At 42.5% G+C, this 144,179-nt stretch overlaps 2 protein-coding genes and 1 long non-coding RNA gene across 27 annotated transcripts in view; all 3 read left to right on the top strand.

Moving 5' to 3' along the window:
- Window positions 1-32,696: 32,696 nt before the first annotated feature.
- Window positions 32,697-98,491, top strand: SH3BP2 (SH3 domain binding protein 2). Of its 7 annotated transcripts, none has more exons than XM_030564774.1 (15): window positions 32,697-32,796; window positions 55,904-55,961; window positions 72,769-72,835; window positions 79,903-80,042; window positions 81,498-81,600; window positions 86,339-86,456; window positions 87,019-87,089; window positions 87,722-87,807; window positions 89,437-89,505; window positions 90,102-90,744; window positions 93,021-93,129; window positions 93,806-93,861; window positions 95,218-95,299; window positions 95,603-95,662; window positions 96,068-98,491. In XM_030564774.1, the coding sequence occupies exons 4-15, from the start codon at window positions 79,907-79,909 to the stop codon at window positions 96,203-96,205; spliced, it is 1,671 nt and encodes a 556-aa protein (XP_030420634.1). In that variant the 5' UTR covers window positions 32,697-32,796; window positions 55,904-55,961; window positions 72,769-72,835; window positions 79,903-79,906; the 3' UTR covers window positions 96,206-98,491. The 7 variants fall into 7 exon arrangements, with proteins under 7 accessions (XP_030420634.1, XP_030420632.1, XP_030420635.1 ...); XM_030564775.1 differs by lacking the exons at window positions 32,697-32,796; window positions 72,769-72,835 and adding exons at window positions 33,160-33,609; window positions 34,389-34,521; XM_030564772.1 differs by lacking the exon at window positions 72,769-72,835.
- Window positions 98,492-102,099: 3,608 nt separating this feature from the next.
- On the top strand, window positions 102,100-106,354 carry LOC115652312. Its single transcript, XR_004000599.1, has 3 exons — window positions 102,100-102,224; window positions 104,186-104,262; window positions 106,315-106,354. It is a non-coding gene; the product is annotated as an uncharacterized LOC115652312 (long non-coding RNA).
- A 7,118-nt stretch (window positions 106,355-113,472) lies between these two features.
- The window catches only part of ADD1 (adducin 1), a 126,105-nt gene continuing 95,398 nt past the window's right edge, over window positions 113,473-144,179 (top strand). For 4 of the 19 annotated variants that reach the window (XM_030564208.1, XM_030564205.1, XM_030564218.1 and 1 more), the window contains exon 1: window positions 113,476-113,583. The gene's annotated coding sequence lies outside the window, so the exon portion shown is untranslated. Of the gene's footprint in view, window positions 113,584-114,283; window positions 114,471-127,226; window positions 127,457-136,593; window positions 136,664-144,179 lie in introns of those variants that run through there. The other 15 variants (XM_030564199.1, XM_030564209.1, XM_030564210.1 and 12 more) reach the window with 9 other exon arrangements.

Below are 144,179 nucleotides of genomic sequence, written 5' to 3' on the forward strand. Positions count from 1 at the left end.
CGGACCTTAGAGCAGCAGAGCTGTAGTGGTAAAAAAGGTCTCCCGTGTAGCTGCTGTTTGCCACCCAACGAGCAGCTGGCATTAGCTATGTCAGCAGGAGAGCCTGTCCTGTCAACATAGTGCTATTCACACTAGCATTTTTGCTGTTGAAACTTATGTTGGTCAGGGGTATGTTTTTTTTACACACCAACAGACAAAATTTTACCAACAAAAAGTTTGACTGGCAAATCCAATACATTCAATAAGATACCAGATTCTACTCCCAAGGTCTACTTGGGAGTAGAAAATCTGCAGGGTCCCAAACTTTAACTAGCTGCTCAGGTGAAAAAGGGGCAAGTGTAATGTCCCATCACTACCAAACTGAAGCCACTAACCAAAAGTTAACATGTCTGCTGAACTTCCTCTTTCTAATGCCACTAACCAAGCACAGAGGTGCTGCTTTACATTTGTCATTCATCTGTGGTGAGTGTGCGAGTGGGTGGAGTGGATAACAAAGAAAAGAGAAACGGATAACTTTGTGTACAAAACATACATCCTACGTAGGCGGTAATTAGAGGGCGGCAGCTATGTTTAGACTCTAATTTAAAAAATGGTCCAAAAATAGATAAAAGTGTTACCTCAAACATTACAAATAAGATGTTGTGGGTAAGTCAAACCCAGGCCATTGCTATTTTTAAAGTGTGTCTGTGGGCTGACAGCCTTAGATGACTTAATACACTTTTGAGAGTGAATAAAAATATAGAAAGCAAATGAAAAGGGGGTTGCAGATGGTTGTTGTCAAAGGAAATTAAAAAGTGAATGGAACATATTAGTAAAGCTCAAATGCAGTGGCTTAGGGCATGTCTTCACTGGCATGCTCTAAAATACCATCTGCATGAGAGGCGCAGCTCCCAGCGCTGGTGTACTATCTATACTGGCATGTTACAGCCCTGAAACTTGCAGCACTCAGGGGGGTGTTTTTTCACACCCCTGAGCAAGAAAGTTACACTGCTGTAAAGTGCAAGTGTAGACAAACCTTTAGATTTTCAAAAGTGACTAGTGACTTTTGATGACCAGGCTGAGATGTCTTAAAAGAACCTGGACCCAAAACTATAAACACTCTTGAATATGTAGAGAAGGGAGATGTCTCATGGCAGTAAGCATGTTAATGTACCCCTGCAAGGATATCTGTGTGAGCATTAGAGGCCAGAACATGACCTTTATATTTAAATGTCAAAAAAGATCAGTGTTCAGTCACTTACAATGTACATTGTATTTGCTTTCCCACACTTCTGTTTACAACTGAGTTTTGTCCCAACAAATTCATCTTTTCTAACAGCATACTGAACAAGTCATACAACAGGGGCTTGCTCAGTGTCTGACTAAAGTCAGTGGAAAGAGTCCAGTTCATTTCAATTAGATTTGGATCAGGGCCCATAGGATCAGCTCTGAGGGTGGAATTTCATCTTGGTGAAGGCAGTGTTCATCAAGACCAAGTTAACAGAATATCAGCCCTTCAGGTTAGAGTGGGGAAGACAGTATGTTAGGGTACTTCCATACTATAGAGCAGTGGTTCTCAAACGTTTTTTCCCATTTGAAAATTGATGACTGTCTCAGCGGACCGTTTAATGATCTTTCCAAATGTTGTTTGTACCATTAGCTAATTACTGTAAAGCCCTTTGGATAAAAGCACTATATTAAAAAACCCTTAATAATAATTAATGTTTTTTTGCTCTACAAATAAAAGCACACAACTCATATTTTAATATCAGTAGACCTACCTTTCTAATGTAATAGATGTGCCCTCTCTTCCCCACCGTGGCAGCCCCCAAGCTGGGGCTAGGAAGGACGGGGTGTCTCTCCCTGGCAGCTACTGCCCTGGAGCTAGGGAAAGTCACCTCTTTTTCTGGCCACCACAGCCCTGCACGTCCCAAATTCCCCCCACCCCCTCTTCTCACCCCACTGCCCCCTCCCATCTCCCTCTTTATTCCCCCCAAGGCCACCACCTCACCTTACATGTGCATCTTCTCCAGGGTCCAGGCACCTAATTTCTGGAGCCGTGCCTGTGCGGCTCCACTAATTAGGTGGGTGGCCCTTCATTTTCTTGTGTGTGGCCGCCCAGACACGCACTTTAGAGAGAACTATCCGTGAACCTCTTGAATGGAGCTCATGGACCACAGTTTGAGAATCTCTGCTATAGAACCAAAATGTTCAGATAGTGTGTGCACCTCCCAGTCTCTGACACATCAGCTGAACTGCTGTGAAGCTCCCCTCAAGATCCCTGCCCAGAGGATGTCTGAAATTAGTTTGCAGACAAGTCATAATTTCTGTCAGACAGTCATGTTTAATAATGTGTGTATTACTCATGGGGAATACACAACTAGCTAACACATTTCAAAACCAAAATGTTTCTGCCTGTGCTATGTGATAAGAAATATTTTTAAAAGATGCTAATTAACATGTACGCACCTCATTTCCCCTATGTGGACAAAGTCAGAGTTGTCTCACTGAGGGGTAGTGCATGGCTTGAAAGAGTATAGAAGGTACAATCCCGGACACTATGGTTATGGGAATCAATAAATACCTAGATACTAAAGCATCTGAACCAGTCATTCTGTGGGTGGAACTGACAATGCATTGACATCCAAAAATATCACGGGCCCTGTGCAACCGAATGCACCCTGTATTCACAGCATGCAAACTATTGTAGTAATCTTTGTATAAAATATGCCTTGTGAGGTATCATTTAAATCCCCCCAGGACAGGGAGCGTGTTAGGGTCGCCCTGCAGAAGTAACCCAGGCTGTTATGAGCCAGAGTGTAACCCAAGTGTGGTTGGCAGGCTGCAGTTACTCACAGATACTCGACATGTGACTTGCACGCTGACAGGCTGTTTGAGCAGCCCAGGAGGGAGCCACAGCAGCAAAACACTGTAACTAGGGCTGTCAATTAATCTCAGTTAACTCACGTGATTAACTTAAAAAAATTAATCGTGTTAAAAACATTAATTGCAATTAATCACAGTTTTAATCGCACTGTTAAACAATAGAATACCAATTGAAATTTATTAAATACCTGGGATGTTTTTCTACATTTTCATATATATTGTATTCTGTGTTGTAATTGAAATCAAAGTGTATACAGTATTATTTTTATTACAAATATTTTCACTGTAAAAATGATAAAAGAAATAGTATTTTTCAATTCACCTCATACAAGTACTGTAGTGCAATCTCTTTGTCTCTTTGCATGGCACTTTTGTAGCTGGCACTGCAAGCTGTTTATGTGCCAGATATGCTAAACATTTGTCTGCCCCTTCATGATTCGGCCGCCCTTCCAAAGGACATGCTTCCATGTTGATGATGCTTGTTAAAAAAAGAATGCGTTAATTAAATTTGTGACTGAACTCCTTGGGGGAGAATTGTATGTCCCTGGCTCTGTTTTACCCTCATTCTGCCATATATTTCATGTTATAATAGTCTTGGATGATGGCCCAGCACATGTGGTTTATTTTAAGAACACTTTCACAGCCGACTTGACAAAATGCAAAGAAGGAACTAATGTAAGATTTCTAAAAATAGCTACAACACTCCACCCAAGATTTAAGAATCTGAAGTGCCTTCCAAAATCTGAGAGGGACGAGGTGTGGAGCATACTTTCAGAAGTCTTAAAAGAGCAACCTTCTGATGCGGAAAATACAGAACCCAAACCACCAAAAAAGAAAATCAACCTTCTGCTAGTGGCATCTGACTCAGATAATGAAAATGAGCAAGCGTGGGTCCATACTGCTTTGGACTGTTACCGAGCAGAACCCATCATCAGCGTGGATGCATGTCCCCTGGAATGGTGGTTAAAGCCTGAAGGGACATATGAATCTTTAGCACATCTGGTATGTAAATATCTTATAACGCCAGCTACAACAGTGCCATGAGAATGCATGTTCTCACTTTCAAGTAACACTGTGAACAAGAAGTGGGCATTATCCTCTCCTGCAACTGTAAACAAAGTTGGTTGTCTGAGCGATTGGCTGAACAAGAAGTAGGACTGAGTGGACTTGCAGGCTTTAAAATTTTACATTGTTTTATTTTTGAATGCAGGTTTTTTTGTACCTAATGCGACATTTGTAAGTTCAACTTTCATGATAAAGATATTGCACATTACTTGCATTAGATGAATTGAAAACAACTATTTCTTTTGTTTTTTTACAGTGCAAATACTTATAAAGTGAGCACTGTACACTTTGTATTCTGGGTTGTAATTGAAATCAATATATTTGACAATGTAGAAAACATCTGAAAATATTTACATAAATGGTATTCTATTATTGTTTAACAGTGTGATTAATCACGATTAATGTCTTTTAATTGCTTGACAGCCCTAATTCCAACACACACAAGGTTGCAGAGCAGGCATAAGACAGCCCCTCGCTGGTCTGGATTGCGCCTGGGAATGCCACAGGCGGTTGGTCTGGGTTAGAGGAAATAACAAGGTAGATTTTTTTTTCTTTATTCTCCTTTACAAAGGTACTTGTTTTCCAAAGTATCTCTTGCAGTTAGACTGAGATTTAAATACAGGTCTCCAGAGGTAAAGAGCCGTGCAGTAATCCAGATTTAGTTTGATCTGGACTACACTGAATATTGGTTAAACAAGAAAAATATAAGGATTTTAAGAGCTACTAGAAGTTTGGGATATGAAAATACTTTACCTTCTGCCCTCACCCCCACCTAGGGTGACCAGATGTCCCAATTTTATACGGACAGTCCCAATTTGTGGGTCTTTTTCTTATATAGACTCCTATTACCCCCCACCCCCATCCTGATTTTTCACATTTTCTGTCTGGTCACCCTACCCCCACCCCACACCCACCATGCATGGCTCAGGCTCTACAGTAACAATGTTGTTGTTACAGAATGGGCAAACTTGCCACTGTCTGGCTGCAACTAAGAGGAAGCACTAGAGTTTCCTGTGCTCCCACTCCACTGTCTACCTTTCATCAGCACTAAATGCCCTTGGCTGCAGAGGCAGGGCCAGTGCAACCACTAGGCAGTGGCCTAGGGCGGGAAGTGGTTGGGGGCACCCAGGGCTGTCCTTAGGCATAGGCAGCTGGGTAGGGCACCTGAAAATTTGAGGCACCACTGGGTTTTTCTATCCCTGTTCTGACCCTTCCTGCAGGCTCTGAGTCTTCCTGGGAAGGGGATCTAGTAGTTAAAAGAGAAAAAGTCTCCAGCTTGCCAGATCTATTAGCGCAACACTGAAACTATTAAAGAGCCATTCAAGGGGTAATAAAGACATTTGACAGGCATTTTGCCAACCCCCAGGTATCTACTGTCAGTTTCTGAATGTACTGACAAAAACAGTTGTGCATGACTGTAATATTTACTCAGAACATGTCAGTCTACAGCACCTTTGTTTAAAATTTGCTCTAAAATTATTTCATTAGTAAGTTGGTGAAGATTATAAAATCACATCTTTAAAAAATCCTTGCATAGATTTTTAGATGCACAATCATCTTTAGCCTTAAATGCTTGGATCTTCAGACATATGGTTTTTTAAATAAATTCTTCAAAAGACCACCCTTATCTAAAATACAAATTTTAATTACTATACTAAAAAAAACATACTTCCAAAGTCTTCCTGTCCTTCCTGTCCATCCATTTCTCCCTTCACCCCCTCTCCCCTTCCCCCCAACTGAAGGAAGCAACAGCCCTTTGCTTCCAGATAGCTGGACAAAGAGTTTCCCTTTCTTTACTTCTGACTATCTGATGAACTCGTTTTAAGCAAAATCAGTACCTTAGTAAGATATAAAATCCTTCGTTATGACTAAAATCTTTGGAAACATATTTTTGAAATTGATGAAATTTCATAAACGTGTATTGTTATGGAGATCACACACAGTAAATTAATGTTCCCTTTTTCTAAAAGCAATGAGCATTGTTATGAACACATTAAACCTCTGTGACTGATTAATTTAAAATAATGTCTGATTCAGTGAGTTAAATATGTAGTAATCTGGAATGAGTACATTTAAAATATAAAATCAGCTTAGAAATACTGATTAAGAAAATGTAAAACAGAGAAAAGCTGCATCATGTATTCCATAATATTTAATGTTGTATTCAGCAAGACAGCTGACTCACCCTTACTACAAAGTTTTTGCAAATAAATATCTGACAAACTTCAGGGCGTATCAAAAAACCTGAGACTTATATTTTTTATTCCCAAATTTAATGCTTTTAATTAGGTACCTTCTCCATGTCCATTCTGCATGAGGGAGAGGGTACAGGGGTCTCTGTGGCGAACTGTGACTCTCTGCCATGTGAGGCGGGCCGGGCGTCTTGTTATTCTTTCTGCCTTGTCCCTCCACCTGCCCCTCTCCCCCCGCCAAGCTGCAAGCTTAGACTGCCGTCGGGAATAGGGGCACCAGTTTAATAATACTGCATAGGGCCCCATAAATCCTAAGAACGGCCCTGAGGGCTCCAAAGCAGTGCCCTGGCTTGGCAGGGAGGCGCCGCCTTCCTTCCGGAGGCACCGAAGAGCCAGAGTGTCCTGCTTGTGGCAGCGGTGAGCCCCAGCCATGGAGGAGCTGGCGCGGCGCAGGGGGGCAGGAGCCCTGCAAAGACGGCAGTGCTGCTAGTGGGGAACACTCGTGCCCCCCGCCCCTTCTGCCCAGGCTGCGGCCTGGTGCCTCCCCGGGGGGCTCCTGCAGGCTGCAGCAGATGCATGCGGGCAGAGGCCCACGTGCGCACCCCCCAGCTTCCCCCTCGCCACGCTTGGGCTCTGCGGCTCCTGGGTATGTGAGCTGCCGCCAGGGCACGGGGCCCTGAGCCTGCTCCAGGAGGGGCAGTGGCTGCAGCGGCTGACACTCCTGGGAGCCACAGAGCCCGAGCACGGAGAGGGGGAAGCTGGGGGGGTGCACGGGGGCCTCTGCCTGCATGTATCTGCTGTAGGAGCCCCTAGAAGGCAGCTCCTCCCTGCCGAGCTGCTGCAGCAGCCCAAGTCCGGCAAAGCCAGTGAGTGGACTCAGGGTGGGGGCACTGGGGTGGGGTGGGAAGGGCTCATGGGAGGCTGTGCACCCTCCAGGGGAGTTCAAGGGGCGGGGAGGGCAGAAGCTGGTCTGAGGAGCAGCCCCTGGACACGGCTGGCCCATGGGCAGGCTGGCCCCTGGGGTCCATAAAGGCTCATTGTGATTTGCCCCTCAATGAACCGATGTTACGGGAGTGGAGGGGGGGCGCAAGCTGGAGGTTTCGCCTAGGGCACAAAATATCCTTGCACTGGCGCTGTGCAGAGGGAATAAAATTGGAGGAAGGAGGGGGTTAAAAGAAACTTGAATTAATAAAGGAAGATTCTCATTAGGATTCTGCTGACTCTCAAATGTTCTGATGTTTGTTTTGTTTGCCTTTTCTATTTGCAGCACGGCATAAAACCCTCCAGTTTGAATTTCAACTGATTCCTTAAGGACAGGCCAGACAGCATTTTAACTGCTAGAAGACTGAAGGCCGGACTCTAATCTCAACTGTGCTGATGTAAATTGGGAGTAACTCAGTTAAAGTCAATGAAGTTAATCTGGATTTACACCAATAAAAATGAGATCAGATTCTGGCCCTAAATTTTGCAAATGTATGTCTTAAGCTATGTCGCATTTAAAAAAAAAACCCTAACAACTTTGCTATCGTTTTCCAGGGAATTTAGTGTCCCATGAAAAGTACTGGACTGATAACCCTGGAGCCCAAAGTCTTTTTTGCACAGAATGCATACAGCACTGGAAGCAGCAGCACAAGCTTCCCCGCACTGCCCTGCCAAAGTGCTTCAAACCTGACCTGAAAGAATCATTTGTAAGGATAAAGGGTAGTTCAGTTTCCATACACAATCAACCCCCAGCCATAAAGAGCCAGAAACCAGTACTGTGCTATATCTTTTCAGACTCTTCCTTCTATCTTCTCTTAACGTAGGGGTTCTCTTGTCCTGACTTGTCAGTTTACTTGTTCTTTGATACAGTTCCACAATGTTCAGTTCAAGTCAGCTTCCATTTCCTGGTAAGTGTTTCTGGCCCCTGTGATGCTATAGGTGTTATTTATTTGAGTCTGGTTTCTTTGGCTACCCACGTTATGATGCCATCAAGCAGTTTTATGTTCTGCTAATGATATGATGCTTCATGTTGTGGTGGATTAGTCATAGTGAATCTCCCACATTTATTTCTGGATGATTTTCTCTGTTAATTTCCTCTCATGCCACCTCCTAAGATTCCCTGCTGCCCTCAGTTTTCTCAGAGGATCCAGTCATTCACTGGTTTTGGTCTGTGAGAGGGGGCAGTTTATCCTGGACTCTGAAACTTTTGTAGAAGTTAACAGTGCTTATAAGAAGAGTCTGTGATGGCTTTTGCATTGCTTGTCTGATTAGCTTGTAGGCTGAAAATATTACCTAAGGGCTAGATTCATTCAGGTTTTACACCACCATAGCTTTTCTGCCTTGGTAATTATGTGGCCCTACCACAACACCACTGGCCTGCTGGTTGATGATAGGCAAATCATAGCCTGCCCCATGCCTCAGTTTCCCCATCTCTAAAATGGGAATAATGATAGTGATCATCTTTGAGACTGAAAGATGAAAAGGGCTATATAAGAGCTAGGTAGTAGTAGTAGTAGTATCTTAGGGCAGGTCTACACTTAAAAAGCTGCATTATAGGGCTTTAGTAAAGATTCTGCTATGGCGATGGGAGAGCTTCATAGTTAATCCACCTCTATGAGAGGTGGTAACTGTGTTGTCAGGAGAAGCCCTCCCATCAACAGCGCCATCTACACCTGATGTTAGGTCAGTATAACTGTCACTCAGGGCTGTGGCCCTAGTTATACCGCTGTAAGTTGGTAGTGTAGACCTGGCCTTAGCGTCACAGAGTGAGTGAGTGGCCACTTTAAGAGAGAGCAGGACCAGTGTGACTGGACAGCGGATCCAATTAGGTTTAAAGGCAGCACCTGGGCCTAGAGGGATGAGACACTGTGTTGAATCAGAGCAGCAGGAAGTTCCCTGAGGTAGGCTGCCAGACCTTCCTGGGAGGGGAGGCAATAGGAACCTGATGGTGAGGGCTTCCAGAGAGAGAACCCTGGGTGGTGGTGCTCAGTGAACAGAGCACCAAAGCTTCCTGCAGGAAGTCTTGAAACAGGAAGGAGTAAGAGGTAAAGGGGAAATATCCCTAGTGGGGGTGTAACAGGAACTATAGACCAGGGAAATTAGAGCCTTTGAGCATTGACTGAGACTGCTTGCAGTATGGGTGATCAGCAAAGATGGAGGAGGTGATACTTCTGTTGGTAACGGTGGTGCAGCAGCAGCAGCAGCAGCAGACAACTACACTGCAGCAACAGACCCAGGCTATGCTCCTGCAATTGATAGAGAGGTACAATTATCTGCTCAACTGTAAGAGGTACAATTATCTGTTCAACTGTGGTGTCAGGAGGCCCTTAGAGCAACAAGAGTGGTTGCAGAAGCAACTGGGCCAAGGGCTTCTGGGGAATTCAGCTGATGCTGGAGAGGGTAGTATGGGCCAGTTGGTCCATGGCCTGATGGTGCTGGGGTTGGAGGATGACCCCAAAGCCTTCCTTTATACAGTCAAGCAAGTGGCCAGTGCAGCAAGCTGGAAAGAACAGAGTTGGGAACCTTGCATAGTTAGGGTGGTCAGTCATACATTCCCACCGGACATTGTGGTACTTCTGGAAAAGGTGTGTGCCTGACCTCCCAGGTCTGACCCCGCCCCTTCCAGCATGACTTTGAATATATGGTGCATGCAAAATCACACCACATGGGGGGTGACATTTTGAAGAGTGAGCCGTGCCACCCTGTCCCTGCAACCTTTGGTGCACAGTGCTTGCAAGATCATTCCAGTGGGGGCATGTGACAGTCTGAATCCTTATGTCCACCTTTTTTTTCAAGACTATCGTAAATTTTGTACAAACTGTGCCTTGCAAGGTATCATCTGAGAACTCATGACTGGCTGATGATAATTGTCCTGGTAAAATGTGTGACAACATTGTATGTAAAGTTATAAGATTCTACTCTATGATTTTACTAAGGCATATTCCAAATCTGGGGAAGCAGCCACAAACCACTTCTTCAGAGACGAAAGGCAAACTGATGCCTCAGCAAGGTGTCAATGAAATCACCTGGTTCAGTGGCCATTCTTTGGCAGGAAAAAGTGTGAATGAGAAGTTTACATCTTGGTAAAGAAACAGCTGCAGGTTCCCATCCCCCAGGGTTGGCGCTTCCATCAGGCGACCCTAGGCGGTCACCTAGGGCGCCAGGATTCGGGGGGCGGCATTTTGTGCGCTCCCCACAGGGCGCATGGGAGCTTCCGGTTCCGCTCCCGTTGCACCGCTGAAGAACGACCTTCTGCCGACATGCCGTGGAAAACAGCGGCAGGCAATCGAGCAGCTCAATGACTGCCACTGTCGCCTGCAGCATTTTGGTGGAGGGTCCTTCTTTGGCGGCGCGATGGGAGCAGAACCTGAAGCTCTCGTGCGCCCCGTGTGGAGCACACAAAATGCCGCCCCCCCGAATTCTGCCTAGGGCGCCAGAAACCCTGGCGCCGCTCCTGCCGTCCCCACAGATTTTCTGTCGTCTGAACCCCAGCTGGAGATAAGGTATAAGAATGGGGAACAGATGCCCCAAAATGTTCCTCCCTTTCTCTCTACCTATGGCACCCACAACACCTGAGGAACAAAGAAACAGCTTTGGGCTGAGTGAGTGATCCTGTCTGAAAGGAATTCAGCCAGTAAGACTGCTGAAGCATGAGGTGAGTGAGACTTTTGCTTTGAATTCACTTAGCCTGTTAAGTTAGGTTTTAGTTGTTTCACTTTTTATTTCTTTGTAACCAATACTGACTTTTATGCCTCATTACTTATCACTTAAAATCTCTCTTTCTGTTGTTAATAAATTTGTTATGGTTTTATTTAAAACAGTATGCTTGGACTGAAGTGTTTGGGAAACTCCACTTGAGATAACTGGATTTGTGCATATCACTTTTTATTAGTAAATGATGCATTTTATATGAGCTTGTATTATCCAGAAGCAGGATGGGCAGTGCAAGACATACATTTTTGGAGGAAAGCCTGGGACTGGGAACTTGCTGATATTGCTCTGCAGTGTAATGCATGAGTGGCTGGCCATAGCACTCGTACAGTACAACTGGGAGTGACTTATGTGCTGGAGGCTGTGTGTGAGCAGACCAGGAGTGGTAGCTCTCATAGCAAAACAGGGTAAAAGGCACCCCAGGTGGGGGAACAGAGGGCACACAGCTGTTCAACAATCCAGATTCTACTCTGGGTAATATCACAGGGCAGAGCAATGCACTTTTCAAAATGGCATCCCCCACCCAATACTGGACAATACTACATCTGGTTTTGTCTGAATACCACACTTGGGACAAAACTGAGCAACAAGACTGTCCAGTTTAATAGTGGACAAGTTGCCTGCCTATGTATGGCATCGTTTAACAGGCAAGGCACAGGCAGCCTACTGAACAGTAAGTGAAAAGCCGGTGGGCTCCTGTCCTTTGGTGAAGGCTGCCATCATGGATAGACTGGGACTGACTCCAGAGGTGTACTGGTGCTGTTTTGGGCCAAACCATTCCCACAGGGGCATGCCTGTGAGCAGTGGCTCAGATTATGGAACCTCACTATGCATAGAGACTACTAGTTTCATAGGGAAAATCATGGACCAAGTGGTCCTGGAGCATTTCTTGAAGGTCCTTTCCAGGGGAGCCCAGAGCTGCCTTAGTGGGGGAGCCAGTCAAATGGATAGAAGCCTTCTTTGAGGTTGAAGTAGCTGACCATGAGCAGCCTGAACAGTGTGACAGACTAGTGGTGGCCCCCAGGGGAGACCAGACAAGAGGATAACATGGTCTGGGGAATCGCCAAGAGGCTCTCAATGGAAGAAGTACCTAAATAGCTGAAAACAGGGTTGCATGGGAACTACCAGGATGCTGTTCAGTCCCAACTCTAATGGAAGCATTTCTGGGGGCAGCCAGGGAAACTGGGAAGTCCAGTGTTGCACATCAGATTCAGCAAGCCTGGACATATTAGCTGAGTGCCCAATAATTGAGTGTGATTCCTTGGGCTGTTACAGCCAGGCTGGGGGTCTGGCTGTAATGACACTGGGGCAGAGCTATACCTGGAACGAGTCAGACTGGGAGGAGTGCCAGTAGAAGGTCTTGGAGTTAGGTTATGGGTGCACCTTTATCTGGGGAAATGGGGTGTGGCAAAGAGGCTGGACTGGCACCTCCCCATACATGTCTAGCTGTGGACACAAGAAACAAGTGTCTACCCAATGACAGAGGCTGAGCTGTGGACCCAGGGCTGGTAACTAGGCTGACCTAAGATTTAGGTGTAGACCTGGCCTGAGGCAGATTGTTACTTTCCCAGTTTCATGCAGGAAGTCTGTAGCAGAGCTAGAAATTGACTCCCAAACTCGCAAGTCCCAGGTCAGTGCTTTAATCACAAGATCACCTTTTCTGTCTAGCAGAGGGCCAGATTTCAGTGGAGCAAGGTAGCTGCCACATCCCTTGGTGGAGGAGGTAGGAGGCCACCAGTGCACCTCTGACTGGAATGATGGCCTGGCTAGGGTGACCAGAAGACTATTAATTGAATGCCTTCTCTCTAGAGTGCTCAACTGTAGAGATCCCAGTGGGAATTCATGCAGCTCCCTACTAGTGGAAACAGCAGAGAGTGCAGCAGTAGAAACACCGCCTGGCCCCTGCCAGGGCATAAAGAGGTTTGCTAGCATAGGGAGGGACATGAGCACCTCCCTGTGACAACTTTAGTGACTCTCATCCCAACTCCTTGTGAGTTAGGAAACCTTGATTTGTCAGGTTTAAACCTTCAATAATTGTGTGGATCTCTTTTTCCAGAATGGTGGCAAAATGGCTCCTATTTAGGAAACTGAGACTGAAAGTGGCTGATTAGTCAACAAAGAACTAACGGAAACATTGACACTATTAGAGAGATCATAGGCAACAAAGCTGCCTCAGGGAGACTCTGCCTGCTACAGTTTCTTAATTCCATGTGCCTATAAATACATGTGCTTTCTCAGTCCCTCTGTTCCATTAATCCTTTATATGCAGTTAATCAACTCCTTGGTCCTCTGCCTGTTAGTCTTTCTACCAGCAAATTGATAAGTGTGTGTATAATGCACTTTGTATTTACACATCCACATCCAGTAAAGAAGTGTACATTCTCTGAAGCCTTGCTGTGTCTGTTAGTGTAATTAGGGGGAGCATTAAAAAGGGAATTGAGGACAGAAGAAAATGAAGTCTTTCTTCAGAGTTCACTTTCTTTGATCTTATACTGTTGTATGTTCTGTACTAGATTTCAACCAAATCCTGCAATGCTTACTGAAGCCATCTCTACACTGGGTTTTAATTTTGGGAACAATTTTCAAAACCATCTTGGTATCTTAGGAACCTAATTCCAATTTATTTCCAGTGAGACTCGGGCTTCTATGTCCTTTAGGCACTTTTGAAAATTTTACCTTCTAGCCCTATGTAAATTTACACCAGTCCAGTCTGTCTGCACTAGGGCTGGATACTGATTAAAGGAGTGACTTGCACTGATGTGGCCCACCTGGTTTGAAATGGATGTGCAAGTCCTCACTTTTTACATCTGTGCAGCCCATCTATAGTCGGGGTCTGTCCTGGTGCAGCTATGTCAATGTAGCGATACAGACGCAAACTCCCATTGTGGTCAAGGCTCCAATTCTCATTGACTTTGCAAGGGTCAGGATTTGAAGTACTTAACACTAGAGGATTTGAACCAGGTGTCACACAAATGTAAACGCTTTTATATTTAACCCCCCAGAAACAAATACATTCTGGGCCCAGTTTTCTGAACAGGAAGATCAAGTTCTATGCACCAACATATGTGAACAACAGTGCTTATCTCTGCCCATGCAGTTACCAGGATTGAAAGCACAGACAGGGTGATTTTCATGGGAAAATGGTTGGTTTGATGTTTTTAGTCACCCAATTTGCACCAGTTAGGGTAGGCACACAATTGAAGTTTTTCCTGAGTAAGCAGGGCAGAACTGAATGGAAATTAAGGTGCAGTCCTGCTCCTGTATAGTGCTCAGTCAGTGGCTATCAAAGTCAGTGGAAGCTGAGGCTGTTTAGTACTTTTCAGGGCTGGACCTTATAGATTGATGCATGGTGCACTGAAAAAAACAAATAAAAACAAGATTACAAACACCTGCATACAGTTTTTTTTATTCTATGCCCTTCACTGTTGTGGTTGTGTCTGAACTCTCCACAAAGAGATCATGGCCACCGAAAGGCCTGTGGATTAACTTTCCTCCTACTTCTCCCAAGACAATCTGGACAGTTTCTCATCCCTAGAAGCTCTTTTGGGGCTTCCCTTCATTTGGTTTAAGAAACATGTAAGATGCTTTAGAAGTTAATGATGCTTCTGCCAGAGTACGGACTGCAGCCTGTTGGCCACTTTGTACAATAATGCCCATCTCATCTCCCCACACAGAGAATGGTGGGCTGGCTGCTTAATGCAGCCAAATTTCTCTAGTAAGCCCAATAGCCTGAATTTTGAAACATCTGTGTAAGGAAGAACTCTTGAAAATTATATTTATTGTAGGATTACAGTACCTGTGTACAAAGATGTGCTGATGAAATATTGAAAAAGCAGACTATAAAGCAGACTAGCAATATTAGACATTAGCAGCTGGGTTGCCTGCTGAGTATAAACCAAAGAAGAAAAGACAAAATGAGCACTTCTTCATCAATGCTTATGATCAATTATGGATGATATTTTTATGAAAATTTTGAACACAAGGATGGGTTACGAATAATTTACTTACAACTGTCTTCAAAAAATACATTTTAAAACAGATTTGATGGGAAATAAAGATACCCTATGACAGATCACTGGAAATGTGAAAAGAAATCAAAGCCATTCCAGCTATACCTAGACTCATGTTAAAAATCATAATGAATGCTGGTGAGCACAAAGCATGAAGGGAAGAGGGCCCAGGAAACTGAACCTTTACGTTAGTCATGTGGGCCTATTGTAATTAATTACAGGCAAGTTTCCAGGCAGAACTGGAGAGAACGCTCCATTTCCAGGCAATAATTTTCCAGTCATAATTTATTTGACAAAGTTATTCCCCCAAAGTCTGAGCTTGCTCTGTGATTGATTAGCTGGATTGGCAAACTGTTAGCTAGGTGGAAGTACAGTAATTAAATATCAGTTGGATTTGTGGTTCATCATAGACGCTGCTAGGATTGATAGCAACCTAGCAAACTGTGTTTACATAATGGAAAGTAAGGCCGTGAAGAAATCCCCAACTGAATCCCCAGATGAGTCAGTATTAAAACTGGTGGGAGCCCTATTGTAAACAAGGGTGCCAGCGGAGAGAGCCATTATTACTGTTTTAGTTAAACCCAGTGGCAGAAATGATTACAGCTGCCAAAGCCTTGCCTACATTAGGGCTTGCACTGGTTTTAACAGTTTTAAATGAATTAGTGGGGTATTTTTTAGTTTAATTACTTGAGTAGGGTTGCCAACTTTTCTGATTTTTCTTTTTTTTTTTTTGCTCTGCCTCTTCTCCCTGGGCCCTGCCACCTGCTGTCCCCCCGGCCCCTTACTTGTCGCTCAGTCCTTTCCATGTCCCACCCCTGCTCCTCCTGCTTCGGGGCTGGGACGCTACCTGCAGTTCCCAATGCAGAGCTTGCCTGCCCACAAGATGCAGGTAGGAGGCGGCCCTGGCTGAGCAGGGGCTGGTGTGAGTTGATGACCCAGCATCTCCCTGCCTGCAGTAACCGGATTTTTGGTGTCCAGTCAGTACATCTGACCGGACGCTGCCAGGTACGCCTTTTGACCAGACTTTCTGGTTGAAAACTGGACACCTGGCAACCCTATATCTGAGTGATTGTAAAGATTTAAAAATCAAGATTCAAACAAGTGACTATTAAGGAGAAATTAAGTAGAGGGATTGGCTATTATTTAAAGCATCCCAAATGTTACTGGGAAGAGGAGCTCCAGGGAAGTCAGCTGTCTGTATATTTAAGTAAATGTTAGCAGTTATTCATGAAGGTGGACACACATGGGATACCAGTTTGCGTAACACAATTTTACTATCCTACTTACAATTAAATACATGCCATGATTACAGAATTCAAAAATACTATTTAAGGTTCTGATCTAACCCTGCACAAATAATATATCCTGGGCAAAATTCCTGAGAAGGCTGCAGACCATACACAAAAGAGCAATTATCCCTCTCAGTTGCTATGACTGTGCATGGGGATCCTTTTCAGTACTTTTCTTGGCAACCCTCTCTATTCCTGTCCCAAACATGAGAGATGTTATCATGGCAGGCCTGGGACCCATTGCCATGATCTCATTGTTTAACCTACACACATAGACACAGAAGTAATCTAAATACATACTCGTTCACATTTTTATATCACTTTTCTTTCTGTGGATCTCAAAGTGTAACAACCATTAATTAATCTCACAATAACCCTATGAGGTATGGAAGTATCATTCCTTTTTTATAGCTGAGGAGATTGAGGCCTAGAAAGGTTAAGTAACTTGACCACGGTCACAGGGGAAACTTGTGCCAGAGTTAGTTAGATTCCAGAACTTTTCAGCCCATATTGTAACTATACGATCATCTTCACCAGTGATCTATAATTAGCTTTTCTTTTAGCAATTCATGCTGTATTGTTTTGTATTTTTACTTGTAATGATTAAAGCTGGTGTGATAATTTGTAAATATAATTTTAATTTAATAATGTAATGGTTGAATACTAGGTCCATTTATTAGATGTTGACTTGTGCAAGTACAAAAACTAAATGAAGCGTAAGGCCCACTACTATAATGGTTAGATGCTGTTTTTTTTCCCTTTTTTCTTTTTTTACACTGGTGCATGATATTTATTTTGCACTCCCATTGATTTAATGTATATTTTGTCTTATTTTAAAATAAATGCTTTTCAAATGATTTTAACCACCCCTCCATGCAAAGAATAGTTCCTGCATACAGTCCTGCATTCTGTGACATAGAAAAATATTTTAGATTCCTTCATATACTAATGTGAAAGTAAGACTAAAGATCCAATCTTGCTTGTAGTCAAATCAATGGCTAAACTACCATAAAACTTCAGTGAGAGCAAGACCTGGCACTAGTACACTCGTCCACAACATTATTGCTTATAAGAATGACACTTTTTGGCTTGAAAAGCTAAATTAGCTATTATTAGAATATATGACTAATCAAGATGCAGCTGTCAGGGGAGAAATCATTTGCATGTCTGACATGTTTAACTAAACAAATGCTACAGGATTTGTCTTAAAATATTATATTTATAGTCAGAAGCACAATTTATGTGAAATATACTCTTTAATGTTACAAAGTGAGCTATCTGCATGGGCATTTAATTAACCTTAGAGAAGGCAAGGGACAGAGTGCATAAAGCATACCTTTCAATCAGGTTCAAAGACCCCAAATGAGAGGGACCCAGAATTCGAAACAGGAAGCCTATAATGCTGTGGTATTCTTTCCTTTAGTGTGACTGACTCTGTAATGTCAGTTTCATTATTCTGTATTTCTGATCTACAATGAAAGTGGACACCAGATTTGTGGGTAAAGTAGATGACTTAGAGACTAAAATGAGCCATGTTCTTCAAAAGAAGGTACCGCTGAGAGGTACGACAGTGAGCAGGACTATATATTTTTTTATCGTAGTGCAATATAAATAATCATAAAGGGCCAAACTGTGCACTGCTCAGGGCACATTCCAGTCCCATCAAGTCACTGAAGCTCAGATCCTCAAAGGTATTTATCTTCCTAACTCCCATTGAACTCAACAGAAGTTAGGTGCTTAATTACTTTCAAGGATATGAGCCCATGAGTCTGTCCATTGACTTCAGATGGTGCAATATCAGGCAACTCTGTTTGGATGTGGGCAAAATTTTCAAACTTTATTAGGAGCAGAATGAGTCCTGGAGTTGTTTACTGACTTCAGTGAGTTTTACCTGAGCAAGAATTGAGGAACAAATCCTACTTTCTCTTCTGTGGTTGCACATGATGCCCAACTTGGTTCAGAGGAGGAGGCCCCAGTACCAAGCCCAGCTTCCAAGGCTTGGCTCAGCAGAAAGGATTTAGCCCTGTGTGTGGACTGCAGGATTTAGCCCAATAATACACTGCGTTCTTCACGCCTTTAATCTGAGGATCTCAAAGTACTTTACAAGCAATAACAAATTAAACTTTGCAACTCCCTTGTGGGGTAGAGTAGGGAGAAGTAAAATACACTTTATGCTGAAAGTATGTGGTTGCTCCATCATGTTTGGAAAAATAAATTGCAGTCATCTGATATTTTCCCCCCTGGCTATGCCTCAGTGTTAGCAGAAGGAACAAAGATCTGTGGCTAAACAAAATGAGGACTGAGAAACTGTGGCCTATAGTTAGAGACAGATGAGATTTGAACTTTGAAATTCAGACCCACCTTAATTTTACAAGTATCAGGGGTTAGCCATGTTAGTCTGTATCCACAAAAACAATGAGGAGTCTGGTGGCATGTTAATGACTAACAGATTTATTTGGGCATAAGCTTTTGTGGGTAAAAACCCCACTTAATTTTACACCATCCCTTATACCCTATATATTATGCTATATTGCCTTACCAGAGCCTCAATAGCTCAAACATCCTATGAAGTTATCTTATTATTAGCTTCCTGCTTCTCGTGGAAATTGTATGCCTTGAGGGCACTGGGTAATAATAAAGCTTTTGTTGATTATTGTAATGTTCTGGCATTCTGTAGTGTGCAGTGACCTAGCACACTGGGGCAGGCTGGCAAGAAACAGCAGGTTGGCATTCTTCCTACTGCATCCTCATCTGACTTCGCTCTGCGATACAAACAATGGTTGTAGTGTCAAAGTTATTCCTTAGAACTCCACTAGCCTCTCCTGTGTTTATTTTGTTCTGTATTGTCCTTGTTTGTGCCTTTAGGCCATAAGAGGAATGGATTCTGTTCCTTGTTTGACTAACATTAGCTATCTAAAAATGTTATGTAAATTTATGATGCTAGAGAGAGAATAAGATTGCCTGTCAGTGGTAAGTCATGAATAATGGTTACCTCTTATTTCCCTAACCCAATTCCAGTCTAACAAATTTAGCCACTGGGACTGTTACAGATGGGCCTATGATATAGAATTAACCTGGACACATTTTCGTGGAAAATATTGCTCTTGAAATATTCTCTCAGGTCTCAAGTCAGGGACTTCTATCAGTCCTGTTTCGCTATGTCAGACACAGTCACTGTTACAGAGTATGTGTTCTTCTGGATTCCCCTGAACAGTACCGATCAGTTTCCCTGATGAGACAACACTGCCTTGTTTTAGTCATGTGTTTTGCTTATTAGCTGAATTCTTGGCACATTTTTTGGACAGATGTCTACACTTGTTACAAAACCAATGCTGTCTTTGGGCTTCTGGTTGTTAGGTTTGGCTTTTTAGGAACTTAGAGCTCCTTTCATTTATTGTCTGGAAGAGGGTCCAGGCCCTTCTTGGTGACTTGCTATATCCCTTACCATCAAGAAGTTTGATGATGAAACCAGAACTTTCTCACCCTTACAGTTGGCACCTCTAGATCAGAATTCAGGGTACAGGACAGTTCAGCTCAGTCTCTGTGCCCACTGCACAGATATTTATGAGAAGCTTTTGACCTGACTCATGCTGAGACTCAGGTTTAAGCCTGTATACTACATTTCCAGTATTGATCCAAACCTTTCAAACTGTGCATTCAAAGCATAGGAGTCAGCACAGGATCTAATCTTGCAGAAGTTTCTAATGCTTCTTCTAAACCCAATTCAGCTCCCATTGAAGTCAGTGGCAAAATTCCTCATTGGATTCAGTGAGTGCTGGATTGGGTCCTGTGTGAGCAATTGACTTAACACAGCAGCTCAGGTGTTAGGAACCAATTAAATCCGCAAGCAAGCTTATCAGATGGCCGCAGAAATATCCATCCATGCTCTTTTGTAATAATGAGGAAACCGTTTATAATGTATATTGACAGCTTCAGTTGTCCCTCTAATCCTATTACACATCAGATTTTCCCCATCTGAATCCTCCTTTCCAGTCAAAACATAATTATCATCTTCCTCCTCTGCTTCTAGCTTCATTTTCTCCAGCTCAGCCTTTTGCTGCACTTTCAGCTGTACCAGAGTCACTGATTTCGTTTTATCCTTTCCATCTTGGCTCCTTTTTCTCATTCTTTTTTTCCTCATCCACACATGGAATGACTTTCCTGAACAGATCCATAAGGCTGCTACCCTTTCCTTCTTCAGCTCCTTTCAAGAATCTCCTCTGTGGTGACTGCTACCAGAAATTAGCAAACTAGGACATAAAGAGGAATAGTTTATATTATTTTTATTTTAAAAAATCTACGTGTATTAAATTGTATATATTCTGATTGCATCCAGATCCCTTGTAGGTTGCTTGGATTTCTAGGTTCTGTCCTGCAAGTAATTACTCATATATACTTAATTTTATACAAGTCGAAGTCTCATTGACTTTAGTGGAACTACTTGAATGTGTAAAGCCAGGAATATGCCCAATTTCAGGATTGAGACCATAGACTGTAAGCTCTTTCGTGCAGGCACCAGGTCTTCCTATGCCCATTAGAGTCTAAAAATTTTATTAAGATGATGTTTAAAAAAAAAAAAAAGAACGGTACAGAGTTTAAGCATAGAAGTTTCTGGTTGTCAGGGAATAACATACAGATTATCAAGGGGTGCAAAATTAATTTTAAGATCGAGTGGCATAAGGAATACATAATCTGCAATATCCCTGATTGAGGGTAAAAGGTTGATGGGTCAAAGTACAGACATTGAGATATGAGGGCATGAAGTTCATATAATGGCTATGTTCGGATGTGGAATATAATGAGTGGATACAGTGATGAGGATGGGTTGACCCTCATTTGGTGAGATTTAACATTCAGTGAGTTTATGGTTCCAGTTCATATGGTCCAACAGACAAAGTCTCTTAGTCCCTTTCTCGTAGTCAAAGAGCAATGTCACTCCACTCACGCCTCCTGGCAGGTGACATGTTCGCTGTAGATATCCCTGGACCATCAGATGAGATCATGAGGCGCCGCAGGAGCCATGCGTAGCATCAATCAATCCTGCAAGTCCGCAGCACACATTCATTGCAGGGGTCCCAGGCACCCTCCCAAAGCCCAGGGCTCCAACTACTGAAATATAAACATTAAGTCATTAGTTCGTCTCTTGGTCCTCATGTTAATTCTTTTCCAGTAGTTTTTCCTGTATATTAAATAGAATCGTAAGACTGGAAGGGACTTTGAGCAGTCATCTAGTCCAGTCCCCTGCACTTATGGCAGGACTAGTATTATCTATATTTTAATTAAGATGAATTACCGAGGAGAGAGGGACAGATGAAAATACGTCAGCCAGCGCAACCCTAGAGTTATGCATTAATTCTTAGCAGTGATGTAGCATGTTATGTATTCACAGTGCTTCACAGGCATGCATTGATCCTTGCAACACTTCTGTGGGATAAGTATTTTTTTACAAATGGGAAAAGTGAGACACAAAGGGTGAAATCCTCTATTGGTCTGAAGGGCCACCACATGGGGCAGTACATCACCCTGATGCCCCACATGATTAGATGGTGGTGCAGCCATGTCGGAATGCCTGTGCCTTTTAGCATACTGTGGAAATAGTCTCTGTGCCAGGCCTTCACAGGCAAGTATTAAAGATCACTTTGGAATGGAGTTGGGGCGGAGCGTGGGGGCCAGGAGGGGCCAGTGTATCTGTCTCAGAGAAGCTGCAACTGCTACTCCAGCACAGAATATGTGGATTGATGCTGCAGGGAGACTGGTAGCAGTTCTGTGGTATGAGGCTAGCATGCTCCTTCTTGCAGGCTCCACTGACATATTTCAGTGGAATTAAAATGCATTCATTCACTTTCCTTTGCATGACACAGTGGACAGATGTCTCAGTTTGCACACCCAGTGCCCACAGGAAAAGTATGGCACAAGTTCTACAGCCAGGATACTCAGGACGAGATGCAGACACAGCCGCCTAACAGCATTCAGGTCCCTTATCCTCCCACTCCCAGTAAATGGAGTCCGCTTCATTTCCCATTTGTACCCTTCATTAGCATATTGAGTCCACTCCATTCTTCGCAGATTAAGATTTTCAGACTTCCAAAATATTTGGATGCCCAATTCTTATTAATCTTAATGAGAGTTACATGTCCAAATTCCTTTAGGTGGCTTTGAAAACCTCAGCCATTAAATCTCCTACTGTTTGTGCTTTATAAGCACAAACACAAGCTAAACACCACTTGTTCTGAAAGGCCTTATCCCTTTCTTTGGCTTCAATTCACACCCAGCAATCCTGCTGGTGTAAGATAACACAAAGGTTTTGTTTACACTAATAGTAGTTTCCTATTGGAAAATTTGCAGCTATGAAGGTTGTATCACTTTGACAGCATGAAAATAATTTACTCAGCAGTAGACTGGAATTATGTTGTTTTCCATAACTGTGTACTTTTTTTTGTAACAGAGTGGAAAGAGTGGGAGGAGATTACAGTATGATGTGGTCTATTCAGATTATTAAATACATGGAGGGGCTTATCAGAGGATTTTTAGGATTTGGAATTCTCTATCCTTGCAGATACTGGTAAAATCCACTTACTTGGATTCAAAATGGGAAAAGAATAATGAGACCAGTTTCACTGAGGGGGTATGAATAGGGATAAGTGTTTAACTGTTATGTTTCTTGATCACATGCACAGGGTTAAATTGACCACTGCATTTTGGGTGGGGAAGAAATCTTCCCTGATGTACCTGGCAGAAACTCTGCTGTTTTCCCACCTTTCTTTGGAGGACCAAAAAGGAATTATCAGATAAGACCAGGTGGTCACACCCCATGCTATCAATTTCCAGCCCTTGCAGAAGTTGGGTGTTGGTGAAACTTGGTCCTTCCTGTCTGTTCTCATGTGTGTACTCACCAGCAATGGCTTGCCCAGTGCTATTTTGTTAAACAAGGACAGTAATTAATTTTATGCATAGGCTTACTTGACTTGTCACAGCCTTTTACTGCTGCAGGGGAAAAGTGCTGAAAAGAGGAGATACAGACCTCATTTAGACTAGGGTGACCAGATAGCAAGTGTGAAAAATCAGGGTGAGGAGTAATAGGCACCACTTATATAAGACAAAACCTTGAATACTGGGACTTTTCCTATAAAATTGGGACATCTGGTCACCCTAATTTACACATATCTTAGTGAATGGAAATTCCCAGCTAAAACCAATGTGCACAATAAATTGCTCTTCCCTTCATCTAAATTTCTGTTTATGCACATATTTCAAATACCCTTCCCTTCACCACCCACAAACACTTTAGATAAACAAGACTGTATAATTTTTGCATTTTCTTCCCTGCTGTGTTATGTGGCTGACTGAATCTCCTGTGTCGAGCTCAGCAGGGTGGATAATAAGGGCCAAATTATAAATTCATAGATGTCAAGGCCAGAAGGGGTCATTGTGATTATAGTCTAACCTTCTGTATAACACAGGTCATAGAGCTTTCCCAAAATAATTATCAAAGCAGAGAAAACCAATCTTGATAGATGAATTAGGGCTGCTTCAGCAGAGGCACATTAGAATATAGGCAGGAGAGAGGGAGCCTTTTCCCTATGTGGGAGCAGCCCATAATTTGGCTCTAAATGCTTGGCAACTGCTGCTGCCAGCAGCACTAATGACCCCAGAAGTGCCATGTTCCCATCACCCTACACCCAGGACTTCTGTGGACATGGTGAAGGTGGGGCGGGAAACACTGGCTTGGGGCCACATGCTATACAAGTGCAGAAAGTCCTCCTTACAGCTGCAGAATGTATCATGATTTACAAAAGCACAATGCTTCCAACCATCCCTACTTTGAGGGCACACTTTATATCCCTCCATGAATTGCTCAGCCAGTGCAGAGCCATAACTGAGCCCTAAAATAGATTGACTTAAATTAACTGCAATATGTTTCAGTATTACGGTAATTAGTGTGAGACGAAAGATGATATGTATCAGAGGGATAGCCGTGTTAGTCTGTATCCACAAAAACAACAAGGAGTCCGGTGGTACCTTAAAGACTTATTTGGGCATAAGTTTTCATGGGTAAAAACCTACTTTTAAGATGCATGGAATGAAAATTACAGATACAGGCATAAATATACTGGCACATGAAAAGAAGGGAGTTACCTTACAAGTGGAGAGCCAGTGTCAACAGGCCAATTCAATCAATCACTCCCAATAATTGATGCGGACGTGTCAATACCAAGAGAGGGAAAATTGCTTTAGTAGTGAGCCAGCAACTCCCAGTCCCTATTCAAGTTCGAATTAATGGTGTTAAATTTGCAAATGAATTGTAGCTCTGCAGTTTCTCTTTGAAGTCTGTTTTTGAAGTTTTTTTGTTGAAGGATGGCTACTTTAAAATCTGTTCAATGTCCAGGGAGACTGAGGCCATGTCTACATCTAAAATGTTGCAGCGCTGGTTGTTACAGCTGTATTAGTACAGCTGTATAGGGCCAGCGCTGCAGAGTGGCCACACTTACAGCAACCAGCGCTGCAAGTGGTGTTAGATGTGGCCACACTGCAGCGCTGTTGGGCGGCTTCAAGGGGGGTTCCGGGAACGCGAGAGCAAACCGGGAAAGGAGACCAGCTTCGCCGCGGTTTGCTCTCGCGTTCCCCGAACCACCCAGCAAACCGCAGGGAAGGAGACCTGCTTGCTCGGGGTTCCGGGAACGAGAGAGCAAACCGGGAAAGGAGACCCGCTTCGCCGCGGTTTGCTCTCGCGTTCCCAGAGCCACCCAGCAAACCGCAGGGAAGGAGACCTGCTTGCTCGGGGTTCCGGGAACGAGAGAGCAAACCGGGAAAGGAGACCAGCTTCGCCGCGGTTTGCTCTCGCGTTCCCCGAACCACCCTGCAAACCGCAGGGAAGGAGACCTGCTTGCTCGGGGTTCCGGGAACGAGAGAGCAAACCGGGAAAGGAGACCAGCTTCGCCGCGGTTTGCTCTCGCGTTCCCCGAACCACCCTGCAAACCGCAGGGAAGGAGACCTGCTTGCTCGGGGTTCCGGGAACGAGAGAGCAAACCGGGAAAGGAGACCAGCTTCGCCGCGGTTTGCTCTCGCGTTCCCGGAGCCACCCAGCAAACCGCAGGGAAGGAGACCTGCTTGCTCGGGGTTCCGGGAACGAGAGAGCAAACCGGGAAAGGAGACCAGCTTCGCCGCGGTTTGCTCTCGCGTTCCCCGAACCACCCTGCAAACCGCAGGGAAGGAGACCTGCTTGCTCGGGGTTCCGGGAACGAGAGAGCAAACCGGGAAAGGAGACCAGCTTCGCCACGGTTTGCTCTCGCGTTCCCGGAGCCACCCAGCAAACCACAGGGAAGGAGACCTGCTTGCTCGGGGTTCCGGGAACGAGAGAGCAAACCGGGAAAGGAGACCCGCTTCGCCGCGGTTTGCTCTCGCGTTCCCGGAGCCACCCAGCAAACCGCAGGGAAGGAGACCTGCTTGCTCGGGGTTCCGGGAACGAGAGAGCAAACCGGGAAAGGAGACCAGCTTCGCCGCGGTTTGCTCTCGCGTTCCCCGAACCACCCTGCAAACCGCAGGGAAGGAGACCTGCTTGCTCGGGGTTCCGGGAACGAGAGAGCAAACCGGGAAAGGAGACCAGCTTGATTACCAGAGGCTTCCTCCTTCCACGGAGGTCAAGAAAAGCGCTGGTAAGTGTCTACATTGGATTACCAGCGCTGGATCACCAGCGCTGGATCCTCTACACCCGAGACAAAACGGGAGTACGGCCAGCGCTGCAAACAGGGAGTTGCAGCGCTGGTGATGCCCTGCAGATGTGTACACCTTCAAAGTTGCAGCGCTGTAACTCCCTCACCAGCGCTGCAACTTTCTGATGTAGACAAGCCCTGAAGTGTTCTTCTACTGGCTTTTGTATGTTACCATTCCTGATGTCTGATTTGTGTCCATTTATTCTTTTACATAGTGACTGTTCGGTTTGGTCAATGTACATGGCAGAGGGGCATTGCTGGCACATGATGGCATATATCACATGAGTAGATATGCAGGTGAATGAGCCCCTGATGGTGTGGCTGGTGTGGTTGGGTCCTGTGATGGTCTCGCTAGAGTAGATATGGGGACAGAGTAGGCAACGGGGTTTGTTCCAGAGATTGGTTCCTGGGTTAGTGTTTCTGTGATGTGGTGTGTAGTTGCTGGTGAGTATTTGCTTCAGGTTGGGGGGCTGTCTGTAAGCGAGGACTGGCCTGCCTTCCAAGGTCTGTGAGAGTGAGGGATCGTTTTCCAGGATAGGTTGTAGATCATTGATGATGTACTGGAGAGGTTTTAGCTGGGTGCTGTACGTGATGGCCAGTGGTGTCCTGTTATTTTCCTTGGTGGGCCTGTCCTATAGTAGGTGACTTCTGGGTATCCTCTCACTCTGTCAGTCTGTTTCCTCACTTCCCCAGGTGGGTATTGTAATTTTAAAAATGCTTGACAGAGATCTTGTAGGTGTTTGTCTCTGTCTGAGAGATTGGAGCAAATGCAGTTTATCTTAGGCTTGGCTGTAGATAATGGATTGTGTGATGTGTCCTGGATGGAAGCTGGAGGCATGTAGGTAATTATAGCGGTCAGTAGGTTTCCAGTATAGGGTAGTGTTTATGTGACCATCACTTATTTGCACTGTCCAGGAAGTGTCCAGGAAATGGATCTCTTGTGTGGACTGGTCCAGGCTGAGGTTGATGGTGGGGTGGAAATTGTTGAATTCTTCAAGGGCCTCCTTCCTATGGATCCATATGACGAAGATATCATCAATGTAGTGCAAGTAGAGTAGGGGCGTTAGAGGACAAGAGCTGAGGAAGCGTTGTTCTAAGTCAGCCATAAAAATGTTGGCATACTGTGGGGCCATGCAGGTACCCACAGCAGTGCCGCTGACTTGAAGGTATAAGTTGTCCCCAAATCTAAAATGGTTGTGTGTGAGGACAATGTCACAAAGTTCAGCCACCAAGTGTGCCATGGTCTCATCAGCGATACTGTTCCTGACAGCTTGTAGTCCATCTTTGTGTGGCATATTGGTGTAAAGAGCTTCTACATCCATGGTGTCCAAGATGGTGTTTTCAGGAAGATCACCAATGCATTGTAATTTCCTCAGGAGGTCGATGGTGTCTCGAAGATAGCTAGGAGTGCTGGTAGTGTAGGGCCTGAGGAGAGAGTCCAAATAGCCAGATAAACCTGCTGTAAGAGTGCCAATACTTGAGATTATGAGGCATCCAGGTGTTGGGGCTGACCACAAGTTACCTTGGGCTGTTGTTATAGAATGGTTCAAGGGCAGCTAGTAATGAACTGGCTTTGACCGGTCAGACTGGCTTGCAGCCACTCAACTGGATAAACAAAAAAAGAGATAAGGAAAGCCAGAGAGTAAGTGTGGGAATGGAGAGCAGTTGTTTCCTGCCAAAGCCTGCTTGTGTGTGAATACACCCCCCATTAGAAGGAGATTATGATAAAAGCAGCTGTGAGAATTGCTTTATATCAGTGGTTCCCAAACTGGGGTTCGTGAACCCCTGGGGGTTCACAAAATGTTACAGGAGGCTCTGGGGGAAAAATTCCATAATAGTGGACAGAGCTGTCCATAGGGACCCCAAGCAGCACGGAGCCTTGGGGACTTCCAAGAGCTAAGCAGATCAAAGCAAGCATCTCTATCACACTGAGGAGACTTAAACTTCAAATCTCTTTATATGAAATAGAAAGGGAGATGGATTTTTTTGCTGTTTTTAAAATTAAATAGGCTGTTAGTGTTGGTTTTAAATTATTATGAAGAACAAGTTTAAGCTTTGTTGTAATGTGCATTTTTTGACTGGACTGCTCAAGACCTGAATGCTTGTGTAGGAGGAACTCTTTGAGTTGGCTTCTTAAATACCTTCATGCTGTTTCACACCGGACACTCTTTGATGAAACATAGGAGCCAGAAGCACCCAGTACTGCCATGTGCTGCCCTTGTATCATAGAATCATTAAATATTAGGGTTGGATGGACCTCAGGAGGTCATCTAATCCAACCCCTTGCTCAAAGCAGGACCAATTCCCAACTAAATTGGCACATTACCACCCTCCCCCCCGCATGTCCTCCCCTTTTTTCCAGCAGTGCTCCCCCATCCACGGGAGTTTTGACGCTGCACCTCTTTTTACTACTGGCGCCTCTGATAGGAGCCTTGTCTTATAACAGGCTTAATCATAAGTGATATAAGCTACAAAAGTGAGATCTTGGAAGAGTGTTGCCATTTTCATAATGTAATAAAAATACTGTAATGATAAATAAAAATTAATAAATAGTGTGTAATAAGCATGTCATAAAAACAATTTTATATTTCCAAGATCACTGCTTTTATAATTTATGCTGAGGTAAGGGAGAAAATCCCTGGAAATATTCATTTTTAGGAGAGGGTTCACAAGACTTAACATTTTAGTAAAGGGGTTTGCAGATTGTTAAAGTTGGGGAACCACTGTTTTAGATGAACAGTTCACCTGCGGACTCTGGCCTTGTGGGTGCCCAGGAATTCCCCACGCTGGAGCAGCACCTGTTACGAGCCCTCAGGGACAAGGCTGGAGGGTCCGGGACTGTCTGTAGCAGAAGGGGCGTAAGCATTGATTCTTGCTTGCTTGGTTGCTGGAAAGCACGTATTTAGTAATGTGTGAAGGCTGGGAAGCTTATTTTACTTTGGCAATAAAACCAGTTATACCTATGCACCTGGTGTGGTATCACTGAGTGTATCTGAACCCTCCCCTTTTGGCTTGACACTAGGGTTTCCAGGTTTCTGGATCTTAAGTAGCAGATAGAATACCCCTGGTCAGGGCTCTAGGGTGTGTGTCTGTGTAGATTTGTTCCTGTGATATAGCAGGAAGTTTCTTGAGCAAATGGTGTAGGTTCTTTTGGTACTCCTCAGTGGGATCGGAGGATAGTGGCCTGTAGAATGTGGTGTTTGAGAATTGCCTGGCAGTCTCCTGTTCATAATCTGACCTATTCATTATGACTACAATACCTCCTTTGTCAGTCCCTTCGATAATAATGTCAGAGTTGTTTCTTAGGCTCTGGATGGCATTGTGTTCTGTATGGCTGAGGTTATGGGGCAAGTTATGCTGTTTGTTCACAATTTCAGCCTGTGCACATCTGCAGAAGCATCCTATGTAGAAGTTCAGTCTGTAATTTTGACCGCCAGGAGGAATCCACACAGAATTCTTCTTCTTGTAGTGTTGGTAGGAGGGTTCCTGTGGGTCACTGCACTGTTCAGTGGTGTGTTGAAAATATTCTTTGAGTCGGAGACGGCGAAAATAGACTTCCAGATCACTGCAGAACTGTATCATGTTCGTGACGGTGCTGGGGCAGAAAGAGAATCCCTGACATAGGACAAGTATCAGGGGGTAGCCGTGTTAGTCTGGATCTGTAAAAGCAGCAAAGAGTCCTGTGGCACCTTATAGACTAACAGACATTTTGAAGCATGAGCTTTCGTGGGTGGTATTCACCCACGAAAGCTCATGCTCCAAAACGTCCGTTAGTCTATAAGGTGCCACAGGACTCTTTGCTGCTCTGACATAGGACAGACTCTTCTAAGTGTGTGGTTGGATAGATTAAACAATATTGTTGTGTGAGTTAAGGGTACAACTGTTGTTGCTCCCTGTGGCATGGAGGAGTTTAGATAGTTTACTGTCCTTTTTGCTTGTAGAGAAGTAAAGTGTGCATTGTAAATGGCTTGTCTTATTTTTGTAAAGTCCAGCCATGTGGAAGTTTGTGTGGAAAGTTGGTTTTGTATAAGAGTCTCCAGTTTTGAGAGCTCACTCTTGTTAAAGGTGATATGTGTCCAAAGAACACAGAAGAAATACTCTATATGCAAATATTTGTTCTTATTTTATCTATTTATCTTTGTACCTGACAGCCTTTTCCTGCCTCTTTGGGGCTTCAATTAACACAATTAATATCTTTACATTTACATTTAAAATATTTCTATTTTAAAATGCTAAATGTGTGTTTCTTGGAGGAACAGTTAGTATCTTCATACATCCACAAAGCAAATATTCTTTACTTATAGTTGCATTCAGAGGCTCTCTGGGCTAGTTTTCCTGAAGTTTTGTTTCTGTGATTTCAGTTGCAATATATTCCCAGATGGTGACAGAAACTAACCTAAGCAGAAGGAAATTAAAACAATACTGGCTGTAAGTCCTTTTTAGCATGATAGAGTGCACATCTCCTGAGAAATTCTTGAGATGCAAAATATCTTTCAGATTCAAATTACCAACCTACTCAAGAATCTGAAAACTGGGAATGTGTTAATATCACAACATAATCTCAGCTGTTCAAAGGACATTAAAATGTCATACTGTGTTTGTCTGGCCCTTCCCTGACAAATTTTATTTTCAATCAGAATATGAATTTGAGGTTTGACATAAATGTTTCAGCTTCTTGAAAATGAACATACTTTAAAATATAGTCAGAGAATTTTACAGAATGGTTATTATGAGTGTAAAAAAATATAGCAGCTTTGAAATACTTTTGCATTGTGCTTGAAATTCCACCCAGTGCAGAGGACTTATTCCAGGCTCTCCACATCACTTAAACCTCAGATTAAGAACTAGGACCCAGATCCTGCAAAGATTTAGGCCTGGTATGTCACTCAGGGATGTGGAAAAATTCACACCCTGGAGAGCGGTAGTTTAACCAATCTAAACTCTGGTGTAGACACCACTAGGTCAACAGAAGAATTATTCTATCAACCTAGCCTACCATTTATTGAGGGGGTGGATTTATTACAGCAACGGAAACCCCCCTTCTGTTGCTGTATTAAGTGTCTGCGCTACATTGCTACTGTGGCATAGCTGCAGCACTGCAGCTGTGCCACTGAACCACTTGAAGTGTATACTGGAACTTTATATGCGAGTAGCCCCCCCTAAAGTTAATAGGATTATTTAGGCTTAGAGTTAAGCATGTCCATAAGTGTTTGCAGGATCGGGGTCTAAATGCCAAACTCACTGAAGTCAATGACAAAACTCCTTTAGACTACTCTGGGCTAGGATTTTGTCTCTAAGGGCTTAAGTGGTGTGGGCAGCTTTGCAGGGTCATCTGCAGTGGGGTGAATGTCAACTTTTAAAACATTCAAAAAAATGGAAATGGAGAAAAATGTAAGTTTTTCCATGTACTATGATACATCTGCACTCTGTGTTGTACATCCTAAAACTAAAGTCAGTTATTATTAGAGAGTAAAAGTTAGTGAATAAAGTATCAGGAGTGGTAGCGAGAGGCTAATTATGTACTTACCTAAAAAGAGGTGTGGTCTAGTAGTCTGAGTACAGAACTGAGAGCCATGAACTCTTAAATTCAAAGCCCATCTCTGACAATGACTTGCTGTGTGGCCATCATCACTTGCTATAAAATTTTCAAAAGCTCTTAGGAGCCTAAAGTCCCATTTTCAAAAAATGACTTAGAGACAGATTTTTATGTAAACAGACAAGTGCCTAGTGCAGTGGAAAAAACAGTAAAATTTTTAAATACAATGAGAAAAGGCATTTTGTTTCAATGTTTTCATTGAAAACTTAAAAACCTGAAATTTTTGAATGAAACTTTGTAAGAAAATTTAAAAAAACTGAACAGCTCTAGTGCATTCATTACACCAGATTACAGATGTGTTTATTAAACTGTGATAATACCTTTTCCTCCTTTATTTTACAGATGGGGAACTGAGGCATAGATAAATTTAGCTCCTGCAAAAATGTATGCACGTTACACTTCAGATATGGTAGGTTGTCCCAGTGGATTCAAGTTAAACACATGATTTCATTGGGATTCCTCACGACAAGTGTAAATATCTCTTTGAAAGCTCAGGCCCTGTGTGACTGCAAGATAGTGACAGAGCTGGGACAAGAACCCAGACCCTTGACGTCTTCGAGGAGCAGTGGGCGTTGTCCGGGGTTCTCTGCTCGGTGTCCCCATCGGGTTCCCTTCGTTTAGCCCTATGACCTCACTCCCGATCCTGTTTTTTTTCATTAGTTGTCCCCCGTAATTATTTGGTGTCCCAGACCTGTGGGTCCTCCCCTTAGGCTGGGGGGAGGCCCTTTAGAAGTGGGCGGGCTTTGCCCGCCCACCCCCGCTGGATGCCAATAGGACAAGAACCCAGAAATCCTTGCTCCTGCTTGGCCTTTCCTCATCTCTCTCTAATAGCGATAACGCCAATACCAAAACAAAAGCTCATTTACCACTGGGGTGCAAAGTGATGCAGCAACGGATCAAGACAAAAACAATCACGATCTGCTGCTGGCTTCAAAATGAGTAGTAACAAATAAACCCTGGCGTGCTTACAAGTAAATGATGGGGTCACTAAAGAAAAACAACAACATGTATATGGGGCTAATAATTCACCCTCAGGCTGGATTTGACAGTCCCAGCCTCCTTCAGACCTGCGCACTGTCGCTCCTGGGCCTGCCTCACCACATCTCTTCGCAGGCAGCCTGCGCTGCAGCGGCCGCCCCTGCCCCTGCCCCTGCCCCGCGCCGACAGAGGTGTAGCGGCGGGCGGCCGGGCGGGCGGAGCCCTCCCGGGGAGGAGGCGGGCGCTGCTCGGGGAGGAGGAGCCGAGCTGGAGCAGGTGGAGGAAGCGGACGGGCTCCGAAGTAGCCGCAGGGGCTCGGCTCCGGCGCAGGACGCGGGAGCGTGGCCGCTGGCTGCACGGCCGGGCCTCCAGGTGCGGCTGGAAGCTGGCGGCACCCAGGTGAGCTGCTGGGCGGTGGGACTGAGCCACAGCGCCCAGGCAGGAGCCTGGCTGCCCCTGCTCCGCTCCCTGGGCTGCCGGGCGGGTTCTCCTGCTGGCTTAACCCCTTCCTGGCCGTGCCCCCGGGGGCTGCCCTTGGGGCGCCCTTCCCGTGGCCCCGGGCGAGCCTCTCACCCCCTGCCTGCTGCACGGTAGGAGCGGGGCGGCCCCTCGCCTGCTGCCCCCTGCCGCCTTCAGCGGGACGGGCTGCGGGGAGGCCGCTGGTGGCTCGGTGCAGCGAGCGCTCTACACTGGGGCGGCCCCGCTCTCCTCTCCTGGCCGGGGGTGGGGTGGGGGGAGTTGGGTGTAGCATTAGTCACGGGGCGCTTTGCAGGCTAAGCGGCATTGCTTGGGTCGAGGGCTGCCGGGCTAATCCTGTAGCCGTAGGCTAAACGCGGCTGGAAACTCCGATGACTCACAGTGGCTTAAAAATGAGTTTTGTTGCAAATGCAAACGCAAACATTCCCTCTTGGTGAGCCGGGCACGTTCTGAGTTGCTAGGACCTGTTGGCGTAATGTGTGGTTTGCATCCATTATCTGGCTTCAGAGAACTTTCCTGCAACAGGTCCAGGCTGGAAGCTCAGCGTACCATCCGCAGGGCTTGGAACCCAGCATGCCTGATGTAGTTAGTCGGTGCTAGAAAGGTGCTTATGGTAGAGTTGCCAGCAGTTCCTATTACAAGGGATGGCCCTTATTTCTTCATCTCTGTGTACAACGAGATCAGGACTTGCTGAGTGCTGCAAAAAGCAGCAAGAAATACTTTTGGCAAGTGTCGGTGAGTACTGCTTATTACCATTGATCATATTAATTATAATAATGATGATATGGAATGGAGGGGTGGGGGGCTAAGAAAGCAGTCCCACATTTTTGACAGTGTTGGTGACCCTAAAAATAGCATGCCCATCACTCAGAGGAGAGTTTCTGTGGTAGTACTTAGGGGAGAATGGACCTAACATCTGACCTTTGCAATCAACATTCACTCCTTTCAGATCTCTCTTTGGTTTGTGTGCCTGCAGATAGAGGGCGGGACAGAGCAGCTCAGTAAGGTGAGCCCAGAAGTCTGTTGTATTTGAGGGAAAGTAGGGGGAGAATTAGATTGTTTCCAGGTCAGACTAGACTATCTCAATGGCCCCTTCTTGGCCTGAGAATCAGTGGATCTGAGTGGGTGCCTTGTGCTGCCTTTTAAAAATCATCGCTTTCCAACTAACTTTGAGCCTTTTTGGTGTTTGAATTACAAACTAGGTGTTCAAAGGTGCTTCCTGGCATTTTTCCAGTCAGATGAGAATTAGATATTAAAGCGTAAGTCTGAGAGGCTTTTTAAAGTTGAGGGATGCAAAGAACTAGATGGTTTAAAAACATTTGCCTCAGTGACAGCGGTGTAGTAGTAAGATATTCTGTAAGCTCCTTAAACATACCTCCAGCCCCCTCAGGGTTTGCAGCCACCATTTATCTGAGAAACTGAACTCTATGAACATCACTGCTCAGGTCAGCAGATTTGGGGAAACTGGTGTGAGTAGTAGTGTGTAGTGAGATCTGGGTCCTTTAACCTCTTAGGTGACCAGCTTGAATCCAGCCCAGGTCAATGATGACTGAAAGCTGTTGCCATCCAGAATTAATGGGCCAGGAGAGGTGATTTGGCCCACTTCTCCGTGGAAAGTTCACATTACAGAAAACACCATAATAATTGGTACGTTTTGAGCTTGCGAGTAATAGAGAAGCCCAGGATTAGATGAGCGTGGAGACTGACCTGCTCTTGTATGCCTAGGAGGTGGCTATCATGGGTAGGCTGTGGGCACATCATTGGAGTTATGTGGAGAAGCTTCTCCTGCTTCTGTCTGTGCTGTACTTTGTCTGTAGATGAAAAAGCACTTCAATTTTCAGTGTGTTGTTAATCTGCCGCTTTCCATGAGTCCTAGAATTGTATTTAGTTAGAGGTATTTAAAATAAATTATCTGATAAGTTTGCTGCTGTGAATGGCTAGTCTCTGCCTCCTAGTAGCTTGTGGATCTGAGAGACTGGGATCTGAAATCAATTCACATGGCCGACTACATATCTGCCTTCTTATTTCTAATTTTTATTTATTTCTGCAGGAATGTATAGCTACGGACTCTGGTGCATGTTTTATTCAGACATAACTTGTACACCAGATGCAAAACAATTTCCTATTATCTCCAAAGATGTTAGACTGTTTCTCCCCTGCCCCCTTCTGTATTTTGCAGTGAGGAGGTGAGTCATCGCTCTGGGCAATGCCCCACTGATAGGGAGTCACTAGTGAGCCTGCATAGTGGTGGGTTAAATGCTGTTTCCTTTATAATCTCACCTCTGTGTAGTTTTGTTATAAATCTCCAAATGTTCAATAAACTCCTTTTTGGCTTGAATTTTTTCATTCTTTGTCAAAGGCAGGAAGACAGATTTTTGTTTTTTCTTTTGGGGTGTGAAAGGAACCGGTTTTGGCAAAGATTTAAATCTTTGTACTTGTGATCTCTCATACTCAAAAAAGTCTTGTTGCAGACATTTCATGCTGGTTTATGCAGACTTGTTCATAAGACCAGTTTTGTCACAGTTTAGGTCATGATCCTGTAAGTTTCCATGCAAGCTTATGTGCAGCGTCTGTCTGTGCAAGAGCACATCCTTAGTTTTCAGTTTAATTACTAAAGATCACATGCTTAAAGGGATGCCGTCAGGTGAACCTAGCTTTTCTTAGTAATATTTGACAAAACCTAATGGCAATAGAAATGTTTCTACTGAAATAAAAATATGTATGGGAACAGTTTATTTTTAAAAGCTATCTAGCATTCTAATGTAGTGGCTGAAAACCAAACATTGCAGTTATTTTCCTAATGCATCCAATCAGAAACTGAAAGATTAAGAACTGAATGGTTTGTTTACATTGCTCAAACAGATAGAAATGCAAGAAGTGGACAGTCTAAAGCCCTGAAAAATCTTACAGCTGTGCTTAACTTTACTCATGTGAGTAGTCCCACTGCTTTTGATATGAGTAAAATTAGGCAGATGTGTGTTTGCAGCACAAGAACCTAAAAGGTGAAAAATAAACTCGATTTCTAAAAATCTAAGGTGCTAGCAACTTAGGTTAACTTTTTTTTTTCTTTTTTAAAATTTGAATTTTAACTTGTCAGTGTCCCGTTACTGTTGGAATTTCTGTGTGGTTGCCTGGTGTTGGACATCTGACAAAAACAACAATTATAAGGTATTAGGGGGCTTATTCCTTCACCCTCTCACTTCCCTGGTCCTTCTTGCATGAACAGAGAGCAACAATACCCGAAGTCCAAAGGTGCAAACAATTCGATGTTTATTGGGGTGAACTTCCAGCAAGCATGATTCCAGTTTCCTTCCTTAGTGTCCCCCTTCCCAGCTCTGACACCACAGAGCCTTGCCTGTGTCCCTGTTTCTGTTCCCATCCCCTGTTCCCATTTTCCCCTTTAGCAAGACATGATTCCAATTCCCCCATCCCTAGTCTCTGTTCCCATTCCCCCACCCTTTCTGATTGACTGCAGACTATATAGTAAAACCTGAGTTTTGCTTAGCTATTCCTTAACCAATCATTTTACTGAAATTTAACTAACCAATCCTAATATACTGTAACATGGTTATTTAACCAATTATATTCCACCACCTTCATTAGTTTACACCCAACAAAATTAATTATACAACAGACAGAAACAATCAGAACCAGACAGAGACCATGCAAATAAACATACAAAACAATACAGAAGTGAGGATTTCACAACTACATCTACACAGACATAAGGGTTCTCCAGCTGTGTCTATTGATAAGTGAGTTCTTGCCAGACAGGATGCGATCAAACTAAGTTTCCGTTTACATCTTCTAGGCTTTTCCCTTTCTCTGGAGGTGATAGGAATATCAGGACAGGATTGTATTCCTAATAGCCCAATAGCACCTTATTTCAATGTGACTAGTTTTGGAATGTGAGGATGTGACCATACACTTCCCAGCTTATGGCTGCCTAACTACATCTTAGCTGAAGCTCTTAGCCTGTCACAGTAAGAGAAGGCCACTACACAGACAGTGATCTTTGATTCTTTCTTTTATACCTCTATAACTAGCTAAGTGATAAGAATACACCTAAATTCTTAAAGTATAGGCCTTTGCAGACAGGCCTGAATATCTGTATCCTAACATAGGGTCTTCTGGCAATTCATCAGATTTTTACTTTCTGTTGGACAAGTAGCTCTGTGAGCCATCTGGTCAGTTGATTGTTGGTGATTTAGGCCCTGGTCATACAGATGCTTACAGATGTGTAGTCCCATTATACATACAAGTACTTATGTACATAAGTGTTTGCAAGATTAGGATCTGGGTTTATTGCTTCTGCAGACCGTTTTAAGCTTTCTAGATTTTGCCAAGATAACTGATAGGTGAGTCTTGTAATGTTGGTGAGGTGTTTAGCAGTTATCACCTCCATTTCTAATAATCAAAGCCCCCATTACTATTACCTGTCTCTTCCTAATAACTGGGGTCCCATACCCCAGAGGGGTATCCTCAGAGTGAGAGGATACAATGACATCATCTGGAAGGGATGGAAGTTGTGTCCCTGAGAGTCTCATCTGTGTACCTCTCTGTCCTCCACTTCAGACACTCTGGTTTCCTAGTGTTATGAAATTTTCAGAAGAAAATTCTTCTAACCTACATTACACACACACATCTTCAAATTGTTTGCTCAGACAAAAAGTTAGAGGGGAGGTCAAACTAAGGCTAACAGTGGAACTTTCAATGTGTCCTCAATTCTAGAGACAGTATAATGCCACCATGATATTTTGTGAACACCAGTCTTGAAGGTTTTTTGCTGTTGTCCTTGAAAACTTGCCTTTTAAAGTATCACGACCGGCTCTACCATTTCTGACGCCCCAAGCAGGAAAAAAAAAAAAAAAGCTGCCCGGGCTGTGCCGCCCCAAGAATGGACAGAATGCCGCCCCAGCACGTGCTTCCTCCACTGGTGCCTGGAGCCGACCCTGAAAATACTAGAGCCCTCACCATAAACTTCTTTTCTATTTATAAGTGCAAATAGGGGTGGGTGGGTGGATGCTGAAAATACCATCTGAGATGATGAGGTTATAGAGGTAGATTGCCATATTTCATGGCACACAGGCAGTGTGAAAACTACCTTTCCCCAGGCAAGGGGTGAATTTCGTACAGTAATCGTCTGACTTTTAGAGGTTCTGAGGACCATAATGCAGGGGCTGCAGGTGCTCAGCCATAAATGAGGCCATAAATGCTTTGGCAGAAACAGAGAGACTTCTTTACAAACTGGTTTGAAAAGGTTAAAGAAGTTGCAGTATTGCAACAAATCTGCGCAACAAACATCCCATTCAGAAACTAAGGGTTTGTCTACACTTACAGCACTCCAGCGGCGCAGTTGCACTGATAAAACTGTGCTGCTGTAGTGCTTAGTGAAGACGCTACCTGTGTTGACAGGAAAGCTGCTGCCATCAGTGTAGGTACTCCACCTCCCCGAGAGGCGGTAGCTATATTGACAGGACAAGCCCTCCTATTGACATAGCACTGTCTGTCCTGAAAGTTTGGTTGGTGTAACTACATCGCCCAGGAGTGTGGATTTTCCACACCCCCGAGTGATGTAGTTGTACTAACATGACTTCGTAGTTTAGACCCCAGGGCTAACATTTGCTCTCTGTAATACTAGTGTGTTCATCTTGTGCAGATTTTGCTTTGGGACAAGTGAGGAGTCGGGAAGGGGAATAGCTTGAATTCCTGTGGTAAATTGCTGTGTAGTAGTAAACTTGAGTTGCTAGAGCTTCTCGACTAGAGCTGTTCCTCAAGAAATTCTTGTCTTCTGTCATTCTTAGCCCAGGGAAAAGAAACTGGAATGCATAGGCTCTGGCAATTAAAAAAACAGATTATAAAGAGCTGGGCTAAATAATTGCCTGGTATGATAGCACATTTGGCCACTTTTAAACTTAGCTATCTACCATGCCACTAAAGGGATTCTGATCATCTCTGTGGGCAGTTGATGGTGAAGTGAACAGACATCAAATAAAAGTCTTATGGAGTTACAACCTATTCAAAAGGCCCAGAAACTCAAGAAAGGCTAGAGCTGAAGGGAGACCTGTTTAACTCCTTTTTTATATTTAGAAAAAACTTCAAACAGAGATTAGTTCAAAAGCTTTCTGAATTTACTTCCATTACATGGCATTGGCTCTCAATCTGTAGACCACTGACCACCTATGATCTGTGGTACTGCTTCTGTCTAGCACTGTCAATTAATTGCAGTTACCTCACGTGATTAATTAAAAAAAATTAATTGCGATTAAAAAAATCTAAACTATAGACTACCAATTGAAATTTATTAAATATTTGGATGTTTTTCTACATTTTCATATATACTGTATTCTGTGTTGCAGTTGAAATCAGTGTATATTACTTTTGATTACAAATATTTTCACTGTAAAAATAAAGAAAAGAAGTAGTATTTTTCAAGTACTGTAGTGCTGTCTTTGTGTCCTGAAAGTGCAACTTACAAATGAAGATTTTGTTTGTTACATAACTGCTCTCAAAACCAAAACCATGTAAAACTTCAGAGCCTACAAGTCCACTCAGTCCTACTTCTTGTTCAGCCAGTCACTAAGACAAACAATTTTGTTTACATTTACAAGCGAAAATGCTGCCCTCTTCTTATTCATCAGCAAGTGAGAACAGGCATTTGCATGATGATTTTGTAGCTGGCATTGCAAGGTATTTACATGCCAGATACGTTGAATATTCGTATGTTGCTTCATGCTTCAGCCACCATTCCAGAAGACATGCTTCCATGCTGATGACCCTCGTTAAAAAAAAAATGCATTAATTAAATTTGTGATTGAACTCCTTGGCAGAGAATTGTATATCTCCTGCTGTACCTGCATTCATGTTAGCAGTCTCGGATGATGACCCAGAACATCTTCATTTTAAGAACTCTTTCATTGCGGATATGATAAAATGCAAAGAAGGAACCAATATGAGCTTTCTAAAGATAGCTACAGCACTTGACCCAAGATTTAAGAATCTGAAGTGCCTTCTGAATTCTGAGACATGATGTGTGAAGCATGCTTTCTTTCAGAAGTCTTAAAAGAGCAACACTCCGATGCGGAAAATACAGAACCTAAACCACCAAAAAAGAAAATCAACCTTCTGCTGTTGGCATCTGACTCAGATAATGAAAAATAACATGTTGGTCTGCACTGCTTTGGATCGTTATCAAGCAGAACCCATCATCTGCATGGACGCATGTCCTCTGGAACGGTGGTTGAAGCCTGAAGGGACATATGACTCTTCAGCGCATCTGATAGGTAAATATCTTGCAACACCGGCTACAACAGTGCCATGAGAATGCATGTTCTCACTTTCAGGTGATATTGTAAACAAGAAGCGGGCACTATCCTCTCCTGCAACTGTAAACAAAGTTGGTTGTCTGAGCTATTGGCTGAACAAGAAGTAGGACTGAGTGGACTTGCAGGCTCTAAAATTTTACATTGTTTTATTTTTGAATGCAGGTTTTTTTGTACCTAATTCTACATTTGTAAGTTCAACTTTCATGATAAAGATATTGCACATTACTTGCATTAGGTGAATTGAAAACGACTATTTCTTTTGTTTTTTTACAGTGCAAATACTTATAAATATAAAGTGAGCACTGTACACTTTGTATTCTGTGTTGTAATTGAAATCAATATATTTGAAAATGTAGAAGACATCTGAAAATATTTAAATAAATGGTATTCTATTATTGTTTAACAGTGTGATTAATCGCGATTAATGTTTTTTAATTGCTTGACAGCCCTAATTTCAACACACACAAGGTTGCAGAGCAGGCGTGAGACAGCCCCTCGCTGGTCTGGATTCCTCCAAGCCCCTGCTGTCTGGGGCAGAAGCATCGAACTTAGCTTCACGGGCCCCCTCCCGTGGTGTGGGGCCCTGGACAATTGCTCTGCTTGTCATCCCCCCAACCCATCCTCTGCAACACCTCCCCCTGGGGTAATGAAACCCAGATTGAGAGACACTGATCTAGATGAGTATCAGAGGGGTAGCTGTGTTAGTCTGGATCTGTAAAAAGCAACAGAAAGTCCTGTGGCACCTTTAAGATTAACAGATGTATTGGAGCATAAGCTTTCGTGGGTGAATACCAGGGGCGGCTCCAGGCCCCAACACGCCAAGCGTGTGCTTGGGGTGGCATGCCGCAGGGGGCACTCTGCCGGTCGCCGGGAGGGCGGCAGGCGGCTCCGGTGGACCTCCCGCAGGTGTGCCTGCGGCGGGTCGGCTGGTCCCGCGGCTTTGGTGGAGCATCCGCAGGCACGCCTGCGGGAGGTTCACCGGAGCTACAGGACCGGCAACCGGCAGAGCACCCTCTCACAGCATGCCGCCGGGGCGGTGAAATGCATAGAGCCGCCCCTGGTGAATACCCACTTCATCAGACGCATGTAATGGAAATTTCCAGAGGCAGGTATTAAATATGCAGGCAAGAATCAGTCTGGAGATAACGAGGTTAGTTCAATCAGGAAGGGTGAGTTCAAGTTGATGTACCTCCTGGAAGACCTCTGTGTACCCCTGTTGAGAATCTCTCTCTGTAGCCATAAGCCACAGAGTTTTTCCTATCTGGGGAAAGAAATCAGAGTGAGTTAATTAGAAGTAAGGACAGATAAGAATAAAGGATAACCGTGGTAGGCGGTCACTTGAGATAATGTGGCAATAAGGGTTAGATTGTTATGCAAAAGGAGTTTGAAGTGGGCCATTAATGGTTAAAAGGCAGAGGTGGTGTGTGTTTCAGATTGCTGCAGTGGGCCATGAAACCAGTATCCCTTTTAAATCCAGGGTGTTTAGTGTCTAGCAGTGTTATCAATTCAAGGGTATGGCTACACTTACAGTTGTACAGCGCTAGGAGTTACACCTGTCTTCATACAGCTGTGTAGGGAAAGCGCTGCGGTGTGGCCACATTTGCAGCATTTGCAGCGCTGTTGGGAGTGGTGCATTGTGGGCAGCTATCCCAGCGTTCAAGTGGCTGCAACGTGCTTTTCAAAAGAGGAGGGTTGGGGGAGACAGAGTGAGTGGATTTTTGGAGCTGACACTGTTCTCAGCTCCCTGCCTTGCAAGTTCTAAGGACTGGAAGATACACAGTGCCTACCTTCAATCATTTTAAAAGTTTTGACCTTTCCCCCACCTGTCTCTTATTCACTAAATGCAAATTATGCACTCCTAAATAGTCTTTAGACCATATAAGCAGCTGCTCAACACTACCCCTCCCCTCTCTCCTCAAGCAAACAGCTGTGAACATTCCAAAGCAATTCCCCTGCCTCCGCTCGCTCGCTGGAGCAAAGAGCAGCTGTGTTTGTTTTTTAGCTAAGTAGCTACGGAGAGATCGGGGAGATCGGAGTTCAGCCATTCTTCTGGTTTGTTGTGGACAGGAATTCTGGGATACCTCCTAATACCCTGGAGACCAATAACAGTGCTTTTGGTGGCTACACTTGATGACCAGCGCTGCATCACCAGCGCTGGAATCGCTACACCCCCAAGCAAACCAGGTGTACAGCCAGCGCTGCAACCAGGGAGTTGCAGCGCTGGCCGTGCTTTGCAAGTGTGGACACAGAGTGAGTTGCAGCGCTGTAACCCCATCACCAGCACTGCCACTCTCCAGTGTTGCCATGCCCGAAGTTTCTAGGCTCACCAAGGTGTTGTGCAGGTTTCGTTTGCAAACAACACTGCAAACATATTTAAAAAAAAAAATAGGTGCTTTCACTTCTTTTGTAAGTCAGGTAGGTTTTTTTAATCAGTATGGCCTTTTTTCCCAATTGTGTGATTGCACCTTTTTAGGCAGCTAGTAAAGGGAGGTTGTGGAATCTCTATCTCTGGAGATATTTAAGAGTAGATTAGATAAATGTCTATCAGGGATGGTCTAGACAGTATTTGGTCCTGCCATGAGGGCAGGAGACTCGATGACCTCTCGAGGTCCCTTCCAGTCCTAGAGTCTATGAATCTATGAATAAATGTTCTTAAACAGTTCCCAATTACATTCACATTATTATCTTTAGATTTTCTCCTAACTGATTTGACTCGTAATTGTCTTCAGCTTTGTGAAATTGACCATTTTAAAGCACCAAGTATATTATTATTAAGACAAACCTATGCTGTGTGATTTAGTGATTGACCTTATAATAGTGCATGGAGGCAGCCTTAACTCTAAACAGCTTTACAATGAGGTGATTAATCATTCTCCATCTTCGTGTTGTGTTAACATAGGATTTTGCATTTAATTTCCTTGTTTCTCTTTTCTTTTGTTTTAAAGAGAATCAAAATAATGAAGAGGAACATTTGCAAAAATATTTCACTGAGTACGTTTGACTTAATTTTTATGTTTGATTTTCAACCAGCTGAACAGGCTTTTGCTCCAGCGGGGTGGGAAATCTTTTTCTTCTATGCTGAATTCTGCTCAGGGTCCACTGGTCGACGCAGCACTCCTGGCACCAGCTTAAGAGATTCTGCAGCAGATTTGAACAAATTAAAAAGTGAACAATTAGTCAGTGTTTTTTATTTAATTGGATAGTAAATTGATTTTTTTTTACTCTTTTCCCCCCATCCCAAAACGCTAGTGTGCTCCAGAATTTTGTATTTAAAACTCAAAACTGCTTGTAGAAATTTTGCAGAGAAGGGGGAAGAGAGAGAGAAAAGAGCTAAGAGTTTTGGCAGAGGAGACATTTGGGGCTTTTGGCTCCTTGGAAAAGGCATTTAGATTTTGGAAACCAGGCAGGTGGTTGAGATTTTGGCACAGAAAAGGGAATGAATCTTCTTCTTTTTACCTTTCATTTGTGAAACAGCACAGAGTTGATTTGAAACTTGTGAAAGAGACTTTGAACTCTTATTTTTTCCATTCCCGCAACTCTTGATAGCAATCTGTTGCCCAGTGCCCTACTGCTCCTGCAGCCAACAGTGGTAGGGTTAGTATGTTGACTTCATGGATGTGTTTGTGCTAAAACAATGATCAGTGAGAGAGAGAAAAAATATATAAAGATAACCTTGCCATTAGGATTCTGAGTTAATTATTCATTTATATGAATGCGGGCTGTTTACCTTTCTCAGAGCTATTATTTTAGGCTGGCTGCAAACTCAGGAAGACAACTATGTATTAGTTCATATTTATTTTGTGATATAGAAGATTTTCTGCATAACTAAAAGTGCTAGAAACATAAATGTAAAGTGAATGCTTGGATTCTGAAGCACAACTCTGTAGCAAGGGGTCGGTTCAGCAGCAAATTACATGACTGAAGATACATAACATCATATGTTTGCAAATTTAAAACTTGATTAGTATTGGAGTGTTTGAACGTAATGAGTGTTTATGGTTTGTGAAATTCTTCTAAAACATCTAAGAATCTTGGATTGTAATTCTTTCTTCTTATTTAAAGGTTAATGTGGAAAAATAACTTTAGTTCTTAACAAATGCACTAGAAAACTAAAATGTCTAGATAAGTCCCATGAAATGTGAGGGGAAAAAAGGAGAAAGGGAATTGAGACAAAATTTAGATATTCTTAATCTAGCGAAGTCGGCCTTCTCAGATCAAAAAATAGAGTAGCAGAGAGTGGTTTGGCATGAACCTTTGTTTCCCCTTACCTATTTTTAACTTCAGCTACTGTACCAACAGAAACTAATCATCATCCTGGAAACAATTAATCTTTTAATAACAAATGTTTGCATATTTTCCTTTCAAAATTATTTCTACTGTGACTTTTAAAATCAACCCTTTCCCACTTTGACTGTTTAAATAGGCAGGATTCGTCAAAAATTCCAAACTTTTCCTGAAATTTGTTACAAAATCATTAGGGGACAAATCTGCTCCTGGGTCCAGACCTATAACTCTCCATAACTTCAATGTGAGCTGCTTGCATGCATCTGAGGGCAGACGTTGGCCTTAAGACATTACTTCATAAACTTGCAACTAACCCTGCAGCTTGGCTTCTCTGAGGAAAATTTGGAAGGTTTAATCATTATTCTTGTGACAGTGCTGCTAGAAACTGAATGAATTATTAACTTGACACATTGCTTAACAAATAGATCTATTAAACATTTGAGAAGTAGTCCAGTCTTTTTGGACTGGAAGGAGTGTGTACAGCCTGTTTCTTTTGCATTACTCCCCTGGTCACAGATTTGGTCTGTATTACAGAGATAATGGCTTGAGACCACCTCAGATAATTGCAGCTTTATAGCACCTTTCATCCCCAAACACTTGGGTATGTCTTCATTGCAGTTAATCCAGGGCCTTACTGGGTGTTGTTCCTAACCTGAATCCACACACAAACCTCTCACCCAAGTTTGGCATTGCTTTCAATTGGGGCTAACTCACTTGACTTCAGGCTATTCACAGAAGTTCGAGTGGTGCTTTCATTTGGGCTGGAAACGGTCCCACTTTGCAGTGAGGGTGCAGGCTAAATTACTCACGTGCTGATAGTCCTTCAGTACCATCCCACAATTCCTTCTGTGTGCCCAGGTGGATAGATGAGTTCTCCCACAATTCACTGAGAGAGAATTGTAGAGTGGCTCAGCTTACTGCAACACAAAGAAGCTTGGGATATACCCCCAGAAGCCTGTGCAGCACCAAAGAGGACAAGTGATTCAGGGCATTGCAGGGTGGCTGCTTACACTCAGGTGCCAATTACCCAGGCTAATCTTCAGTCAAGACATATTCTATGAAGACTGATTTCAGAGTGGTAGTCGTGTTAGTCTGCATCAGCAAAAACCATGAGGAGTCCTTGTGGCACTTTATGGACTCCTTGTTGTTTTTTTTTTCTATGAAGACTGTCCCTCATTTGGAAACTTGGTTGACCAGAGTTAGACACTTGAATCTGTATTTAGGCAAACAAGTAAGTGACCTGGTTTGCAGAGGTGCTGAGCATCTGCAACTTCTAAGTGCCTAACTAATCAACCAGATGTGAACATTTTGAGCTCTCTCCCATAATTTAGAAGTCACTGACTCAGTGTCTAGTAAAATCTCAGGTATGTTTTCAAAGCATTGCAGACAGTTCTAGCTATGTAATTTTCTGGTTGGAATGGGATTTAGTCATCTAAATCAGTGGTTCTCAACTGGAGGTAAGCGTACCTCTGAGGTATGCAGAGGTCTTCCAGGGGGTACGTCAATTCATCTAGATATTTGCCTAGTTTTACAACAGGCCACATAAAAAGCAGTAGTGAAGTCAGTACAAACTAAAATTTAATGCAGAAAAAATGAGAAAGTGAGCAATTTTTCACTAATAGTGTGCTGTGACACTTCTGTATTTTTTGTGTCTGATTTTGTAAGCAAGAAGTTTTTAATTGAGGTGAAACTTGGGATACTCAAGACAAATCAGACTCCTGAAAGGGGTATAGTAGTCTAGAAAAGTTGAGACCCACTGATCTAAACCGTTGTCTGATTCTTTGAGAGTATGCCCCCTATGGCAAGCTGTTAAAGGGGCAGGTACATCACCTGTTGTGGGATGCAGCAAACCTTTTCCAGTCCCTGCTGCTGCAGATATGGAAACTAATCTTTGACAAGCTGCCCATCTGTAGGTAATGTCTGCTTGGGGACTTGTGTTGGGGGTATAAGGAGAGCTTAGAGAATTCTTCTCTTCTCTTCTCTTCTCTCCCCCACTCTACTCCACGTTACAGATGCTACAAAACTGTTTGAAATGGGCAGGAAACTAAAAGTTAAGGAAGTGTTAGACCTTTGAGAAACAGAAACAGATTATCTGGATGAGGAGCAGGTAGTACAAAATGGAGGAGATGTAGCAACTAGTATAGGTAGCTATTTTATTTATTTTAATGTTTGTGAAAGATGCTGGATTGTGTACCCTGGAACTCTGGAGAAGTCAGAGAGAAGTGTGTGCTCTCATGGGCTTCTCCGTTGGTACTGCCAACTAGGCTATTGTGACTGGGATCCTAATGGGGAACCAGCTATGGTCATTCAATTAGGATGAACTGCAAAGAATGGGGCAGACAATCCCCGAAAAGCTGGTGGATATTCCAATACTTAGATTTATCAAACCAGCACAAAACAGTTTCTTTATTACAGGTTTCAGAGTAGCAACCATGTTAGTCTGTATCCGCAAAAAGAACAGGAGTACTTGGGGCATCTTAGAGACTAATAAATTTATTTGAGCATAAGCTTTCGTGGGCTACAGCCCACTTCTTCGGATGCATAGAATGGAACATATATTGAGGAGATGTATATACACATACAGAGAGCATGAAAAGGTGGGAGTTGCCCTGCCAACTCTAAGAGGCCAATTAAGTAAGGGGGAAAAAAAAACTTTTGAAGTGATGATCAAGATAGCCCAGTACAGACAGTTTGATAAGAAGTGTGAGAATACTTACAAGGGGAGATAGATTCAATGTTTGTAATGGCTCAGCCATTCCCAGGGTATGTCTACACTACAGGATTATTCCGATTTTACATAAACCGGTTTTGTAAAACAGATTGTATAAAGTCGAGTGCACGTAGCCACACTAAGCACATTAATTCGGCAATGTGCGTCCATGGTCTGAGGCTAGCGTAGATTTCCGGAGCGTTGCACTGTGGGTAGCTATTCCATAGCTATCCCATAGTTCCTGCACTCTCCCCCCCCTCTTGGAATTCTGGGTTGAAATCCCAGTGCCTGATGGGGCAAAAATCATTGTCGCGGGTGGTTCTGGGTAAATGTCATCAGTCATTCTTTCCTCCGGGAAAGCAACAGCAGACAATCATTTCGTGCCCTTTTCCCCTGGATTGCCCTGGGAGACGCCATAGCACGGCAACAATGGAGCCCTTTCAGCTTTTTTTTACTGTCACCGTATATCTACTGGATGTTGCCAGCAGATGCGGTACTGCAGTGCTACACAGCAGCATTCATTTTCCTTTGCATGATAGCAGAGACGGTTATCAGTCGTTCTGTACCGTCTGCTGTTCCATTGTAAATTGACAATGAGATGACAGTTATCTGTCGTTCTGTACCGTCTGCTGCTGTCATGGGTGCCCCTGGCTGAGGTCGGCTGGGGGCGTAAAGACAAAAATGGGAATGACTCCCCGAGTCAATCCCTCCTTTATGGTATCTAAAAATAGAGTCAGTCCTGCCTAGAATATGGGGCAAGTGTACTAGAGAACCAGTGTACCAGACAACTAGAGAGCACAGCCGCTCCATGTCAGATCTTGCAGAAATGATAAGCTGCGTGCCATTCCCGGAGGTTGGTTCCCTCCTCCCCCAACCTTCCTGGGCTACTGTGGCAGTGTCCCCCCCCCCCATTTGTGTGATGAAGTAATAAAGAATGCAGGAATAAGAAACACTAACTTGTTAGTGAGATAAAATGAGGAGGAGGCAGCCTCCAGCTGCTATGATAGTCCAGGCAGGACATTAAGCGGTGTGGGGGAGAGGAGCTCAGCATCTTGCTGCTATGATCGTCCAGGCAGTACAGAATCTTTTCTTTACACATGAAAGGGAGGGGGCTGATGGAGGTCAGCCCCAAGTTGCTATGATGAGGATGGTTACCAGCCGTTCTGTACCATCTACTGGGAATGACCGGGAATCATTCCTATTTTTACCCAGGCGCCCCTGGCCGGCCTCACTTGAGGCCAGCCAGGAGCACTCATGGGCTCATGACGAGGACGGCTATCAGTCCTTCTGCACTGTACCGTCTGCCACCGGGGAGGGATGGAGAGAGGATGCTACTGTTTAATGCTGCAGCACCATGTCTACCAGCAGCATGCAGTAGACATAGAGTGACATATAAAAAAGTCAAGAAACGATTTTTTCCCCTTTTCTGTCATGGAGGGGGAGGGGGGCAAATTGACAAGATAGACCCTGAACCACCCTGGACAATGTGTTTGACCCTACAGGCATTGGGAGCTCAGCCAAGAATGCAAATGATTTTCGGGGACTGTGGGATAGCTGAAAGTCCTCGGTACCCCCTCCCTCTCTCCATGAGCGTCCATTTGATTCTTTGGCTTTCCATTACGCATGTCACGCAGCACTGTGCCGTGGACCCTGTATCATAGCCTGGAGATATTTTTAAAATGCTTTGGCATTTCGTCTTCTGTAACGGAGCTCTGATAGAACAGATTTGTCTCCCCATGTAGCAGTCTGTCATAAACAGATAGCTAAGGGTTAATGTCTCTTTCACCTGAAGCACCTGACCAGAGGACCAATCAGGAAACCGGATTTTTTCAACTTTGGGTGGAGGGAATTTTGTGTCTGAGGTCTTTGCCTGCCTGCCTGCTTTCTCTGAGCTTTGGAGAAGTAGATTCTGCTTTCTAATCTTCTGTTTCTAAGTGTAAGGACAAAGAGATCCGATAGTAAGTTATATGGTTTCTTTTCTTTGGTATTTGCATGAATATAAGTGCTGGAGTGCTTTGATTTGTATTCTTTTTGAATAAGGCTGTTTATTCATATTTCTTTTAAGCAATTAACCCTGTATTTGTCACCTTAATACAAAGAGACCATTTGTATGTATTTTTCTTTCTTTTTTATATAAAGCTTTCTTTTTAAAACCTGTTAAAGTTTTCTTTACTGGGAAATTTCAGGGAAATTGAGTCTGTATTCACCAGGGAATTGGTGGGAGGAAGAAATCAGGGGGAGATCTGTGTGTGTTGGATTTGCTAGCCTGATTTTGCATTCCCTCTGGGTGAAGAGGAAAGTGCTTTTGTTTCCAGGACTGGGAACGGAGAGGGGGAGTCACTCTGTTTGGATTCACAGAGCTTGTGTCTGTGTATCTCTCCAGGAGCACCTGGAGGGGGGAAGGGAAAAAGGATTATTTCCCTTTGTTGTGAGACTCAAGGGATTTGGGTCTTGGGGTCCCCAGGGAAGGGGGACTAATTTTTTGGGTGGTGGCAGCAAGTACCAGGTCCAAGCTGGTAACTAAGATTGGAGGTTTTCATGCTAACTCCCATATTTTGGACGCTAAGGTCCAAATCTGGGACTAAAGTTATGACACAGTCAGATCCAGTATCTCCTGTACAGTCCATGCTGGAGCTCTTTTTGGATTTGGGACTGCATCGCCACCCGTGCTGATCAGAGCTCCACACTGGGCAAACAGGAAATGAAATTCAAAAGTTCGCGGGGCTTTTCCTGTCTACCTGGCCACTGCATCCGAGTTCAGATTGCTGTCCAGAGTGGTCACAGTAGAGCACTGTGGGATGCCGCCCGGAGACCAATACCATCGATTTGCGGCCACACTAACCCTAATCCGATATGGTAATACTGATTTTAATGCTACTCCTCTCGTTGGGGAGGAGTACAGAAACCGATTTAAAGAGCCCTTTATATCAATATAAAGGGCCTCATTGTGTGGACGGGTACAGCGTTAAATCGGTTTAACACTGTAAAATCGGTTTAAATGTGTAGTGTAGACCAGGCCCCAGTCTCTATTTAAACCTAAGGTGACTGTATCTCCAGTCTAGTTTGCATATCAATTCCAGCTCAGCAGTTTCTCGTTGTAGTCTGTTTTTGAAGCTTTTCTGTTGCAAAATTGTCACCCGCAGGTCTGTCATTGAATGACCAGAAAGGTTAAAATGTTCTCCTACTGGTTTTTGAGTGTTATGATTCCTGATGTCAGACTTGTGTCCATTAATTCTTTTGGGTAGAGACTGTCCGGTTTGGCCAATGTACATGGCAGAGGGACACTGCTGGCACATGATGGCATATATCACATTGGTAGATGTGCAGGTGAATGAACCCCTGATGGTATGGCTGATGTGATTAAATAGGGACTGGGAATGGCTGAGCCATTACAAACATTGAATCCATCTCCCCTTGTAAGTATTCTCACACTTCTTATCAAACTGTCTGTACTGGGCTATCTTGATTATCACTTTAAACGTTGTTTTTTTTTCCCCCTTACTTAATTGGCCTCTTAGAGTTGGCAGGGCAACTCCCACCTTTTCATGCTCTCTGTATGTGTATATATATCTCGTCAATATATGTTCCATTCCATGAATCCAAAGAAGTAGGCTGTAGCCCAGGAAAGCTTATGCTCAAATAAATTTTTTAGTCTCTAAGGTGCCACAAGAACTCTTGTTCCTTTTTATTACCTTACTGGTTACTCAGAAGTCCAAACAACACAGTTCCCTTAAAGTGCTCCAGCCTCAGGCCTCCATCCCGGTACCCATGTCAAATATGATGAAAATTTCTGTAAGTCTTATTTCTTCATATAAAAGAAAAGGTTCTTCCAATCCCAAAGGATCGGACACATTACCTCCCAGGTTAATCTGTATTTCAGATCTTACCCAAATACATGCTACAGCCAATTCTTATTAACTAAACTAAAATGTTTAAAAAAACGAGAGAGAGTATGGTTAAACAATGTTTCTATGTATATTAATAAGTTCAATTCATTGAGATGCAGATTCATAGCAGAGCTGGTGAGCTTTGTAGTTGCAAAGAGTTTTTTCAGAAATAGTTCATAGGTTTTTAGTCCAATGTCCAGTATCACCTTCAGAGAGCACCAGCACAAGTGGGACCTCAGTCTTGCGACTCAAACTTCTCCTGATGAAGCTTAAGCAGATCTGAGATGACAGAATCAGGACCCAAGGATCTTTTATACAATTTCATGTCTTGTGACAAGTTGGGATTTCTTTGGGGGAACAAACGGTAATTAGGATGACTTTGAAGGGGGTACTTAGCTATACTGATTAACAAAAGGCCACTTGCTTGTTCCTCCACCATTCACAATACATGTCAAAGACAGATGAATACTTAGAGATCCCGTGTTTACAATTCATTTAAATGCTAGGCTGTTCCTTTGACCTCTGAATTATCAGAATACAGCATAGACAGGGACTGTTGATTATATTGTTGACCCTATTCATACATATGTAAAAACACAAACATCATCTCCCCATGTCTCTTGAGGGTTATTTATTTTGCAGGATGTTTAACCCTTTCCAACCATGTGTCACAGCTACCAGTTAGCGCTAGTATGCTCTGCTATTTATTATTGTAGGTGTTTGGGAACTGGACTGAAAATCCAGTCTTCATGTAGTCCATAGTCTAGCTAGCTGTAGAAAGTACAAGGGAGTTAGATAAATATTTGATTTGTGGGTTTTGGAGGGAATCCTTTTGATACATCTGATAAGTAAACCACAGAACAGATGTAGCTGGCCTGTCTGATATTCTCCAGTAGGTATAACTTCCCTTTTTTCAAATGTCTATTGGAGGTCTTAGTGGATATCACTTACCTTGAAATCTGTTTTTTCAGAGAACATCTTTGTGATGTGGAAAATCCTTTCTCAGCGCCCAGTTTCAAGTAAATCAGGTGCATGCCCACAGGGACAGAAACTTTCACTGCTGCCCTCAGGCCACTGCTAAATGGCACAGCTACTCGGCAGGTGGGCTTGCTCACTGAGGGTATGGCTACATTTGGAATTTCAAAGCACTGCCCCGGCAGCGCTTTGAAGTGTGAGTGTAGTCAGAGCGGCAGCGCTGGGAGAGAGCTCTCCCAGTGCTGCATGTAAACCACATCCCTTACGGGTGTAGCATGCAGCGCTGGGAGCCGGGCTCCCAGCGCTGCTGCCCTGATTACACTGATGCTTTACAGCGCTGTATCTTGCAGCGCTCAGGGGGGTGTTTTTTCACACCCCAGTTGCAGCGCTGTAAAGTGTGAGTGTAGCCAAGGCCTAAGCTTTAGCCCTAACCCTTCTACGGGAGAAAATTGGGCTGTATAGCTGTGAACCTGCCCAGCCTCAACCCCCCTGCGCACTGAGGTACCATATGTTGGTAGTTCCTGGTTATCCCGTGATTGACCCCCCACATCCAGGGTTATCTCCTCTTTTGTCACTTCCAACTGAGGAGCTCCCAGCTTGTAGCAGAAATTGTTATTAGACCCTAAGTGCATCACTTTGTACTATTGAGTTTTATCCCATTTCTGTCACTCCAGTCTTCAAAATCATCCAGATCTTCATGTTTAATATTCTGAGCCTCATGTGTTTTGATGATGCCTCCCAACTTGTACATCTGCAATGTGCCTGGATTTAAAAAAAATGAAAATAATATATAATTCCCCAATTCGCTGTCAGATTTTAGTTCAGATTAGGGCATGAACTACTTGACAGCAACGCTTTTAAGGTCAGTGCTGTATTACTTTACTTATTTTTTATTATAGTATTTACCCTGTCTCTTCCGACTTCAGACTTCTTTTATCCCATCCAGATAAACGAAAACAGTTGCAATTATTAGCCTTGCTCATTTGAGATGGCTGTTTCCAAGGGAAATCTAATACACACTTGTGTTTTGTTGATGTAACTGACTTTTCTAAACAAATTCTGCTTTCATGCTCCCGGGCAGCCCACTGACTTCACAGGCATTGGCACAGGCTATAAGTGAGGATAGAATCTGGCCCTACTAATGGTATGGCTACACTTGCAGCTATACAGCGCTGCTGCGGGAGTGGTCCCGCAGCAGCGCTTTGAAGTGCGAGTGTGGTCGTGGCGCCAGCGCTGGGAGAGAGCTCTCCCAGCGCTGCAGGTTCTCCACCTCCCTGTGGGGATTAGTTTACAGCGCTGGGGCACTGTTTACACTGGCACTTTACAACGCTGTAACTTGCTGCGCTCGGGGGGTGTTTTTTCACATCCCTGAGCGAGAAAGTTGCAGCGCTATAAAGCGCCAGTGTACCCAAGGCCTAAGTTCTTAAAAACTTCTGGTAAACTTAGTACAAATTTTTCTCTCCACACACCCCCTTCTCTCTTTCTCATGTAATCCTTGGGGCACAATAAATGTAGGACTGTCATGATTTACACTGCTTTCTGTTCTCATGAACCTTTGCATCAACTAAAGGGTTGAATCAGAATCTACTGCAAATAATTTTAGAGTATTTTCATGATCCATGAAGAATTATTTGCAAGATTAACAAAAGCAAGAAAAAATCAAGCATTGCTTTGCAACTCCTGCAGTATGCATGCCAACTGCCAATGCCTCTAACTCGCTGGGGTGAACCAAGACAGCTATAGGGCAGAGACAAAAGGGAACCCTGATTGAGAGATGAAAAGGAAGAGCAATGAATTAGTTTGGTTGCTTTCCAGTGTAACATTCTGAAAGTGGGAAGAAAAATGTCACTTCAGAAGGATGGGTTTTTAATGACTTTCATTATATTGGGAAATCAAAACAAATTATCTGGACTTGAAGTAAGTAGATTCCCCCCCTCCCCCAAGTGAAAATAGGTCTTCAGAGAGAGAGAGTGAGTGTGTGTGTGTGTGTGTGTGTGTGTGTGTGTGTGTGTGTGTGTGTAAAAAATACACACACACCCCCATAAGAATCGGTGGAGTTAACACTAGCATTAGTTGGGGAAGAGACATGTAGAAGATATGGGGCTGATCTTAATTGAATCCTCTTTCTCTTTTGCTTGCATGTGAAGAGAAATCATTCTTGTCCTCAGGGTTAAAATGCACTGGCAGCTGCTTGTATCCAGGACCAAATCTGGTCCATCATCTGGTCATGGCTTCCAAAAACAAGTATCTGTGCCGCAAGGCTAGCGATATCTGAGTCTTTAAAATCGTAACTCCAGTAGTGTGCTACTCTTCTTCTTCTTCTTCTTCTTCTTTTTTTTAACACCATGCTCTTGGTACTATTATAATTATGTACAAATTCAATCAGAGATACTGTGATCAGATTTCTTAAAGCTTTAAATTCATGCAAATATTTTTTTCTGTTAAATGTAATCAAATGTGCGCTGCAGTATTGTACATGGAATGTCTATTCTATCTTTTTAAAATAAATCTTTAGCTTCAAAAGAATAGGTCAGTTTTATGCTAATACTAGCACTTGGAGCTCAATACTGTTCAGGAGGGGATTTTAACAAAAAATAAATACAAAGCCCCACTTCCCACCTAGGACTTTCTAACTCTAAAATAAGCTGCAGTGTCATTGAAAGATCTTCCCTGATTGATCCCTTAGTATTCAAGCAATGTTATATGTATTTTTTATAACTCATACAGTAGAGCAAACTAGTTTCACAGAATTATAACTGTATGCAGAATTATTTTAAATGAGGGGAAAATAGTAGCTTGCTCACCTGCAAAAATCCCACTTACTGCTGTCCCGTACAGTGGAATCCCTTTCAACCAAATATTTTATCTGAAGGTAAATAAAAACCCAGTATCCCAAACTTAAGCAAAGAAACACATGAAGGAGGTAGAGGCCGCCAGGCTCTGCTGCTGAAATTCTTAAACACAGGCTGCTGGTGACTCTTCTGTTTCTCCTCTTAAACGCCCAGTGGCACCTTATCTCTATGGAATGTAGTAGTGCTCTGTCTTTAACCCTAACTTTAACTCTGACTCTTCAAGATATTTTTGAAGAGTGTTAAGTATTGTGGCATGTTATTTATAATCAGATTACTACAGTACCAAGATCCTTCCCAGATTAAGATTAGCCCATTCTGTAAAGTCTTTTTGGGTGGTTTGAGTGGCAATGTGGTCATATGGTTTCAGGGCCACCCAGAGGATTCAGGGGGCCTGGGGCAAAGCAATTTCGGGGGCCCCTTCTATAAAAAAAAAAAGTTGCAATCCTATAGAATACTGTATTCTTATGGGGGCCCCTGCAGGACCCAGGGCCTGGGGCAAATTGCCCCACTTCCTCCCTCCTCTGGGCGGCCCTGAGTGGTTTGGGCAAGTGGCTGGATGGTCAGGAAACCTGGGTTGTGTTTCTGGCTCTGCCACTGACGTGCTGCTGTATGGGAAAAGCACTTAGTTTTTCTATGCATCAATTTCCTCTCCCATCCTTCAGTCCTGTCTGTTTAGATTAGAAATTCTTTGTAACTGGTAGTCCCTTCCCTAGTATGCCTGCACATTGCCTAGCCCAATTGGGGCCTTGTCTAGGCAGTTCTGTAATATAGAAAATAACATGCAGAAGTAGATAGTGGTTTATTTTTAAGTCATCTGTTCCTAGTTAAAGTTTCCAAATATGAAGTCTAATTACTATACTGTAGCTTTGCATCTCTGTTCAGAGAGCAACACAGTCTAATGCTGTGCAACAGTACATTTACAATGGAAGACTACCCTTGTTGATATTTTTTGTAAGCAGAATTAAAAAAAAATATTTGTTTCATTTTCTTTTCTAGGGTCTGACAGAAGTTGAGCTTCCTCATTGGAGCCGGGTGCAACGATCTGCCTGCAGAGGTAAAACTTGATAAATAAAGGAGTACCAGTATCTACCGGGAGAGGGGCTAATCTCCACCTCCTGTGTATCAGTGACAGGATTATATGCTTTCTAGTGGGGATGGGGGAAGGAGAAAGTGGCTCACTAGGTTTATTTAGCATATAGTTAAATAGTTGTTATTTGGAACAATAACAGTATTTATAAAGTATCAGAGGGGTAGCCGTGTTAGTCTGGATCTGTAAAAGCGGCAAAGAGTCCTGTGGCACCTTATAGACTAACAGACGTATTGGAGCATAAGCTTTCGTGGGTGAATACCCACTTTGTCGGATGTTCGTGCTCCAATACGTCTGTTAGTCTATAAGGTGCCACAGGACTGTGCAGTATTTAAAACTTTCTCATTGCATCTGTTTGCTGGTAGATATTTGAAAAGATGCTGTTATTGATAGGCTTTATTTTTTTCTTTAAATGTCATACTCTAGGGATCTTCTTTTTAAATGATTTTTATTCAGTATCTTTTCTACTCAGTTATTTTTTGTTTTTGAACAAACAATAGACAAAACTCCAACATCTGAGATTTTCTTAAAATGGAAACTAATGAAATCCTGTTTCCATGTCCTGCACATTCTCCTTAACAGACCCAGGGCTACTGCTGTAGAGGTTTTGCTCGAAGTTTGTACTAGAGAGGTTTTCAACGAGGGATGTGCACATGCTTCCTGCTTCCAAAATGCCTTAGCATCAGGAACAGCCAGAAAATAGTAAACACAAAAGTATTCATGGATCCCAGAGTGTTTCAGTTTCTTCACAATTTTTGCTGCACTCTGATAATCTGCAAATTCCAAGATTTCCTTAAACATATTAAAAAAAAATCTTTCCATTAGGAAATATATAAAATAGGTTCCAACAGCAACTCTACCTCACGGCACACTTGTATTAACTTGGGTTCCTTTTTTTCCTGCTTAAATAGATTTTATGACAAGCAATAGGTCCTAAAATATGTGGGATGTGGAGTGCAGCTGAGCTATTGTTGATTTTAGAACAATCATTTCTGCATTTTCTGAATCTTTGTGTAAAATTTCCATGGTCGTGTTTTTTTTGTTTTTATATAGTAAGTAAAATTGGCACTAAAAGCCAGGTAAATTCTCTGTTTTATTGATAGAATAGACAGACTAGGAGTCTCAATAACAAGAAGGGAGTTTCAGCTGCTTGCTACTCAGTTGTCCATAAGCAACAAGGCAAGCTAGAATGTTTGCATATGTTGCAGACTCATACAAATAAAAGTATTAGCTAAAATATCAGTCTCAAAGCAAAAACCAATATAACTGCTCTTCCTGCCCACTCAGCTCCATATCTGTTGCTTTTAAACTTTGGAACGCCTGAAGTAATAATGGATCTTTAAAGCCCATTTATTTTCAAGTTTTCAGTTCAGATCTCTCAAGCTGTTCTGCAAAAACAACGAGGAGTCCGGTGGCACCTTAAAGACTAACAGATTTATTTGGGCATAAGGTTTCATGGGTAAAAACCCCACTTTCCTATGAAAACTTATGCCCAAATAAATCTGTTAGTCTTTAAGGGGCCTCAGGACTCCTTGTTGTTTTTGTGGAAACAGACTAACACGGCTACCCCTCTCAAACTGTTCTGTTCTGTTAAAGCTGACAGCTTAACAGCTGTTGGCTTAAATACTGTTTCAGATCTAAACAGAATTAATTGTATGGTCTAAGCACAGTTCATAGATGAGATCATCTGCGTTACCCACAACCTATAATTGTAAACAGTTCATGGCAGGCTAGCCTACTAGTTGAATTGCTTCAGTTATAGCATGTTACAGTCAGGGCTGAGAGTTCTAGCCAAAAAAAAAAGTGTTTGAGGAAACTCCCATTGCAGCTGTCTGCAGTGCACTCACTGCCTGTGGGCTACGGAGAAACAGGGCATTGGTGGCTGCAAGCTGCAACTCCATTTATCGACATGATTTTAAATGTCTTTATTTGCTAAATGTATTTGGTACCCTAAAATCACTTCATAATGATTTCACCTCACCCTTTAATTAACAGCCATGTTTATAAGGAGGTATATATAACAGAAGTAGTTACAGGGGGTAACCTAGGGTCAGACACTTGTGAATGGGAACAGACGGAAATTTCAATTAGCTTAGGGGGCCTCAAGATTCTAAGGAAATGAGGCTTTAAGATGAGGGGCTAAAATCTTTGGGGTAAGAACTTCTTTGCCTTAGAATTAAGGGCCTCAAGTTAAAGAACTTGTTGCCAGTGAACTAAAGAACTTGTAATGAAACCAAAGCCTCTCTTAAGTAGAGGAATGTTCCTATCTGTATATAATTCTACATAGTGATTCTTGTCTCTTATTCTAAAACTGATTACTTGGGCTTTATAATGGAGCACTGTGAGAGACACTTGCAGCTCACTGTGCTCCCTAACATGATGAAGATGTATGTCCCAGGATTATTTTTCCTAAAAGCAGTGTTGGAATATAGACATGGTTTTTCTGGGGTCGTAGAAACAAATATCATACACTGAAGATTTGGGGAGGTAGGGAATCAAACTTTTTGAAGAGTCTGCTTTTTTATAAGGACTTATCTACATGGGAACATTTTACTGGTATAATTATACCAATATAGTTAAATTGCTCTAGTTTTCCTGGTATGACTCCCTGTGTGGACACTCTTATTGTGGTATAAGAGTGGGTTTTTTTAGCTTAAACCCCTTCCAACGTGACATATGATAAACCAAAAAAAAAAATAAAAAATAAAAAACAACCCACCAGTCTTACAAGTGAATAAAAGTGCCTACACAGTGGTATATCAGTTTAAATGCACACCTTAGGTTATTACAGGATAGCTTTCCCATGTAGCTTTCCAAAGCTGTTAAATGCTTGCCCAGATCCCGCTGATGCATGACAACCTGTTGGAGTGCAATGGGTCTGCCAAGTTACTGTGCTGTGATACTTCTATTTCTCTTATTGTGAAGATAAATTTATTTGTGAAGAGCTTTGATGTAAATTGGGCAAGGTTGATCTGTGAATCAGTCAAACTCAATTAAAATTAGTTTTCTTCCTTTTCCACTTGACACATGAATCTTCATCTGCAGCATGGTCATATCTAAAGCTAGTTCGTGCTGGCCTGCTTCTCAGAGGTTCCAATCACACACTAGTCTGAAGTTTGTTCATGGCTCAGGTAGAGGGGGAGATAGAGCCTCTAAACTGAGAGACGGACCTGACTTTTTTAATTGAAGTAGAATATCTTCAAAGTTGCTGTTGCTGCATCCTCTACAAGACTGACGGGTTTCCTCAGGCTTCTTTTCTGGCTGAGGGGAGTGGGGGAATGACGGATTGGGGCTTTGTTTTGGGTGAAGGGACTGGAGCTCATTTGGGTTGGGGGAAGGTTTTGCAGGAGACCTTAGTTTCTCTTTTTAATTGTTGATATGATTTTCACTCTGCAAAGCATCTAGAAAATGCTGATGGGGCTAATAGAAGTAAATCTGAACAAATAAAATGCACAAGTGGAATTCACATGAGCAAATCCCATTGGATGGAATAGGAACCGCACTTGCAGCGTGCATTGTCAGATGAGACATCTGTCAATGTGATTATGATGTGCTTTCTACCGTTTACCGTGACTGAAATGGCCAAACTCTGTTTTAAGGCTTGGGATTCTGGGAATGTACAAGTTTCAGGTTTCACTGGTGTCATACTGAAATTACTGGGACAGATCCAGTCCTGATCTAAGCTCACCAAAGCTAGCAGACTTATAGAAAGAGGGAATTTAGCCCCTTGTTTTATTCTCTGTCTACAGTGAAATGTCACTATAGACACGTAGCATGGTTATTAAAGCAGTATTAATTCAGGCAGCTGACTTTTTCCTGGGGCCTGGAGAAATTAGCACTTAAAGTGGTATTTTCATTTCTTGCTGCTTTGTTCGTTCGCTTGTGTGACCTGTTGCAGGGCTGTGTAGGTCTGCACTCGGCCACACTCAGTGCTTCCTGGAAATTGGTCAGCAAGAGGAAATTGCTTGCAGCACTGCAGAGCCTGCTCAGCAGGGTGCTGCGTCTGGACTAGAGAACTAACACCAGTAAGGGCAGCGCAGTGTTAGGGATGTATATCTCATTGCTCTTGTTTTCATGCACCTGAGGTAGAGGAAGAATGGGTTTTGAGACAGGTAGAGAGTGAGGAACTCAGAAGAATCAGGGAAGGATCTGATTAGATAACTATCACCACATCAGACTCTAAACCAAATTCCACATTTCTGCTGCCATGAAATTCAGATGCCACTTGGTGTGTGATATTCTGTCTGTGGTCTAATTCCCTGATTGAAATCTTGAAGTAATAGAGGGGTAAAATTTTAGTTAATTTAGTGAAATTCTCCTCTTTGCAGAGCCAGCATGAAGCCTATGAGCCCCTGGAGTCCTACACTGAAGGACTGAGTCTTAGTAGTGTGTAGATCAGGGGTCCCCAATGCGGTGCCCACGGGCACCATGGCACCCGCCAGAGCATCCGTGTGCACCCACCTATTGGCTGCCAGACAAGCAGACACCAAAATTCCGCTGAGAAGTGGCAAGGTCAAGAAACACTACTCCCGAAATCCCGCTGATGACACTCCTTCACGGCGGCATTTCGGTGGCTGCTTGTCCGGCGGCCACAGTCCTCGGCGACTAGTCGTCCAGCGCCCGCCCCACAGAAAAGGTTTGGGACCACTGGTGTAGACCTTGTGCTGGCCTTCTTTGTGGGGATGAATTTCACTCTTTGTGCAGAAGGATGTATGTAAAAGTACTCCCTGTCTGTTGCCCTGGGGTACTGCTACATTCGTAAACTTGCCAAGTTTGAATTTTTCCTTGTTAATTTATTTCAGGAAGGTTTCAGAGTGGTGGCCATGTTGGTCTGTATCAGCAAAAAGAACGAGGAATACTTGTGGCACCTTACTGACAGATTTATTTGGGCATAAGCTTTCGTGGGCTAAAATCAACTTTTATTAGCCTTCCCATTTATGGTTCTAAAAGGCACAATGATTCTGATCATTCTTGTGCTGGGAAATGACACACGTTCAAACTGCATCTTCTCCTCCAGAATCAGGAACTGTGTAAGCATTCTTATCTAGTTCCTCACGCTAACCCCAACGCCTTCTGCAGGAAACCGTTTTGGTTTTGACTGCACATTCCCCCCTTTGAGTAGCTCCACAGAATTGAAAATCACCCAGAAAAATCCAAAGGGGATCTTGGAATTTGAAATGAGAAGTCCTTTTGCAATACGTGTCTGTCTGCCTTGAATATGGAAGGAGGCTGGTGGGGAATTCAAAGAGAGAAATAATGTAGACCAAGTAGTTGCTAAAGGAATATGTTCTGGATAAATGAATGGGGATTGAGGTGGGAATGTGGATACTGGAGACCAGCATGTTGTAGTAGCAAAGGCAGGAGTAAACTGAGATAGGCTCACACACTTGCCCCTAAGAGGAGAAAATGAAGGGACTTAAAAAAAAATAAAGTAAAATAAAATTGTAGAGCAGTGATTTTCAAACTTTTTTTCTGGCAACCTAGTTGAAGAAAATTGTTGATGCCCACGGCCCAACGGAGCTGGGGATGAGGGGTTTGGGATATGGGAATGGCTCAGGGCTGGGGCAGGGGTTTGGGATGGGGGCAGGGCTCTGGGACGGAGCTAGGGATGAGGTGTTTGGGGTGCAGGAGGGGGCTCTGGGTTGGGGGAGGCTCAGTGCTGGGAGAGGGGTTTGGGGCATGGGCTTATCTCTGGTGGCTCCCGGTCAGCGACACAGCCTGGGTGCCAAAAGCAGGCTTCCCAGCTGTCCTGGCGCTGCGGACCGCACTGCACCCCGGGAGCGGCCAACAGCAGGTCCGGCTCCTAGGCAGAGGCACGCAAGAGTTTGAGAGCCACAAGACACGCACAACCTGCCTGGTGGGATGACACCTGTCAGGACATCTGCCTGACTGCCCCCTCATCTCCTCTCCACCCACTGGGCTAAAGCTGTTAGACCCCCCTCCCTTCAGGGCAGAAGTCCCTAGTCCCGCCATCCCACTGCAAGGCAAAAGCCCCTAGTCCCACCACCCTGCTGCCGGTCAGAAGCCTTGAGGGCCAGACTTGTAGGTGGACAATGAGGGGGTGTGTGCACATGGGGGTTCCGGGAGCCACACTTTAACTGTAAAGGAACCGAATGTGGCTCACAAGCCAGTTTGGCCACACTTGCTATAGTGTATCCTCCTAGTCAGCAAAAAGAAGCATCAAATTTAGTGTAAAGACTATATTTTGTTGCAAATCAAATGTTTTAATGATTACCAACCAATAAGAATAACCTCTTTAGAAAAATAACTAAAATGTACAAATGAAATACATGATTAAAACTGATAGTTTAAATCAAGGTTTCCTATTAGCTGTTTTAAATCATAATTTAAATTGGTGATTTTAAATAATCCACCCTGCTTATATCCGCTCTGATTTGGATGTTGGAGAGACATGGAGATTCTGTCCTTAGCTTTATCATACTGTTGTTTGAAAGAGGTTTAAACTGGGATCTACCTTGTACTGTATGTAGAGTAATATGCAGTATAGTGGTTAGAGAAAGTGATTACTACTCAGGAACTGCAGAGCTTTAGTCTTGTCTATGTCACTGACTCCCGATGTAGCTTTGAGCAAATAACCTCTGTGCCTCAGGAACCTGATCTGTAAAATAGGGTTACTTACTGGGACAGTCTGTACCCTTATGTACACCCCTTTTAAAAGACTATGATAACTTTTGTACAAAGTACGCCTTGTGAGGTGGTATATGAAAGTTCATAATTTGCTGATCATTATTTTACTTAGTAAAGTATGTGTGGCAACATCGTGTGTAAAGTTATAGGATTCATCTGTATGTTATTACTAGACATGTTCCAAGTATGGGAGGAGCAGCCACAAACCAGTTCCCCAGAGACAAAAGGCTAGCAGTACCTCAGGTAGGTGTCAGCAAAATCAAATGGACCATCACCTGTTTAAGTGGCCATTCTTTGGCAGGAAAGAGGATGTGAGTAAAAATCTACATCTTGGCAAAGAAACAGCTGCAGGTTCCCGACCACACAGACTTTCTGTCTCCTGAACCTCAGCTGGAGATGACTCTCTCAATTAAAAGAAAGCTATAAGATGAGAGAGAGGGCACCCCAAATCATTCCTCCCTTTCTCTTTACCCACGGCATCCACAACATCTGAAGAACAAAGGAAACAGCTTTGGAGTTGGGGAGAGATCCTGACTAAAAGGAATTCAGTCAGTAAGACTGCTGTAACATGTAGTGAGAGAGAACTTTGCTTTAAATTCACTTAGCTTGTTAAAGTAGGTATTAGTTGCATTTTATTTTCTTGTAACCAATTCTGACTTTTATGCCTCATTACCTGTTATCACTTAAAATTAGGGCTGTCAAGCAATTAAAAAATATTACTTGTGATTAACCATGCGATTAAAAATTTAATAGTGATTAATTGCACTGTTAAACAATAGAATACCATTTGTTTAAATATTTTTGGATGTTTTCTACATTTTCAAATATATTGATTTAATTACAACACAGAATCCAAAGTGTTAAGTGCTCACTTTATATTTATTTTTTATTACAAGTATTTGCACTGTAAAAAAAAAAGAAAAAAAATCGTAGTTTTCAGTTTACCTAATACACGTATTGTAGTGCAATCTCTTTATCATGAAAGTTGAATTTACAAATTTAGAATGAAGTACAAAGAAAAAAAAACAATGTAAACTTTTAGTCTATAAGTCCACTCAGTCCTACTTCTTGTTCAGCCAATCACTCAAACAAGTTTGTTTACATTTGAAAGAGATAATGCTGCCCCTTGTTTACAGTGTCACCTGAAAGTGAGAAAAGGTGTTCTCATGACACTGTTGTAGCTGGCGTCCCAAGATACTTATGTGCCAGATTCATATGTCCCTTCATGCTTCAACCACCATTCCAGGGAACATACTGATGGGTTCTGCTCAATAACAATCCAAAGCGGTGTGGACCCTCACATACTTATTTTCATTATCTGAGTCAGATGCCACCAGCAGAAGGTCAATTTTTCTTTTTTTGGTGGTTTAGGTTCTGTAGTTTCCACATCCGAGTGTTGCTTTTTTAAGACTTCTGAAAGCATGCTATGCACCATGTCCCTCTCAGATTTTGGGAGGCACTTCAGATTCTTAAACCTTGGGTCAAGTGTTGTAGCTATTTTTAGAAATCTCGCATTGGTACCTTCTTTGTGTTTTGTCAGATCTGCAGTGAAAGTGTTCTTAAAATGAACAACATGCAGGGTCATCATCCGAGACGCTATAAAATGAAATATATGGCAGAATGTGAGTAAAACAGAGCAGGGGACATACAATTCTCCCCCAAGGAGTTCAGTCACAAATTTAATTAACACGTTATTTAATAAGCGTCATCAGCATGGAAGCATGTCTTCTGGAATGGTGGCCGAAGTATGAAGGGGCATATGAATGTTCAGCATATCTGGCATGTAACTACCTTGCAATGTCAGCTGCAAAAGTGTCATGCAAATGCCTGTTCTCGCTTGCTGATGAATAAGAAGAAGGCAGCATTTTCTCCTGTGCATGTAAACAAACTTGTTTGTCTTGGAGATTGGCTGAACAAGTAGGACTGAGTGGACTTGTGGGCTCTGAAGTTTTACATTGTTTTGTTTTTGAGTGCTGTTATTTTTTGTACATAATTCCTCATTTGTAAATTGTACTTTCATGACAAAGAGATGGCACTATAGTACTTGTATGAGGTGAATTGAAAAATACTATTTCTTTTGTTTATCATTTTTACAGTGTAAATATTTGTAATAAACATATACTTTGATTTCAGTTACAATGCAGAATACAATATACATGAAATGTAGAAAAATATCCAAAATATTATCTAATAAATTTCAATTGCTATTCTATTGTTTAACTGTGTGATTAAAACTGATTAATTGTAATTGTTGTGAGTTAATTGTGAGAGTTAACTGCCATTAATCGACAGCCCTACTTAAAATCTATCTTTTTAGATAAAGCAGTAAAACAAGTTTAACTACAAATCAGTATATTTGGATTCAGGTGCTTGGGAAACTCCATTTGAAATAACAGGATTTGTGCATAATTATTTTCTGTTAATAAAATGAAGGGCTTTATGTGAGCTTGTATTGTCCAGAAGAGACCTGGGCAGTATAAGATGTACATTTCTGGGGTAAAGTCTGGGTAATTTGCTCATGTCTCTCTACAGTGTAATTCATAAGTGGCTGGCTATAGCACTCATATAATATAAATGGGGGTAACTTACTTGCTGGAGGTTGTATGTGAGCAGACCAGGAGTGGTAACTCTCACAGCGAAGCAGTGTAAAAGGCACCCCAGGTTGTAGAACTGAGGGGACGCAGCTGTTCATCTGTCCAGACTGTACCCTGGATAATGTCACACTTACCTACTTCCCACTCTAAGTTCTCTCTAAGCTGTTCATCCATGTGGTCGCGCAGCTGTCTATTAAGCCTCGTGCAGGGGCTCAGGTCTGCGGCGGGGAGAGGCGCCCCTTCCTGCTGGCCCTAGCACAGACCTGTTGCAGCAGGGAGAGGCACCCCTCCCCACCTGCCAAAGTGTGGACCTGCAGTGGTGGGGAAATGCACCCCTGTCCGCCAGCCCCAGCGGGGACTTGCCCCAGACTTGCTGTGGCCAGGGGAGAGGGGCCCCTCCCTGGGGCTGGCCCCACCGGAGCTACCAAAGTCGGGGAGAAGCACCTATCTCCCAGCCCCGAGCTGCTGCGGTGAGAGGACTTGGAGGGGAGTCCTCTCTCCCCACCGCAGACCTGGGGCAGCCTGTACCCAACCCTCTGCCCCAGCCCTGAGCCCCCACCCCTTGCACCCCAACCCTCTGCCCCAGCCTGAGCTCCCTCCCGCACTCCAAACCCCTCATCCCTGTCCCCACCCCAGAGCCTGCACCCCCACCCTTATGCCTAAACCCTGAGCCCCCTCCCACACCCCAAACCCCTCGTCCCCAGACCCACACCCCCATCCAGAGCCCTCATCCCCCCACTCCCCAACCCTCTGCCCCACCCTTGAGCCTCCTCCCACACCCCACAATCTGAACCCCTCGGCACCCACCCCCACCACACAAATTTTATGTTCACCAACATGAAGGTGATGTGTCACACATCACCTCCATATTGGTGCACATAACAAAAGTCATTCCACACATGGACATAAAAAATTAGAGAGAACACTGCTCCCACTGTGAGGTTTTGTTAACCTTTGTGATTAAGTGTAGAGACATTAATAACTCACCTTCAGGGCTCTGCCCCAGTGGTACTCAACCTTAGGATTGCGTAAAGGTGTCTGATACTTTCAGCCACCCTTGCCTATTACTTATTACTAAGTGAGGGGAGGGGTCCAGGCAAGGTGGAAGAAGGACTTCAGGTTGGTATCCTGGTATGGAAAAGGTTGAGAACTGCTTTCCTACCCAACACCACCCCTATCTGTATCTCAACCTAGAGTATTTCCTCCTTTTTCTACAGCCTTTGTTCTCCTTAGGCCATGCAGCTAACCATACTGTTTGTAGCCTTTTCCTTTTTCCAGATCATTCCTTGTGCTTGGAACCTCTCCCCTCCCCTTTTGGGACACGGACTCATATGTTCTTAAAACACACATCTTCCTTGAAACCCGTTGGTTCTGATCCACCAAAACAAGTGAAGTATGCAGTACACAGCATATCCCTCTTTTAAAAAACTTCTTGTCCCCACCACAATGAACTGTGCTAGTCAGCTATTGTATTATGTGGCTTAAGTGTGCTTGCTGTCCTGTGGTGTTGCTTAATTCAGCCTGGTTAACTCCCACTGACATCAGTGGGGCATGTGAATTTTTTGCATCTTTATAATTTAAGACCTGCAGTTGAAGGGGCTATAATAGTATAAAATCATGATCTGATGGCCCTTAAATTATAGAATTTTGCCTTTACATTATAAGCTCCTTGGGGAAGGGTTTTGTCTTCCTCTATGCTTTGTATAAGGTGAAGCATGCTGGCAGTATTTAAGATACTCTTATTATCATAGCGGGTGAACTTCCTGCATCAGTTTTGTGAGTATTTAACAAGGCGGCTGTCTGTAGTTCCCTTGGTTGAAAGAAGAGGGTCCACCACAGGTTGCTTTGGGGAACATTAGAGATAAATATTTAATCCATTCTGCTGTTATAAACCACCACCATCTGAAACATTTGCTTCTGTTCATAAGCGCTAAGCAATCCTTCTGAACCAGGCTTCCACTAGAGTATAAACTCAAGCATACAATCACCCCCGCACCCCAAACCTTCCTCTTTTTAATCCTCCATTTTCCCATTTAAAAAAGTACCTAACCAGCTGTAATGGAAAATTCTCTCCCTTTTTGGCTAGCTGTCTGCCACAGGTTGAGATTTTTTGTAAGTTTCATTTTACTGCCTCTCTGGCGAATCAGGAAATCTGTGATGGAGATAATGCTGCCCAATGACCCCTGGAAACAGGAAGCAGCACACACGGAGACCCACACAGCCAACAAAAAAGGAAGCAACTCATTGCTGAGGCATCCCATTTGACCATACTGCACTACGTGGAAGAGTCGGGCAGGGTGTTTTTCCTCCCTTTTTTTTTTTTTTGGTTAAATTTAATATGAAAACTGAAGCTGCAGCAGCAACTGTCACAAAGATATTTAATCAATAGGTGCACACTAGGGGGAGATATGCTGACTTCCTTACCTGAGGCAGATTATAAATGGCTAATGGCTTCATCTGTACAAAGGAAACGCTTGTTCGGTGCCACGTTCAGTAAGAAAGCTGTGTGTCAGTCAGATCTTGTCATCAGGTTAGTATGAGTTTGTGGTTTGTTAATGCTCTTTTCCTCTTACCTACATAAAGAGTAAACTAATAAGATATTACATTCTGAAAAGAATTCTCTTTTGTTCTTGACTCTTCTATGTGGATTAAGAATGAATCAGTCTTCATTTAAAAAAAAAAAAAAGCAGGGGTCAGGGGGAATGGGGAAGGAAAGCACTTTTATTAAATTAAAAGCCAGTCAAGACACTATGTGCACATTAAACTTGTTCATAATTGAATGCTTTGCAGTGGGATTCAGTCCCCAGTCTCTCTCTCCCCATAATACTGACTGGACTTCCACAGCGTTGACAGTATTGGTAATTATACTTTTTGACAGAACTGTTGTTGAAAATGGAGGCAGGAAAAGGATTAACTTGAGAAAATTAAATTATGTTGCGTATCAGATTTTTATTAGAAGTTTCAGTCTGAAATGGATTTATCTAGTGGAAGAGCACCTGAGGTCTCTGCAAGGTTAGAAAATCCAGTTTTAGGAACAGAAAGTAAATGTGTGGCTAGGTTAAGCTGAAATGGTAGAGTTTTGTTCTGACATGCTGAGAATATGCTGTTTTTTTTTCTTTTCTCAGTAACAGTGCTCTTTTTAGCCTGGCTGTGTGTATAGTGTTGTCTCACTCTTGACTAGGCCACCTGTGAAAGATGGAAATCTCAATTGTCTTTCCCTCTACCTTTATTTACTGCAGTATTCCTTTTGTTCTATTATTTGTACATTCAAAAGCTTCCTAGCTGAGATCTCACTTTTCATGGGTGTATTGTCAAGATGGGACTTAGATGAAATGCTACAGTACATGCGATATTATGGCACTTCTTAAAATTCTCAAACATAGTGTCTGCTGAGACACTTCTGACAAACTGAACTCCGATTTAATGTTTTGTGCTGTAAATTTGGGAGGCCATTTTTCATTTGCTGACCAAATTGATCCCCAGTGTTTAACAACACAGGGTGTAAACAGTATGACAGAAAGGGCTTGTCTACATCAGAAAGTTGCAGCGCTGGTGAGGGAGTTACAGCGCTGCAACTTTGAAGGTGTACACATCTGCAGGGCACCACCAGCGCTGCAACTCCCTGTTTGCAGCGCTGGCCGTACTCCCGTTTTGTCTCGGGTGTAGAGGATCCAGCGCTGGTGATCCAGCGCTGGTAATCCAATGTAAACACTTACCAGCGCTTTTCTTGACCTCCGTGGAAGGAGGAAGCCTCTGGTAATCAAGCTGATCTCCTTTCCCGGTTTGCGCTCTCGTTCCCGGAACCCCGAGCAAGCAGGTAAGGAGAACCGCTTGCTCGGCGGTTCGGGGAACGAGAGAGCAAACCGGGAAAGGAGACCAGCTTCGCCGCGGTTTGCTCTCTCGTTCTCGGAACCCCGAGCAAGCAGGTCTCCTTCCCTGCGGTTTGCAGGGTGGCTCCGGGAACGAGAGAGCAAACCGCGGCAAAGCTGGTCTCCTTTCCCGGTTTGCTCTCTCGTTCCCCGAACCGCCGAGCAAGCGGTTCTCCTTACCTGCTTGCTCGGGGTTCCGGGAACTAGAGAGCAAACCGGGGAAGGAGACCAGCTTCGCCGCGGTTTGCTCTCGCGTTCCCGGAGCCACCCAGCAAACCGCAGGGAAGGAGACCTGCTTGCTCGGGGTTCCGGGAACGAGAGAGCAAACCGGAAAAGGAGACCAGCTTCGCCGCGGTTTGCTCTCGCGTTCCCGGAGCCACCCAGCAAACCGCAGGGAAGGAGACCTGCTTGCTCGGGGTTCCGGGAACGAGAGAGCAAGCCGGGGAAGGAGACCAGCTTCGCCGCGGTTTGCTCTCGCGTTCCCGGAACCCCGAGCAAGCAGGTCTCCTTCCCTGCGGTTTGCAGGGTGGCTCCGGGAACGCGAGAGCAAACCGCGGCGAAGCTGGTCTCCTTTCCCGGTTTGCTCTCTCGTTCCCGGAACCCCGAGCAAGCAGGTCTCCTTCCCTGCGGTTTGCAGGGTGGCTCCGGGAACGCGAGAGCAAACCGCGGCGAAGCTGGTCTCCTTCCCCGGTTTGCTCTCGCGTTCCCGGAACCCCCCTTGAAGCCGCCCAACAGCGCTGCAGTGTGGCCACATCTAACACCACTTGCAGCGCTGGTTGCTGTAAGTGTGGCCACTCTGCAGCGCTGGCCCTATACAGCTGTACTAATACAGCTGTAACAACCAGCGCTGCAAAATTTTAGATGTAGACATGGCCAAAGCTAAAACATCTGATATAACCTTTGGTTGGTGAAAGCTCAGAGATAAAAGTAACATGGTTTTTAGGCCTGAATCCTGCAACCCACCACTCAAAGTGGCACCAGACCCTACCATAACAACAGATGCAAAACCTGTAAACATATCTTCACTGCTACTATGATTGATTAACCCCTCCCCCCGCAACACACCCTTCAAGATCCATCAGTCCAAGGTATACCTCTCACTGCGTGTAGTGTGCCCATCCAGTGCACTAAATGCCCCAATGACAACTAGGTGAGTGAAACCAGACAATCTTGAATGAACTCTCAAAGAAAAATGATAAAAGACAAAACAACCCTATCACCAATGGGTGAACGCTTTTTTATAAAATCACTCCATGTCTGACCTTTCCATAAAAGAAACCTGCACAACACCATCAAAAATGTGCCTGGGAACATAAATACATAATTTGGTAGACACTAAAAATAACTGGATTTATGGCTTATTACATTAATCTGTGATGTGTTAACACCCCTTTTGGCCGGTGACCTGAGAGGTGTTAACGGGCCACTTTAACTGGAATGGCCACTTAGCACGTATTCTACCTACGTATGCTAAACAATCTGTTCCATCTTGTATTTAGCTGTGATACTCTGGGCTTGTCTACATCAGAAAGTTGCAGCGCTGGTGAGGGAGTTACAGCGCTGCAACTTAGGAGGTGTACACATCTGCAGGGCATCACCAGCGCTGCAACTCCCTGTTTGCAGCGCTGGCCGTACTCCCGTTTTGTCTCGGGTGTAGAGGATCCAGCGCTGGTGATCCAGCGCTGGTAATCCAATGTAGACACTTACCAGCGCTTTTCTTGACCTCCGTGGAAGGAGGAAGCCTCTGGTAATCAAGCTGGTCTCCTTTCCCGGTTTGCTCTCTCGTTCCCGGAACCCCGAGCAAGCAGGTCTCCTTCCCTGTGGTTTGCTGGGTGGCTCCGGGAACGCGAGAGCAAACCGCGGCGAAGCTGGTCTCCTTTCCCGGTTTGCTCTCTCATTCCCGGAACCCCGAGCAAGCAGGTCTCCTTCCCTGCGGTTTGCTGGGTGGCTCCGGGAACGCGAGAGCAAACCGCGGCGAAGCTGGTCTCCTTTCCCGGTTTGCTCTCGCGTTCCCCGAACCCCCCTTGAAGCCGCCCAACAGCGCTGCAGTGTGGCCACATCTAACACCACTTGCAGCGCTGGTTGCTGTAAGTGTGGCCACTCTGCAGCGCTGGCCCTATACAGCTGTATTAATACAGCTGTAACAACCAGCGCTGCAAAATTTTAGATGTAGACATGGCCTCTGAGTACTTTCCCCAAGCCTAAAGAAGATCTCTGTGTAACTTGAATAGGGTGACCAGATGGCAAGTGTAACAAATTGGGATGGGGGTGAGGGGTTATAGGAGCCTATATAAGAAAAAGACCCAAAAATCAGGACTGTCCCTATGAAATTGGGACATCTGGTCACCCTAAGCTTGAAAGCTTGTGTCTCTCTTCAACAGAAGATTTACCTCAGTCACCGTGTCTCTCATGTGTGCTGTTATGGCTTTCACAAGTGTTGGCACAAACACACTGTAGCAATACTTTTTTGTCCAAATAACTTCTCAAGTAATCCATCACAGCAACTGCAGCTATGTTCAAATTACCTGTGATAGAGACTCAGACTAACCTAACCCATTAACAATCTATCTAGAACCTGTCGTGGAAAACGATCCCTCACTCTTACAGACCTTGGGAGGCAGGCCGTCCTTGTTTACAGACAGCTCCCCAACCTGAAGCAAATACTTATCAGCAACTACACACCACACAACAGAAACACTAACCCAGGAACCAATCCCTGGAACAAACCCCGTTGCTTACTCTGTCCCTATATCTACTCTAGCAACACCATCAGAGGACCCAACCACATGAGCTATGCCATCAGGGGCTCATTCACCTGCACATCCATTAATGTGATATATGCCATCATGTGCCAGTAATGCTCCTCTACCATGTACATTGGCCAAACCGGACAGTCTCTACATAAAAAAATAAATGGACACAAATCAGACATCAGGAATGGTAACATACAAAAGCCAGTAGGAGAACACTTCACTCTCCCTGGACATTCAGTAACAGATTTAAAAGTAGCCATACTTCAGCCAAAAAAACGTAAAAAACAGACGTCAAAGAGAAACTGCAGAGCTACAATAAATTTGCAAATTTAACAACATTAATTTGGGCTTGAATAGGGACTGGGAGTGGCTGGCTCACTACAAAAGCAATATTCCCTGTCTTGGTATTGACACCTCATCATCAGTTATTGGGAGTGGACCACATCCACCCTGACTGAATTGGCCTTGTTAACACTGGTTCTCCACTTGTAAGGTAACTCTCTTCTCTTCATGTGTCAATATATTTATGCCTGCGTCTGTAATTTTCACTCCATGCATCTGAAGAAATGGTTTTTTTTTTTCCCACGAAAGCTTATGCTTAGATAAATTTGTTAGTCTTTAAAGGTGCCACCGGACTCCTTATTGTTTTTGTGGATACAGACTAACACGGCTACCCCTCTGATACATTAATACTCAGTTCGTTTACTAAAACATTGCAAACTCTATTTCTAATTGGCCTCTTGCAAAAAAGGAAACCCTCCGCATATGTTAAGTACTTGCTCTAGGTAGAGTATGAATAGGCTTTGTGGTATGCTGGAGAGTAATGTGACCACACTGTGCTGTGTTTCAAAGAAAACTCTTCAGTATTGAAGGCAGTCCTATAAATTACTGTTCCTGTGTTCTTCCCCAGCATACTATAGAGCGCACAGTCTTCCTAGCTGAAATGGGATTGTCCTGGAAAGTCCCTGAGGAACCAGGTAGGACAGGGACAAGGCACTTCCTGGTGTGCTTTGATTGTCTTTGGATCAGTCTCAGTACTACTTCAGTTGAGGGCGGGGGTGTGTTCAGTGGCCACTCTGTTTTCATTTTCTGGGGGGAGGGGAGCAGGGTGGGTTGTTTTCTTGGCTTGGTGAGAGTGACGAAAATTAGGCAAAAAAATTCATCTGTTTCTTAAAAACAAACACTTGTTACTGTTACAAGGAACTCTCAGAATGAGCTGGGGAAAATTCTCTGAGTAGCCTCAGCAAGAGGCCCCATTCTTATTCTGGTTATACTTGGTGTACAGCTGAAGTAGTTCCATTGACTTTATTGGATTTTGTCCTTACACCACTGTAACGTAAGCTGCAGTGTGTACCTGGCCTCCATTGGTGTAAGTGATGTCTATTGGGTGCAAATAAGCCACCTTCCTGAGCAACGTAAATTACACCAATCTAAGCGCTGGTGTGGACAGCGCTATATTGGTGAGAGAGCTTCTCCCGCCGACACAGCTACCGCCGCTCACGGGGGCTGGAGTAATTAAGTTGACGGGAGAACTGTCTCCTGTCAGCTTAGAGCATCTGCACTAGCAGTGCACCTAAGGTGACCAGACAGCAAGTGTAAAAAATTGGGATGGGGGTGGGGGGTAATAGGAGCCTATATAAGAAAAAGACCCAGAAATCGGGACTGTCCCTATAAAATTGGAACATCTGATCACCCTAAGCGCACCTCAGATCAGAACCTGGCTCAGAGTTTCTTGTCTTGGCCTGCTGTCTCAGGTATTTAGATGTGTAACCATAATCTAAAAAATGAGGTGGCATTCCCTGTCTGTTAGTGATCTGAGAGCTTAATGTGCTCAGATTATAAATCATACAATGACTTACTGCAATAACTGCCAACTCCAGCTGGGATTTGAAAATCAATCTGTTCTTTATCTCTTCTGTATCTGCAGTAATAAAGATCCTGCAATCAATTTTTCTGACAGTGTGTCCATGAAATCTGATGCAGAATAGAATGTAGTGCTCTCTTCTTCGTAAATTTTTTTGGCTCAGTGGTATTATCAAGAGTAGTATTAGAAAAATGTGGTTTTCCCCCTCCCCCCAATAAAGTAAGCAGGTGTGATCTGAAGATATATGTGGGGCTTTAAATTGGTCAGTTACATTGGTGAGACTTCATTAAAGTCAGTGAGTTTATTCCAGTTACATTAGTGTAACAGAGAACAGACACTGTCCTGTTAAATAGAAAGATTCCATTTTTACTTAATCTTTTTTTTAACATAAATAACCAAATCTCAAGAAATTTCATCAGTTTGACTTCAGATGATTTCAATGTATATTTTGACCGACGTGTTTGTCATTTAAAAAAAAAAAAAAAGTCAGTTCCGGATTTCCCCTTCACACCCTTCATTTTAAGGAAATCACTCCCATGATGACACTAGAGTGTTGCAACATTTGGGTTTCTACAGCCAACTGAAAAATGAGCTCACTTTCCCTCATGCCTGTTTTTCAGCTTCTGTGATATGGACAAAAACATTTGACACAGTTTTTTGATTTCAGTTTGCAGGAATAACTTCTGTGCATAGTGCATCTCTGGCTCATTAGATCTCAAAGATTGCAGTGGGACAAGTTGTCATGGTATAATCCCCACTCTGAACCTTAGTGTTCAAAAGATGGGGTACCAGCATGAATTCCTCTAAGCTCAATCCCAGCTTAGAACCTGTAGCGCTGCCACCAACCAGGAATTCCAGTGCCTGGTACACTCTGGTCCCCCCAAAACCTTGCCCGGGGACCCCCAAGACCCAGACCCTCTGGATCTCAACACAAGGAAAGTAAACCCTTTCCCCCACCGTTGCCTCTCCCAGGCTTCCCCTCCCTGGGTTACCCTGGAAGATCACTGTGTGATTCAAACTCCTTGAATCACAAAACAGAGAGGACAATTCACCTTCCTCCCTCCTTCTCTTTCCCCCTCCCAGACTCTTCCTGAGAGAAAGTAATCCTGGCACAGAGAGAAATCAGCCTCTCTCTCCCTCTTCCCTCCTTTCTCCCCACCAATTCCCTGGTGAATCCAGATCCAGTCCCCTGGGGTCTCACCAGAATAAAAAAACAATTAGGTTCTTAAACAAGAAAAGCTTTTAATTAAAGGAAGAAAAAACAGTAAAAATTATCTTTGTAAATTTTAAAAAAATGGAATAGGTACAGGGTCTTTCAACTATAGACACTGGGAACATCCTCCCAGCCTAAGTATACAAGTACAAATTAAAATCTTTTCAGCAAAATACCAATTTGAACTCCTCCCAGCCAAATACACATTTACAAATAAAGAAAACAACCATAAGCCTAACTTGCTTTATCTACCTAGTACTCACTAGTCTGAACTTATAAGAGCCTGTATTGGAGCGATTGGAGAGAAACCTGGTTGCACATCTGGTCACTCTGAGCCCCCAGAGTGAACCACAACCAAAACTAACAGCACAGCACAAAAACTTCCCTCCCTCAAGATTTGAAAGTATCCTGTTCTCTGATTGGTCCTCTGGTCAGGTGACAGCCAGGCTTACTGAACTTGTTAACACTTTACAGTTAGAGAGATATAAAGTACTTCTGTGCTATTAACTTTTCTTATCTGTTTATGACACAAGTCATCTTATGATGAGGGACCAGTGAACTGGGTAATGGGTGGGGGAGAGGCTTCAATGGAAGGTGGAGCAGATAACAGCATATGTGCAGAAGAGGAACTATTTCAGTGAGAGTGGGAAAGTATTTGGGGCAAGTGTGGGAGTTCCCGTTGTACTAGTGGAACCTATAGATAGAGGGCTAATGGTGGTGTTAGAGTTAATCCATCATGGCTCCATCTGTTGTCTTGGGTTTGAGAATAAAAACATGGCAACCCTCAGCCCTCCATCTCTCAAACCCTTCCTAAAAATAGAGGGTAAAAACTAACCTCCATTCCTGAGCCCTAGGCTGCTTAGGAAACTAGCACTGAATTTAGCAGGCAGACAGTGCAAGTATGCACAAATGCATAATACTTTGTAAAAACGTTCTCATCCAGGGCAAGTTTAATTGCTCTTGAGGGAGAAGTAAAATATTACTGGCTTTTCCGCCATCGTCAGCACAGCTGGCAAGTAGGTTGGATCCTGCTCTGGTAAATTTTTAATGACCATTTCTCAGGGCAACATAAAGTGGTATCACTCAGTGGGGAGAGTGGGTTATGTTGAATGTGACCTGGTCAAATCAAATCCACAATGTAGTACTCTGTGTGACATTTGAGTGCCTTGCTTCACCACTGGGGGCTGCCACAGGCTTTGGCACGCAAGTTAATACATCACTGCTTCAGAGAAAGCAGGACATACGCAGGGGAGATGGGGCCTCTGTGGAAGTACAGGGAGGAAAGGTCAGAGAGAGAACAAGTGGAGCAGCATGGACTGGTGACCTGAGTAAGAGCAAGGGACTCTGGGAACAGTGAGCTGAGTAGATTGGGGAGTTTAAGGCTGAGATAGAATTAGTGAGAACAGAGAGGGAACAGTGTACTGAGGGAGACTATTAGGAATACAGAGATACTGAGTGGATGGAATAAATGAGTGATTGGGGGAGTTCCCTGGGGAAGAGTTCATTACTGAGGTTAGATACCTCATAGATACCTAAAATATAGCCAGGTAGCCATGGATGGGGACAAGAGCTGGTAAGATATTTGGTTCCATTCAGAGGGCCTGAGAACCTCGTGGTATAAGGCACCTTGTGCAGTTTTGTCTTGCTCTCTTTTGACAAGGAAGCTAGTAGGGTACTAATTACTTGTGGTGCAGCTCACGCCTATGGTTTCAGAGTCACTGCTGTTACTTCAAACACTGGTTCCTCTTTTGTTTCAGAATAATTGTGATTTTATGAAACAAACATGGACCAAATTCTTAGTGGCTCTGTTTGATCAGAAAACTAGTATGGAAAGAAAAAAGTACCCACTGTACATGCGGTGGGAAAAAAGAAGCATGTATTGTACTACTGCAATGAATCATTCAGCGAAAACGGGACTCCTTGCTCTTTTCACAATGAGTACTTTGAGTCACCAGGTTAGGCTGAAGGGAGTTGAATTAGTGAAATTATAAATGTGAGAAGCAGGTTCCTAGGTTATAGACTCATAGACTCTAGGACTGGAAGGGACCTCGAGAGGTCATCGAGTCCAGTCCCCTGCCCTCATGGCAGGACCAAATACTGTCTAGACCATCCCTAATAGACATTTATCTAACCTACTCTTAAATATCTCCAGAGATGGAGATTCCACAACTTCCCTAGGCAATCTATTCCAGTGTTTAACTACCTTGACAATTAGGAACTTTTTCCTAATGTCCAACCTAAATCTCCCTTGCTGCAGTTTAAGCCCATTGCTTCTTGTTCTATCATTGGAGGTTAAGGTGAACAAGTTTTCTCCCTCCTCCTGATGACACCCTTTTAGATACCTGAAAACTGCTATCATGTCCCCTCTCAGTCTTCTCTTTTCCAAACTAAACAAACCCAATTCCTTCAGCTTTCTTTCATAGGTCATGTTCTCAAGACCTTTAATCATTCTTGTTGCTCTTCTCTGGACCCTCTCCAATTTCTCCACATCTTTCTTGAAATGCGGTGCCCAGAACTGGACACAATACTCCAGTTGAGGCCTAACCAGCGCAGAGTAAAGCGGAAGAATGACTTCTCGTGTCTTGTTTACAACACACCTGTTAATGCATCCCAGAATCACGTTTGCTTTTTTTGCAACAGTATCACACTGTTGACTCATATTAAGCTTGTGGTCCACTATGACCCCTAGATCTCTTTCTGCCATACTCCTTCCCAGACAGTCTCTTCCCATTCTGTATGTGTGAAACTGATTGTTCCTTCCTAAGTGGAGCACTCTGCATTTATCTTTATTGAACTTCATCCTGTTTACCTCAGACCATTTCTCCAATTTGTCCAGATCATTTTGAATTTTGACCCTGTCCTCCAAAGCAGTTGCAATCCCTCCCAGTTTGGTATCGTCCGCAAACTTAATAAGCGTACTTTCTATGCCAACATCTAAATCGTTGATGAAGATATTGAACAGAGCCGGTCCCAAAACAGACCCCTGCGGAACCTCACTTGTTATACCTTTCCAGCAGGATTGGGAGCCATTAATAACTACTCTCTGAGTACGGTTATCCAGCCAGTTATGCACCCACCTTATAGTAGCCCCATCTAAATTGTACTTTCCTAGTTTATCTATAAGAATATCATGCGAGACCGTATCAAATGCCTTACTAAAGTCTAGGTATATCACATCCACCGCTTCTCCCTTATCCACAAGGCTCATTATCCTATCAAAGAATGGTATCAGATTAGTTTGACACGATTTGTTCTTTACAAATCCATGCTGGCTATTCCCTATCACCTTACCACCTTCCAGGTGTTTGCAGATGATTTATTTAATTACCTGCTCCATTATCTTCCCTGGCACAGAAGTTAAACTAACTGGTCTGTAGTTTCCTGGGTTGTTTTTATTTCCCTTTTTATAGATGGGCACTATATTTGCCCTTTTCCAGTCTTCTGGAATCTCCCCCGTCTCCCATGATTTCCCAAAGATAATAGCTAGACACTCAGATACCTCCTCTATTAACTCCTTGAGTATTCTAGGATGCATTTCATCAGGCCCTGATGACTTGCAGGCATCTAACTTTTCTAAGTGATTTTTTACTTGCTCTTTTTTTATTTTATCTTCTAAACCTACCCTCTTCCTGTAAGCATTCACTATATTAGACATTCCTTCAGACTTCTCAGTGAAGACCGAAACAAAGCATTCACTATATTAGACATTCCTTCAGACTTCTCAGTGAAGACCGAAATAAAGAAGTCATTAAGCATCTCTTCCATTTCCAAGTCTCCCGTTACTGTTTCCCCCTCCTCACTGAGCAGTGGGCCTACCCTGTTCTTGGTCTTCCTCTTGCTTCTAATGTATTGATAAAAAGATTGAGAGTGTTAGCATTTTTTTGTGGAAAAGATGGAGTAAACAGGATCCTTTACATTTTTAGTTCTTTCTGCCCCGAGTCCAACATCTGTTCAAGTCACAAACAGCTTGAAATCAACTAATAATAGCTGAGGAACTTCAGCAGTTCATGAGCCCTGCTCTTTCCATTTGAGGTCCTCTGTTCAAGTCTTGGGAATAATACAGCATTGTATGTGAAGGTCAAAGTTTCTATTCATTTCATGGAGGGTGTTCTCAGTACTAGATAATTACGGGATTTATCCAAGCCCTACACAATGCCTTTTATTGCCAGTTGAAGAAAGAAGGATCTCTTTGTGATTATAACCAGGCTGATAAAACTAGTTATTAAGGAACTAAGACTCTGTAGCCTGTAAACTATATAAGAAGGGAGAGCAGAAAGAACTGTAATTGCTAGGATACTCAGTGCAGCGTGGCAGCAATAATTAACGTATGCTGCCATTAAATGAAACGTCAAGGGAGGGTGAATTTGAGTTTGATTATATCCTCACTGTATTGCATGTGACACTAAAATCAATGTTATGTAATACACGCTCTGGTTTATAACAGTACAAAGCACTATGATAAATAAGAAGTGAGGTTCACTCCATATTTGAATCACAGTGTCACTTCTTTGTATATTGGGGGTAGATCTTAACCCTTGTGGCAGCAAGGCTATATACATTATTACTGGAGGTAACAGGATATTAGGCAAAAGACAGTGGATAACTCTGCAAGACTTATATTTGGGCCTCTGGGTGTGTGTGGTTTGTTTTTTTTGTTTTTTTTTTTTCATGGAAATGTTTTCACTATATGTTGCTACAATGTGAAGTTAAACATCTTCTCTGGATCACTGTCATTACCTCAGTGATGTATACAAAAATAAACGGGGACTTTCTGCACCATATATTTTTTTTATACACTGCAAACTTCCTGAAATCTCTGAGACACTAGTTTATGCCACATACTTGGCTGCTATACTGTTAGTTATTTCCTTAAACATGTTTTCCAAACAAGCTTCCTTTCTGAAAGTTCATTTCTTAAAGCAAAATATACATACAATGCAAAACACATTTTTCATTCTAAATTGCAGAACAATGGCCACAGAAGAGCAGCACTGGCCAGTCCCAATGAAGGCAATTGGAGCACAGAACCTACTGACAATGCCTGGGGGAGTTACTAAGTCAGGATACCTGCACAAAAAAGGAGGCACCCAGCTGCAGATCTTAAAATGTAAGTTGTGGAGGATATTAACTGGATTGCAAACGATTGCTTTAAATGCTTGCATTTGTGGACAGTGAGAGGCAGGCAGTTAGGCTATGTCTTCACTACCCGCCGTATCAGTGGGTAGCAATTGATTTCTCAGGGATCGATATATCGCGTCTCATCTAGACGTGATATGTTGATCCCCGAACGAGCTCCTGTCGACTCCGGAACTCCACCAATGCGAACGACGGTAGCGGAGTCGACAGGGGGAGCCGCAGACGTCGATCCCGCGCCGTGAGGACAGTAGGTAACTCGATCTAAGATACTTCGACTTCACGAAGTGGTAGCTGAAGTTGCGTATCTTAGATCGATTCCCCCCCCAGTGTAGACCAGCCCTTAGTGTTACTGTGTTTTATAATGAAGCTTCCCCTTTCATGTGTTTTGTTCGTATTGGATTTAATTTTACAGTAATATCTTGCTGAATTAATTAAACATTCTAAAGATGATGCTTGCTTGTTTTGGAACATTAAAATTTTTAGAGAGGGGGTGGGGTGAGGGATGTGCATTTTTTCTTCCCTCTAGTTTGTTGGATTTGGGCGTCAGTGCCTCCAAAAATAAGATAGAGAAAATGAATCTACTTTTTCTCCAGTGTACTTGGAATACCTCATTTATTTCAAACATTTTGATCCATTATTTTCGAAACAAAGTTCTAGTCAACTTCTTGTCCAGATTGGAATGTATGAAATCTATTATTTTGAACTCCCCCAAGCCCCCAACCTAAAGATTTAGAGTAAACATATTTTTTCATATCAGTAATTGCTCCTGGAATCCACATACCTTTTAAGGTAAGAAATTCAAGGCTGTGTGTTTCGTTTCTTAATGTTTCTAGGAAATACATAAAATATATTTTCATCGTAACAGATATGAAAAAATGCTGCTTTTGATGTAGGAGGGAGGAACACTGGAATTTAATTTTTGTTTTTTGTTTTTTTTTAACCACTCAGTTTTATTGCCAACTTCTCTAATTATTTACAGCCAAGGGAGGATTCATTCTGGTTTTGGGGTCAGTGTGAACATGTTTTGAGTTTAGTTTCAGTCTAGAAGTGTGGCTTTTTTCAGAGATTGGGTATTGCTGGTCTTTGGTTATGTTTCTTGGATGTGGTTTCGGCTGCAGTGTCATGCTAGCGCTTTCCTCCACTAGAGAAATGCTGGTATAGGTCAGCCTTACATCCTTTGAAGACCTCCCCACTCCCTTTCAGAGTAGCTGTCTCTCAAACGAAAAGAACTGACATCACACTGCATTCTGATAGGCTTCTGAGTTGACTGCAGTATCATGTGACTTGTCATTCAGCTAATTGATGATTTTTTTATAATGATCTATTAAACTATCCCGAACTGCGTAATTTGGACAGAATTGTTTGAAAGTGCTTAGTATTTCACTCACTTTGAGTTTATTTTTTTCCTCCCACCTTCTCTTTCAAGGGCCACTGAGATTTGTGATTATCCATGAGGGATGTATTTACTACTTTAAGACTAGCACATCTGCATCTCCACAGGGTGCTTTCTCTTTAAATGGTTATAACAGGTGAGTGGTACAAAATATTTATATTATACACAGACACTATTTAATGATGAAAGCATGACTTTTACTTAAGTTCAAGAAACACTGACTCAGGAAAAAGTAACTTTCTGGATTGCAGATTTTGTTAATTATAGTTTCCTTAAGGAACATTTAATGCACCCACAGTGACATTTCACTAAGGATTGTTCCATTCACTCCATACAAATAAGATGGTGATCAGACAGTTTGGAAAGGGATCTTGGGGTTGCCTTTTCAAGCTGAAAACTGTTGGCATTATGTTATCTGAATAGACTGTTTTGTCAACATAAATACCCTTAGAGGCATAGGCTATGTGCCAAAGGTACATGCTCTTATAAATACATATTCAGTACAGATGGTTACAGTAATACTGCTGGTGTCTGTGTTTAATTCAGGGAGGAAAACCTACATTAACTCCATAGTACAGGCAGACTTCTCACTGTTGCTGTTGGTGTTACACCATATTGCAATGTGAGATCTCTGCTCCAATAGGTAATATGTTTTTCCTTACTAGAAGATCGTATTCCTTTCACCTTTTACCATTTCTTCAGAGAAACTGTCAAAATGCTAACAAATAGGATCAACTTGATTTCTGATTTATACTGATAGATGTGACCTTCTTGTTTTTGGCAGATGTTATCACAGTCCCCATGTTTTCTAATTATCTTAATCATCATCTGAAAATAATAGAAATACTTTTGGAGTTAACTGATTCAGCAGTGCCAGCCAATGTTGCCTCCTTATAGAGGGCATGCTATGAGGGAAACAATACAAAACCACCCATATGAACATAAACAAGAGAATATGCATGAAAAAATCTATAACCCATCTAGCTATGTATGTGATATGTACATTAAATATTTGTTTTTAAAATTGGTGATGACAAATCTAATTGACACATTCTTTCAAGCTGTACAGTACTGTCAAAATTTGATATATCTTTACAGAGTATATATGAGTCGTATTAATAAATCAAAACTGATTTAGAAAAACAGCACTATAGTTACTGCCAATACAAGACCAAACTGGATACAGATTCTGGAGTACATTGCCATGTTAGTCCCAACCACTGAAATCAAGATCTGCTCTAGGAATTATTTTGGGGAAGTTTTATGGCTTGTGTTATACAGGAGGTCAGATTGAATTATCACAATGGTTCCTTCTGGCCTTGGAATCTACAGATGTATGAATTGTATTATTTTTCTACTGATTCTTCACTCTAATGCCACATACGCATTCTCATACTTATTTGTAGGGGATTTTCAGTCTTAAAGTACTGGTAATGTGTGACAGTTCTTCAACAGTGCACAGCAGTGCTAAACAACTCTTAAGGGAAAATAGAAGAAAACACCTTATCCAATTAAAAGTGCACAGAGAATTTATATAAACAGAATAAAGTTAACTGAGTTGAAATTTGGCCATGATATTAGGGTTAACAACCCTGTTCATGTGAAATATAGCCTTGGAACTGTCATTGACATGGGTGATGTATTGATTTATATATTTATATTATACCACATCTCAAATTAGGACCATATTGTGCTTGGTGTTGTATAAACCCAGACGTAAGCACTGTCCCTGCCCCAAATATTCAATAAAAAGCTTACAGTCTAAGAAAATGTGTGCAGCTCTCATTCATATCTATGGGAGTTGCACGTGCTTGTCTGAAAAGAGGATCTTGGTCTTTGAGTAGACCTTGGTTTTATATCTCATGTTCAACAGTCCTGTGTCTAAAAGAAAAGAGGAGCATTGGGTTCAAGTGACTCAGAAGGAAGAGTGATGTCACTTGACTCACCAACACCAGTCCTAAAGCACCGTGGGTATTTTGTACAGTGACTTCCTTATGACTTTTATTAGTAACAGAACATGTTCCTGTTGCATTGTTAACCTTTTCTGTGCAAATTCCATGTCAGCAAACTGTAGCCTAGAGTTTAAAATTAGACAGGGAATTTAGAAGGATCTATGGCCAGATATGCAAAAGTGTTCTGCAGTCCTCAATGGCAGCTGCTGTGCGTTGGCTAGATTTAAAAAAATAAATAAATAAACTTTGCTGCCTAAATGAGAGCAGAGTTCAACAGCCAACTGGTTCAAGGTCTTCTAATGAGTTAGCGACTCTAGGAAAGGGTGTTCTTTAGAAGGAAAATAGCATTGAAAAGAGGTGGGGGAACAAAAAAAATAATTCCTAATAAGAGCCATGAACTGTGATGGTGGTCATAAGCCTAGTTCCCTTTAGCTTTTGTGAATACAAGTATTTTTTTCAGACTACCAAAAATCTTAGCACTGAGAGCCCCAAGCCTCTTTTTCTCTCCCCAAAATCCCATGTTGTGAATTTGTAAGTGATTTCCATGTGAGGTCTGTCTGAGTTGTGCGCCTGAGAGTAAGGTCTTACCTGATGAGGAGAGGAAAACAGAAACAACTCTATCTAACCGAGCTCCTCAAAGAAGCTGAATGACACATGTCATTAAGCATCAGTTGTTTTAAAAGGACTGTCTTGCACTAAAATGAGTGGAAAGGCAGAATAAGGCCTAAAGTTATTATTAGTTCTCCTTTATGTTCATGAAAAAAGAACAGGAGTACTTGTGGCACCTTAGAGACTAACAAATTTACAGCTCACTTCTTCAGATGCATAGAATGGAGCACACAGACAGGAGATATTTATACATACAGAGAAATTGAACATGTGGAAGTATGCATACCAACAGGAAGAGTCTAATCAATTGAGATGAGTTCCATCATCTCAAGCATTGGCACCTTAACAGCATGATTGTCTGGCTATGTGGACTCTCTCCTCAGGCCCTATGCTACCAGCATTCCCAGCTATCTTCGAGACACCACTGACTTCCTGAGGAAACTACAATCCATCGCTGATCTTCCAGAAAACATCATCCTGGCCATTATGGATGTGGAAGCCCTCTGCACCAACATTCCACACAAAGATGGACTACAAGCCATCAGGAATAGTATCCCCGATAATATCACGGCTAACCTGGTGGCTGAACTTTGTGACTTTGTCCTCACCCACAACTATTTCACATTTGGGGACAATATATACCTTCAAGTCAGTGGCACTGCTATGGGTACCCGCATGGCCCCACAGTATGCCAACATCTTTATGGCTGACTTAGAACAACGCTTCCTTAGCTCTCGTTCCCTAACGCCCCTACTCTACTTGCACTTCATTGATGACATCTTCATCATCTGAACTCATGGAAAAGAAGCCATCGAGGAATTCCACCGTGATTTTAACAATTTCCATCCCTCCATCAACCTCAGCCTAGACCAGTCCACACAAGCAGTCCATTTCCTAGACCCTACTGTGCTAATAAGCGATGGTCACATAAACACCACCGTATACCGGAAACCCACTGACCGCTATACTTACCTACATGCCTCCAGCCTCCATCCAGGGCACACCACACGCTCCATTGTCTACAGCCAAGCTCTAAGATACAACCATATTTGCTCCAATCCCTCAGACAGAGATGAAACACCTACAAGATCTCTATCAAGCATTCTTAAAACTACAATACCCACCTGCTGAAGTGAAAAAAGAGAATTGACAGAGCCAGAAGAGTACCCAGAAGCCACCTCTACAGAACAGGCCCAACAAAGAAAATAACAGAACGCCACTAGCCATCACGTACAGCCCCCAACTAAAACCTCTCCAGCGCATCATCAAAGATCATCAGCCTATCCTTAAAGATGATCCCTTACTCTCACAGATCTTGGGAGACAGGCCAGTCCTCGCTTAAGACAGCCTCCCAACCTGAAGCAAATCCTCACCAGCAACCGCACACCATACAACATAAACACTAACCCAGGAACCTATCCTTGCAACAAAGCCCGATGCCAGCTCTGTCCACATATTTATTCAAGTGACACCATCATAGGACCTAATCACATCAGCCACGCCATCAGGGGCTCATTCACCTGCACATCTACCAACGTGATATATGCCATCATGTGCCAGCAATGCCCCTCTGCCGTGTACATTGGCCAAACCGGACAGTCTCTACGCAAAAGAATAAATGGACACAAATCTGACATCAGGTATCATAACATTCAAAAACCAGTGGGAGAACACTTCAACCTCTCTAACCACTCAGTGACAGACTTGAAGGTGGCAATTTTGCAACAAAAAAACTTCAAAAACAGACTCCAAAGAGAGACTCCAGAATTCGAATTAATATGCAAATTAGATACAATTAACTCAGGCCTAAACAGAGACTGGGAATGGTTGGGTCATTACACTAATTGAATCTATTTCCCTATGTTAAGTTCTCCTCACACCTTCTATGGGTCATCTTAATTATCACTTCAAAAGTTTAAAAGCAGTGTCATGAATTTCCCTTGTGAGGACACCTGAAATGAGGAGCTCAACCACACAAATGCCTCCTGCCATGATATAAAATTGGGGTACACTAATATAACAAAATTAAAAATCTATAATGAACAAGTTTGTTACAAATGTAGCAGGTATCCTTTTTGGCGATTTTGCCCTTTCTCTTTGGCTAGCATCCTTCATTAGTACTACTCTTTCCTCCATTTTCACTAGATAAATACTGCAGATGGCACTATGGGTATTAGATTTTCTTTAGGCTTTTGGCGAAGTTAATTTGAAGGGCCATTTTGTAGCTGAGCATTAGGACCCTACATTTACCTGCACAACAGAAATAACTGCATTGACTAGGCTTTTTATGCTGTTGCTTGTTCTGTTTCTCAGGGTTATGCGGGCAGCGGAGGAGACAACATCAAACAACGTGTTTCCTTTCAAATTAGTTCATATTAGCAAGAAGCACAGGACCTGGTTTTTTTCTGCCTCTTCTGAAGATGAAAGAAAGGTGAATAACTTCCCATGACCCAAGAATATATTTCAAGAGATAGGAGGGAAAATGAATGGTTTCATAGGAATTTAGCAATTGGGTGCCTAATTCTCTTACTGTGATTTGGGCACCTAACTCCTTGGCCTCGTTTGAAAAGCCCAAGTTCTCACTATTGTGCCAATCCAAATATTGGTACAGCATTTCATGTATTCATATCCTGATTTTTGGTTCAAGAAATAAACACTAAAAGTTTTTATAAACATGGAAAATGACTTTGTAAAATCCTTTCCCCATATAAAATGGGAATATTAAATTACCTGGCTTTCTAAGTAGCAGTTTGAGATCTGTAGACCAAAAGTTCAGTAAATGGTAAGTAACATCATTTTTAGACTGCTATAATACTTTATATGTTCAAAGCACAGGAACTAACAAATCCTTGCAACACCCTTGTGAGTAAGTAAACATTATTATGCAGTCAACCCATAACTGCTAGCACCTCCAGCCTTTCAGAGGGCAGACACTTTATACATTTCTTTTGTAAAAGCAGTAGAGTAAGTTTATATGAAATTGTTTCTTTTAGAACTGGATGGTCTCACTGAGGCGTGAAATAGATTATTACCATGACAAGAAGGAAACAGTAACAGATTTAAGGTATGTACCTGCTAATTCTAGAGTCACTTTCTTGATTCTTGCACTTTATCAAAAATTTCTTAGTAAAGAGCAAGGCCCTTGTTTTTATTAGGCATTGCTGCATTCAGCATTTAAATCCCATTGAGGAGATTTAGACTCCTAAAGTCCTAAATCTTTTTTGAAAATGAGATTTGGGCTCCTAAATCAGTTGGCCTTGTGATGCTGAGCGCAGTAACACCTAAAAAAAACCAAAACACCTTTAAACCTCTGGGCCCATATGTTTTATAAAGTTGCTTCCCATTCTTTGTACCTGATGACAAAACATGATTTTTTTTTTGTTTTATTACCATTAAACAATAGCAAGTACAGTAATTCCTAACTGTCTGACTTTTACTACACAGGTTGTGACATCACAGCAAAAAAATAAACCTTTTATAAAGAGAACTTAAAATGTCAACTTTATAAGTCCTTAAAAATGAAAACTATTCATTTGGCTGTTAATTAAAAAATGAGACGATCAGTTTTTCTGCTGCTTTCAATATTCTAATACCAGCACTTGCTAATGTGCTCTTAACCTGAATATCTAATGTTAAATCCCATTAAGACAATAGTGCACCTCTTACTATAAAATCCTTTTCCTTTTCTTTGCGTAGTGACTCTGGTTCTGATGCAGACAGTTTCTATGGCTCAGTAGAACGCCCCATAAATATCAACTATTCTCATTCAACAGAAAATGAAGGTGAGACTTTAATTTTGAATGTTTCCCTCTTTTACTCCTTATCCTATCAATAAATGAGACTTTTTGATCACTCCTTCCTCCTCAAACCACTCTGAGTTTGCAGCACTTTTGCTGGCTTAAAAAAATTCAAATAGCTCATATATCATAAGAATGTTTGGCCTAGTATTACAATAGGACATTTTTAATGCCTATGATAACATTACAATACATGTAAGGTTTCAATAATTGTAAAATAAGGGACATTTGGGGTCAAATTCTGAGAGATGCTCAGCATCCTAAAACCCCAGTGAAGTCAATGGCAATTGAAGAATCAACCTTACAGGGGTTTCTGAGCACCGTAGAAGATTGTGCTCTTAGTAGTTGTCCATCAATTTAATGTCAGAAAGTCATTCTCCTAGCCCATACATCTGACTTAAGGGTGGATAAAGACACTTCTTTTGGGAACATTTAGCCATGTCTGTCTGCCCTATATAGGAATGCCAAATGATCTTTATTAAAGCTGACGATGAGAGTGATTAAATCTCCTTTACTTTTACAGGAGCCACTTAGAGCTATAATCACTTACATATAATATGTTCTAAAAACTTAAAAAGAAGCAATGCAGTGAATTATGTGGACTTTTAGCATGACTTTTTATAAACCACCTGCTTCTGGCACAGACTGTAAAGTTAACCCATTAACCAAGCAGTCATTCGTGTTGTATTAGAATATTTTTGCATCTGGAGGAGTCTTCCTTTCACAACTGAAAAAGGAATGAGTTGTTAGGGCCTCATAGACTAGCTGAGTTGAGTAGGCCTATGACAAAGCCACTGGGTATAATTTTCAATGGGACTTAGGCTTATAAGGGTATGTCTACACTGCAAACTCAGGGGAAAGGTGAGCCTCTGGGGATGATGCTGAGAATGGAGTTTCAAAAGCCTTTGTCACTTTATGGAATGTCTATACTGCAGGTAAACACCTAACTTGAGCTGCAGGGCTGTAAAACTCCGGTGTAGCCCAGACTCTGGAACTATCCCACTCATAGGGTCCCAGGCCTAAATGTCATTACTGCAATTTTAGAGCCCTGCAGCCTGAGTCAGCTGACATGGGCCAGGCATGGGTGTTTAGCGGCACTATAGACCTACTCTAAGGGCATGTCCACACTTATCGGTAGATAGAGTGTCGATTTACTGCATCTGGTGAAGACACGCTAAATCAATAGGAGAGCACTCTGCTACTGATTTGTGTACTCCACCTCTCCAAGAACGGTAGTTGATGGGAGATGCTCTCTCATCGACACAGCGCAGTGTAGCCACCGTGGTAAGTGGATCTAACTACGTCAACTTCAGTTATGTTATTCACATAACTGAAGTTGCACAAGAGCTGGTCTACACTACCATAGTAAATCGATCTAATTTACACAACTGTGGAGAAAGCTGAAAGTTGGCGCCTGTGGTTATATTCTGAGTGGAACTAGCCAAAACGACTTAATCTTCTGTCTTGTTTTTTCCCTTGTAATGGAACCAGATTTTTGTTAATTAAAAAAGTCATCTTTTTTTTTTTAAATAAAAATCAGCATATGCATGTTCTCTGTGATCTGATCCCAATGAGTACTTTACAGTTTTTAACACATTTTAATTTTATTTGCAGATTATGACCAGGAAGAAGATGAGGAATCTTACTTACAGCCTGATTCTACGGATTTAGTTAGACCAGATGGTAAGACAATATTCACCAGTCACAATACCCTTTAAAGATCTCAGGTAGAGGTGACACTCATGTGAAATATAAAAACATCTGTAGGCTGATGCTTTAACTCAGTATGCTTGAAGCGCCATGGGTAGTTACAATAATTGTGAAGCAATGCATAAATGGAACCTTATCCTGAGAGGTACTCAATGTCTAAACTCCCAGTGTAACCAGTGGCAGTTGAGGAAGCCAAGAACATGAGAGAAAGTGCTGAGTACCTTTAAAAGATGTATTTCTATCCACTATCAGCCAGCTGAATATTGGAAGGTCTTGCTGCTAGTCCATAGATCTGTCAAAGGGATGGATGATTCTTTTCAGCATAGTTCTCCTTCCATCCTAACATGGGCAAAACACCCAATGAAGTTAATGTGACTTGTGCCTGAACAAGGAGTGCAGGGTTTGGCCTTTACTAAAGTGCAGAATTGTGAAGTGTCCATCTGGCACTGATAGGTGCTCTAAAATATCCTAAATCAAGTAGAAATTTCACTTCAAACAAAAGGAGAGTAGAATCTTATTTTAAACTTTAAAATTTAATTTCTCATGTTCTGTGGGGTTTTCTTACACAGATAACATGATCCTCCCACCAGCGTACCCGCCACCTCCAGTGCCTCACATCAGAAAAGTTGCCAATGTAGAGACAAGGATGCACTCCTTCACAGGCCAGCCCACAGGGCCTATGCTTCCTCCACCACCTCCTAAAAGAAGCTTACCTGATATAAAACCAGAGGACCTCTTAAATATAAGAGGAGAATCCCAGTTTCACTGCAGAACCGAATCAAATCTAAAAATACAGCCATCAAGCCGTAGAGTAAGTGACGTACCACCGCTGGTTCCCCCTGTGCCTCATCTCAAAAATCCTGCCTGTGTCAAAGAGAGCTGCTTGCCATCAGCAGAGATTCTACCTCTAGCCCGCATTTTAACGGCCAGTGAAGGATGTGAGAGGCTAAAACAATTGAACCTTTCCGCACGGGGCCCACCTCCATTACCAAGGAACAAACCCAAGCTATCAGAATTAACAGAGAAGCCAGTGGAGGCCAAAGTGCCAAAAGAACGCAGCAAACCTGGGATGTTTATTCCTCAAGTGCCAGTGGAGACCAGAGCACCAAAAGAATATGGCAAACCTGGACTGTTTGTGCCACAAGTGCTGCCTAAACCGCCTGTGCCTGTATTCAAATCTAGATCAGAGAAGTCTTTGCTTTCCCAGTTACAGTAAGTATGAAAACAGATCAAAATTTCTGTAGCATATTTATCAAATGATATCTCTGATACTTAGTTCATCAGGTCTAAGTCAGCATTCTTCCTCTCCCCCAAGCTTTGCAGAAAGTTACTGCACATTTTTGTAATGTTCATCAGTGAACGTAAATAAACCAATTCTTAGTTTTACTGTTGTACACCAACTTGATATGATACTTCTCAAGGGGATATAGAACAGATGCAGTTTGATTGACTGTAAGTCATGATACATGTAAGCGTGATCCAGGATGACATGAAGAATATTGAGGTGTTAATGCCTATTTTGCTTCAGTCTTCCCTAAAAAGGTTAATGGTCACCAGATACTCAACACAATCAACATTTAATTAAGAACAAGGGGGAAGAAATGCAATCCAAAATAGGGAAAGATCTAAATATTCTTTATCTTGATAAGTTGGATGTATTCATGTTAGCAGGGCCTTATGAAATTAGTCGTAGAATACTTAAGAAACTAGCCGAAGCAGTCTTGGAACTGTTATCAATTTTCTTTGAGAACTCCTGGAGGATGGATGAGGTCCCAGAGGACTGGAGGAGGGCAAACATAGTACCTATAGTTAAAAAGGGGAATAAAGAAGATCCTAGGAAATTACTATAAGGTGAGTACAAGTCTGGTTGAAAGACTGTACTCAAAGTAGTTAATGGTTAGCTGTCAATTTGGGTGGACGTATGTGTCCCACAGGGATCAGTCCTGGGTCATTTTCATTAATGACTTGGATAATGGAGTGGAGAATATACTTATAAAATTTGCAGATGACACCAGCCTGGAAGGGACTGCAAGCACTTTGGAAGACAGGATTAGAATTCAAAAATACCTTGACAAATTGGAGAATTGGTTTGAAATCAGCAAGGTGAAGTCAATGAAGACAAGTGCAAAGTATTTCACTTAGGAAGGAAAAATCAAATGCATGACTACAAAATGGCAATACCTGGCTAGGTAGTAGTACTGAAAAGGATCTGGGGGTTATAGTGGATTACAAATAATATATAAGTGAACAATGTGATGCAGTTGCAAAAAAGCTAATATCATATCGAGGTATATTAACGGGAGTATTGTATGTAAGACCCAGGAGGTAAACGTCCCGCTTTACTTGGCACTGATGTAGCCTCAGCTGGAGTACTGTGTCCAGTTCTGGACACCATACTTTAGAAAAGTTGAGGACAAATTGGAGAAAGTCCAGAGGAGAGTAACAAAAATGATAAAAAGGTTTAGAAAGCCTGACCTATGAGACAAAGTTTAAAAAAAAACAAACTCAAAACTTGGGCATGTTGAGTCTTGAGAAAAGAAGACTGGGCGGGGTCTAATAAGTCTTCAGATATGTTAAGGGCTGTTATAAAGAGGACAGTGATCAATTGTTCTCTATGTCCATTGAAGGTAGGACCGGAAGTAATGGGCTTTATTTCGAGCAAGGGACGTTTTAATTAGAGACGAGGAAAAACTTTCTAACTATAAAGGTAGTTAAGCTCTGGAATAGGTTTCCAAGGGAGGTTGTGTAATCCTCCATCTTTGGCCGTTTTTAAGAACAGGTTGGACAAACATGTCAGGAGTGATCTAGGTTTACTTTGTCTGCCTCAGCACAGGGGGCTGCACTTGATGACTTCTCAAGGTCCCTTCCAGCCCTATATTTTTGTGAGTCCATGTTTAAAAATTGCTACAGTAAGGAATCTGTCAGGAAGTTTTATGGTATTCCCCTACTCTCTTCAGGGTGTGAATATGTCTGATGTTCCTTATGAGACATTTATATAGTCTTATCTGCACAGCATTTCAAAACCCTGCAACAAACTGGCTCCTGGAAATATTTCAGGAATAAGTATTATACAACCTAAAGTAAAGCACATAAGAACAAAATGTATCTTGTCTGTGTGGGGTTATGCTGAAAAGATACAATAGAGTCCTAAACTGTAGCTGGTAAAAAGCCTTCACATCAGGATTTCAGCATGAACGGAAAGACTAAATTTACACTCTTAAAGCACACACGCAAGCTCTTACAGAGAAGGAAATTAATGCTCCAGTGTAAGTATGTTCTTTAGTAAGGGACTTGGGATACATCTGCAAAAATATCCTTACACATGAAAGCCTCTATGTCCATCGCATTGCTCAGCAGTTTTGAAATGAATAATAAAAACTGTTAAATGACAAATAAGGAACTAACAGAAACTCACATCTGGTTCTGCATTTATTGTCTCTTAATGCTTTTTCTAAAGAAATGTTCTTCAGTTTTGTTCTTTCTTCCAGGAGATCACCACCAGATGGGCAGAGTTTCCGAAGCTTCTCATTTGAGAAACCAGCATTACCTTCAAAGCAAAACAAGTCTGGTGAAGATTCAGATGAAGATTATGAAAAAGTAAGATCAGATGGCACATTCCTAAAGAGAACACTTCTACGTTTTAGGGGGTTGTAAATTTGGGCTTGAGTCAAGTCTGTAAATTAGGAAGGAATTAGTAACAATACTTCACGTAAGAATGCTGCTCCACTGCACTGGCCAACTTTATGAGAGCTGGTAGCAGATTTTGATTCTGATGTCAGATATGCAAGAATGTATTAGCACTTTTGAAAGAGCTCACGCTAGGGAATAATAATGTAGTAACAAAATCAGGAGACTATATGTGTAATTTAATTATACAAAATATTTGCTGTACAGTAGAAGTTACCTGTAAAGTTTGGGCCTGAGTTTAAAGAATCCTAGGTAGCTGCAGTATGTCAAAAGGGGAGAGGGATAGCTCAGTGGTTTGAGCATTGGCCTGCTAAACCCAGGGTTGTAGTTCAATCCTTGAGGGGGCCACTTAGGGGGTTTGGGGCAAAAATCAATACTTGGTCCTGCTAGTGAAGGCAGGGGACTGGACTCAATGACCTTTCAAGGTCCTTTCCAGTTCTAAGAGATAGGTATATCTCCAATTATTAATTTATTAACATTGTGCTTTGTTTCAGTTATTCCAATCACCTTTTTAAAATACTGATCATATAATTGCTGTTTACCTTACTTTACACATTTTAATTTTTTTTAAATGTTGTCTTAACAGGTTGAGCTGCCTAATTCAGTATTTGTCCAGACCTATGAATCCATTGAAGTAGAAAGGTAAACTTCTCTTTCCAAAAACAAAAAAAAAAAGTTGAGTTGCTTATAAATCCTCAAATAAAATTGACCTGCAGTCTAGAAAACCATACTTTGAGAGTTAAGACTAGTAAATAAGCCTGAGATTTCTATTGAACGCATGAAGTAATTTACCATTAGTTTGTATATAAATAAAATATTACAATTCCTTTAAATTGATAACAAGTGGCCTCTAGGAAGCTAATTACATGTTAAAATATTGAACATAAAGTAATAATGCATAAAACTGATACCATCATTGGGCTTTATATCCAGAGTACCCTGCTGAGACAATGAATTGGACTGGCTTAGGGTTCTGTAGAACTTTTAAACTCTAGATCGCTGGCTCAAATGCAGCCTAGACTGGTAGTGACCAAAAGTCATGACAATGTGATGGCCATTTCATGACCTATATGAAATGAATGTGATGATCTTAGTTCAGTTCCCAATGGACAAGTGTCCTCAACAACAATTGCTACCATAAGCTTGTTGGCAGTCCTCAACAGAGAGGCCAATGATAGAAAGCATGCGACTGAATTGTCCTCTCATACCCTAAAGGTGATCCCTCCAAGTAAAAGCTGGAGAACTGGGGAAGAGGAGTGCAGTATGAGAAAATTGCACTGCTTCTGCCTGCTCTATTATTATTTATTTATGATACCATCCAAAATATGCTAGTCAGTTTTGAATTACTCAGGAAGGTGATCCAAGGATGTTTGAGAAGCTGATAATCTAAAGAGAGACAGGGACATAGGTTAGGAGACGGGGAACAACAAGCAATTTGACTTGAATGTAACTTGATTCACTGGTCTGTGGAGAAATAGAGACCATCATGCTTCAGTGCTACCAGTCAGAACGTTTCATGAGCACAGAATCCATTTAAAAAAAATCTGAGTCAAAAATATTGTGCAAATATTAATCAATTGAGATCTTCACACCACCCATCTTAGTAGGGAAATTCAGATTGGGAAACTGAAGCAGAGAGTCCGTGATGTTTCGAAGACCACACAGCAAGTTGGGGAGAGAGTAGAGATGAGAGACCTAGAGTTCCTTTTTTCCAGCCCATGCGCAATCCACTAAGACATCACTACCTCCCTATACACTAGCAGCTTAAGGACCCTAATGAATCTTCCTAAATAATGAGGTTCTATTAAGTGTCCATTTCCATCGGTCTCTGAAACTGCCTTCCCAGCCTTTAATCAATTCTTAAGCTAAATCATTACAATCACTGAAATGATGATTTACATTAAAGATTTTGAGATATAGACATATCCATTCTATCCCAAATCTGTTAAGTTTGTTAGTATTTTCTGAATGTGATATTTACTTTCCATATTATTTTAGGATGTTCAAATCTGCCAGTCCAAGAGGACATCCACAAAATGGATTATACTGTATTAGGAATTCATCTACCAAGCCTGGAAAGGTAACTCACAATAGGGGAACCTGTGCTATAAGTTAATTAAATGTAACTCCCATTTAATTGTTACTTGCAAATTAACAATATTGGAGTTTAAGTACAGTAATGTATTTAGAAATTTAGATATGCCCTTTTTAAAAAAGAGAAATAGGTCTGAAGCAATAACTGTATATCCTAACTTGCATAATGCTCAGTTATTGAAATGTAACTGATTCCTCAAAAAAGGTAGTTTTGATTTTTTTCTTCATAAATTTGTTAGGAAGACTTTTTTATGTGTGCTGAATGTAATCTTGCATTTTCTTCTTCAAGGTATTAGTTGTATGGGATGAATCCGCTGAGAAAGTGAGAAACTACAGAATCTTTGAAAAGGTTGGTATGAATGAAATATATAAAAAGGGTGTCTATGGTATTTACACCTGCTCTGGATACATCATACAGTATCAGCCTAAGGCTTCCCGTTACTTCCAAACACTCCCTCCTTCTTCCCCCCCCCAAAAAAAAAAAAAAAGTACAAGATAGGCCTGAGCTGCAAAAATCAGATCTGGATTTAGAGCCTGAGCCTTCCATGTATGAAGACAGGGAGTCTATAGTGATCAGATCCAAATATGATCTTCAGTAAAATAACAGGCTGTTTGGATCACCAGGTTTGGTTTGGGCTTATCATTTATGTGACATGAGCTAGTCACGTATATAATACCTTGCAAAGTAGTGGTCTGTTTGAAAGGGCTTCATAGGTGCCATTGATTACAGATGTGTTTTCTATCCCTACAACAGGATTCACAGTTTTACTTGGACTCAGAAACCATGTTCTGGAACGTTGGAAGTTTGGTTGAATACTACGGCACCCATGTCTTACCCAGCCATGACAGCTTGATTCTCAAATGTCCTTATGGTTACTGTGGACCAAGGTGACACGGCCTGCAAAATTAACTGACTGTAAGATCAAACACACTATGGAAAAATAGGCACTTAGAGGGATGGTAGTTTTTTTCCCAAAATTAAATAGGAATTCCCGTGCCACTGGGTTTGATTTCCTGAACTTTGCACACAGAGACTGTTTCTGCCATTTGTTCTCCCACTGCCTACAGACTTGCATTTAAGTATCTTGTTGATAAGCCCTTCCAAACCAGACTTCTGGATTTCAGACCCTCATTACAGCTCTTCCTGTGAAAAAGGGCTGATCTGGCTATGCTGTGAAAGGTATTTACAAGACGTGCCTTTGAAGAGCTGCTGCTGCTACTTTCTTAATCATGTGGATGTGAAGTTGGAGGAAGGACCTGGCCAAAGAGGTGTTGTGGACAAAACTATTAGGAAAGGAGAACTTTTGAAAGAACAGCACTGTCCATTTGTGACAGAGAATACTAATTTTCTGACTCGTATTGCTCATTGAGTCAGTACTGGTGCTTGACTGAGATTTTGTAATAGTTTATAATTAATCTGTAAATAACAAGGATGCTTATGGCAATGTGGTTGATTCAATGTGGATATAGGAAATCAAGGAAATGGACCCTGTAAGCCATGTCTTGCAGAAGGCCCATCTCTAACTCCTGCAATCAGCCTCCCAGTGCCTGCAATGGTATGCTCAGCTCTAATGGTGGGTGTGGAGTTTTACATATTGCTTACTGATAACCTATCTGGACAATTGTGGACTAGTATTAAGTTTGCTCCATCAGAAACTCCATTCACAAGTTCTCAGTCAGAAAGATAGTTGCCATAAAACAACTTTTTCACGTAAGTATGAAAGAAAAAAGGAGGGTATAGGCTGAAGTGGAGAATAATCTGGAGAGTAACCCAGACTTCAGACTTCTCCCATATCACCACTATCAAAGGCAATAGGAAGGATGGTAAATAATATATAAAACTTCTATTAAATCACTTGGATGAAATTGTCAGCACATCAAATTCAATATATGTAGAGCACACTGGTCCCATTATACATTGTGTAGATCACAAATTGTTCTTTCTGTTGGTTTTAACAAGTCTATTCAGTTTGGAGTCCTTGTATAAAATAAAGTACTATATTACAAATCATCCCAAACCTACTATTCTCACTTCCTGTCAACTATGATAAAACTGCAGCATTAACAAACCTTTAACTGTAGGTGCGTGTAACTCTTGTTGACATATATTTCTGTAGGAAAATCCTAAAGCCATGGTGTTAATAGGAAGAGCGTCATTTCCACATAACTGACTTTTCCAGTGTATGTTGTTTAACGGGGAGGGAGGGGAAAAAATACCCTACTTTAATGTCCTGTGTTTCTTAATTTTTGTGTCTCAAGAGTACTGTAATGGTAACATTATGATGAGCTCAAACTCCATAGAAGGAGAATAGAACTGATCCAAGTTTGTATGATTAACGTTTCTGAATCCAGATTGGTGAATAATCTCACCTGCTGTTGGCTTTTATATCTTTATGCACACCAGATTTTATTTCTGACACTGTTTGTATTTTGAACTGGATTTGGAGCCAGAATCCTTGGGTTCAGCTCCCAGCTTTTGACACAGTATATGGTTTTAGGCAAGTCACTTAATCTCTGTGCCCACCTTAAAGGACTGTTGTGAGTATAAACTAAGGCTTATATGGTGCTTGGAAAATGTAAAGCACTATGCAAGTGTTTAATATTATCTTTTAATAGGTTAATATTTGTGAAGTTTTAATGGGCATCCTCTGGGTTTCTCTGCTTCTCCTCTAATATGAAGAGCTGAATCTGAAGCTGTCAATCAAGTGTCTGCAAAAAGTAATTAGAGCTGCTTCTACTCTATGTGGAAAGAACTAGCGTGAGAGAGGATTGCTCAGAGGTCACCCAGAAAATGTTTTACTTTCAACCTCTGCTTTTTTTCTTTTTAACAGATTTTAATTGAATGAATTCTGCCCTGTCTGAAAACAAGTGACTAGGTCATACCAGACGATTGACACTTACAATATACTGTCTTGAAGGGAGCAGTTGGTTCAGATATAGAATTATACCAGCATTTTGTTTATTTCCTCCTACAACTAATATTATTCATCTCGAGTGCCTTAAACTGCAAAAGTACTTGCATAACCCAGTATAGTAAGACTACATAACACTGTCTTGTGTAATATGTGAAATTTGCACACATGTAAATATTAATTTTCTATGAATTAGTGTCAATTTCCTTGTGATAAACCTATGAATGTATACATTTATGAGGTAAATAAATTTTTAAGAATAGTTCATACCAACTCTGTAATTTCATTGACCTACGATACACACGAAAATGGAAACTTCTCCTTTTGTTGTGCTATCTTTAAGTAGCATCTGATTCTTTGATTTTTGATTTTCAAACCATTGAGAAGTAATGTTGTATATGGAAACATCTTTCAGAAAATTACTATTTCAGCAAATAATTGTGCATCAAGAACAGATTAGACAAACATCTGTCAGAGATGGTCTTGGCAGGAGTGGACCTATGCATTTTGCAAGCCAGAATGGAAAACATTTTCAGCAACCCCTTTCCTCCACCTCTGCCGCGAAGCTAAACAAAACATGTCTGGCCAACCAGCAAAACTGAACAAAGATACTTCCATGGAAGTTGGTATCCTAGAACCAGTCCTGGGTCTAGGTATATTTAATCCTGCCTTAGTGCTGAAAGATGGGACTGGATGACCTCTTGAGGTCCATTCCAACTCTACATTCCTACGATTCTGTGATCATGGAACTGTACCCTATTGTGAGGTGCATCAGTAAATAAATATTAAGGGAAAAAATCACTAAACATGGGGGCCTTAATGTAATTGAGAATCAGCCCAGCAAAGTGTAGTGGAACTGTCTGGATGCAGAGATTATTTGATGCTCCTAAGGGAGTCCCATCATCTATTCCATAATGGTGCCCCTAGCAGGAGACCCCCAACAGGCTACAGACTTGGGAGTTTGTTTAAGGGTCAGTCCCCAGCTGAGAGTATGTCACTGAAGGTGTTGTGTAAGCTTGAAAGTTTGTCTCAAAAGAAGTTGATCCAACAAGATATTGCCTCACCCACCTTGTTCCTGTAATGTCTTGGAACCAACACGGCTACAACAATACTGCATATAATCATTGAAGTGAGGCAGTCTGTGCAACAAAGATCTTGTCTAGATTCTATCACTCAGTTTGTGCTTCTATCAGATGTATGATACCAACTCACATACCACTGATTGTGCTTGTCAGTGCTAACCACTCTCATTAAGGTTTTTTTAATTAATTTATTTTACCCTTGCCTCCAGAAGTAAGCACTGAAATGCTAATTTCACTTAAGGACACAAAATGCTGTGCGATGCCTATAGCAGAGAGATATAAAGAACATCTCTGTTGAATGGGCATGTGTGAATCAAGCAAGGAACACAGTCTACCTGAGGAATCTTCCACTTTGTTTATGGTGGGTGACAGTGGGTCTGCTTAAAGCACCCAACAATTGCTCTCTCTCAAAATTTCAGAAGGGCGGAGAAGGCCAACCAGCCAGTCCTCAGACTACAAGATGGGAGGTAGTGAAACACTACATATAATCCCTTCAAGAGCCAAGTAGAGGGAAAATATTCCAGCTGTAGCCTCCAGTTATTTCCTTCCCTGTCTATCTGAATGTGGGGTACATACATTGCCTCTTTTTAATTCCCCCAATAAAGCACTTTTAAAAGGCATTACTCAGCAAAGCCAACAAAACAGAAGTTTGTAGGCCGAGCCAACTGGGAAATATGAGGCAAAAAAAAAGATTACAAGACGAGACAACAGGTGAAGACAGACAGATGGGGGAGCACAAACTAAGACAATACTGGTCAGCATGAGTATGCAGCTGGTGTGCTAAAACCACTTCCATTTTAGCCTTGTAATCAGATTATTCATTTCTAGTGTCAAATACTATTGTGAGGAAGCTATAAACAGATGTTGATAATTAAAATATTTCCAATTAGCTTTACTTGCTTTCTATCCTTTGACAACGGAGGTGCTTGTACATTGTTTCTTTGTTACAGACGTCTCTGTGAAGTATTATACCCTTGATGTTTGTAGCTGGAGAGATTAAGCAGGTAAATTGAAGTTTACTTACATATGCATACAAAACAGTGTGATAACATGTATGGTCTATGCTGCTTCATGCTCTGTGAAAATTTTATTGTCAAAGTTAACATTGCTTTTTTTTTTTTTTTATGATTTCTTGAGCCTCTATGGCAGTTATTTTGAATTTAATGACATCAGCTGGTCAAGCAGTAGAATAGCACTGTGCAGGGTAAGTTCTACATCTGAATACATTCAACAAAGATTGGGTGATTTGGAAAAAAATCTTTGTTATATGAACTTTTGAAACCCTTTAACAGAAGCTAGACCTTAAAGCTCAACTCTCAATATCAAGTGAAAACTTGATGGGATTGAACACTACCATAACTGGATTTGGGTGTAATATCACATGACCAAATCCTGCTCACATTTCTCCTATAAGTAGTTCCACAATATGGGTAGCATTCCTTACCTGAATAAGACAGGATTTGGCCGAGGGAAAGACTGAGGCAAATTTCTTATGATATTCCTTATGTTTAAATTACTCTGGGAAAAACACTTTCCTATTAAAGTATTTGCACAATGTTGGGCATCTGGTCTCTAGACAAATCAATATTTATTCTATCCCAAAACCTTACAGGATTGCTGCTGATTGTTGTGAAATTGAAATATTTTTGGCTGGAAAACTGTTTGACCCCATATCAAACATATCTGATATCTCAAAAGGGTTTCTAGCGCCTTAAATATTCAAAGTTTCCTTTAAAAATTGATGAGGCACTTTTTTGTTTCAGCAATGGGAACATGGGGATGGCCAGACTATTTGTACAGCTCATTAAATAGAGAATAACTTCTAGTTCTTCCATCTGAAAAACTCTTTGTAAACCTTAGCTTCACCACACCTCTGTACCTCCATTCTTACAGATGGGTAAACTGAAACACAGAGGTTCAGTGAACTGAAGATATATAGGAAGTATGTTGTAGATCCAGGACAGAAATCAGGTATGCTGACTCCAAATCTGTGCCTCAAACACAGGGCTATCCATTACTCCCTATCCTGTATATACCCTAATTATAGCATCTAATCTCTGTTTATTAAGGGAAGTGGCCATGCAACCAGGTCATGACATAGTTCTTTCCCTGAGGGGCCTACAATCTAGACACCGCAAACAATTATTTCCATGTAGAACCTTATCACACATTCTCACTGAAGCCAATGGATTTTTCATGGAAACAGGATATTTGCTGTAGTAACTGTTTGCAGGATTAGCCCGAGTTAGATGCAACATGTTTTGAATAAGGGGAGATGAAATTGAGTGAGGCAAAAGGAGTACGTCAACAAAATAAGATTAGGAGACTAATGTGACTTTCAAAAAACAAGCATTGTTCCTTTTAAATTGCTCTAATGTATTTAAGAGGCTGGTTAATGCTTTCAGCTCTTGATTATAGCTGCTCTTCCTGCCTTTCGCTATCCACTCCACACTAACTACCCTCTAAACCAGTGGTTTTCAAACTGCAGGTGGCAAGCCAGTACTGGGTCGTGGAATGTGAGGCACTGGGTTGCGGCAGCTCTGGTCAGCACTGCCGACCGGGCCATTAAAAGTCCCGTTGGTGGTGCTGTCTGGCTACAGCAGGCTAGTCCCTACCTGTTCTGACACCATTCCGCACCCCCAGAAGCAGACAGCGGCAGGTCCATCTCCTAGGCGGGGAGGGGCACGGGGCTTTGTGTGCTGCCATGAGCACCGGCTCTGAAATCTCATTGGCCGGTTCCCGGCCACTGGGAGCTGTGGGGGGGCTGCGCTGTCTGTGGATGAGAGCTGCATGGAGCCATTTCCGTGCCTCCGCCTAGGAGTCAGACTTTCTGGGGTGCAGCGCGGTCCGTGGTGCCAGGACAGGCAGGAAGCCTGCCTTAGCACCCCGCTGTGCCGCTGACTGGGAGCTGCCAAAGGTAAGCCCATGCCCCAATCCCCTGCCCCAGCCCCAGCCCTGAGCCTCCCTCAAACCCAGAGCCCCTTCTTTCACCCCAAATCCCTCATCCCTGGCCCCACTCCACAGCCTGCACCCCCCGCCCAGAGCCCTGCCCCCTCCCACACCCTCAGCCCTGAGCCCCCCTCAAACCCGGAGCCCCCTCCTGCACCCCAAACCTCTCAAACCTGGTTCCATCCCAGAGCCCACACCCCCAGCCCAGAGCCCTGACCCCCTCAGCACCCCAACCTCCTGCCCCATCCCAAAGCCCCCTCCCACACCCTGAACCCCTCATTCCCGGCCCCACTCTGCAGCCCTTACTCCCGCATCCCAAACCTCTGCCCTAGCCCTGAGCCCCTCCCATACCTCAAACCCCTCATCCCCAACTTCGTTGGGTTGCAGGCATCAACAATTTTCTTCAACTGGGTCACCAGAAAAAAAGTTTGAAAACCACTGCTCTAAACCCTTAATGTGACTAGTTCTTCCTTGGTATAAGTTTTGGCCCTCTTGGGTATTGAAACTGTTACCCGCATAGACCACAACCCTGCAGGCTGTTCTGCATGGATGAACTCCTACACCCACACAACTCCATTAAAGTGGATGGGCCTTCACACCGGTGCAGGCGAGAACAGCTTGCAGGATTGAGACCTAATATACTGAATTACAGAAAACATGACAAAAGACATACAGATGGCCTCACAAATTGTGGGTATGGTGCCTCAACAGTCTCTTGTGATCTGTGGTTTTCTTATATCGGACTTCTGTTTGCCTTTCCAATGGCTGCCAGACACATACAGTATGTCTGTGCTGCAGCTGAGAATGCACTTCCCAGCATGGGTAGACAGACACGCATTAGCTCTGCTTAAGCGAGCACACTAAAAGTAGCAGTGTGGCTGTGGGGCACAGGTGGCTGCCTGAGCTACCTACCCAACCCCCGGTTATGAAGTGGTGGTTAGACCAAGCCACCACCCATGGCCTGGCAGACATGCTGCTATATTTTAGTATACTAGCTCAAGTAGAGTTGGTGGCATCTGTCTATCGGTGCTCTGAAGCACGCTCTCAGCTCCAGTGTAGACATAATCATACAGTGATCACTTAAGTACTATTTTCAAATCATACCCAGGTATTCTTGAAAATGTTACCTTCTGTTTATTGCCATCAATACCAGGCTTTTCCTGAATGATGTTTTGCAGATTGTACTCATTTTGCTTGTAATCTCTTTTGGCCATATTCCATCCTCATCCTCTGTGCTTTACAAATCCTTTGATTTCTTCAATTCTTCCTTTGATCTATTTGTAAATGTTCCTGACATTAGTTTCTCTTCTATTCTAACTGGGCTATGAAGAGTCCAAAACCTTTGCTACTTGCATTGTTCCTTTCTTTAATGCTCAAGGATGAGGAAGGTGTCCTTAGAGAAAGGGTAAGAATTCCATATCAATGAGTTTATTAAATATATCTAGTAACACTATAGCTACCATACAGGTCATTCATTTAGAGAACGCCACCCAAAATCTGTTAGGTACAGGATGTTTACAGGATTTTAAAAGTTGAGATGAGAACCACTTGCAAATTCAGAGGCTCGCTTTCACTTCAGAGAAGATTTTTGAAAAAAGTCATAGTAGTGTAACAATTTAAAAAGAGAAAATTTGTCATTTGCCTTTAACCTTTTCCAGACCAGTAATTACCAATGAAATCATCCTCCCCAAAATCTGGTGTTTTTACTGCAATCATTAACCAGCTTGATCTACTATTGTAGATTTATGTTTAGACTCATTACAGTGTTTAACAATGTATTTATTTATTTTAGTGTGAAGCACAAAGTCATTATTTTTCAAGGTTAAATAGATTATATGACAATCTGGCAGCAGCAATCATCCTTCTGATCCAGAAACTATGCCCTATTTTCCTACCTGCTGTTTCAGATCTTTTTAATGAATTTTTCAGATGAAATAAACTCCAGATGTGGATGTGTTTAGCTGTGGAGTGACATAATTCAAAGCCTAGAGACTGGCTTCAGCTAGGTAAGTAAAGCAGAATAGTTCTTCTGTATCTTAAGTTTCACAGGGAAGCTTTCACATAGGAAAGATTTGTTGGAATTATTTTTAAATAGGCTGAAAATTTCCCCTCCTTATGTCACTAAAAATATCATAAGGAACAACTCCTTCCTATAAAAAGTCAAAATGCACCTGGTCAAAGGTAAGGCTTATAACAGAACTCTTGGCACAACCTTAACTATACTATAACATGTCTATACAAACTTTGGCAATTCTATACATAAAATATCCTTAAGTAATAGTTAAGGCTGCTATGTGGAATTCAAAAGATAATGTTCGATTACACACATCATGTACCAGGAAAAAAAATCAAGGCATTAAAAGTTAGGGTAGTCTCAATGAAAAATTACCTTAAAGTATTCTGATATCAGCCTTAGCTCTCAAATCATGCACACCTCCATTCTTACCAATACACACAAAGGGGAAAGTCCTGCTATTTCAGTGAGATGCACGGAGCCTTTGCATCTAGACCCATATGCTCATTTTCATAAGAAAATTTTACCTTTATTAGTTTTTTCTTCTTTGAGCATTGTACAGTTGGACTCCTGCGGTCAGGTCTTTCAGCAGAATTATCTGCAGTGTGAGTCTTCTCTTTGTGGATCGACGGCAAGGGAATGTACAGGCTTAGATCTTTCCCTTCACACCCCAGGGACAAGCTAGCAGAGAGCTAATGATGGGAGGGACTTTTAAAGGCCAAAGGACTTAGAGACCATCCCAGATGAGCTGTTTCATAGGTCTGGATCAGATGACAATTACAAGCCACAACATGGAACTACCCACAAATCTCAGTCTCACCCACAAATGCCCAAACCAGAGTCTGATGTCCCAGTGCGTAGAGCTTAGGACACCCGGAGAAGGGAGACTGCTGCTCAATATGCAAAACACCCAATTCTCTAGGACCTAAGGGGTCCTGTTATGGGGTATATTGGCCCTTTAAGACTGGAGGGGGCCAGAAGACCCCATTCCAGGGATATTGGAATAAACAAAGACCCTAGAAATGGTCATGTAGCAAGAAGAGGGGAATTTAGTCCCAGAGAGTTAGTAACTGGATGGGAAAAAATAGGATACTGTCCTTTTAAGGGCCTGGGAACCAGGAGACCTGTGGGGGTGGAGAGGAAGTGTGGCTCCTTTTTCTTCCAAACAATCAGGAGGAAGCTCTCTGAAGGATAGCAGTATATATAATGCTTGCTCTCAGAACAGGAAGTGCAATCATTGGAAGAAGGAAGCTAGAGCCAGAAGGCTGAGCTTCCACTAGGAAGGACATGATCAATATCTCTGTGAAGAACATTTATCTGGGACAGAGTAAGAACTCTGTGTGTGGTAGAAGAGCTGGATGTGAGTGTAAACTTTTGTGCTGCTATAGTGGACTTTATTTTGGGGCCATTGAGGACTCCTTTGAATTGCTTTTGGCTATCAACCCAGCACCAGGGAGTGGTTGGTGGTAGTCCCAAGAAAGTCTGGAAGGAGCTCTTAAGGGGCTCCAAAGAGGAGAAACAGAGCCAGGGTGATGTAGACACACCTCGGGCCAAAGGTGCTCAGTTGTGATGTTCTGTACCTTGTGGGAAAACCCTGCACCCCGTGTTCATCCTTGAAAAATGATTGTGTGGTATCCAATGCAAAGTTTTGTCATGTCAGGTGTCTTCAGAAGGCTCATGATTCACTGAGGTTGTAATTTCATATATATAGTTATGAGGCTGAAAATGTGTCCTCATGACTAAACAAGCCCAGACAAAAACTCTCCTAGAACAGAGGGGCAGTTCAGACCTCATCAGGGCATGTATGAGACAAACCCAGCCCAGCCTCACAGGAACAAAGGACACTGACCAAGGCAACAACAAAGGATCTGTTGCACTCTCGAGTGAGTCACCACCCTTCCTTTGGTCAGTCATGGACTGCAATGAGGTAAGTGCTCACCTGACCCTGAAAGGGGGGGGGGCAAAGCCAAGAAGGAAGAAAAAACATGATAAAAAGGAGAGATGTTTGCCAAGGTTTTCCTTTTTCTTCCACCCCCATGTACAGACATCACCACCAAGCGACTGAAGCGCTGATCAAAGGAGAGAGCCTGGCTGAAGGGCAAGAAGCGAGCCTGTGGTGAGAAGCATCTAAGTTTGTAAGGGCACTGAAAGTGTTAAGATCAGCTTAGAATGTGTTTTGCTTTTATTTCATTTGACCAAATGTGACTTATGTTTTAACTTATAATCACGTAAAATCTGTCTTTGTAGTTAATACATTTATTCATTCTACCTGAAGCAGTGTGTTTGTTAGAGACTCCCCTTGGGATAACAAGCCTGGTGCATATCAATTTCTTTGTTAAACTGACTAACTCATATAAGCTTGCAGTGTTCAGCGGGCATAACTGGGCGCTGCAAGACGGAGGTTCCTAGGGTTGTATCTGGGACCGGAGATATTAGCTAGTGTTATTCAGTTGCACAAACCAAGGAGCAGCTTACATGCCAGAGGCTGTGTGAATAATTCAGGAGTGGGGGTTCTCACAGCAGAGCAGGGTAAGGCTGGCTCCCAGAGTCAAGGATTGGCGTGACCTAGCAGATCACTGGTTCAGATAACACCATGGGAATGTCAAAGTAAACAGCAACTCTGCTACAGGACCATTGTGGTTTTTAATTCATTTTTGGAAAAGGGAAAAAAAATAACTCGAGTCCCAAAAGACATTAACTGATGGTTGAAATAACAATTAGTTGAATCTTTTATGCAGATCATTTCCATAACATTGCTACACTTTGTAGTTCAAATAAGAGTACTGCTGCTATTTTCTGAGGATCTCAAAGTGCTTTACAAATATCAATTAATTAAACATCATCAAAGGTACATGGAGTAGGAATTTTCACTACCATTTTACAGGTGGGGAAACTGAAGCCTGAAGAGGTCAAGTGACTCAAGAGAGGGAGTCAGACCACAGCCATAAAAGGAAAAGCCAGGTGCCCTAAACTCAGTCTTGTGCTTTAATCCCAGTACTAGTAGATTGTAAACTGTTTGCTATTTATTGTACATGTCCTGTGCTCTTTTGTCAGTTCCTGCCCCAGAGAATTTACCGTCTACAGCAGTGGTTCTCAAACCCTTTTTTCCGCAGACCACTTGAAAATTGCTGAGGGTCTCAGCAGACCACTTAATGATCTTTCCAAATGTTGTTTGTACCATTAGCTAATTATTGTAAAGCGGTTGGATAAAAGCACTATATAAAAAAATCTTTATAATAATTACCTTTTTTGTTCTACAAATAAAAGCGCACAATTCACATTTTAATATCAGTAGTCTTACCTTTCTAATGCAAAGGATGGGCCCTCTCTCCCCCACCACGGTAGTGCCCAAGCTGGGGATGGGAAGGAGGGGGGTCTATCCCCACCACCACATCAGCCACAGAACTGAGGCTGGGAAGGTGTGGGGAGGGGGGTCTCCCCCCGGCAGCTGCAACCATGGAGCTGGGGAAAATCGCCTCTTTCTCTGGCCACCGCAGCCCTGCACATCCCAAATTCCCCTCACCTCCTCTTTTCACCCCACTTCCCCCTCCCACCTACCTCTTATTCCTCCCAAGGCCACCACCTCACTTTACATATGTGTCTTGTCCAGGGTCCAGGCACCTAATTAGTGAAGCCACGTTGGCACGGCTCCACCAATTAGGTGGGTGGCCCTTCGTTCTCTTGTGTGCAGCCGCCCAGGCACACACTTTAGAGGGAACTATCTGTGGACCACCTGAATGGAGCTATGGACCATAGTTTGAAAACCTCTGGTCTATAGTTTACAAGTGAGGGTGGCAAAGAGTAGGGAGGTGTGACTGAGGAGAACAAGGATGTGAAAGAGCAACCTCTTGGTGCAAACTGGCAGAGGGCATAGGGGGTGCATAGTATTTTACAGGCATTTCCTGGGTCAATTATAGGCACAATAGTTCACCAAAGGCATGTGAGAGCTCTATTGGGCGCCTGGGTCATCATAATCATTACAAAATGTATGCATGAGTCATATTTATGAAATTATGTATTTATACTAAAAAATATGTTCTTAAGGTCTGGGAGTTAAGATAAGTCATCAAGTGGTGACCTATCTCAGACATGTTCCTTTCAGGCAGGAGGTAACATGCTTATCTCTGTCTGGCCCCGCCCCTTCTGCCTGAGGCCACGAGCCATGGATCCTCCACTTGCCTGGGGAGGGGGTGAGACCCAAAAGCAGCCCCCATCCTGTATCCCTGACCTGTGCCCCCCCCCACCCCAAGCAGGTAGAAGGTTTGTGGCTCCCCACAGCTGCCTGCATGGCTCTTACCCTGACCTGGCTCCGGCTGGGGGATGGCACCTCTGGCCATGGTAAGAGCCTTGTGACCAAGCAGCTGTGAGGAGCCACAGACTCTCCATCTGCCCAGGGCGGGGACATAGACCAGGGGCTGCTCTCAGCCCCCAAACCGTGGGCAGGTGGAGGGTTCATGGTGTGATGTCACTCATTGCCGGGCTCCATCTGCTAGCCTGGCTGGGGGGACAGGGCCTTGGGGAAGAAGTGGGGTGAGGGACCATGGCAAAAAGTGGCCAGGTCAGTCCACTTTTTAAAAGTGGGAGGCCCATGGTTCCCTGGTCTCCCCTATTCCAGCGCTGATGTCATGAGCGCATTGTATGCCTCACAATGGATGCCAATTTGCATATTGAGCCAGATACCAGCTGAAAGATTGTGAAATCTATTAGAGAGAAAATCTACAGGGAAAAAAACAGTCAGCAGGGGTGTCCTATTTATGACTAAGGTCAAAGGATTAATCTGGTATATCAGAGAATGCACAGGTTCCTCTGCTAAGGAAACCAGCTAAAAGCATGTTTGTCTTATGAAAGGAGGGTCACAGCCAGCCTGGCTGTAAAATGCTGAAAGGGCTTAGGATGACATGAGGGTATCTAATTAATTAAGTCTAGGTTCTACAATGACTGTTATCATTTGATTGTATCTGTAACCATTTATTTCCAATACTTGAATCTCAGTGCTTTGTTCAATAAATCTATACTTGATTTCACTATAAACATATCTAAGTGCTATGTGTTAAGTGGGGCAGTGATCTGAGGTGGAACTGGTAAATATGGGTGTACTGTTTCTTTGGAAGCAGCGGATCTGTGAATAAGTATGGCTTGCGCAGGTCCAGAGGTGAGGGCTTGTGTTGCCTGTGGCTGGTGAAGCTGAGGAGCTGATCTTTAGCAGATGACATAGACAAGGCTTCCTCATGTTAAGGCAGGTGGTAGTGAGGTACCTCACAGACCAGGGTACTCCCAGGAAGCATCCGGAGGCTTACGGCAGTAAGATCACGTGGTCAGTCTAGGCATATGCATGTCTCTCTTAGTGGTTCTGTGTTCTGGGGGTTTTGTTTATATTTTTTACATTTATCTTAAAATGAGAAAGTTATAGGTGGTGAATATCATGAATTTGCTGTTAAGTGGAGACACTGGAAGAAATGAGTATTGAGGAGGGATTTAAATGAGAAATGGTTGATGGCTTGATGGATGTCATTTTTCTGGCTTGTAGTGGGCAGACCATAAATTACCTTGGTAGCAGACAATTCTAGTTTTTAGCTCTCTGGTGTACCAAAGCAACTGTAAATTGAAGGTATAGAGAACAATTTCAATAACAGGTAGCTGTCTCTTGAGACTGTTTTTCCATTAATGGAGTGGGCAAATATTGATTTTTGACCTATTTCTGGCTAACAAAAGGAAAAACATTTCATTATCTGGAAAATTGTTGATTCCAAAGGCTCACACTAATCTGTGGTTTTTCCATTCTCTCATATTTCAAATGTGTATTATTGCAGCTGCAGGAATGCTTCTCCTCTACTGCAATAAATCAGTACTTTTAGTGTGTCTCTCTCTCTCTCTCTCTCTCTCTCTCTTCAGCTTGTGAAATAAGCACTACCATACAAGAGGAGTGCCAGTACTCTTTAAAACTAAAACTCTTTAGACAGGATGTTGTAGAAGAAAAAGAAATGAGCACTTGTAAAAGTAAGTGCCTTTTCCAACATTCCTTATTCTGGTAAAATATCCATTGACTTCACTGGCTGGTTTGCGTGAATAAGGAGTGAACGACTAGAGCTCTAAGTGTATAAAGAGGTATGGACACTAAAGGAAGAGAGAGAGATGAGCGAGGCAGAGGGCCTGAGACAAGAGGACTAGAGAAAGGTGGCTGCATGGAAATTGCTGATCCTCTGAAGTGCTGGGCATCTGCAATTCCAGTTGATCAGAGTCAGACAGAAGGAAGCCATCTGATATTTATTTAGTCTAAGTGTTGAGCATTATTGCATAGAATTTTTGAGAATTCTGTTTGATGCAGTAGGGCCCAGCTTTAGGCAGATTTTTCAATGGTTGCTCTTAGCCCTTCTTCATGACTAAGGTAGTTTTTAGCCCAGGTCATCTCCTAGGTTGTTTCCATAATAGAAAGTCTTGTACCACACTGCCAAAAATATCTTTCTCCATGTCCCACTGTTTCAGAGCCCAGCTGGACCAGATGTTGGGTTTGTGCTATACCATGGCCTACTGCTTTTCTCTGCTAACCAGTGAGCAAACCAAAGACTAAAACAGGTCTTGCAACCTTAATAAGTGGCTGTATTTCAACTAGCCAATCAGAGACATTTTCTTCACTATGGCTCTTGAAAGTTCTTGACATAATATTATCAAGGATTCTGTTATTTTCTTTTTTCTAATAACTTGTCCAGGACAAGTGCTCTAAGAAATTTACTGGTTGTGAAAGCATGTTTTCATGGATTTATACCTTTATTTGAACAGCAAGAGCCCTGCCTGCTTTCTTACTATAAAGTACTGTTTTTTAGACCTAGCAGGTGTGATGCAGAGATCATTAAAAATATGTGGGGATGGTAGCTTAAAAGAGTGGGAAGTAAACCAGCAATGATGGTGAATATCTGATATAGCCCAACTTCCTGAAGCAAGATTTTTTTTTCTGGGATAATGAATTCCTTGGGAAAGGGCTCTTTCCTATATTTTTTTAAAGACCAAAAGGGATCATTTGTGATAATATATACCCTCCTGCATAACACAAGCTGCAAAATTTCACCATGTGCCTAGAAACAAGCTTATAGCACAAACTCAACTAGAAACTATCTTTTAGAAAGACATTGTGTTGATATAAATGCTTCAAGTGATGGAATATCCAACCACATATGCAGGTAAATTGTTCCAATGTTTAATTATCCCCCATTGTTATACATTTGCACTTTACTTCCAGTCTGACTTTGTTTAGCTTTACTTACTGGATCTTGTCTGTTACATTAAACAGTTCTCTTATCAAATCTTCTCCCCATATAGGCACTTGTAAACAGTGATCCAAGTCATCCCTTAACCTTCTCTTGGTTAAACTAAAGATTTTTTTTTCATCTTTACTTGTAAGGCAGGTTTTCCAGAATTTGAATTGTTCTTGTAACTCCTGAATCCTTTGCACTAGTGGTCTCCCCAAATGCCCTGAGTAATACCTCCTCCTAACTTCTTGCCGTAACCACTCCCTTGTTTATACAGCTAATGTTCGTATTTCCACTCATATATGCACTGTTTAGAACTCGGATTTCAGGTTCAGTTGGTTATTCACCATGACCCAAAAGTTGTTCCTAGAATATATAAATGATGTTGCTTTTGGGTATTTTAAAACACGTTGTTCATGTTAGACTAGCTTAGTAATCAATCCACATTTCTGTAGTAGTGACTTATTTACCATTCCATCAATATATGACTATTCTGCATGCTTTACCAGCAATGATTTTATATTTGTGGATTTTTTTTGTATGCATCTTGTCCTATCTGTATATGGTGATAGCACTGTCTGAATAATAATGCAGAGGGACAATATTTTGATGCGAGGAGCAAAAAGTTAGGGAACTAAATAACAGGTCTGATTCTCAGAGGTGAAGCCAACACAGGTCTCATTAGCTTGCACCACTTCATTGTGTCTGCTACAGCCAGCACCTTCCTTTGCATTAGCCCCCTCACCGTGCTCAGCTTGCAATCCCACCAAATCTGCCTTCACCCGTCAAAGTATCTGCCTCAAAATACTGGCATTAGAAAAGGTTCAGAGAAGGGCAACTAAAATGATTAGCTGTTTGGATAGGTCCCATATGAGGAGAGCTTAAAGAGACTAGGACTTTTCAGCTTGGAAAAGAGGAGACTAAGGGGGGGGATATGATAAGAGCAGAGGTAGGCAACCTGCAGCATGCGACCTGATTTTCAGTGGCACTCATTCTGCCTGGGTCCTGGCCACCAGTCTCGGGGGGCTCTGAAGTTTAATTTAATTTTAAATGATGCTTCTTAAAACATTTTAAAAACATTTACTTTACATACAATAGTTTACTTATATATTATAGATTTATAGAAAGAGACCTTCTAAAAACGTTAAAATGTATTACCGGCACGCAAAATCTTAAATCAGAGTGAATAAATGAAGACTTGGCACCCCGTTTCTGAAAGGTTGCCGACTCCTCTGATGGAGGTATATAAATCATTGGTGGTGTGGAGAATGTGAATAAGGGAGTTATTTACTTGTTCCCATAATATAAAAACTAGGGGCCACGAAATGAAATTAATGGGCAGTAGGTTTAAAACAAATAAAAGGAAGGTCTTCACGCAGCGCACAGTCAACTTGTGGAACTCCTTACCTGAGGTGGTTGTGAAGGCTAGAACTGAAACAGGGTTTAATTCATGGAGATTAAGCACATTAATTGATACTAGCCAGGATAGGTAAGGAATGGTGTCCCTAGCCTCTGTTTGTCAGCGGGTGGAGATGGACAGCAGGAAAGCACTCACTTGATAATTACCACTTTGGGTCGCTCACTCTGGGATGCCCAGCATTGGCCACTGTGCGCAGGAAGGATACTGGGCTGGATGGACCTTTGGTCTGACCCAATATGATCACTCTTACATTTCTTTCTTACGCCTTCTACCCTGCCTCCCCACCTGCCTTCAGCCTGCCACGTCTCTGTTCCCCCGCCTGCCTTCAACACCCCATCATCCAGCGACTTTGCTTTTCCCGCCTCACCCCTACCTCTGATTCCACCCCCGCCCCGCCTCTCTCCCCTTAGTTAGCCAATGGGAGAGCCGCTTGCTTGCCGAGCCTGCGCCCTCCAATTGGCGGCGCGGTTGTTGGCCTGCGGCCCCTGGAAGCCGCACCCTGCTGGGGAGGGGTGTCGGGGGAGCGGGGCGGGGCTTGGTGCTGGGGCTGGAGGCTGAGGAGATAGAGGCGCGCCGGAGACGGGGAGACTCTGCAGCTGCCGCCCAGCGCCGCAGGCTGCCGCCGCCGTTACTTGTTCTGCGCGTCGGGGTGAGCTGAGCGGCGCGGGCTGGGGGAGCAGGGGCGCGGGCGGGTCTCGGGGAGCGGACGTTGGGGGAGCGGCTGGGGGAGCAGCGGTGCAGGTGTGGGGAGTGGGGGTGCAGGCCTTGGGCGAGCTTGGCGGTGCAGGCGCTGTGAGGAGGGGCCAGCGAAGAAAGGCCGCAGCTGTTGGAGAGGGGGTGTAGCTATTGGGCAGAGGGGCTGGGGGTGCAGGTGGGGAGGCGCTAGCGAAGGAAGGGCGCAGGGTGTGGGGGACGGGGTGTAGGTATTGGGTATTGGGCAGAGTCTGGGCTGGGGGAGCAAGGGTGCAGGCGTTGGGGGAGGGGCAGAGGCTGAGATCTCTGGGTAGACGCAGCCTGGGTCAGGGTGCGGGCTCTGTAGTGAGAGGAGACACCGGGGGCGGGTGGGGGGAGGCGTGGCAGATATGGGATCTGGAGCAAGGGGCTGTAGCTCAGGCTTTAGGATTGGGTGGGGGAGGCGAGGGGTTCGGAGCCAGGCTCAGGGTGGGGAGGTTTTGAGGGGCCTCAGGCTTTTGGTTTGGATGAGTCAGGGGATGGGCTGGGGGCTCGTGTCTGGGAGTTGTGTAGAAGCTGCTGTGCTGATAGTTGGGATGAAAGGGGCTCTTGTGGTGGTCTAAGCAGATGCCGTGTTGAGGGGGATGGTCACTATGTGTGTCTGTATCTCTTCGTAGTCTTGTGATGGGTGAGGTGTGGTGCTGCTGCTGCTGCTGTTACTGCAGGAAGCAGCTGTTCAGTGTTCAGATCTCCATTATACCACTTGGTGCATCTACCACCTCTTTCCCGGTTCTCCCTCGCTCCGCTGTTTTATGGAATTGGTGGAGAAGTTTACAATCCATCGGACTTGCTGATTTTTGCAAGGTGTGGAGAATGGCAATACAGATTAATAAGAGCAGCTGGTGTATAGGGAGGGAAATAGTGAGATGGAGGAAAATGGGGAATGTGTTGTGTTTGTGCACAGTGTGACTGATTGGTGAGGTACCAGTTGCTGGATATGGGCATTGGGCAGCTGTTGCGTTTTGTGTGCAGAGAGTCTCTCTCATCTTTCCAGTATCTGTTCCTGGGTGCAAAACGTTACATGCATCTGTGCACATAGCAAATATATATTGTAGGTGTTTTGTGTTTTACATTGAGTCTTAATTTAGGTTGGCTTTAAATAAAATGGGGGGGAAAATCCTATTGAGAAAAGACCAGAGTTACGGGTGGGGGCTATGAACGGTGGTAGGTTTAAATCTTCACAGAAAATTGTCATAGCTGGTGGATGTCAGTTCAAAGCTGATTCTTTTCTTTGATCTTCTGAAAGCTATTACCTACAGTGGTCGTTTATTTTTTATTACCTCCTTTAGTGATTTGTGTCAGCAAATTAATAATATAGAGAAAATATGTATGCACTTCATTAATTAAAATTGTTAAATTCTCAAACTGTAAGTGCTTGAGTTAAACGGTCTGGTTTGCCTCAATCTACAAGTTTAGTCTCCATACATACGAGCTGCAGTGTAGTTATTCTGTACAACACCGAGCAACAGAATTAAGGTGGTATAATGAAACTCCAGGTGTGGTAAGGTTTGTGACGGTTCCGAGAAGAGCTTCTGTCCTTTCTATTGTGGAATAGTTTTTTTTTAAAATTACATGAATACTTTTTTTTTTTTTAAATTAAGAATTACAAAAGAAGTACAGTGGAACCTCAAAGTTACGAGCTGACCAGTTAACCACATGCCTCATTTGGAACCTGAAGTACACAATCAGGCAGCAGAGACCAAAAAAAAGCGAATACTGGATAGTACACTACAGTGTTAAATGTAAACTACTAAAAAGGGGAAGTTCTTTTTGTTTGTTTTGTTTTTTTAAGTTTTGACAAGGTAAGGAAACTGTTTCTGTGCTTCTTTCATTTAAATTAAGATGCTTAAAAAGCAGCATTTTTCTTCTGCATAGTAAAGTTTCAAAGTTGTATTTAGTCACTTCCATTCCTGAGGTGTTCGTAACTCTGAGGTTCTACTGTACTAAGAAAATTGTTTTCATTTTAGAGGCTGTTCTAGATTCTGCTGTGCAGTTCAGTATATTGCATTATCTGTTTTGCCCTCTATATCAAAGAGTATGGATAACTCAAGTTATCAAAAACCTCTTGAGTTGTTTAAGATGGAGTACAATATATTAAATTACTATAAAGTGAGTTTAATGCCTGTTGTTTGTTTTGGTTGTAGTCTTGAGATTACAGGATTTAACTGAGATCTGACCAGGCTTTCCAGCTTGAGGATGCTTTGGTCTTCCAGGATGAAAATGCATGCATTGATATACTAAACATATTGAATGTCTTGCACTTCTATTTGACTTCATTTTTTGCTTAAACTCTTATTAGAGAAAACATTTTGGTCCAAAGATGTTTGTGTGAACATGAGAGTGGCCAATTGTCCATCTAACCCAGTATCCTGACAGTGGACAATGCCAGATGCCTCAGAGGGAAGGAACAGAACAGGGCAATTTCAAGTGATCCATCTCCTGTTGTTTGGACCCAATTTTTGGCAGTCATAGGTTTAGAGACACCCGGATCATGGGGTTGCATCACAGACCATCCTGACTAATGGCCATTGATGGGCCTAATATCCAAGTATGTATTTAATTTTGTTAAAGAAAAATATTCTCTTTGGAACACAATTCTTATTTCACAACATAGGCTGCTGAGTACTCAGCAGTTCTGAAAGCAACCAACTACCTGCTGTACACGTCTGGTCTACACTACAGAGTTTGGTCAACATAGGCAGCTTATGTCAACCTAATTATGTTAGTGTCTAAACTTCATCCTTGCTCCTGCCGATATAAGTGCCCTGATATATCGATGTAACTCCACCACCGCAAGAGGCATGCCGATCTAGTTAGGGCGATAGTAACACAATGTCTACATGGACACTTACATTGGTAGAGCTCTGTGCAGATAGAAAAATTTAGATCCTTATCTGTGGTAAATAAATAGTATCCAATCTGCGATCACCACTCCACATTTTATATGGATCCACACCAGGACCCTCTAGAGCAGCAATTTTCAACTAGTTGTGTGTGGCCCCCTGGGGGGCTGCGAGCTGGATTTAGAGGGGCCACAACCCCACAGGCTTGAAGTCTGGTGTCATGCCCCTTTAGCTCCCGCCCCCTGTGGGAATGAACCCCGGAGTGGGAAATTGGCAGCCCAGCTTGGAGAGGGGAGCTGGAAGCCTGTGTGCAGCCAGGCTCCCAGGGGGAACAGGGAGTGGGAAGCCAGGAGCCTGACTCCTAGTGGGGAGCACTGATCTGGGAACCTCCCACCTGCTCTGGGGTAACAGTCCAAGCTGTGAGCCACAAGGGATTCACAGCAGAGAGCCTACCAGCCTTCCTTGTCAATTTCATGACTCCAGCATGGGAGTTGTGAAACCGACAAGAATGACAACGAACAGCTGATCTATCCAGCTCTGGATATCTGCTTTATATCTGCGGATATCCACATCCATGGATGCGGTTCTTTGAGGATCAGATGCAGATCCAATTTTTTTTATCCCACAAGGGCTCTAGAGCAGCAGTTGTAGTCTGGTCTGCAGCCCCCCCCCCCAGGAGTTACAGGGGGTCCACCTGCTGTAGAGTGGAGCTGAGAACCCAGGCGGCGGCTCAGCCCCCACAAAGTACCTCTTCAGGTGTGCATCCACCGACTTGAGAGGACATGCACCATGGAGAGAGGGCGGGTAGTGTGTACATGAAAAGCTGTAGTAATTACTGTGGTGGCTGTAAGTCTACCTAATGCAGGTTGACTTAAGCTTGTAGTGTAGACACACCCATAGTGTGTCACAACTCTTAGTGATCTTAACAAAATTAATTGATTCATTGAGAATGTTCTATTCTGACACACATAGCAATCACCACATGATTCCTAGCAGGCCACATAAGGATAGGGCCAGGTAAAGTACACTACAACAAGACTCATTCCTTTCGCTCACTGTTAAAATGGTCTTTCAGAACCTCCATCAGCTGTATAGATCTACTTTGAGCTCTTCTAATAGCCTTGTATCTGGCTGTTCAAATTCAGCAGCCAGCCAGTCCATCCTCCACCCCAGTAGAATCTCTTCTCCATTTTGTTCTCATATATCATGCATCATATAGCAGGCAGCTATAACCATTGAGAGTTAAACAAAGCAAGCGAACCTTCAAACAACCAAAAGCACTTTCAACTGTCATTCTGCACCTACTGAGCTGGTAGCTGAATTGTTCTTTGGCTGTCAAGGTAGCTGCTGTATGTCTTCATGAGCCAAGGAAGCAAGGGATAGGCTGGGTTCCTCAGGATCACTATTAGCATTTCAACATTCCCAGTGGTAATCTGCTGGTTGGAAAAGAGAGTCCCTGCTCATAGCTTTCTGAACAGTGCTGTGCACGTAAAGATGTCCTGCACCTTCCTTAATCAGACCATTGTTGTCATTGAAACATCCCTGATGATCCACGAATGCTTGAATAACCATAGAAAAGTAGCCGTTCCTATTGATGCACTCAGTGGCAAGCTGGTCTGGCACCATAATAGGAATAGGCATGCCTTCTATGGCTCCACTGCAGTTCAGGAATCCCATAGTTGCAAATCCATCCACTATGCCCTGCATATTGCCCAGAGTTGCAGTCCTGCATAGTAGGAGAGGATTAATAGCCCTGCACACTTGCATCACAAAGCCTCCCACCTCCCCATCCTCCTGGTGGATTTCCTGACTCCAAATTGATTCCTGATTGACTGGTAGCAATCTGTCGTTGCAAATTTCTGTAGTGCAGTTGCCACTTGCTTTTCCACTGTCAGAGCAGCTCTCATTTTGGTGTCCCTGTGCTGGAGGGCTGCAGTGATCTCAGCACGCAGATCCAGGAATGTGGCCTTGAGCATCTGAATGTTCTGCAGCCACTGCTTGTTACCCCAAACCTGCATTATTATGTGAACCCATCATCAGTGCTGTTTCTTGGGCCCAGAAGTGGTGCTCCACCATCTGCAGCTGGTCCGTGAAAGTTACCAACGGTCTTGAACTGGTTCTTGCTGTGTCCCACAGCAGTCTGTCCTCCAAGGAATCATCATGGTCTTTACTTATTTGGTTCTTCTTGCCGTTCTACAAATATTCTGGGATCATATGCCCTGTGCTTACAGTGCTCATGACAATAGTGCAGAGCTGTGCAGGCCCCATGCTTCCATCAGAGATGGTGGACAGTGAGGAGGGCCACCTGGTCTTGTGAGATCTTGGGGAAAAAAAGGCATGAAAGTTGTGGGATACAGATAACATTATGGGATGGAGACAGCTGGAAACTGGGAAGTTTACCCCATGATCCCAGTCACCTGTGCATGACTCATTTCAGCCCCAGCAGGCATTGTTGAAGCTTCCCAAAAGACCATGCACTAGACGGTGGCAAGTTACACAGTGGGATGCATCCATGATGCATCACAATCTGCATCAGTACAGTTACTCCTGGTGATTACTCTCACTGCTGATATAAGGAGCCAAGTATGCATGTGTAAAAGTGAAGTACTGACTGAGGCAACTGTATGCTGATGTAATTTAAGTTGACATAAGTTTGTAGTGTAGACATGGCCTAAGTTTCTTTAGTGGGTGTTGAACCACTCATGTGAAACATGTTCTGCATCCAAATGTAAGCCCACTTGCAATAAAATGAGAAAGCATTGTTACTCTGCATGTTGTAAGAGAGAGTCTGAATTTTTTTTTTAAATTGACCAATTTAAAAAAAACAAACACCTGTTTCTAATACAGCATTGGTTAAATGTCTTGAATTAAAAGAAGAAACTTGCTATACAAGGGACACAGTGAAATTGATTATACATTTGACAGCAGTTTATACATAAAGTAAATGGGGGGGGGGAGAACAGATTTAGAAAAAAAAATTTCAGTGATAGTCATCTTGGATCTTGTAATTATACTAGATAAAAAATTTGTAGAAATGTGATTTTCCCCCCCCCCCCTGTCTTCCTCCGGTTACTGGTGCTTCTTTTATTTGCTCAAAGTGTTTGCACCAGTTCTGAAAACAATGTGAAAACTTTTGGTTGGGAATCTGCACAACTAAATTATTGCTTTAACTATTAACTTTTCAAAAATGTCATTTCAAGTTCCAGGTGATTTGATTAACATGTCCAATGTTTTGCATAAGCTTTTATTTTGATTCCTAAGGGAGTTTCCCCTCCCCCATTGTGGCTATCAGTGTTCTCTTATACAGGTTGTACTCTTGTTAATTTAGCATACATTGCAAAAAGAGTCTTTCCTAGTTTATAGTAATGTTGGTTAGAATAGGTGGGGCAAATCTTCATGTAATTTGGTAACCCATTAACATTTCGGGCAACTACTTTGTCTTTTGTAAGTGACCTAGGGACCAAGCCAGTTAATGAGGGAGGTGAAGGCTTCAGGAACACCTCGTTCTTTTATAAAGGATGTCTGACTGGAGGTAAACTCTACAATGGAATTGGTTATGCAGTGTATTCATAGTACAATATTACATTATTGTAGATGTTCAAGGTGGGAGAACAGTTTAACAGTGAGTTTAGGTGTCAATTTGTTCTTAGGTCTTTGTTTATACACATGAAGGAAACCTTTCCACATGTTCACAGGCTGTGTCAGGGCACTACTGGGGAAGCCTGAATCAGCTCCTGCCACTCCAGCCCCAATCAGGGAAAATAGATTGGGGCTGTGTAAATAGCCTAGGTTTGCCTCATCACTGACTGCACCTGCCAGCCTTATTAGGCAGGAGTTGTAAGTCTGGAAGCTTTTTACATATGGAGATATAACTATCTCATAGAACTGGAAGGGACCCCGAAAGGTCATCGAGTCCAGCCCTGTGCCTTCACTAGCAGGAGCAAGTACTGACTTTGCCCCAAAGTGACCCCCTCAAGGATTGAACTCAGCACTCTGGGTTTAGAAGGGCAATACTCAAACCACTGAGCTATCCTTCCCCACCCCTGGGTGGTGGAGACCAGGAGGGAAGGGAGGCTCAGGGAGAGGTAGGAGCCTGCTACTCTGTTGCTGAAGAGGCCTGTGTTAGGCTAAGCCATTGTAAATAGCCTGTATATAGTAGGAAGCTGGTGGTGGAAAATGGACATAAATAAAGAGCACAGGAGTTGCACCAGCTTGGAGTATCCCTGAGTCTGTGAGGAGTGGGGCGCAGGGGCTGGACACGCAGGGGTGCACCAGGCACCCCGTTACACAGGCACAGGGATTAAGAAGAGAAATTGATTTGCATCTTAGTAGGGAGTTTTTAGTCTTTTCCCAAGGCAAATAAGTGTCCATCAATAAATTGAACAGAGTTTTCTAGCAGACACAGTCTCAATATATAGTGCAGTGGCCAGATCTGGTAACACTCCAGCTGCTCAAAGGTGTATTGGAACCAGTAAGCATCGGCCTTCATCAGCTGTTCTTAAAAGTATGACCATCAAGCAAAGTACCAGCTGTGTGGAAAGATATCATAATGTCCCTATACAAGGGCAAAGAATCTTGCACTGTGTGTGGCAACTACAGGCCAGTATCATTATCCTGGAAAGGTCTTTTTGTTCACATTCTGCATGGTAGAATGCAGTTGTTCCTTAACAGACATCGTCATCGCAGCAACCAGGTTTCACTGTTGGATGGTCAGCACTGGACGCTGTCCTTACGCTCCAGGTTGTGCTGTATTGAGAATTTAACTACCCATTTCACATAGTATATACCAACATCAGAGCAGCCTTTATTCAGTTGATGTGCCAGCAGTTTGGCTTGCACTGAAAGGAGTTAGTGTAACAGATGTTCAGATAAATCTGGTGCACAGTCTTCACACCAGTACTGCTGTTAGAATGCACATTGGTTCATCACTTTCCCTGTGTTTCTATACAACTTCAGGTGTGTGACAGGGATGCATTCTTGCCCCGGTACTATTCTGTTGAGCTGTCAACTGGCTATTAGGGCTTGCCACTCCACACATCAGAATCAAGGTTTGTCAAGAAGTGTTCACCATAAGACTGCCAATGACACTGCCTTGCTTGTTGAGAAGTCCAGTAACTTCAACCCTATCCTCCAAGGTCTCTAATATGCCATACATGCTATGGGGTGGAACATCTCATGGCAGGAGACCAAAGTCCAGAACCTTGGAGCTGGACCACCAGAACCCCCAAAACAGGTGAGGTCAGATATTGTGGAAAGTGTTGACAAGTTCATCTTATTTAGGTACAAGCAGAGTTCAGATGTTCACAGCAAAATGATTACCAGGATTTGCCCCTCCTGCATGAAGTCTGTACCTCGCTTATGGATGCAAAAACATCTTTGCACTGAAACAAAGTTCAGGATACATCAAACCCGTGTCATACCTGTGTTGCTATATGGGTCAGAAACCTGGGCCCTCTTACAGGCAGGCTTGGATGAGGTAAAGGCATACCCATGCACTGTCAGCACTAAGTCCAGAGCATAACGTAGTTTGGCAGCAGCATCTTGCAGAGATCTGGCCTTCCTTCAGTCGTTTATTATATTCAGAAGTGGTTTTGCATGCTCTTCCACCATGTCACGAGGGTGGATAAAAATACCATAGGGACACCATGCTCTCAAACTCTCCATCAACATTTAAAGTGGTACGCACCCTGACTCTACCTGGCACTGACCAAAGGGCTGCCCCAGAGATTCATGGTTTTGCAGGATTGAGCCAGATCTGGGAACTTCACCAGGCATTGTGTAGTGCAACAGCCACAATTGTGATCACTCTGGCTGGTACAATGGTTTTTAGTTTGTGTGTACTTGATTATGACTTGGGAGGTGAGAGAGTCTCAGCTGCTGGTCTCCTGCTTGCCTAGCAAGCAGAAAGTGATGACTTTTTTTGTGGCAGCCAGTCGTGCAAAGTCAGACATGATAGGCAGAAGGCTGGGGACCTAGGGAGCAGAGCACAAAGCCTGAGTGTGAGACAAAAACTGTGGAGGGTTGGATAGGCCAGCTAAATATGAAGGCTAACTTACTGTAAATCAGAACATTCTAGCTGTTAGAGAAGTTGGCTAAGGCTTTTTCTTCTGTAGTTTTTCTGGTGCAATATTTACAACAAAAGGAGAAAAACAAGGGGCCTGCTGTTAGTTTAAAACAGAAACCCCTCAGCTGTGGTTACCAGTCACTTTGGGGCTGGGATCTTGCCTATTGCAATCCCGCACCTCTTACTATGTCATCCTTCTTATACAACTCCGCAATAGGTGTTGTCCCTGGAAGGCTATGAGTTCACCCACCTCTCCATCTTCCTCTTTTTTCCATCTATCTTTTTACCTTAATACCAATAGCCAAACAATTTTTATTATTATTTAGGGCTGTCAAGCGATTAAAAAAATAATCACGATAAATCATGCCATTAATCGCGCTGTTAAACAATAATACAGTGGCATTTATTTAAATATTTTTGGATGTTTTCTACATTTTCAAATATTGATTTCAATTACAACAGATGATACAAAGTGTACAGTGCTCACTTTATATTTATTTTGATTACAAATATTTGCACTGTAATAGACAAAATAAATCATATTTTTTCAGTTCACCTAATTCAGGTACTGTAGTGCAATCTCTTTATCCTGAAAGTTGAATTTACAAATGTAGAATTAAAGTAAAAAAAAAAAAATCTGCATTCAAAAATAAAATAATGTAAAACTTTATAGCATGCAAGTCCACTCAGTCCTACTTGTTCAGCCAGTCGCTCAGACAAACTGGAAGTAATGCTGCCCACGTCTTGTTTACGGTGTCACCTGAAGGTGAGAACAGGCGTTCACATGGCACTGTTGTAGCCGACATTACAAGATATTTATGTGCCAGATGCACTAAAGATTCATATGTCCCTTCATGCTTCAACCACATTCCGGAGGACGTACATCTATCCTGATGATGAGATCTGCTTGATAACAATCCAAAGCAGCGTGAACCGACCCATGTTCAGTTTCATTATCTGAGTCAGATGCCACCAGCAAAAGGTTGATTTTCTTTTTTGGTGGTTCAGGTTCTGTAGTTTCCACATTGGAGGGTTGCTCTTTTAAGACTTCTGAAAGCATGCTACGCACCATGTCCCTCTCAGATTTTGGAAGGCACTTCAGATTCTTAAACCTTGGGTTGAGTGCTGTAGCTGTTTTTTGAAATCTCACATTGGTGCCTTCTTTGCATTTTGTCAAATCTGCCGTGAAAGTGTTCTTAAAAAGAACATGTGCTGGGTCATCATCTGAGACTGCTATAACATGAAATATATGGCTGAATGCAGGTAAAACAGAACAGGAGACATACAGTTCTCCCCCAAGGAGTTCAGTCACAAATTTAATTAATGTATTTATTTTTCTTAATGAGAATCATCAGCATGGAAGCATGTCCTCTGAAATGGTGACCGAAGCATGAAGGGACATACCAATGTTTAGCATATGTGGCATGTAAATACCTTACAACGCTGGCTACAAAAGTGCCATAAGAACGCCTGTTTTCACTTTCAGGTGACAATGTAAATATGAAGCAGGCAGCAGTGTCTCCTGTAAATGTAAACAAACTTGTTTGTCTTAGTGATTAGCTGAACAAGAAGTAGGACTGAGTGGACTTGTAGGCTCTAAAGTTTTGCATTGTGTTGTTTCTGAGTGCAGTTATGTAACAAAAATCTACATTTGTAAGTTACACTTTCATTCTAAAGAGATTGCACTACAGTACTTGTATGAAGTGAGTTGAAAAATACAATTTCCTTTGTTTATCATTTTTTATTTGTTAATACAAAATAATATAAAGTGAGCACTGTACACTTTGTATTGTGTTTTAATAGAAATCAATGTATTTGAAAATGTAGAAAAACATCCAAAAATATTTTAATAAATTTCAATTGGTATTCCATTTAACGGTGTGGTTAATCGCGATTAATTTTTTTAATTACTTGAGTTAATGGCGATTAATTGACAGCTCTTATTATTATTATTAATTTGTTATTTAGATTGCAGTAATGCCCATAGTATACATCCCCAAAGAGCACACATCTGTCTTACCTGGAGGCTGCACGAGATTGCTGAGATGCATGAGCCGAATTGAAGTTGCTTGGGATACCTCAGCTTACAATTTCCATGTTATCCAATTATTTTATCTGTAACCATAACTCTGTCTTTCAGGTTATGTGTTAAAATATTTACAACTACAATCCCATACTAACAGAATTTGATTTCTGGAAATTAATTTGCCAGTAGCTACTGTCTTTTTAAGGCACAAATTTTAATAGTAACAGTAGGTGCCTTGTCTTCATTGTGTGTTTGCTTTGGGGTAGCTCACACATTAATTATCCTGAGGTAAAAAAAAGACCTTATTTTAGTAGTGAGGATGAGGTTTTAGTGCTAATGAAAACCATTCAAATGTTTGAGTGCCAAGTGCTGAGAATTTCAGATACTGGAAGTATTTGGTTAACCTAAAATTTGTGAGTAGCCGTAACTTTTCCTCTGTTTCCACAGGTCTGAATGACCTTCATGCATTAGTCTGCTTATTCACTTTTGAAACATAACACTTGAAATAAAAAACAAGCTCCTCAGTATACAAATGTCTAGGAAAATACTGGAAGTTTTCAGCATAGATGTGAACATTTAAAATTTAATAGCTGTACTTCACATTAACATCCTAATGTTCCTTTAGTTCAGTGCTCAGGGTTTGCTTACGTTAGTTAGATGTTTAAAACTCCTATCCGCAGTGCATGATCAACTTGTGATATTGCAATACAATATTTTTGTTTCTTTAATTTAATCAGTTGTGTTACGTAACACAATATTTGGTGTTAATGAAAGAATTTTTATAGCTAAACTAAATATAGTTTGAGCAGCAAAGAATCCTGTGGCACCTTATAGACTAACAGACGTCTGTTAGTCTATAAGGTGCCACAGGATTCTTTGCTGCTTTTACAGATCCAGACTAACACGGCTACCCTCTGATACTAAATATAGTTTGCACATTATACAATATTATTTTCAGTTCAACCTTTCATTGCTCATATAGTATAGTAACTCAGGTAAACAGGGCGCCTAGAAATCATTAGGCGCACCAGGTTAGCTATTCCTATAACAAATAGAAAAACATTGATTTGTTAAGCATTTATAGATGTGATGATAAAAAGTCCATTTTAGAAGAGTAGAATAGTTCTCTCTCTCCTTTTTTTTTAATGGCTATGTGAAGTAACTATTTTCGCATGTATTATGGATTGCACCATGATGTCAGCCTCCATCACCCAGTTGTTAAATTTTCAAATGGGCATCTTTGTGCTTTCTCCCATTCTGTCCACCACATTTGGGAGGAACACCCTGTAAACATCCACAAAGCGACTTCATTGTTCTCCTTCAAATTTGTTGACTCTCCTTTTGCCATTATGTCTACACAAAATGTGACAATGGTTGTTGGGCCACAGTTGTGCTGATATCACTGACTATCTTTCTGCCCAATATTGTTTTATTGTTTCTACTGCTCGTCCTTCTCTCCTGTGGATTTTAACGCTTTGTGGCAGGTTTGTTTTTCTTTTCATGCATCACAACAGGGTCTTGGTTCATGACTAGGGCTCAAGCACACTGTGGTAATAAAGGTAAATAATTATATTTCGCAAATTGCTGTATAATAATATACTAGCTCTTTTAAATGAAATATAAATTGAGTATTTCTGTCACCTCTCAACACTCTCCCCCTCAAAGATTTTAGTCAAAGTTAGCAATGCCTGAGATCTCAGTGATTTTTCTCTAATATATTCAGATCTACAAATAAGTTACTGTGTCATAAAACTGTTAGAATGTCTGCTTATGTGTTTAGAATAGCTATATTGTGATGGTTTTGTTTATATGGTTCAGAATGTGGGGATGGGGGAACTAAAGGTAAAATTCTTATTGCTACTTTACATTTTGTTTGTGGTTTAAAAGATGTATACATTTATTAAAATGGGCCATCAGAAGCTATATTATTTTATATCCTAGTTGTAAGATATCAGATATAATCTTTATACAAATGGAAACAAAGAGAGTCTCTTGAAATGCTGTATCTGGATTTTATTATAGTTCTGAATGCTGTGTATCCTAAATCTGCATATCACATCCTTTCCATTGTGTATATCTTCAGCAATAAACCTTTCATTTCTGGAAGGAAGTGCAAGCAAATAAATTAGTTTTGGTGGGGATAGGATAGGATGTGGATTAGATAAAGTTTGGAAGCTTCCTTCCTAACAGCTGTTAACCTGAATTCCACTCTACTCCTCAGAACTGCCATTTGAATTTCCTGTTGATTTTTACTAATAATTATATAAAAACAAGACCTTTTTCCACTTAACAGCATACAGCTAAGATGATGTCTTGTTTAAGCGATTAAATTCCAGTAGGTTGAATAGGGCCTAAATTAGCTTTATGAAAATAATGCTTAACACTCATAGTTATGGAAAGTTGCCTAAGAATGGTTAATATTCTTAAGGCTTTTATGTGCATCAGGAAGCTTTTACTGTTATATGAATACTGGAAAAGTGTATGTTTAATGTGCTTTATTGTTTTAAACTTTCTGCCTTGCCACTTGCTTTTAAATATGCACAAGCTGTTTAAGGCCTAAACTGATAAGAAAAGAAACTTCAAAGTAGTGCTGAAGCCATATTTGGCAGTCATCTTCAAACAGTGGATGACTTAGCAGTTATACTAGAATTTTTTCAACATGGATAGACATCCTTGCATGGGGCGCAGTCTTTCTGCTTTTTAAAAATACATATGTTTTGAAAGTATGCTGTTGCATGGGCAGTAAGAAGATTATCAAAGTTAATTAACTTGGCTGTTTAGCTTGTTTAATGCATTTAAACTGGTCATTATGGATTAACCATGGATCACAAACTGGGAGCTATGCAAATTTTAGCAGGTAATTTTAATATAGACTTGTATGATAAGAATTATAGTACCTTCCACATTATCACTGAAATGTTACTGGTAAAATTATTTACCTTGTTCCACAGTTTATGATGTAGTCAGTAGTACTCTGCATTATCAGTTTTACTTTTTCTCTTTGCTGAGAAGATGCTTGGAAACATCAATGGGGAGTGTAAAACAAACCCCCTGTGTGTGTTTGTGCATGTATATAATATATATAAAATTAATTTTTAATAGTTAAAAACATTTTAACTTATCAAGTGTGCTGTATTCCTCTTAAATTCAAGTTGATAGTGTCCCTCTAACTTTATGAGCTAAAATAGTAAAGATTAGTTGCTGTTTTGTGTCTTAAATAATGGTTTCTCAGTTTGATATCATACCTGTATGCAGCCAGTGGTTTTAATACCACATTTTTTTGTAAGATGTGATTAATGTGATGGACATGTTTGTTTCATAGTCATTTCCTGTGTCCATGGCATATAATAAGGTTAGTTCTGAAACTGATGTAATCAGCATCAGATGCCTTTGGGATAGTTCCCTGGTGATATGACTGTTGGTGACAGCAGGAAATATTTAGAATATAGCAGCTTAGTATTTTATAAAAGCAAAGATAATAGATCTTGAGTAATAGTTTTTGTACAGGTACCATATGTGCAAGCAGGAAGCACACCCCAGAGGGAGGGCTTTATTCTACGTTTAAGGCATAGCCTGCATTTTGGAGTGCTGCAAAGACAGGATGGCTCTTTGGGAGCTCCTAGGGATATTATTTCTGCCTTGAGTGTGGTAGCTTTTGGGAGCATAGCTGCTCCTCTGTCTTTGGAAAGGTCCACCATGTGTTTCATATTTACAGGTGTGAAAGTAGAATGAATTATATTGTAAAAATAAGAATGGATTAAAGAAATGTTGTATGTACCTTTAAGCAGAAATAAGAAATGTTGAAATACAGGTGCCCGGAAAAGAAACATTAGGCATAAACAAGGGTGCTAACATTAACAGAAGATCGGTAATAGTAAGGAAATAAGATATGCATGCCTAGTTCAGGTAAACTTATCAGATTCTGCTTCCTTTGTTATCTTGTTAAGTTCTTGCCTTTTTATCTGTATAAATAAGATAATTTGTGTCTTGCATGGTGCTCACATTATCTGGGTGTTATCAGCAGAGCGCTGTGCTAATAAAACAGAGTGGTCTGACAAACTGTGAGTCCTGAGTCTAACTTTGACACAGATCACCGCTCTCCTGTATAGGCCTAGTTTTGCTGACTGCTATGGAGAATATGGCCAACCCCTTCATCACTACTGGTGTGGGGGGAGAAATTCTACTAAATGGGTGCCTAATATGGTTTGTTTGTTTAAGTTTTGCTTAACCCCTTTTTCTTTGTCAAATATGTGTAAGTATGGATCCCACAGAAGGTGTGCATGCACCCCATGCAAGCAAGACCGGATTGTTTTAGCCAGCAGTTAAGCTTTCTTTTGCCTCCATGCAAGAGAATAAAGGGAAGGGCAACTGCAACCCTCCCTCAGTTCTCTCTGGTCATCCATAGCAATAAGGTGGAACCTAGATGTGTCCTGTTGACTACTATGAGAGCTGTCTTCATCTAAGCTTCTGAAACACCTTCAGAACAGCCTTCATTCCCTTACTTTTTGATGTCATGGACTGAATAATTCTCATTCATACAGACTCCTGTACAAGGATCTCAAGATGGTCAACACACAACTTGCAGGCTTCAAGCCTTGACTGTCCTGCTTAAAGACTGGCGCTGCAGGTGCCTCTTCTGCCTGAGAAAATACCACATCCCAAGCACATGCTCAGTTTGCACCTTGTTCTCCACTGGAACCTGAAAATCACAGGATGCAAGATTCCAATTTGATTGCTTCGGTCAGTCTTAGAGGGGCATCAGACACAAGATCTGGGGTCTAAGGACCCCCCGCACTGTGCTCTGTAGAGCAAGCACCTAAGATTCAGTGAAATCAGCACCTACCACAGCACTGGAATCATTGAGACTGTCAGCTTTGAAGCAGATTACAGAAAGAGGCTGTCCAGAGCCCTGGGAGAGCAGTTCAAGAAAGAGCTTGGTATCCTCTCTCTGAGAGACACAGGAAGGCATCTTGGGATAAAACCCTTCAAAACTCATCCAGTAGTGAAGACAAATGAAAAGGAGCAGTCTGCAATGCAGCAGATTCCATTGGTACCGCGGGACCAGTACGGAAGGCACCCACACTGATGCCACCCCTGGCACTAGTGGAAGAAATGCACGCCACGGAACTTTCATTGGCACCAAGATGTTGACTGGTACTGACAAGTCACAGTACTAACAGCACTATACGTACTGGAGAAGATATTGTCTTCCACAGCATCACCTTGGTACATCTTCCTACCAGCATTGAGCCACTCACTGATTGGTAGTGCTGGAAAACCAAAAGAGTTATTTGGAATTCAGCCATTGCATCAGGGCTGGCATTGGTCTGGTCAGCAACCTACCAACCACCCATTTACATACAGGATGCTACTCTAGCCTTTCTGAGGCCACTTTCTCAGACCTCAGGGATCCACTCCCCTCCATCAAGAATGGAAACTAGCTTTTTATCTCCAGCAGTCCTCCTTGGCAAGACCACAGATCCTGGTGTACCAGGAAGAGCAGGCCCTGTTGGCAAAAATCCATCAGTACTCAGCTTCATCCCCCCCATCCCACCTCAGAAAGACCTTTCATTTACACAACAAGGCAAAACAACCATTAACTCATTTTTTTATAATTGTTTTCATTGTTTCTTTTTTCTTGCAATACAATAGTGGTGCATTCTCTGCGATCTCTCTTTGATATAATTGATTCTAGAACAGAGGTGACAAACTGTGGCCTGCTGGTCACATCCAGCCTGCGGGACACTCCTACCCAGCCCCTGAGCAACTGCCTCAGGAGGCTCGCCCCCAACCCCTCCCCTGCTGTTCCCCCTTCCCCGCAGCCTCAGCTTGCTCTGGGCAGCGGGGCTGTGAGCTCCTGGGGCAGCGCAGTGCGGTAAGGGAGCAGGGGGTGGGTGGGTGGATAGAGGGCAGGGGAGTTAGGGGTGGTGGTCAGGGAATGGGGAGGTGGATAGGGATTGGGGCAGTCAGAGGGTGGGAAACGGGTTGAATGGGGCAGGGGTCCCGGTGGGGCAGTCAGGAAGGATGTGGGGGTTGGATGGGGCAGTGCGGCAGTCAGGGCCAGGGGTACCGGGGTGGTCAGGGAGAAGGGGTGGTTGGATGGGGAGGGCCCCGGGGGGGCTGTCAGGGAACAGGGGGATTGGATGAAGCAGGAGTCTGGGGGAAGGGGGGTGGTGTCAGGGGGCAAGAAGCGGGGGGGGGGGGTGGAGGCCACACCACGTCTGGCTGTTTGGGGAGGCACAGCTCCCCTAAGTGGCCCTCCATACAATTTCCAAAACCTGATGCAGCCCTCAGGCCAAAAAGTTTGCTCACCCCATTCTAGAAACTCAGACCTTTGCTCTTGAGAAAGTTCTTTCCTAACTATTGAAAAACTGGATGTAAAATCCTCAGACCTATCTTTTAGCAGGTCAACAGTGCAGTTCTTGAGCTAGCTCAAGAATTTGATAAACAAAGCAGATTTACCATCTTTGAATACCCCATGCTAAAGTTACAGGGGGATTGAGTACTAATTCAATGAAATTCTTTAATGATTAAGGGAAAGTTGTCTTGCTATCTTGGTTATTTCTGCATCCTGTACTCCACCAGTCTGGAACTGATATTGGTGTAACAGGAACTACACAGAGTTCCGATTTTTTTTGTGTGTGTGCCGTCTGCATTTCTTACTGTAGCAATTATCTTCTCTGCTTTATCTGCTTTGCCTCATATTGCATCTATTCCAGACCAGTAGTTTTGCAAAATGGAGATAATAAGAAAAGGCTAGTCACTCTGAACTGTGTATTTGTTTTCTGTCTCACTTATCTGTGCATATGGAACAATACTAATAGTATTGAATTTGATTCTTGTTTATTAGGAATGTGAGTTTTTTAAATTATAGTAGCAGAGGGGTAGCCATGTTAGTCTGCCTCTGTAAAAAGCGACAGAGTCCTGTGGCAGCTTATAGACTAACAGACGGATTGGAGCATAAGCTTTTGTGGGTGAATACGTCTGCGTCTGATGAAGTGAGTATTCACCTGTAAAAGCTTACGCTCCAATATCTGTGTTAGTCTATAAGCTGCCACAGGACTCTGTCGCTTTTAAATTATAAGTATTTTCAATTAGTTATATCATTCCAAACTGGCATGATAGCTCACAACAAATAACATCAGATTAGATCTAGCTACTACAAAATATTAGATATATTGAAAAGAGAATGCTTGTTTAATTGTAATTTAAATTTGATTTTTTCTTCTGTATTCCCAGAAAGGGAACAATCTAGTACTGTCTTTAAGACCAGTTTCTGTCAAACTTCTAAAGAAGAGAATCAGCATGTATCCCTCCCAGGCAAAATACTTATTAATTCAGGTTATATGAATCAGGCCAGATTCCAGCTTCTGCTGCTCGTTTACCAATGGCTTTAGGACGGTTAAGTAAAGGAGTAGGGGCTGGGGATTCTAGCATCCCTGGTGAGCGAGCTTATAGCCTACAAGACAGAGTGCAGTGGGAGGCCCAGATGATGGCTTAATCTATTTCTTTTTATGTTAATATAAGCTCTGTTTATTGTAGAATGCTGCTAATAATCAAGTATTAATGTATGGATCCAGTAGAACAAAAAACTGAACTTTCCCCGCCTGATAGTGCTCGCTAATGAGGCACAAATCACTTTCAGTTACATTTTGAGTTAGATTTTGCAGAGCAAAGCTTCGATCTTAATCTTGCTTCTGTCAGAGACAATGGCAAAATTTCAATTTGAGAGCCCTATCATGCTCCTGTTAACACCCAATCCTGCAACATGCTGATTGCTTCCTGTGAGAGGCTAAAAGCCCTCAAATTTCTGTTCATGGAGTTGAGAGAGTTCAGCGTTTTGCAGGAGGTGCTCAGCACCGTGGAGGATCTGGCCTTAGAGTAGATATACCCTACAAATGTTTGTGTTCAATTTCACTAGATTATTCATAGACCCTTCTGTCTCCTAGCCAGTTTTTAAATTAGACTACTGATAAATTTTATCCAAAATTTCTGATAATCTACCAAGTGGCTATTTTAATAGTACAATTGTGAGGCACTGAGAAACTACCAGGGGGATGCTAGATAGATAGACTTAGATATTTCTTCCAAGTGTGGGCCTTACAAGCAGGACCGCCAAGTGTCTTATATCTGACAGCTCAGTCGCGTATTCTCGCAGCCCAGCTAGAGCCTACATATCCAATTGGGCTACAGAAATGGCCCTGTAGTTATCTCTCTGACAATGGAGGTTGCGATGGCACTGCTCTTCAGGTAGTTTGCAGGCCTTTCTACCTCCCAACTTGAGGTTCTCCAAGCTGGAGCCAAATGGGAAGGGGGATAAGCCTGGAGGAGGATGCAGCTAGTGGGACAGAAAGTATGTGGGGGTATCTGCCCCCCCCATCCTACCAGACAGCACCTACCCCAGGACCAATCCATCTCACCACCTTTCAGACACCTCAGTGTACACTCACACCAACACCCTGCAACTAGTTCGTTAAGGCTCCATGTCCGATCCCTACCGTTGTTTGGAGCATGGAGTGTAAGATAAGAGGGACTGTCTAGTACACATGAAAAACGTCAGACATGGAGTTACACAGAACTCTATACCTATTGTCAAGATGAGAACTGGATTACACTAGTTATCTGGACTTTCAAAAAGCCTTTGACTAAGTTCTTCACAAGAAGCTATTAAGGAAACGAAGTGGTCATGGTATGAGAGACCGCATCCAGCTGTAGGCAGAAAACTGGCGAAGAGACGAAAACAAAAGGAATAAATGTCCAGTTTTCAACATGGCAAAAAAATTAACAGTGGGATGCCCTAAGGCTGCACACTAGGACTCGTGGTGTTTGATATATCAATGATCTGGAAGAATGGGAGTGAATAGTGAATAATACTTGAAGATAGCACTATTATTTAGTTTACTTACACTGGAGTAGAGTAAGGAAGTCCAGGAAAAGCTAGCAAAGCTAGATTAAAGCATGCTGGCAGATTCAGAGTTGACAAGTGCAAAGTAGTACGTATTGGAAGGAATAATTTGAATTAATAATACACATTTACTGGTTTCAAGTAAACTATAATTACTCAAGAAGGAACTGGGTGTCACTGTGGACAGCCCCCTGAAATGCTCAATTCTCAGCAGTGGGCAAAAAAGTACATGATGATAGATGTAAAAGGAATGGTTATATTCACAGTATTTTCTAATCCTGGTATATGAATCTATGGTATATTCTCAATAGGAATACTACTTTCAAATGCTAGAGACATGAGAAGACTTCCCCCATGTGGAGAGATTGAGAAGATAGGTATTGTTCCGTGCAGAGTGAGGGTAGGAGTGTAGTATAGTGTAGAGAAAAATAAAATAGGGGCTCTGGTTCCTGATGGTCACAGCATAAGAACCTGAATAGAATATTTATCTTTCTCATAATACAAGAGTCTTGGGACTTGAATGAAATTTAAAGACAACACATTTGAAACTGATTAAAGGGAATAGTTATTTAAACAAGTTGTAACTAACCTTTAGAACTCATTGCCACCAGATATCATTGAGGCAAATAACTTATAGTTCCAAAAAAGATAAGACATTCTTATGACGTCAACTACAATTACATTAGATGTGTTAAAAATGCAAGAGAGAACTCATGCTGGACAGCATAAATCATACATTAACTGTCCATTATTGTTTCTTAAACCTTCTATAAATCATCTGGTCCTGGTCACTGTTAGAGACAGAATATTGGACTAGCTGAATCTCTAGTATGATCCTGTGTGGCAATTCCTGTGTTCTTACGGTCTTATGGTTTCAGTCTTGACCTATAAAGCTGTAAATAGTTTGGGCTCTAACTTCTTGAAAAATTGTTTGCTCTCTATAAGGTGGTTGCAAGTAGTAGAGGCACTTATTTTAACAGTGTCTGGGTTTTTAAAAAGGGGCATTCAGATCGCAGAATTTCTCATAAAGGGTTTCCCTACTCTGCAGCTGATTTTTTGTAGGGAGGTCTTTTGGGAAGGACTCAATGGAGGAATATGGATGGATGTTTAGGTATGAAGGGATCAACGTGGTGTTGAAAAGTATGTCTGTTCACAGTTTCCATCATGCACCAGCGGATAGTTACCTTATCAATCTGATATTTTTTTTCTTGGTGTAGACGAGACTTCAGGAATTTTGTCACATGGCTCATTCCTGAACAACACAAGACTCTTTATTGTAAGAGTAAGAATCTAACCCAGGTATTTTATGTGATATATCCAACTTTACCACTAGGCTATTGCTGAACATCTTTATCCGTTTTGTTTTGTTCACTTGATGGTTCATGCCTCATGCTTTTTTCCTCTTTAACCAGAAGCCTGGCATTTATGAACAACCCTATATAAAATAAGCAAGTGTGCATGTGTCTTATAGAGGGGGGGAAAAGTAGGAACAAATGTTAACTTTCAGGGCTCCAAGATGTGGTGGGAAATTGTGCAAGAAAACCAATAATTTGTAAAATCTTGGAAATTTGAGAAGTCATTCTGGTGAATGATGTTTTATGGGATGGAACTTATTGATGATCAGTGGCTAGGAAAATAATAATACATTTTGGCCAGCAATCAGATATTTGGGCTAGTAAAATGTCACCATTACAGTGGACGTGTCAGTGACTCTGTCATCATTATCCTGGATCCTTCTTGGTTATACCAGAAAACAAAACTAACAAGTTGATGGTTTTGTTTTAAAAAACAGAGTAGGTAGAGGTTTAAACGTCTTAAATACACACCCAAAGCCAAATTATTTAATAGAATTAAATTGTGAGCGTTAACTTATTATAACAGAGTAATCTTATTACTTTTGCCCACATCCTCCCTCCTCCTATTGTTTTTCTAACTAGTTGCCTCTGGTCTTAATTTAGATTGCAAACTCTGGGGGAGGGGAGGGGGTAAGGATTACGTTTCTATGGCCCTGTTCTGCAGTTGGATCTGCATGGGTGGACAATACTTATGTATAAGGAGGGTCTCACTGAAGTCAAACTGTAAATGGGCATAAAGATCTGCCTGCACAGATGTAGTTGCAGGAGCCTATTTATATACAGTACCTCGCATAAAGGTCGTGGTACCTTGGCTGGGTTTCCTAGACACTACTGAAAAATAAATGATCTTCATGAGATTTTTGTCTATCTGTTTTTCATGAGGAATAACCAACTGTCCAGATGAAAATTCAGTACGATTTAGATTATACTCTGTAAAGGCACACAAAGAACTGCTCAAATGGGTTAGCAGAAATGTGAACAGGATAACATAGTGAAGTCCATTTTTAACAGATGACGTGTTTTAATTGCCTCATCCAGTTGTTTTTTAGAAATCCCACTGGAGATAGCCCGGTTGATCTGAAACACTTTACAAGTTGCGATGAAGTGGGCTGTAGCCCACGAAAGTTTATGCTCAAATAAATTTGTTAGTCTCTAAGGTGCCACAACTACTCCTGTTCTTTTTGCGGCTACAGGCTAACACGTCTGCTACTTTGAAACCTTTGAAAAGATACTGTGTAATGTGAGGCGACTATGCATTATACTTGACTCTAAAAATGTTGAAACTGATGGGATACCAGAACATACATGAAATAATGCTTAGCATTGTACAAAGGTGAATTATGATGACATTGCTATGGATGTAAGTACTATCACCATTTCACAGATGTTAGAGAAGTTATGACCTTCCCTAGACCACAGAGGAAGTCCTTGTGAGAACCTGTATTAGAAGTCAGTATTCCTGAATTACAGTTCTCTGCTCAGTGCACTAGACTGTGCCATCTCTCACTACAGTAACCTTATAACTAAGTTTACAAACTATGCTTTTGTACAATTTCAGCAATACAGAATTCTACCAAGGATTGTCTGGAAGCTGTAGTCAGGTACAAACTATTACAGTAGTTTTCATAATATTCAACACCTACACAAGAGCTTGGTGGTTCTGGCGTAGTTTTGCACCATATGCATTTGTTGACCAAACTGCAATTGAAAACCTTTCTGGTCATGTTTTAACAGTGGTTGAGCATGATTTTTAAAGCCCAGTAGGGAGAGAGCCTCTGACGACGACTATGCAGACAGAAACAAGGTAGGAAGAATTTTATTTTAAGTATTCTGACAAATCTTGTAATCTGAGCTGGTGCTCAGTTAAAGTCTTGGTGATAGCATAAATGAAGTTGTTCAATTTTCCCTTTGCAAAAGGTATATCTTGCAAATGGCTTTTATGTGCTAAGGGCCTTGTCTGTGCAATGAGAAATGGTTGTATTTAACTTCGCTAGTATGGGGAATGCATTTGGTTTGTTCTATCAAAATCTCTTGCGGCAGCAGAATTCTAAGATGCAATGTGCATGTGAAGAGAACTGGATCTCCAGATGGAACTAAGAGAGAGTATCCTCCACTGTCACTCTTACCCCCATGGTGATGAAGGCTTGATTATAGTAAGCATATTTGGTGCCATGGAAACAGCCTGTACGCTATATTTAAATTCATTTTTATATTTACCAGACTTTTTTTTTCTAACTTCTAGTAATATATCCAAGCGAGGATCAAAGGTTTCTGTATTAGAATGGGGTTGTGAAGTTCCTGCACAGCTGTGGGGTGTTACTCTCTCTCTCTGTCTCTGAGGCAAGAATATTGTATAAAATGATCTGCTCAGATAACTTTACAATGCAAACTGGCATATTCAAGATTGTTGAGCAGCATTCTGGAAGAGCTCTGCACTACCTTGCAGCAGGCCTACACATTAATCACTCTGCCTTTTTCTTCTGAGGCCCATAGAGTTGGGGAAGGAAGTGTCTCATGTATAGGGCCTTAACAAATTCATGGTTCATTGTGGTCAATTTCACAGTCATAGAATTGTAAAAATAGTAAATTTCATGATTTCAGCTATTTAAATCTGAAATTTCACGGTGCTGACCCAATAGGCAGTTGTGTGGTGGGATGCAAGGTTATTGTAGGGGGCTCACAGTATTGCTACCCGTACTTCTGTGCTGCTGCTGGTTGCGGCACTGCCTTCGGAGCTGGGCAGTTAGAGAGAAGAGGCAGAGCCCAGCTCTGAAGGCAAAGCTACTGTCAGCAGCAGTGCAGAAGTAAGGATAGTGTGGTATGGTGTTGCCAACCTTACTTCTGTGCTGCTGCCTGCAGAATTGGGCCCTCAGGCAGCAGCTGCAATTCTCTATCTGCCCAGCTCTGAAGATAGCAGCACAGAAGGATGGGATGGGATAGTGTTGCCACCCTTACTTCTGCACTGTTGCTGGTGGGGTGTGCCCGTCAAAGCTGGGCACCCAGCCAACAGCCACCGCTCTCTGGCCAATCAGCTCTGAAGGCAGCACAACAATACCGTGACCCCCCTAAAATAACTTTGCCACCCCCCTGCAACTCCCTTTTAGAGCAAAACACTGGTCTCCCCTGTGACATCTGTATAGTATAGGGAAAAGCACAAAAAAAGACCAGATTTCACAGGGGGAGACCTGATTTCATGGTTTGTGATGCATTTTTCAGGGCCATGAATTTGGTAAGGCCCTACTCATGTAAACCTTTTGGGCAGCAGAGGAACAGTGTTGACAGATTGCAAAGGGAATCTTGTCCCTAATTGGAAGGAAGGTGATAATAGAATGTGGGGATGGAGGTAGACATTCTCAAGGCCCCATCAGGAATAAAGAAGGATTAATTTTGTTGGCCTCTCTGCAGAGTATGCATAGAAGCCGTTTAAAAAATGAATGATTACTGCTTTTAACAAACATCATGAGACTTTGCATAAACAATTCCTCAAGTGTTCAATATCATTTGCTTTTCATTTTTTTTTTTAAGTATAGTGATTTGTTACATACAGTTTAAGTTAACTTTTAAAATACACCTCTTTCTCGATATAACATTGTCCTCGGGAGCCAAAAAATCTTACTGCATTATAGGTGAAACTGCGTTATATTGAACTTGCTTTGATCCCCGGAGCACTGCTTTACTGCATTATATCCGAATTCATGTTGTATCAGGTCATGTTATATCGAGGTAGAGGTGTACTGTTATCAAACAACTTTTGGAGAAAACACTTAAAATATAATATTTGAGTGAATATAATGAAAGTCAGCATAAATGTGTCTGAAGCGTCGTCATAGTGGTGATGTTTCCAGATATATGAGAGAGAAGGTAGGTGAGGTAATATCTCTTATTGGACCAATTTCTGTTGCTGGAAGTTATGAGCTTTCAGACTACACAGATCTTCATTAGGTCTGGGGAAGGAAGCAGAATCTGAGCTAAATACAAGTTGGGACAGATTGTTAAGCAAGAGGGGTAACATGTTGAAGCTGGTCACTTGAAATGAAGTTTAAGAGTGTAGTGATTGGGCCTGCCCCAGAAACACTCCAGGGCCCCGCCCCTCTGTGCCAGGCGCACCAGGTGTGGGTAGTAGGCAGGCTCAGCCCAGCAGGACCCAAGTGTGGAAGTACTTAGTGTGGGGGGATCCAGGTGTGATGTGAGAGGTTTCTGGGTGGGGCAGTCTAGGTGTGGGCGGCTCAATGAGAGATCTGGATGCACAGTGGCTCATTGGGGGGTTCCGGGTGCAGGGATAATGGGACTCTGCAGGGGATCCAGGTTATGGTGTTTGGGATCATGGGGGGGGGGTCTGGGTGTGGGGAGATGGGTCTGGTGGGGGTCTGGGTGCTGGAGGGCTTGATGGGGTGGAGGTCCAGGTGCACATGACTGGGGCTCAGTGCAGTGGGGGTCTGGGTGTGGGGGGCTTGTCGGAGGGGTCCAGGTGTAGAAGGGTAGGGATTGTCAGCTGAGGGTTCGATGGGCCTGCTTAGTGGAAAATCCCCAGCTGCTGCTGAGGGATGCCCCTCCCCCGTGATTCCCCTATCCCCTTCTCTTCTCTATCCCCTCTCCTCACTCCCACATTCCCCTTCCCCTGCCCTATTCTACCCCCCTTCTTTCCCCACTGCCTCTTCCTCTCACCACCACTTACCCAGTCCCACCGCAGGAACTCACTGTTCCACAGAAAATAGGAAGACTCCCAGAACACAGAAGGGGAGCATGACTGGAACTAGGACCCAAGAGGCCGCATTCAGCTGCAGAGTCCATGGAGCCCAAGACTAGATGCAGCCTCTGAATTGGGCAGCTCTCCATTTGCAAAGGGGGGGGAGGGGCGGGAAAAGCAGTGGCGCATAACCCTGTGTGGCCCCCCATGCCTCACCTCTGTTTGGGGTGAGGGGCATTTCCTCTAGCAGATTTTTTTTGCATTTTTCTGTATGGGGACACAGAAAATTGTGGACCATATGAATTCTGCAACCCCGCATTGGCACAGAATCCCTGCAAAGAAGTATCTTTTAAATACTACCCTCACCTCTTCAAATCCATCATCAAGACTTGCATCTTCATTGATGCCTACAAGAAATTGGCAAAATTCATTAGTGTATAGAGTAGGGAAGTACTTAGGTGTACAGTTTGTTTTTTCTATATTGTGTATGCATTAAAAATGCTTCTCCCCATCTTTCATATGATACATATCATTTTAAATAATCTCTGCCGCCAAGAGTTTAGTCTTCCTGTGTATATATGGACAGTGCCCAGCACATGGTGGATGCTATTGAAATAAATAATAAAATGCTTAAGTGAACTGACTTAATAAAATCCTTACACCAACTGTTCAATTCATCCTCTGTGCAATGCCAGCAAGTATCTTTGTTTCTCACTACAGTGATGCTTGCAGTTGTGTTCTCTCTGGTAAATATTAACTTGCAAGACTACTGGACCTTCATACTCATTCTGTCTCTTGGGTGAATACATGCTGCAAGTAGGCAGGCTTTACAAACGGCTGATCTTTGCAGCCCATATGTAATTTTGCAGAATTTATTTTTAAACATTTTTTTGATTATCAGTTTTAAATATTCACAGTTGAGGGAAATCTTTGGGTGGGAAAGTCAGACAATAATTATTTCATGACAGTAGATGTTGAGATTTAAAAAGTTAAAGCTTCATAACCATTAAAACACAAATTGTCTACTACCCATGTCAAAATATACAGAGTAAATATCCTTAAATCAAAGTTTTCAAGCAGCATTTTTCGTATTTTGCCTATCTGTACATTTCAGTTATCTGTGGATTTTTCCATGCAATGTGCTGGGCAGCTTGTGTTTGGGACAAAGGAAGTACAAGCTGCATGGCAAAAAAATATAAAAGGCAGCTACATCGTCTCCATTTTGTCTTCATTCCTGCTTCTTACCTCTGGAGTAACTTTGTTCAGAACTTCAGTTTGTAGCAAAGGACTGAATGACCTATCCAAGATTTGGATGTGTTTCAGAGGTACTTTCAAGCCAACAAACTCACCAATATTGTTAAGAACCTGCTATATGGACTTTGAAGTCTCTGTATGTATCTGAGGGCTTTATCATTTAACAACTCTCTTCTTTCTTTTTTCCTTGTAATAAACCTTTAATTTTAGACACTAAAGGATTGGCTGGTAGCTTGGTATTTTGGGTAAGATACAAACTAATATTGACCTGGTAACGTGATCCTTTAGGGTCAGAAGAACGTTTTGTACAGTGAGTAGAGTTTTTAAATAACTTCTAACTGTACTGGACTTATGAGCTGATTGGGAGTCAGAGAACTGGAATGCAATAAAGGAGGCTGTGTTTCTTTTTCAGCTTCTCAGTAACTGGTGTGGGAGATCAGAAGCACAGTTTGTGACTAGTTGGTGAGTTTAACTACCAGTTTTTGGAGCATCTGCTCTTCCTTTTGGAGCCTGCCCTCACCTTAGCATTTTCAGAGAGGGCTGCCCAAGGCATCCACTGCACCCCCATAAGAGAGACATGGCATGTTGTGGCACACCTCTTTATATAGCATGTGAGACTGGGATAAGAGTTTTAATTGGATTTACATCCCTACATTAGATATTGTACTCTTTATTCCCCCCACTTTAGGGTATTGTAGCTCAAGCACTGGTAGAGGTCTCCTTCCCCGTGCCCCCCCATAAACTATCAAAGTATTCTTAAAAAGTAATTTCTTCAGTCCCACACTAGAAGCATTACTGTTCCTTTGAATCAGTGCACAAAGTGGCATCGCTCAACTTCACTAAAATGAAAAATTAACACAGTACTGTCAGAGATAGATGCAGAACACATATCTTGTGCTCTTCCCCATTCTTAACAACAAAATCCCAGAGAACTTGACCAACAACAGTTGCTCGCTGTGTTCTTCTTCTTCTTCTACTTCAGTGCTTAGCCAGACAGTCGAACATAGCGATTGTTCATCTTTTGGTCCGTTCCTGCGCAACCATGAAGGCATGACGGCCTAAAAATCCAATGTCGGAACAGACTTGATAAACCCATCCACCTCCATCCCTTGGTTGGTGGAATTTTATCCCAGATGTTACAAGCCATTCGGAGAGCGGTGTTCACTGGAACGTCACTCACTATGTTCCCACACGTCTTGCTGACTCATCAGGTGTATCCTCTGGTGCCTTTCAATGGGTTCATTGTAAAGCTGATGACCCTATACATACAAATCTATAACTCACATTACAAAGATGATACAACCATATCAATAAGATTATCATACTTAGGATTGCCAACTTTCTGAGAGCGGTGCTGACTGGAGCTGCCAAGGTCCCTTTTCAACAGGGTGTTCTGGTTGGAAATTGGACACCTGGCAACCCTAATCATACTTAGCAAATCATAACATTTTCACAGATGTCTTACATGGAATATCTGGTCAGATTCCTTGCAATTTTATTATAATGATAATTTACATAACTTAAGTCTATGTAGTTTACATCAGCTTACCGCAGTGTCTACGCAGTGCTGTGTCAGCAAGAGATGCTCTCCTGTAGACTTATCGCATCTTCACCAGACCCACTAAATCGATTGCATCAGCGATTTAGCCCACAGTGAAGACTTTATCCCTTACTATTATAAATGCAAAATACCAGATGCAGCTTTAATCTTAGGCAAGATTTTTTCTGAATCTTCCAACATAGTCTGTAAACAGCGCCACCTTTCTTTCAGATGACCAAATGTGTACTTTACTGTCACTGCAATTACTAAGGTGATAGTTAAACAGTTCCTTCCTTCCATGCAAGTGACCTGTGAATGGCTTCTTTAACCAGGGCATCAGAGAATAAACCAGGTCTCCCGGGATAACTAGAGTAGTCGCCATACCACTAATATCCATAATGATTCTGGGGGCAAACTGTCCCTTATTCATTAAGATAAATAGAGCTGAGTTCTGAAAGATCTTTCCATCATGGACCTTTCTAGACCACGCTATGTTTGTTTGTAAACTTGCCACAGTGGTCCACTAGCCCTCAGAGCACCATGGAGAAATACTGTTTTCTGTTTATAAACTCTGATCCCCCTGATGCAGGGAGCAAATGATAGGCACATGGTCCCATCAGTTGTTCAGTGCATTTTGGAAATCCCATGTGAACAAAGCCATCATTAATCTCCTGAGCATTACCAAATTTTATAACCTGGTGCAACGTGCAACTGATGTGAACTGAAAGAGGTCACAGCTGTCCTGTGTGCACATTATAGGTGTGGTTTGCATATTGTGCATTAACGCTTTGCAGATTAAACCTCCATGTAGCCAAGGCCGTTAGTTACAGACTATGCGCTGAAGCTATGAGCTGAAGCATTATGCTGTCGTTGGTTCATAGCAATATTCTACTTGTGTCAGTCGCAAGATTTCCATGAAGCTAAAGAGTATAATAAAGACTTGTTTATGGAAACTACCCTTTAAGGTACTTCACAGCATTGAGTGTGAGACAGAGAGAAGATGATGCAAATAACTTCTAGAATTACTACTGTGTATCTTTATTTGGGCTCTGCGCATGGGAATTTGTTTTAACTTTAAAAAAAAAAAATCTAGCCCTTAGCGTTGTCAGATTATAGTTAATAGATCATTGAATGAATGGAACCGTCAACACATCTTAGAACTGTTCCAGTCTATATCAGTTCTCTTATGGAAGGCTGTGTTTGCAGTCACAACCTTATTTGTCTGTTCTGCTTTTTGTTTTGTTTTTTTGTTTTTACAAAGCTTGCATTTTGCAGAATTGGAATCTGTCCTGAGGGTTGGATAAGTACAGCTGTGAGCTGAGAGTTTAGCAGATGACTAAATTGCAGAAAGTATGGTACTTAGCAGATTCTTGCTTCTTTCTGGGAATAAGCACTTCCAATTCCGCCTAAATCTAGAGTGCCAACAGGCTTGGTGAGGTCTTAAAATTATTTTACTAGACACTTCTTGTTAGCCAGAAATAGATTAGACACAGAGGGTGGGGAGCCCACACTAGAGAAATGCAATGTCTTTTGTAAAAATTCCAGTCCCCCTGGCACTTCCAGTTTATGGTAATTTGGAAGTTCTGGGATTTCTACCAGGGTGCTGTCTGTCCCCTGCTGGAAGTCTCCAACTTTCATGTTCGTTTCAACTTGTAGGTCTCTGGTAAACTTAAAGCTCCACCCTCTTCTAACTGCTGTAAATTTTTACTCCTCTTCTCTTTCCAGAGCCTCCTGGCTGCTATAGGGCAGGTGGAGCTCTTTCCTGTTTTTCCTTTTCCTTCCTCTTTTTGTGGGTTCATCTCTCTTATGAGTATCTCCTCTACTTGCCTCTACTGTTAA

The sequence above is a fragment of the Gopherus evgoodei genome, chromosome 5 (assembly GCF_007399415.2).
Source record: "Gopherus evgoodei ecotype Sinaloan lineage chromosome 5, rGopEvg1_v1.p, whole genome shotgun sequence".
NCBI classification, from domain to species: Eukaryota; Metazoa; Chordata; order Testudines; family Testudinidae; genus Gopherus; species Gopherus evgoodei.

Coding starts and splice junctions, on each gene's coding strand:
- SH3BP2 (XM_030564771.1), top strand. CDS start 67,645: ATGCTGACTTCCTTACCTGAGGCAGATTATAAATGGCTAATGGCTTCA. Junction 67,767..79,902: donor CAGTCAGATCTTGTCATCAG/GTTAGTATGAGT, acceptor TCTAAATTGCAG/AACAATGGCCACAGAAGAGC. Junction 95,663..96,067: donor ACTACAGAATCTTTGAAAAG/GTTGGTATGAAT, acceptor TCCCTACAACAG/GATTCACAGTTTTACTTGGA.